The sequence below is a fragment of the Cryptomeria japonica genome, chromosome 6 (genome assembly GCF_030272615.1).
Source record: "Cryptomeria japonica chromosome 6, Sugi_1.0, whole genome shotgun sequence".
In the NCBI taxonomy this organism is placed as follows: domain Eukaryota; kingdom Viridiplantae; phylum Streptophyta; class Pinopsida; order Cupressales; family Cupressaceae; genus Cryptomeria; species Cryptomeria japonica.
Genome location: NC_081410.1, coordinates 381,498,792 through 381,642,970, shown reverse-complemented (window position 1 = coordinate 381,642,970; position 144,179 = coordinate 381,498,792). Strand labels below are relative to the sequence as shown.

General features: G+C 37.2%; 1 protein-coding gene across 1 annotated transcript; it reads left to right on the top strand.

Moving 5' to 3' along the window:
• Nucleotides 1-75,423: 75,423 nt before the first annotated feature.
• LOC131067382 (tRNase Z TRZ1) lies at nucleotides 75,424-132,245 on the top strand. Its single transcript, XM_058002361.2, has 8 exons — nucleotides 75,424-75,861; nucleotides 76,635-76,797; nucleotides 76,898-76,968; nucleotides 77,085-77,180; nucleotides 77,334-77,447; nucleotides 131,141-131,209; nucleotides 131,687-131,761; nucleotides 131,856-132,245. The coding sequence occupies exons 1-8, from the start codon at nucleotides 75,505-75,507 to the stop codon at nucleotides 131,928-131,930; spliced, it is 1,020 nt and encodes a 339-aa protein (XP_057858344.2). The 5' UTR covers nucleotides 75,424-75,504; the 3' UTR covers nucleotides 131,931-132,245.
• Nucleotides 132,246-144,179: the final 11,934 nt, after the last annotated feature.

Below are 144,179 nucleotides of genomic sequence, written 5' to 3'. Positions count from 1 at the left end.
TAGTTAAGTGTTTTACCCATATCATTCACTGTTGTTCTCTAACAATTGCAGCAGTCAAAATTCCTTAACCAAGTAGGTCCTAACAGGCCTTATATTGTAAATCTGTTAGCTCTATATCAGAGTGTTAAATCCTCTTGTGAGGTTGATCCTAATAGATCAAAGCTCCTAACAGGGCTCATCATCTAAATCCCTTAACTGGGTGACTCCTAACAGGGTCTGCTCCTAACAAGGCATCATTGTAAGCTTCTAACCAGGCTAGGCTCCTAATAGGGCGCATTCAAAAAGAGTGCAAAATTTTTGTGGGTACCAATTCCCACCGAGGTTTTTCCCTATTTGGGTTTCCATTTGAAAAACATGGTTTTCATATGGTGAATGTTTTTATGTGTTGTTATGTTTACTTTCCGTTTATGCATATTGATGAAGACTTAATGAGTTGTTCTGATAAACCGGTTTAACAGCTGGTTACCAGTGATTACCGGTAATGGTAAAGAGTTTATTACTGGTTTATGTTTGATTTGAAGAAGTTTTATAAGTTAAAGTTTTAAGATTGACATTATTATTAATACTGATTCACCCCCCCCCCCTCTAAGTATTTACCGGATCCTCTAAGATTATCAATTGGTATTAGAGCCTTCGTCCTCTATGTGCAGAAAGCTTAACAGCTTGAGGGAAACATCTTGAAGAAAGATGATGAAGATGGAGGGTCCCAAGTTTACCGAGGACAACTATTAGATATGGAAAGACCGAATGAAGATATACATTAAAGGATTGGGTGCTTAGTATTGGAATCATGTGATGAACAAGTATGTTGCTCCTACTACCAGCCCCTTGACACGGGATGAGCTTAAAGAGCAACAAGAAAACATTCAAGCCTTGGAAGCAATTGTAAGTATTTTATCTGATTCTGAGTATATAGATGTTCATGGATTAGAAAATGCATTTGAGGTATGGGAGAAATTAGAATTGATTTATGGAGGAGATGAACATGTTCAAAGAGAAAAAGAAGAAAGTTTAAGAGGAAAACTTGATGACATGAAAATGGCTGATGGTGGGAACATTGCACAATATGGTCAAAGGATTAAAGAAGTTTAGGTGGTATTAAGAGTGTTGGAGGTAAGATTGATGATGAAATTATTGTTAGTAAAATGCTTAGAACTCTCCTACCACATTATGCTATTAGAGTTTCTGTAGAATTCAAGAACTGGGATCTATCTCTAAAGATAAAGTCACTATTGATTCTCTTATAGGAAATTTGACTATGTTTGAGTTAAATAGCTTTGATAATAGTGTTTCAAAACCATATGAATCTGCTTTTAAAGCTTCTGTTACTCGTACATTTGTTAGGAAAGGAAAGGATATTTGACATTAATCATGACTGCAGGTCTAGTCATGGAGGTAGCAGAGGTGAGGATGATAATGAAGATCATCTGATGGAACTTGAGGCATTATTGGCTAAAATATTTCCTAGAGACATCGGTAAGTGTAAAGTTAAATTACCCTTGAAGTGTTTCTCTTGCATTAAAATTGGACAAATAGCTACTAACTCTCCTAACATTGATAAGAAAGAGAAGTTCAGAAAGTTCAAATGAAAATGACAAAAACATTGCTATGTTGCAGTTGATGAAGGAGTAACTGATGAAGAATTAGAAGAAGATGACAATGAGGAGATAGTGTTTGTTGTTGTGAAGGAATATTCGACTGATGAAAAGGCATTGGTGTCTCACATGGATAGCAGTGATGAATTGATAATAAATAGTGGTTGCTCACACCACATGATCGGTGATCCCTTGAAGAATTTGATGGAGGTATAGTAATATTTGGTAACAACTCACCCTGCATGGTTAAAGGTAAAGAACTATTTCATTAAATGGGAAAAAAAAAGATGATGTCTTTTGGGTTGATGGATTAAAGCATAACCTTTTGAGTGTTGGTCAATTCAATGATAATGGTTATCTTATAGAATTTAAAAGTCGAGTGTGTCTTGGAAATAATGGAGAATTAATTACTACTGGAAAGTAGACAAGAGGTAATCTTTTTCTTCTGAATACTAATGTGAATAGTTGTTTGGTGGCAAAGATTGAAGACAACTAGTTATGGCACAAGATATTTTGTCATGTTAATTTTGACAATTTGATAAAGGTTAGTAAATCAAGTACTGTGAGAGATTTGCCCCAGCTTGTTAAACCAGATAATATGTTATGTAAAGACTTTCAGATGGGTAATATGACTTCTGTATCTTTCAAGAGTAAGTCTTTCTCTTCAGAAAATATCCTTGATTTGGTTCTGTAGACACCTAAAATTGTCATGTCTAATTAAATAAATATCTTTATTTATTTAATTATTTTAGCCTAATTCTTCTATTAATTAAATAAATATTTATTTATTTAATTAATTCATTTATCCTCTTCTAGCCTTATTTCTTATTTAAATAAATACAATTATTTATTTAAATTATCCTTTTCCTAAATTAAATAAATATCTTATTTATTTAATTGATCCCACTTCTTCTATTAATTAAATAAATCTTTATTTATTTAATTAATTCATTAACCTTTTCTACCCATGACATGTGTCATTCATCTCTTAATTCCTACACTACCTACCCTTTCATTATTTTATTATTTTCTCTACCTACCCTCTAATCATAGCCAACCTCTTTTACACCTCTCAATCTTATCCCTCCATTTCATATAGTGTCTTCTATATAAGGAGATGCTTCCTTCATTATCAACCCTAACTACTTGATCAATTGACTACACTACGCTTTGCACTTTCATATGCGATCCTACTTGCAACCACATTTCCGTTCTTTGTTGAGCTCTTGTGCACATAAAATCTGAGAGCAAATATATCAAGCAAGATCAATGGAGATCCAAACCCTATTGGACACGTGATGGTATAATCTTTGTGATTTCATTTGATTTGCATTGTCTTAGGTAATCTTCATATGTTATGGTAGATCTTTGTTGTTGTTAGGCTAGGGTTTTGTGGTTGAATTCATTTAGTCTTTCATCATTGTTGTTATCCATTTTCACCATATACATTTTGGCACACCCGGTGGGACTCTTGTCCCTTTTGCATTTAACATCTTTTGTTGCAGATTTTGTGTTTTGAAGTTGCAGATCTGACATTTCCGACAACATTTTGACATTTCCGTGTTTGCCCACTTTCGGATTGCATTTTTTATTTTCTATCGCATCTATGACATCTGGAATCGCGTCTGCATCTTTGACATTATTTCACTTTTTTTTGCAGATTGCAGGATCGCGTCTGTGAACCTCTGAACCGCGTCTGTGTTTCTGGTAGTATTTTCATTTTCCAGATTGCAGGTTTTCATTATAGGCACATCTGTGGGCAATTTAATCGCGTATGTGAGATCTAGTCGCGTCTGTGATCATTTTAATCGCATCTGTGCTCTGCAGGATTTTTTGTTTTGCATTTTTTTTTTGCAGAAACGCGTCTGTGAGGTGTTAAAACGCGTCTTCGTTTTGGAATCACGTCTGTGTAGGGCGGAATCGCATCTATGTAAGGTAAAATCACGTCTGTGTTTTCAAAAAAAAAAAAAAATTTAAGGTTTTCATTTTTTTTCGCCATTTTGTCTTGCATTTAATGTTTCAGATCTGGTTTATATTGAGCTAACATCTTCAGATCTAGCTAATGAAATTGGTGCAGCTTGTCTTGAAAGCAAAATCGTTTTGTTGAAGGCCCCTATTTCATAAAGTCTTTTGGATTTAAAAAATTTACCTAACTTGTGTGCTTGCAGGAAGGGGTGATTATTTCAAACAATCCAAACTAGTAATAAATCTTTGTTGCAGGTCCTTGGCAAGGGTTTTTTGATCTTTATTATGTGCCTTGTTTTCATAGACTAGCAAACACTTCAATTGGTGCTTTAAAATTGAATCATTGTCTTTTGTGTCTTGAGCAATAGGCTCTTTTTGTTTAATCTTTAGAGGGCCTATCTCCTCGTGTGGTCATTAGGACTACTAGTGAGGAGAGAACGACCCAAGTGGTAGCGAGGAAAACCCACCTCTTTTGAACCACTATAAACAATTGTATTCATGGTGAAAACTATGGATAATGTGTGTTGATTAGTTCATACTGACACTACGTCTCCCCATAAACCCGTTTGATCAAATTTATTTGTTCAGTTGTAGGGCGTAACCCCTACCGACTGGGAGCCTTTTGTATTTACAGAGCTGAAAGTGCCGCATGTATGGCCACACGAGCGGATGCCCTTACTAACACCTTTTTGTTTTAGAAGCCAAAATCCTTCTAGTTGTTGGGGCAGGAGGTCGAACCTCTGGTAGCGGCCCACACACATACGGTTCTTAGTAGAGATACAAAGTTTGCCATGGGGAGTTTTCATGGGGATTGATGCTTGGCTGCCCCAAGAAGTGAGTGTCGAGGGTGGAGCCAGTGGGGTCAAGCATCTAAGTATCTACTCTGAATAGCGTAGCCTCAAGGGAAACTCCATGTGGGATCAACAACTATTGTCCTGGCCAACCATAAGAATTGTGCTTGTCTTATTTACAACAATCAAACATTCAAGACCAAACAACAAAACATTGTGTCTTTTGTGTCTTCAAGTGTATGAAAAAAAATTTTACATCAAACAACACACTTTTCTTGGAGTCTTTGAGTCTAAACACTTGCAAACATTGAGTCTTCATCAACACAGTGTCCTCTTGTCATGAAAAAATAGTCAAAAATTCAGATTTGATCGCAACAAACAACTTCACAAATTGGAAAAATTTACAGTCCAACAAAAAAGAGCAATCAGTTTCAGAATTCTTGAGCTTCCTAGGTTATTTCTCTAGGTTTTCATCTAGCATTCAACCGATCTTTGGGTCTCACAAAGTCCATCATTGCTTTACACCTTGCATTACATTCACATTTGTCTAAACTTGAGTCAAAAGGTCACTTGCTTGTCCTCATCTTGCTTTGTCAACATATTACATACAACAACATTTTGCTAAGTGGTCCCTCATCAAGGTCTATCACCTTTGGGTCTCATTTGGTCTTACTTAGAGTCAAGGTCAACTTACCTCATCAAGATAAACTATCATCTCTTTGGAAGCCACACCTACTCAACTACATACATACTTGGTCTTACACTTGGGACATTGCAAGTAAACCTCGGATTCATTTACATTTCATCCAACTCTTGGTCTTCCATATTCTTTCCATTTTCATCTAGTCTCACACATCTTGGTCAATACCTAGTTCATGGTTGAAACCCGTTTCCAAAAATCTAGGAGAGAAGCTAAAGAGGCTCAAGAGTCCACAAAAATGAGCTCCTATGAGTATGACAATGATATCTTTTTCAATTCTGATCATACTACATTACCTGACATGGATGCTTATAGAAACATTCCAAATGTTGAGCACATGGACACTACAAACAACAATGATACACACAATGACAATATGGACAACTTTTTCGTACATTCAGCAGAAGTGGAAGACACCATTATGAATCCTCATTTCAATCGATTGGTTGAGGAAATAATGAGGAGAGATAGACAATACTTTCTACAAGTGATGGCACAAAGTGGAACCAAGATCCCTCATGATTTTGACATGTCTCAAATAATGGAACATAGACCTTTGCAACAAACTCACTCCAACATGGATCAAAGGAGGCCTAATAGTGGAGGCAATAGAGGACCACATATGGTGCCTGAATCACCATCATCTTTGTTTCAAAAACCAGAGGTCCCTTACACACATGGTCAAGCATATGATACTCACCTTCGCAGACCATTATGGAAGTTTTATGCAGAAAAATATGCTCAATCACATACCAATGCTAAGGACAACCACCAAAGCAATTGGATATTCAAAGGCATGCTCAAAATTTGGACACAAGGAAACCCCATGTCAAATTTGGGGGCAACACATTAGAACAAACTCATGACATGCCTGTAGAGTATGGTATACATGGACAAAGTAGATATTCCATTCCTCAACATGACTCTATACCAAGTGATCCATATACGCAGCATCATTATAGACCTCCTCCATATGAACATGTGTATGATCAATATCATCCATATATGCAACATGCTCCTCCTCCAATTGGTGCCTCAAGCATGGGGTATGGTCCAAGAAGTCGATCTCCACCTAAGAGCAATTTGGAACAACAAATCAGGGACTTACAAAAGAAAATGGAGGACATAAATACACCAAATCCAACATACACAATGAGAGACATATGCCCTTATCCATTTGACAAGAGCATTCCAATGCCTCCATTTCCTACACACTTTGTGATGCCTAAGTTTGATAAGTACAGAGGCAAAGGAGATCCTAAGGCACATATAAGACAGTTTTTCACAGCTTGCATTGAGGTAGCAGCAGAAGAGACATATTTGATGAGATTATTCCCACAAAGCCTAGGTGATCAAGCTATGGAATGGTTCTCCCAACTTCCACCTGGAATTAAGTCATGGGGTGACTTAGCAGAGGCATTTGTTCAACATTTCTCCTACAACATAGAGACAGACATATCAGTCACTACTTTGTGCAATACCAAGCAAAGGGATGGAGAATCTTTTTCATCATTTTTACAAAGATGGAGAAATCTAGCCAGTAGATGCTCTTGTGAAATTCCACAAAAACAAATGGTAGAGATGTTCACCCAACATGTTAACAAAGACATTGGCTATGATCTAAGGAAAGCTTATTTTTCCACCTTCAAGGACGTCATTGAAAAAGGCTTAGCGACAGAAAAGGTCCTAATTGAACAAGGAGTCATTAAGATATTCAAGGAAAACAAAGATGACCTCAAAGGAAAAGATAAGCCAAGATTTTGGAATAAAAACAAGAACACAGTCAATGATGGTGTTGTTGATGCCAATACAGTGCAACCCAAAATCATTTTTTCGAGATCAAGCTCTACAAACAATCAAGTGAATACTCAAACAACTTCTAGATCATGAAGGAAGTACACCCCATTGGGAGAACCACTTGAGTCTGTTTTCAAAAAGCTAGTGGCAAACAAGATAATAACAATTCCAGATTTGCCTCCATATGAACCAAAGGTTAAACCAAATTGGTGGAATGATGATGAGTATTGTGAATTTCATAAGAGCAAGGGTCATAAAATAGGAAATTGTCATCGACTGAAGAACATCATACAAGATCTCATTGACAGAGGTGACATTGAGATTGAAGGACACTCATCCAATCAAGAACATGAAATGTTTAAGGAACCATTCCCAATGCATGACAAGGGAAAAGTTGTAGCCACAGATGACCAAACCAACTATACTAGAGCATCCTATAATTATGATTCAACTATCAATCACATTTCAATGGACAATTATGTCTCTACCATTATCATCAAGGACAAAATGCCTGAGAATTCTACCCAAAGACCCAAGATTGTCCTAAAAGGCATTGGATCTTCTTCCGAACCTACCTCTGAATGTAATGTCACAACTCGTCGAGGTAAATTCACTTTGCAAGGTGCTCTAGCTAAAAATACCACTTCTTCATCAACCAAGCCTGAGTATGACCTTGTAGAACAGTTAGGGAAGACACCTACGCTCATCTCCATCCTTGAGCTCCTACGCATATTCCCCACACATAAAGCTATTCTTGACAAAATCTTGAGAGACACTGTCGTTCCTACTATTCTGAACATGGACCAGTTTCAAGCCATGGTGGGATACCTTTCCGTTCCACACTCACTTACATTCACAGAAACCGATGACGCCTCTGTAAGTCAGCCACATAATGCACCTTTACACATTGAAGCCTTCATACACAAACATCGAATAAAGCGAGTCCTGATAGATGGAGGAGCTGGTCTTAACATTTGTACATTGAGCACTATTAAACAATTGGGATATTCTGATAAAGTTGTGAATTCTACAAACAAAATTACCATCAAAGCATATGATGATGAAGAGCGTTCATCCAAAGGCACAGTCACCTTACCTCTCAGAGTTGGGCCAATTACAAAGGATGCGGTTTGTCAAGTTCTTGACTTAGATCTCACATACATTATATTGCTTGGACGTCCATGGATTCATGAGATGAGCACAGTCCCATCTACATATCATCGATGCATCAAGTTTCCACACAATGGAGTTGAAGTGACAGTCAAAGCTGACCCAAATCCATTTATATATTGCAATAACCTGCTACATAGATCAAAAATAACAATCCCAGTCAATCGAGAGGCTATTCCTTCATCAACATATGTTGATCTCGAATCATTAAAATCTTCTACATCAAAACAAGCAGAGATCAAAGAAAAGTTCAAGATTAAAGACTTGGGATGTGGTGAGCATATCTTTCATGTTGATCAACTCCCACTATCTCCTAACACATTCAGTCATCAGGAACAACCTACAAACAATTTGCAATGCCAAGGAATTGGGTGTGAACCACCTAGTGTTGTGGCTACTAAGTCTGAATGCAAATCTCCTCTAGTGGTGCAAGCATCTTTTGATATCAATAATCCTAAGAGTGGTTCCAACGAAGAATCTATTGAGTGTATCACCAGCCCTCTTGAGAACTCACATAGCTTTACCATATCATCCACTCATCCCATTTCCACTCCACTTCTAGACTTGGATCAACAAGAATCACAAAAGCCCTTACTTATTGGGGATCAAAAATCAAGCTTTGAAAAGAAAGATCTAAAAGTCAAAAATAAAAAAAAGTCCTTTAGTCCAAATCAAAATCAAAAGCTATTGGACTCTGAAGTCAAGGATAAAAATCCTATGAAATAAAAAGAACAAGAGTTGATCTCCCCTAATATCAAAATAACTGGGGGCAAAAGTTCAAAAATTTCTACAATTGCAAGTCAAAAAGAAAACTTGTCGATCCTAAGTCTCCATCATGATATCCTACTTTCACTTATTTTCACAATCATAAGCCTTCATAACTCATCCACTTGTTCCACATATCCATTCCCTTCTGGTGATACATCATGGACCTTTAATGGAGCTTCCTTGAAGAACTTTGTTATCGGGGATGCCCAAACTTCTTCAGGTGACATGCATATGGGCCTACGTAGTCCACACACTAGTAATTCTATCTCAGTTCCTTCATCAAGGAAGGCAGTCACTCAAGATACACATCATTCAGTCAAGGAACATCACAGCTACAATCATAAATTCAAGCCTCACACATTTGAGGTAGGTGATTTGGTTCTCAGAGAAAACCCCAAAAATCAGCAAGACAGAGAGAAGAAGGGCAAGTTTGAACCAAGCCAGAAACCCCAAAAATTAGCAAGACAAAGAGAAGAAGGGCAAGTTTGAACCAAACTGACTTGGTCCTTACATCATTACAGCAGCATATGGATCTAGTGCATATCAGCTCTCAACCACAGAGGGTGAACATTTAGAGGATCCTATCAACAGCATGCACCTTCGCAGGTTTTACACATAGCTCTTTTGAGTATCCCAATTCAAAAATACAAAAAAAATCAAAAAATTCAAAATACAAAAAAAGTCATAAAAACATAAAAATCGTTACTTGGTGAAAACCTGGCAAACAGGCACCTTGTGGCAACAAAAAATCAAAAAAATCAAAAAAGTGAGGAGAAATAAATTCGTCCAACGGTGAAAACCACTCTGGTGGTGCCCTGGGCAAGTACCATGGTGAAAACTGGGTTACCAGCACCATGTGTAGAGACATTGCTCCTCCCTCCTTCGGGATTCACTTGCATCCTTTCACTTTGCACACACTCACAACCTATCCATTCATAATAAACTTACCTATTCCCATCATGGCTTGTTATTGATCTACCTAAGATTGGTTAGCCATTCATAATAAACATTCCTTTTCACCCCTTTCCATTCATAATAAATCAGCTCCTATCTGTGGCTAAGGCAAATCCTACGTCTAGTGATGCGTGTGGAACTGAGAGCATCACATGTTCTAAGGAGTACAGTTTCTTCCAGTTTTGTTCAGTCTATCCGCGCACAATCCGCAATAAAGAAACACTTGCATCGCCAATCCGCAATAAAGTCTCATCTTCACCACAATAAAGTATCAGTTTCATAGATTGAGTCTGTTTTAGATGAGACGCAACAACAACAATAGGATTCAACAAATCGAATCTTTCAACAAACTCAGACAACATATGGTTCAGTGCTATCTATCCTTTTTGTGAAAGTAAACATTGTGACCGCAATCAAATAAGACTTATACAAGTGACAAGAGACACTAAACTTGAGGACTACAGTGGATGTTGGTGTCGAGTCTTAGTTTTCTTTTGATTTTATCTTTCTGGTGACATGTCTTTTAGCTTTTCCAAGATATCTCTGACTAGAGATTCTATCTCCAGGATGTCTTTGACTAGAAAGGCGAGGATGGGGTATCATCACCTATTTTCTTTTGCTGTCTGTGGATTGTCTCTTAGTAATACTATGACTTGTCCAAGGATATGAGGACACAGTGAGTCTAGTATGAACTGGGGCATTCCTTATTTGAGACTGTCTTATCTCCATGCAAACGGGTACAATGACTTTCTAGGTCAAACATATGCCTCGATTGTCATAACCTATTTTTCCATAATAAAGCTCAATGATGATAACGCACAAGAAGCTCTTTCACTTTCATATCTTCTATCTTCCATCCCCCTTTCTTGATTGACCTCCATTGTCCTTCTTGAGTCCGTGTAGCCCGCTATCACATGACTAAGTATAATGACATCCCAAAAATATTTGCATTTCATGTAGTTTGCACCTGCATTACCACATATAAGCATTTCATACATACGTATAGATACCACAATTGCATCACATCCTGCACACAACACATGTTAGCACATTTTACATTTTCATCATGTAAATAATTATTTGCATTATCATATTCATTTGCATTTCATACATTCACATTCACATTTGCATAACAGATAAAACATAAAATAACAAAAATATTGCATTTCCTCATATACATATTTGCATCCATGTCATGACCATCACATAGAAACATACATCATAAGAACATCTCAGCACATAGGTACACATGCATATAGTTGTCGCAAAGATGAATCATCTCATATATATATATATATATAAAGTGTCATGATACAATGATGTCAATATCATATGGCTACAATCACCCGAAGGTGTCTACATCATAATACAATATGGTACAAAACAGTGATACATAGGGAGCCCTCTACGACTATGATGAACTCCCTCCCTCGGAGTCACCTAGCCTCGACAGAGTCTGAGCCCTAGAAGGACCTGCCCCAAGATGATCCATCCTCTCCCCTTTATCTGGTGGTGGTGGAGGACCCATAACCCACTGCTGGAGGCCTGTCTCCTCTGGCTCCCTCCCATAGCTATCGTTGTCCGTGATGGTCTATGGAAGCTCCTCGCCTGCTGCTCTGGTGGCACTGCCCCGTAATATAGGTCTTGCCAGTAACCTATCTCCTCCCCTGCCCATAGAACATAGGCATATCCAGCCCCTGTATCCTCTGCCCCTGTCCCTGGCAGATCTCCCCCAGCCCACAGCCAACCCTCGTGTCGCCCTGTCTGGACACAGGAACCCACTAATCACTCCTCCTAGCACTGCTGGTAGTGCCAGTCCTGTCATTGTCATCGTGTCCCATGCCACATGTCCAGCTCTCATCTCTAGTCTGGGATCCTGAAACACTCATCTTAGGGCCTCCCTATCTCCCTCTCGATCATAAGGAATTAGCTCCCCATCAATCGGTACCCGCAGTATTCTGTAAACATCCTCCAAGGTGACTATCATCTCACCCATCAGTAAATGAAACATACAAGTCTTTGAGTGCCATCTCTCAGCCAGCGCAGTCAGCAACCCCATGTTCGCCCAAAACTCAGGCACATACAGAATATATCACAAACCCATACCCTCAATGGCAGCTTTGTCCTCAAACGTCAACTCTGGTCGCAACCTCTGAGTAGACAGGAATCTCTCTCGTGACTCTAGCATAGGCAGATACTCCTGCAGTCAAGCAAATCAATCATGTCAGTCATAGTGGCATTCACTGTTCATCACAAAATGCTACTTTTTATCTAAGTCCATATGGTACTCTATCCTAGTAACACTCACTGTTCATCACAAAGTGTTGCTTCTATTCTAGTGACACGCACTATTCATCACAAAGTGTTGTTGATTATCCTAGTGGTACTCCCTGTTCATCACAAAGTACTACGTGTTTTGCACTCCCTGTTCATCACAAAGTGCCTTGATCTATCCTATCCTAGGGCCTCTACTTGAGTGAATCCTCTTGAGTAGTTTCCTAATTGGCAACGTATGTTCTATCACAGAATTATCAATCCTAGCCCTATCTGCTATCCTATTCTTCCCTAGAGGACTTGCTTGAGTGTATCCTCTCAGCAGCTTATCCAATCGACAGCGTATGTTCATCACAGAACTGCCGATTTGACCTTGAAGACATAAACGCGCTTAGAGACTGCATAAACGCGCCTGCTCTGCATAGATGTGCCTATGCTCTGCACAGACACGCTTGTCCTGCACAAACGTGCCCACATTTCACAAACGCGCCTGAACAATGCAGACGCGCTCGCATTTGGCACAAACACCTTTCCTAGCGTAGACGCACCTGGCACAAACACAGATGCGCCTAGCCAACATAGACGCGCCTGGCACCAGCACAGACGTGCCTCGACATTTTTTGGACATTTTTGACATTTCCTAAACATGCATTTATTGCGCTACCTAGCATGCATTTATGACAACATTTATTGCAACAAAGTACAAGGAGGTTTTGAGGTACTTATCGGCTCTCCTGCATCTGCTAGCCTCTGATATCGATGAACGTGATCAAATCTGTGAACCAATGCCATCGCTGCTGACTACTACTACTCTATCTCACTCTGCACTTTGATCTCTTGGATGTGTGGATGACAATGAGGATGTATTTCCTTCGTGGTCTATCTTATAGACTACCCTAGCACTAGCCCTCATTTCCTGAGTCAGTCTTCATTATCCCGTGACTCTGTCACTTTATCCGGTCAGTTCATTCTAGCCTTTCTTTCTCATCAAGAGATTGTCTGCAATCTTTTCAGATATTTTCATCCAATCTCTCGAGGGGGCATATCATTCCTATCTTGGGGCAACTTTGTATCAGTTCATATTATCTTCTTTGAAACAACGCAACAAGCCGCATTGTCTCAAAGAGGGGCAAAATGTAGACACCTAAAATTGTCATGTCTAATTAAATAAATATCTTTATTTATTTAATTATTTTAGCCTAATTCTTCTATTAATTAAATAAATATTTATTTATTTAATTAATTCATTTATCCTCTTCTAGCCTTATTTCTTATTTAAATAAATACAGTTATTTATTTAAATTATCCTTTTCCTAAATTAAATAAATATCTTATTTATTTAATTGATCTCACTTCTTCTATTAATTAAATAAATCTTTATTTATTTAATTAATTCATTAACCTTTTCTACCCATGACACGTGTCATTCATCTCTTAATTCCTACACTACCTACCCTTTCATTATTTTATTATTTTCTCTACCTACCCTCTAATCATAGCCAACCTCTTTTACACCTCTCAATCTTATCCCTCCATTTCATATAGTGTCTTCTATATAAGGAGATGCTTCCTTCATTATCAACCCTAAATACTTGATCAATTGACTACACTACGCTTTGCACTTTCATATGCGATCCTACTTGCAACCACATTTTCGTTCTTTGTTGAGCTCTTATGCACATAAAATCTGAGAGCAAATATATCAAGCAAGATCAATGGAGATAGGAAGAATGGAGATCCAAACCCTATTGGACATGTGATGGTATAATCTTTGTGATTTCATTTGATTTGCATTGTCTTAGGTAATCTTCATATGTTATGGTGGATCTTTGTTGTTGTTAGGCTAGGGTTTTGTGGTTGAATTCATTTAGTCTTTCATCATTGTTGTTATCCATTTTCACCATATACAGGTTCATACTGATCTTTGTGGTCCTATGAGGACTAAGAGTTATTTTGGTGATAGCTATTTCATGATTTTCACTAATGATTTTTCCAAAATGATGTGGGTAACTTTTCTGAGAGAAAAAACAGAGGCATTCAGTAAATTCGGAGCATTCAAAGCTTTAGTTGAGAAATAAACTGGGAAGAATTTGAAATTTTTAAGATCTAACCAGGGTGGAGAAGTTACTTCTATATGAATTTGTGAATTTTTGTGATGAATAGGGAATCAAGAGGCATATCTTAGCTCCTAGAACTCCACAATAGAATGGGATAGCAGAGAGGATCAACAGAACAATTGTTGAAGCTGCTAGAACCATGTTGATTCAAGGTGAAGCACCAAAAATATTTTGGAGAGAAGCAGTTAGCACTGTTGTTTACACTTTGAAACAGGTACTTGTCAAGAGAGGTAACAAAAAAACACCTTATGAATTATGGCACGGCAAGACTCCTATTGTAAGTTACTTTAAAAAATTTGGGAGTAGATGTTTCATTAAATGTGATGATTACATTGGAAAGTTTGATGCAACATGTGTTGAAGGTATTTTTCTTGGTTACTCTACAAAGAGTAAGGCTTTCAAATGTTATAACAAGAGAACAAAAATGATCATTGAGAGTGCTAATGTGAAGGTAGATGAACTCTCTGAGAAATTTGATGAGACCAGCAGATTTGAACCAGAGAAAGATGAAGGTAAACTTGTGTTTATTGAACCGGAGGTACAAAAGAATGATGAGCAGAACAATGTAGAAATAGGTGCTCGATCGGTAAATGAAGATAGTGATGAATAAGATGAAGAACATGAAGCAAAAGGCATAGAACCGGAACCAATAATACCAAGATATGTCAAACTGAATCATTCAGAAGAACAAATTGTAGACACCCAAAATTGTCTTGTCTTAAATATCTTTATTTATTTAATTATTTTAAGCCTAATTCTTCTATTAATTAAATAAATCTTTATTTATTTAATTAATTCATTTATCCTCTTCTAGCCTTATTTCTCATTTAAATAAATACATTTATTTATTTAAATTATCCTTTTCCTAAATTAAATAAATATCTTATTTATTTAATTGATCCCACTTCCTCTATTAATTAAATAATTTTTTATTTATTTAATTAATTCATTAGCCTTTTCTACCTATGACACATGTCATTCATCTCTTAATTCATACACTACCTACCCTCTCATTATTTTCTTATTTTCTCTACCTACCCTCTAATCATAGCCGACCATTTATCTTTTACACCTCTCAATCTTATCCCTCTATTTCTTATGGTGTCTTCTATATAAGGAGATGCTTCCTTCATTATCAACCCTATGCATTCTAATCAAGCATCCTAGCATTTGAACTTTCATATGCGATCCTACTTGCAACCACATTTCCGTTCTTTGTTGAGCTCTTGTGCACACATAAAATCTGAGAGCAAATATATCAAGCAAGATCAATGGAGATAGGAAGAATGGAGATCCAAACCCTATTGGACATGTGATGGTATAATCTTTGTTATTTCATTTTGTTTGCATTGCCTTAGGTAATCTTCATATGTTATGGTGGATCTTTGTTGTTGTTAGGCTAGGGTTTTTTGGTTGAATTCATTTAGTCTTTCAATATTGTTGTTTCCACTTTCACCATATACATTTTAGCATGCTCGGTGGGACTCTTGTCCCTTTTGCATTTAACACATTTTGTTGTAGATTGTGTCCTTTTGAAGTTGCAGATCTGACATTTTCGACAATATTTTGACATTTTCGCGTCTGCGCACTTTTGGATCGCGTTTTTGATTTTATACCGCGTTTGTGACATTTGGAATCGTGTCTGCATCTTTGACATTATTTTACTTTTGTGCAAATTACAGGGTCATGACTGTGTTCCCTAGTCGCGTCTACAAGGCCTCCAGACACGTCTGTGTTCATGGGCCGCGTCTGTGTTCAGAAGACACGTATGTGTCAGATCTAGGCACGTTTGAGTATTTCTATAGCGTTTGTGTTACTGATAACTGCGTCTATGTTCAGTTTTTGCATTTTGGTTTCTTTGATTCAATTTTTTTTTGTCATTTGGATTTCAGATCTGGTTTATATTGAGCTAACATTTTTAGATCTAGCTAACGAAATTGGTGCAGCTTGTTTTAAAAGCAAAATCGTTTTGTCAAAGGCCCCTATTTTACAAAGTCTTTTGGATCTAAAATTTACCTAACTCGTATGCTTGTAGGAAGGGGTGATCATTTGAAACAATCCAAACTACTAACACATCTTTGTTGCAGGACCTTGGCAAGGGTTTTTGATCTTTATTATGTGCCTTGTTTTCATAGACTAGCAAACACTTCAATTGATGCATTAAAATTGAACCAGTGTCTTTTGTGTCTTGAGCAATAGGCTCTTTTTGTTTAGTCTTTAGAGGGCCTGTCTCCCTGTGTGGTCATTAGGACTACTAGTGAGGAGAGAACGACCCAAGTGGTAGCAAGGAAAACCCACCTCTTTCAAACCACTATAAACAACTGTATTCATGGTGAAAACTATGGATAATGTGTGCTGATTAGTTCATACCGACACTACGTCTCCCCATAAACCCGTTTGATCAAAATTATTTGATCATTTGTAGGGCGTAACCCCTACCAGCTGGGAGTCTTCTATATTTACAGAGCTGAAAGTACCGCATGTATGGCCACATGAGCAGATGCCCTTACTAGCACCTTTTTGTTTTAGAAGCCAAAATCCTTCTAGTTGTTGGGTCAGAAGGTCAGAACTCTGGAGCGACCCACACACATACTGTTCTTAGTAGAGATACAAAGTTCACCACAAGGAGTTTTCATGGGGACTGATGCTTGGCTGCCCCGAGAAGTGAGTGTCGAGGGTGGAGCCAGTGGGGTCAAGCATCTAAGTATCCACATTGAATAGCGTAGCCTCGGGGGAAACCCCATGTGGGATCAACAACTATTGTCCTGGCCAGCCATAAGAATTGTGCTTGTCTTATTTTGAACAATCAAACATCCAAGACCAAACATCAAAACATTGTGTCTTTTGTGTCTTCAAGTGTATGCAAAATAATTTTACATCAAACAACACACTTTATTTTGAGTCATGTTGAGTCTAAACACTTGCAAACATTGAGTCCTCATCAACATTATATCCTCTTGTCATGGAAAACAGTCAAAAAAAATTTAGATCTGGTCACAACAAACAACTTTATAGATTGGAAAAATTGCACTTAGTTTTTCAGAAACGCATCTGTGTCTGACAGAACCACGCCTGTGTCAGGAATTCATGTCTGTGAAGTATACAAGCACATCTGTGTTCACAAATTGGAAAAATTTACAGTCCAACAAACAAGAGCAATCAGTTTCAAACTTATTGAGCTTCCTAAGTTATCTCCCCAAGTTTTCATCTAGCATTCAACTTATCTTTGGGTCTCACAAATTTCATCATTGCTTTACACCTTGCATTACATTCACATTTGTCTAAACTTGAGTCACAAGGTCACTTGCTTGTCCTCATCTTGCTTTATCAACATACTACATACAGCAACATTTTGCTAAGTGATCCCTCATCAAGGTCTATCACCTTTGGGTCTCATTTGGTATTACTTAGAGTCAAGGTCAACTTACCTCATCAAGAGAAACTATCATCTCTTTGGAAGTCACACCTACTCTACTACATACTTACTTGGTCTTACACTTTGGACATTGCAAGTACACCTCAGATTCATTACATTCCATCCAACTCTTGGTCTTCCATACTCTTTCCATTTTCATCTAGTCTCTCACATTTTGGTCAAGACCTAGTTCATGGTTGAAACTCATTTCCAAAAATCTAAGAGAGAAGCTAAAGAGGCTCAAGAGTCTGCAAACATGAGTTCTTACGAGTATGACAATGATATCTTCTTCAATTCTGATCATACTACATTACCTGACATGGATGCCTATAGAAACATTCCAAATGTTGATAACATGGACACTACAAACAACAATGATACACACAATGACAATATGGACAACATTTCAGTACATTTAGCAGAAGTGGAAGACTCCATTATGGATCCCCGTTTCAATAGATTGGTTGAGGAAATAATGAGGAGAGATAGACAATACTTCTTACAAGTGATGGCACAAAATGGATCCAAGATCCCTCATGATTTTGACATGTATCAAATAATGGAAAATTGACCTTTGCAACAACCTCACCTAAACACGGATCAAAGGAGGCCTAATAGTGGAGGCAATAGAGGACCACATCTTGTGCCTGAATCACCATCATCTTTGTTTCAAAAACCTGAGGTCCCATATACACATGGTCAAGCATATGATACTCACCTTGAAAGACCATTATGGAAGTCTTATGCAGAAAAATATGCTCAATCACATTCCAATGTTAAGGACCAACCACCAAAGCAATTGGATATCCAAAGGCATGCTCAAAATTTGGACACAAGGAAACCCCGCGTCAAATTTGGGGGCAACACATTAGAAGAAACTCATGACATACCTGTAGAGTATGGTATACATGGACAAAACAGATATTATATTCCTCATCATGACACTATACCAAGTGGTCCTTATACGCAGCATCACTATAGACCCCCTCCATATGAACATGTGTATGATCAATATCATCCATATATGCAATATGCTCCTCCTCCACACAGTGGCTCAAGAATGGGATATGGTCTCAAAAGTTGGTCTCCACCTAAGAACAATTTGGAACAACAAATCAAGGAGTTACAAAAGAAAATGGAGGATATAAATGCACCGAAGCCAACTTACACAATGAGAGACATATGTCCCTATCCATTTGACAAAAGCATTCCAATGCCTCCTTTTCCTACACATTTTGTGACACCTAAGTTTGATAAGTACAGAGGCAAAGGAGATCCTAAGGCACATATAAGATAGTTTTTCACAGCTTGCATTGAGGTAGCAGTGGAAGAGACATATTTGATGAGATTATTCCCATAAAGCTTAGGAGATCAAGCTATGGAATGGTTCTCCCAACTTCCACCTGGAATTAAGTCATGGGGTGACTTAGCAGAGGCATTTATCCAACATTTCTCATACAACATAGAGATAGACATATCAGTCACTACTTTATGCAACACCAAACAAAAGGATGGAGAATCTTTTTCATCATTTTTACAAAGATGGAGAAATCTAGCCAGAAGATGCTCTTGTGAAATTCCATAAAAACAAATGGTAGAGATGTTCACCTAGAATGTTAACAAAGACATTGGTTATGACTTGAGAAAAGCTTGTTTGTTCACCTTCAAGGACGTCATTGAAAAAGGCTTAGCGACGAAAAAGGTCTTAATTGAACAAGGAGTAATTAAGATATTCAAAGAAAACAAAGAGGACTTTAAAGGAAAAGACAAGCCAAGATTTTGGAATAAAAACAAGAACACGGTCAATGATGGTGTTGTTGATGCCAATACAATATGACCCAAAATTGTTGTTTTAGGATCAAGTTCTATAAACAATCAAGTGACTAGTCAAACAACTTCAAAGTCACAAAGGAATTACACTCCATTGGGAGAACCACTAGAATCAGTCTTCAAAAAGCTAGTGGCAAACAAGATAATAACAATTCCAGATTTGCCTCCATATGAGCCAAAGGTCAAACCAAATTGGTGGAATGATGATGAGTATTGTGAATTTCATAAGAGCAAAGGCCATAAAATAAAAAATTGTCATCGACTAAAGAACATCATACAAGATCTTATTGATAGAGGTGACATTGAGATTGAGGGACACTCATCTAATCAAGAACATGAGATGTTCAAAGAACCATTCCCAAAACATGACAAGGGAAAAGCTAAAGCCACAGATGACCAAACCAACTATATCAGAGCATCTTATAACTATGATTCAACTATCAATCACATTTTGATGGACAATTATGTCTCTACCACTATCATCAAGGACAAAATGCCTGAGAATTCTACCCAAAGACCCAAGATCGTCCTGAAAGGAATTGGATCTTCTTCTGAACCAACCTCTGAATGTAATGTTATAATTTTTTGAGGTAAATTCACTTTGCAAGGTTCTCTAGCTAAAACCATCGCTTCTTCATCAACCAAACCTGAGTATGACCTTGTAGAACGGTTAGGGGAGACACCCGCGCTCATCTCCATCCTTGAGCTCTTACGCATATCCCCTGCACGTAAAGCTATTCTTAACAAAATCTTGAGAGACACTGATGTCCCCACTGATCTGAACGTGGACCAGTTTCAAGCCATGGTGGGACGCCTCTGTAAGTCAGCCACATAATGCACGTTTACACATTAAAGACTTCCTACACAAACATCAAATAAAATGAGTCCTGATAGATGGAGGAGCAGGTCTACACATTTGTACATTGAGCACTATTGAACAATATGGATATTCAGACAAAGCTGTGAATTCTATAAACAAAATTACCATCAAGGCATATGATGATGAAGAACGTTCATCCAAAGGTACAGTCACCTTGCCTCTCAGAGTTGGGCTAGTTACAAAGGATGTGGTTTGTCAAGTCCTAGACCTAGATCTCACATACAATATATTACTAGGACGTCCTTGGATTCATGAGATGAGGGCAGTCCCATCTACATATCACCAATGCATTAAGTTTCCTCACAATGGATTTGAAATAACAATTAATGGTGATCCTAATGCATTCATATATTGCAATAACTTGAGACCAAAAACTGAGATGATCATTCCAAGTAATAGGGAAGTTGTCCCTTCTTCTGCATACATTGATCCTGAATCATTAAAACCTTCGACATCAAAACAATGTGAGCTTAAAGGGAAATTTCAGGACAAGGGCATGGATGAATACACTTTGAACCAAACCATGTGCTTATAGAAAGTTATGAGTTCACCAAAGGAAAATGGATGACCACATCCTTCTAAACGGATATCCATCATTACACTGAAATGGCCTACTATCTTCCAAAAGTGGGGTGAAGTGGAAGAAGAAGACTTGTGCAAAATGCTTTACAAAGACCCTAAAAATGATACACAAGATCACATCAACATACCATGTGAAAAGTATGGCAAAGGATTCAGGATCCTACAAAAATTTGGGTATGATGGTAAAAGTCCTCTTGGCTTAAGAAAGGAAGGCATCATTGAACCTTTAAAACCAGAATTAACACTCAAAAAGGAACGCTCGAAAGGACTTGGTTTCATATCTTCCAAGGAAAACATTTGAAAGACAAAAGAAGCATTACAAATTAAAGTTGCCAGAAATCAACAAGAGAATTGCTATTCCATAGACTCCAATGAATGGGAGTGGGATTCAGACAAATCCTCCAATGACTATGAACTCACCGAGACATTCAGAGAACCAGGTGAACCCACAGAAGAAGAAGAATTTATAGAAAATTGAAAGTTGGTCAAGAGGTAACCCCTGAGGATCCCACACAGTCCTTGCCTCTAGGTTCTAGGTCAAAATCGCGAAGAATGAGAACACCTGTCCCGGAATGCGCTACTAGTGATGACAATTTGCATTCGTTCACAATTGCAACAGATGAGGAGAGTGCCAACGATGACCTTGATAACTACCTCGACATACCCAAATATAACTGCATCTTCACCCTTAGCCCCGCTAACTTTGAAGACATCAAAGGCCTTCCCCTTGTTCACCACCAACTTATTGACTAGGACCATGAAGGACCTGCACAATTCGACACATTCCAGAATGATGAAGCCTTTATTGACTATCTAGGCATACGAGATGATCTTCCCCCTGGGGACCATAAGGCAGGATACACTATAGAACTCAACAGCGTGTCATATTTTGGTGAGGGTGTGGGGCCTTCTAGTCGCAAAAACATAAAAACAAAAACAAAACAAGGATATTATGGTGAAAACCATGTTGTGGCATTGTCTGACCCCACAAAAGTAAAAAGAAAGGATGTATCTGAGGGCGAAAACCTCTCTGCGGCACCTGAAGATGGAAGGCTCGACATTCTCCCGACATCATACAAAGAAAAATCATCTATGTTGGTAGAGGAGACCATTAAAACAAACATTGGTATAGAAGAAGTTCCACATAACATATTTCTGGCTCAATCCTTGACAGAGACAGAAAGATCAAAGTTCATAAGTTTCTTCACAGAGCGACAAATCAACTTTGCATGGTCAAACACTAATATGCCTGGATTAGATCCAGATTTGGCAATGCATCATTTGACAGTCAAACTGGGGGCAAAACCAGTGAAATAGAAATTAAGAAAGATGCATCCACAAGTGGCATTATTAGTCAAGGCAAAGCTTGAAAAATTATTGGATGTTAGATTCATATGCCCAATTGACTATCCTGAGTGGATTTCCAACTTAGTACCTGTCAGCAAACCAAATCGTAGCATCAGAGTATGTACAAATTTCAGAGACATCAACAAAGCTTGTCCTAAGGATGACTTTCCATTACCAAATATTGACTTGATCGTAGATCTCACAGCAGGTCATGCGATGCTATCTTTGATGGATGGATTCTCTGGCTATAATAAAATAAAAATCGCATCCAAGGATCAACACAAAACAACATTTACTTGTCCTTAGGGAACTACTGCTGGAATGTCATGCCCTTTGGGCTAAAGAATGCAGGTGCTACATACCAAAGATCCATGACTACTATCTTTCATGATCTCATGCACGTTACTGTGGAGGATTATGCCGATGACCTCTTGGGCAAATCAATAGATGGAGATACACATTTGGACATACTTTTAGTCATTTTTTATCAGTTGGAGAAATACAAAGTAAGATTAAACACCAAGAAATGTGTCTTTGGAGTAACCTTCGGGAAGCTCCTGGGATTCATTGTCTCAAAAAGAGGAATAGAAGCCGATCCAGAAAAAGTCAAAGCCATCCTAGAGATGCAACCACCAAGAAATATCAGTCAACTTTGATCTTTGCAAGCGAGACTCTAGTCCATACGAAGATTCATAGCACAACTTGCAGATAAATGTAATCCTTTTTAGCACTTGCTACACAAAAACATCAAATTCAAATGGGATGGTAATTGTCAATAGGCTTTCCAAATACTCAAAGATTATCTTCTGAATCCACCATTCTTGATGCCACCGGTTCCAGATCAACCCCTATTACTATACATATCTACTACTTCAACAGCACTGGGGGCACTCTTAGCACAACAAGATGTTGAGGGAAAAGAAAAGGCAATCTACTACATTAGTCGCACTTTGGTGGGATATGAGCTAAACTACACACCCATTGAGCATGCATGCCTCGTTGTGGTATTCGCTTCACAGAAATTAAAACATTACATGCTAACTCATAAAACTAAGTTGGTCACAAGGATCGATCCATTGAAATATCTTCTCAACAAAGCAATGCTTACTAGTCGACTAGCCAAATGGGTGATGCTCCTAAGTGAATTCGACATTGAGTATGTGGACATAAAAGCAATAAAAGGATAATCTATCACAGATCAGTTAGCAGATTCTCCCATGATAGATGATGTTCCTTTAACTTCAGAATTTCTAGATGAATTCATCATGACAATATCACACACAAAGCCTTGGCAACTATACTTTGACGGCTCATACACACAGCATGGTGTAGGAGCTGGCATCCTCTTCATAACACCTCAAGGGAATTCCATACCAAAATCATATCAATTAACATTTCCTTGCACTAATAACATAGCAAAATACGAGGCATTAACAACTGGATTACAGATTGCAGTTCAATGGAAGATCCAGGAACTTCATGTTTTTGGGGACTCTCAATTTGTAATTTGTCAAACAACTGATGACTACCAAACAAAGGATGAAAAATTAATGCCTTAAAAAAGAATGGTGGATGACCTGAAGTTAAACTTTGAGCAGATACCAAGAGAGCATGATCGAGTCGTGGATGCCATGGCTACAATTGCTTCACTAATCGATCCAGCATAGAATGAAACCCGCTATGAGTTCTTGGTGGATAACCTTTTGGTTCCCTCATATGAGATCACTCCTACTGAGATGATATGTGTCGTCAGTCCTGATTCCCAACTATATGGTTCCATTTTCACATGCCTTCATGATAATACCCTTCCTCTTGACTTATCCAACAACCAGCGTCCTACTTTCATTCGCCAATCTTCTCGATACGTCATTTTAGCCGATATCCTATACCATCAAGGTCTAGATGGCACTCTTCTTAGATGTTTAGAAAGGAACAAATCTTGGATTGCATTATGCAAAGTTCATGAAGGGATATGTGGTCCACATTCTAGTGGTCCTACCTTAGCAAAGAAGCTCATCAGGACTGGATATTACTGGCCCAATATGGAAAAAGACTCATACCAATTTGTCAAGAAATGTAAGCAATTTCAACTTCATGGAGACCTCATTCATGCGCCAGCACGGGAACTTTAACCAATTGCGACTCCTTGGCCCTTTTGCCAGTGGGGACTCAATCTCATAGGCAAGATTTACCCTCCTTCCTCCAATGGCCATAAATTCATCATCACTGCTACAGAGTATTTCACAAAATGGATCGAATTCATGCCTCTTACACAAGTCCCTAGAAAATAGATTGCTACATTCATTCTCAACTACATCATTTGTCGATACGGTATTCCTGTCTCCATCATCACCCATAACGGGCGTCCCTTCAAAAATCAAGATGTTCGTGAACTCTGTGATCACTTCCATATTACCCATAATTTCTCTACACCTTATTACCCCCAAGGTAATGGTCAAGTTGAGGCGTCTAATAAAACCATTCTTAAAATCCTAAAAAAGATAGTCGATAACGCTGGCCACAAATGGCATATCCAACTTAATCCCGCACTTTGGGCTCACCGCACAAGCGTCCGCACACCTACAGGAACCACACCTTATTCACTTGTCTATGACACTGAAGCTATCTTTCCTATCGAGGTTGAGTTACCCTCTTTACGAGTCTCTTTGCAAAACATCATCAGTGATGAAGACTACAGGGTCTCCTGCTTACAGGAACTTGAACTATTAGATGAACGAAGACAAACTGCTTTTAATCATCTCAAAGCTTATCAATAACGAATGAGTCTTAGTTATAATCATAAGGTCAAGCCTCACACATTTGAGGTAGGTGACTTAGTTCTCAAAGAAAATCCTAAAAATTAGCAAGACAGAGAGAAGAAGGGCAAGTTTGAACCAAATTGGCTTGGTCCTTACATCATTACAACAGCATATGGATCCGGTGCATATCAACTCTCAACCATAGAGGGCGAACCTTTGGAGGATCCTATCAATAGCATGCACCTTTGCAGGTTTTACACATAGCTCTGCAGAGTATCCTAATTCAAAAATACAAAAAAAATCAAAAAAATTCAAAAATACAAAAAAATTGGAAAATCAAAACAGTAAAGAAAAACATTTCGTCCAATGGTAAAAACCACTTCGATGGTGCCCTAGGAAAGTACCATGGTGAAAATTGAGTCACCGGTGCCATGTGTAGAGACATTTCTCCTCCCTCCTTCAGGATTCACTTTTCATCCCTTCACTTTGCACACACTCATAGCCTCTTCATCCATAACAAACTTTACCCATTCCCATCATGAATTGTTATTAATCTACCCAAGATTGGTTAGCCATTCATAATAAACATTCCTTTTTCACTCCTATCCATCCATAATAAATCAGCTCCTATCTGTGGCTAAGGAAAATCCTACATCTAGTGATGGGTGTGGAACTGAGAGCATCACATGTTTCGAGGAGTACAGTTTCTTCTAGTTTTCTTCAGTCTATCCACGCACAATCCGCAATAAAGCAACACTTGCATCGCCAATCCACAATAAAGTTCCATCTTCTCTACAATAAAGTATCAGTTTCATGGATTCAGTTAGTTTCAGATGAGACACAGCAGCAATAATGAGCTTCAACAAATCAAATATTTCAATAGACTCAGACGACACTATGGTTCAGTGCTATCTATCCTTTTGTGAAAGTAAACATTGTGACCACAATCAAATAAGACTTATACAAGTGACAAAAGACACTAAACTTGAGGACTACAATGGATGTTGGTGTCGAGTCTTGGTTTTATTTTGATTTTATCTTTTTGGTGACATGTCTTTTAGCTTTTTTGGGATGTCTTTGACTAGAGATTCTATCTCCAGGATGTCTTTGACTAGAAAGGCGAGGATGGGGTATCGTCACCTATTTTTCTTTTGTTGTCTATGGATTGTCTCTTAGTAATGCTATGACTTGTCCAAGGATATGAGGACACTATGGGTCTAGTATGAACTGGGGCATTCCTTGTTTGCGATTGTCCTATCTCCATGCAAATGGGTACAATGACTTTCTAGGTCGAACATATGCCTCGATTGTCATAACCGATTTTGCCATAATAAAGCTCAATGATGATAATGCACAAGAAGCTCTTTCACTTTCATATCTTCTATCTTCCATCCCCCTTTCTTGATTGACTTCCATCGTCTTTCTTGAGTCTGTGTAGCCTGCTATCACATGACTGAGTATAATGACACACCAAAAAAATATATGCATTTCATGTAGTTTGCACCTGCATTATCACATGTTATCATATCTCATTTCATACATACATATAGATATCACAATTGCATCACATCCTGCACACAACACATGTTAGCACATTCTACATTCTAATCATATTCATCTACATTTCATACATTCACATTTGCATTTGCATAACATATGAAAAACATAAAAGAACAAAAATATTGCATTGCATAATGTACACATTTGCATCCATATCATAAAATCATCATCATAAAACATACATCATGAAACATCTCATCACATAGGTACACATGCATATAGCTGCCGCAAAGATGAATCATCTCATATATATATATATATATATATATATATATATATATATATATATATATATAATTGTAGACACCTAAAAATGGTCAACGCTTGCGGGATCATACTTTAACATTTGCGCATTGCCTCATTTTAGGTTTTTGCGTCATATTAACATTTCTCCTATGATTCGCACTTGGTCTTTATCATTTGCGAGCATCGAGTCATTCTTCTGCATTCTTCAGTCATCTCGTCCTCAAATTTGGTCTTGTCGACAACACTATCTAGTCATGATTTTGATCGATTTTATCCTGTTGCATCAATGTGCGTGCTAATTTGTCATCATTTTGGACATCGTCAATCCTAATTAGGGTTTTGTCCTCCTGTCAATCTTGCGATCGATTTGTCATCAATTGTTGCTCTCTTTTCAATCTTATCATTTTGGACATCGTCAATCCTAATTAGGGTTTTGTCCTCTTTTCAATCTTATCATCTGGCGATCGGTTTATCAATCTTGTCGTTTTACGATCGATTTGTCATCGATCGTTGTCATGTTCGATCTTGTCATTTGCGATCGATTTATCATCGATCGTGGTCATTTTCAATCCTGTCGTTTTGCAATATATTCTGTTATCGATCGTTGTCCTCTTATCAATTTTGTCATTTTGCGACCGATTTGTCATCGATCATTGTCTGTCTCAATTATGTCAATTTGGATCAATTTGTCATTGTTCCTCGTCAATTCACGCATTTATCAAATCATTTTGTCGCATTGGTCATTTATCAATTCAAAATCATGACATTAATTATCTTCAATCAAGACCTAATTGTCATTTTCGCATTTCTAATTCGTCTTCTAGGGTTTTATGGTTTATTCATTTAACCTAATTTGCCATTTCTTCCTCTAGGATTACTAAATTATTTATTAATCCTAAGTTTTCTCATTACAATTAAATATTCATTTAATTGGCTAATTATTCCTCTTTGTGAGTGAATTAATTAATAAATGAAAAATTATTGATTAATTCACTAAATTCTAATTTTCCTTCAATTTCTAAATTCCTAATTTGTCATCAATTTCAATTTTCTAATTTTCTTAATTTTCTAATTTCTTTTCCCTCCTATTTCATCTCCTAATTCTATGGGAATGGCATGTCAATTTGTCATAAATTGTCATAATTGACAATCAATCAATTTTGACATAGAATGTGTCATAATTTGTCATCAATTATCAATCAATCAAATTGTGCATGGAAAGTGCATAATTTGTCATAATTTGTCATATTGATTTGCAATTTCCATTTGAATTGCATCATGCTAATCTTGTCATTTATCCAATTCTTCTATAAATTGGATGATCTTCTTCAATCAAATCCCTGGATCCTTGATTCTTAATCCCTTGAATCCGAATTTCTATCAAATTACCGAACTTACGCTTCTAGTACTCTTGAGCTTTTCATCAATCTTGCTTTCAATTGTGTGAGCACTTGTAGGTGAGATCCACAAACCCATTGAAGAGGAAAGAACAATAATGGAGCCGCATGGAAGAAGCATATGGTTTGCATGATATTTTCTTTTAAATGCTTTGTTTTCATACCTCTATTGAATGTACTTAGAATTAGGTTCATTTGCAATGAGTGCTCTCATGATTGAGCTAGCATGTCTTGTGTTTTGATTGATTGATCTACTTGTTTTGATGATTCCTAATTTCTATGCTACAATAATCATAAACATCATGATACAATGATGTCAAAATCATATGGCTACAATCACCCAAAGGTGCCATAATACAAAAAGGTACAAAACTGATACATAGGGAGCCCTCTAAGGCTATGATGAACTCCCTCCCTCGAAGCCGCCTAGCCTCGACGAAGTCTGAGCCCTGGAAGGACCCACCCCGGGCCACCCCGGGATCATCTCTCCTGTCCCCTCTGTCTAGTGGTGGTGGAGGACCCATAACCCCACCACTCGATGCCTGTCTCCTATCCCTCCCTCTAGTGGTCATCAGTGTCTGTGATGATCTACAAAAGCTCCTAGCCCACTGCTTTGGTGGCACCACTCCATAGTATAGGTCTCTCCAGTAGCCTATCTCCTCCTCGGCTCGCAAAACATAGGTGTATCCACATCCTGTGTCCTCTATCGCCTACCTCCCTGCCCTTAGTGTTGTCTCAACCTCTGTGTAACGTTGGATAGCTTGATCTCTCTCCCGCTCAATGTCTCTCAGCTATCTCCTGAGCCTATCCCTCTCTCGCTCGAGATCTTGGATCTCATCTGCCTGTCCCTGGCAGATCTCTCTCAAAGCCAATAGCTCATCCTCCTCCTCTCCCCCCTCACCCTGTGGCTACTCCTGTGGCTGCCCCTATACCTGTGGTTGCTCCTGTAGCTGCTCTTGTGGCTGCCCCCGTCCCTATCCCTGTCCCTATACCTGTCTGGGACCCTGTGCTACTGGCATCTGTAACGGTAATCCACCTCTGCCTCTCACCATACAAGCCTATCTCTCCTCTCCACCCTCTCTCTGTGGAGCCACTCTCCTCTCTCCTATCACACCCCACCTCCTCTATCGGCCTCTACCTCTACCATCTCCATCATCATCCTCATCACCCTTGCCATCTCCATCTATATGCTCCCCTGGGTCTGTCAATCGTGGAAATGGATGCTCATCCCAATATGTAGTATATTCTGAATCCATCCCTGCATCATCTATCTCTGCCCACATATCCCAAGGCAAGGGAATCATCTCTACCAGCTGCATCACTGCCTGATCATATGACAATAATGGCCTGAAATGTGCTTGATCCCTCACTGTTTGAGCATACATCCCAGAACCCCGTGGCATTCGTTGTATCCTATCGAACTGCCTACCCACCCTATCCACCAACTGCCTCTCCAGCACATAGGTCATCCGCCCAATCAGATACCTACTCTTGAATGTATATGGAAGCTCCACTACATCATCCTCCCACTCCTCACACTCTCGGTATGGTCTCCATACCACTGTGTCAATCTCATCGATGACTCGATGCCAGTACTCCAATCTCCCCATTCACAGCAGAGATGTAATCATATCATATAAATGCACAAAACTGCACCCATGGCCCCTGCCTCTGAAATGAATTGGTCGGGTAACTGGTAGATGCTCATAAGCCCATACCTGCAAAAATGTCACTCCATAGCCCAATCCTACTAATCCATGGTATACAAATTGATGAAGCTCATATTACAAATGTGCCAGCAGACACAGTCCCCAGGCAAATCTGGTATGTTGTGTCACCAGTGTCTCCAGTGTGCTACCCCAGCCCACAGCCAATCCTCGTGTCGCTCTATCCGGACAGAGGAACCCACTAATCACTCTTGTCAGTACTGCTGGTAGTGCTAATCCAGTCTGTGTCATCGTTTCCCATGCCACGTGTCCAGCCCTCATCTCCAATCCCGGATCCTGGAACACTCGTCTCAGTGTATCCCTCTCTCCATCTCGATCATAGGGTACTACCTCCCCATCGACTGGTATCCTCAATATCCTGTAAACATCCTCTAAGGTGACTGTCATCTCACCCATCGACAAATGAAAACTGCAAGTCTCTGAGTGCCATCTCTCAGCCAGCGCAGTCAACAACCCCATGTTTGCTTGAAACTCAGGCACATATAGAATAATATGTCGCAAGCCCATAAACTCAATCGCTGCCCTATCCTCAAATGCCAGCTCTATTCGTAAACTCTAAGTCGATGGGAATCTCTCCCGTGACTCCAGCATAGGTAGATACTCCTGCAGTCAAGCAAATCAATCATGTCAGTCATAGTGGCATTCCCTGTTCATCACAAAATGTTGCTTTTTATCCTAGTGCTTATATTTATCATATGGCGCTCTATCCTAGTGACACTCACTGTTAATCACAAAGTGTTGCTCTTTATCCTAGTGGTACTCCATGTTCATCACAAAGTACTACATGTTTTTGCACTCCCTGTTCATCACAAAGTGTTGCTCATATTTGTACTCACTGTTCATCATAAAGTGTTGCTCTTTTTAGTACTCCCTGTTCATCACAAAGTACTCTATCTTGGTACTCCCTGTTCATCACAAAGTGCCTTGATCTATCATATCCTAGGGCCCCTGCTTGAGTGTATCCTCTTGAGTAGTTTCCTAATTGGCAATGTATGTTCTATCACAGAATTGTCAATCCTAGCCCTATTTGCTATTCTAGTCTTCCCTAGAGGACCTGCTTGAGTGTATCCTCTCAATAGCTTATCCAATTGATAGCGTATGTTCATCACAGAACTATCGATTCAACCTTTTTGACATAAACGCGCTTACATACTGTACATACGCGCCTGCTTTGCACAGACGTGCCTGAAATACCCAGACACGCCTGGCACCAACACAGACGGGCCTTAGCATTTTTTGACCTTGTTTGACATATTCTAAAATACATTAAATACACTACCTAACATGCATTTATGACAACATTTATTGCGACAAAGTACAAGGAGATTTTGTGGTACTTACCGGCTCTCCTGCATCTGCTGGCCTCTGAAATCGGTGAACGCAATCGAATCTATGCACCAATGCCATCACTGCTGACTACTGCTACTCTATTCTCTCTCTGCACTTGGATCTCTTGGATGTGTGGATGACAATGAGGATGTATTCCCCTCGTGGTCTATCTTATAGACTACCTTAGCCTTAGCCTTAGCCTTAGCCTTAGCCCTAGCCCTAGCCCTAGCCCTAGTCACCCGAGTCAGTCTTCATTATCCCGTGACTCTGTCACTCTATCCTATCTTGTCAGTCCTTTCTACCCTTTCTTTCTTATCGAGAGATTGTCTACGATCTTTCTAGACATTTTCATCCAATCTCTCGAGGGGGCATATCATTCCCATCTTGGGGAAACTTTGTATCAGTTCATATTATCTTCTTTGAAACAATGTGACAAGCTGCATTGTCTCAAAGAGGGGCAAAATGTAGACAACTAAAATTGTCCTGTCTAATTAAATAAATATCTTTATTTATTTAATTATTTTAAGCCTAATTCTTTTATTAATTAAATAAATCTTTATTTATTTAATTAATTCATTTATCCTCTTCTAGCCTTATTTCTCATTTAAATAAATACATTTATTTATTTAAATTATCCTTTTCCTAAATTAAATAAATATCTTATTTATTTAATTGATCCCACTTCCTCTATTAATTAAATAAATCTTTATTTATTTAATTAATTCATTAGCCTTTTCTACCTATGACACATGTCATTCATCTCTTAATTCATACACTACCTACCCTCTCATTATTTTCTTATTTTCTCTACCTACCCTCTAATCATAGTCGACCATTTATCTTTTACACCTCTCAATCTTATCCCTCCATTTCTTATGGTGTCTTCTATATAAGGAGATGCTTCCTTCATTATCAACCCTATGCATTCTAATCAAGCATCCTAGCATTCAAACTTTCATACGCGATCCTACTTGCAACCACATTTCCATTCTTTGTTGAGCTCTTGTGCACACATAAAATCTGAGAGCAAATATATGAAACAAGATCAATGGAGATAGGAATAATGGAGATCCAAACCTTATTGGACATGTGATGGTATAATCTTTGTGATTTCATTTGGTTTGCATTGTCTTAGGTAATCTTCATATGTTATGGTGGATCTTTGTTGTTGTTAGGCTAGGGTTTTGTGGTTGAATTCATTTAGTCTTTCAATATTGTTGTTTCCACTTTCACCATATACACAAATTATAGGAGATAAAAATGTTGGTGTACAAACAAGAAGGAAAATCCGCGAAAAATCCTGTCTGATTTCAACTATAGAGCCTAAAATAGTTAGAGAGGTATTTAAGGATGATGATTGGATTAATACCATGAATGAAGAATTAGATTAGATTAAGAAGAACAAGACATGGACATTTGTTCCAAGACCAGAAGATAAGAATGTGATTGGCACTAAATGGGTCTCTAGAAACAAATTGAATGAAGAAGGCAAGGTTGTGAGGAATAAAGCAAGGTTGGCATGCAAAGGCTATGCACAAGAAGAAGTAGAAGACTATGGAGAAACCTTTACACCGGTGGCAAGATTGGAATGAGTCAGAATGTTACTTTCTTATGTTGCATTTAAAGGATTTAAGGTCTACTAGATGGATGTTAAATCTGCTTTTCTTAATGGCGTCCTTGAGGAAGAAGTGTAAATAGAACAACCAGATGGATTTTATTTAACTAAGAATAAAGATATGGTTTGCAAGTTGCATAAGGCACTGTATGGATTGAAGCAAGCATCGAGAGCATGGTTTGAAATACTGCATGCACATCTGATCAAGATAGGATTCCAGCGTACCAGTGAGGACAATAACATATATCTTAAGACTGGTGGAGACAAAGTATTGATAGATGAAGTATTTGTAGATTATATAATTTTAGAGGTGATGAAGATTTATGTATGCCATTTGCTAAGGAGATGAAGAAAGAATTTGAAATGTCTCTTATTGGTGAAATTAAGTTATTCATTGGGTTGCAGGTCCAGCAATTGGATGGTGGAATATTTATCTGTCAGAGTAAGTATGTAAAGGAAGTGTTGAAAACATTTGGCATGGAGGATTGTAAACCAGTTGGTACTCCGATGGTGGCAGGTTGTAACTTGTCTAAGCAAGATGATTCACCCTCTATTGATGAAAAGGAATACAGGTCCATGATAGGTAAGTTGCATTATGTTGTTCACGATAGGCTTGATATTGCACATGTTGTTGGTTTGGTTGCTAGATTTTGGAAGGATCCCAAGGAGACTCACTTGGTAGCAGTGAAAAGGATATTCGGGTACTTGAAAGGCACAATAGACTATGGTTTATGGTATCCTTATAAAAAATGATTTATCTTTGGAAGTGTTTACTGATACAGATTGGGTAGACAATTTTGATGACCAGAAAAGCACTACTGGTGGATCTTTTATTCTTGGAGGTAGATTGGTTTCTTGGTCAAGTAAGAAGCAAACATGTGTATCACAGTCAACAGCAGAGGTAGAATATGTTGCAACATCAATGAATTGCACGCAGGCATTCTAGATGAGACGTGTATTATAAGGTTTTAAACTTGATATGTCTGAACTGGTAACTATTTATTGTGACATTAAAAGTGCTATTAATATTTTAAAAAATCATGTGTTACATGCAAGGACAAAGCACGTAGAATTGAAATATCATTTTTTGGGAGAGAGAGTCCAGGAGAAGAAAGTCAGAATGGAGTATGTGACAAGCAAAGAGCAACTTGCAGACATTTTCAAAAAACCATTGTCGAAAACTACCTTTGAGTACCTCAGAGGTAAATTAGGGGTCAGACCCCTACATAAAAAGAACTAAGATGCAGGAGATGCATCAATCCAGTGGGCTTACTGAATATTTTTCATTGAGGATTGATGAAATGGTGGCTACTCCGTAGGGGGGGCAACTTAGATGAGATTTGATGACCGACGATGCATATGCACCTTTGGCATTGTTGTCAAAGGGGGAGAAGAAATATATTAGCCTAAGGAGGAGAAGATATGTAACAGAAAGGGGGAGAAGAAATCAATATTTGGTTCCAGGTAAAGATGAACAGAGTGAACCAGTAGAAGAGTGAAGTATAAAAGAGAAGTTCAGAACTGAGCAACATGATTTTAGTTGACTATGTTGGAGTTTATGTTGGTGTTGTCATCAATGCCAAAGGGGGAGAATGTTGGCATGATTGGCATAACTAATGCAGATCATGAATGGTGACTAAATTAGTAAAGGACTGTTTGTGATGACATTGTGATGAAGAAATTGAGATTGCATAATCGGATGACTTTGATCACTTATTTGTGTTTCCATTGATGGCAACTAATGTTTACTATGTTGTATTTTGTCATCTAAGTCTTTTTGGTCTATCAGAAATGTCTTACCGGTATTATAGATAGTGAACTGGGAATTAGGACCTTAACTGGTAAACGAGGAATGTTTTGATTTGATCTGGCGATTGGTGATGATTGAAGTATTGTGGTTTGGAATGTGAGCTTGGATCATTGTAATATGTATTTGGCCAAAACTGCATCATGTTTTGGTTATCAAAAATCATGTTTATGATTTATGTTGTATTTTTGCTAGGGTTTAAGAAGGGTTTAAGGACCAGTAATGACTTTTGGTTTGGTGGTGATCTACATCAAGTTCAAATGTTGGTGATGACATGGCACAAACCGCGTGAAGTGTTTGAAAGATGTTTTGGCGCGTTTGGAGAGTGAATTTCTTGGGAATATGCATAGTACTTACTGGAGTGTTTTAAGGGTTCGACTTTGTATCAGATCGAGATGCCATGATCATTCAACGGTTGTAATTGATTTCTAATTGATTGTAATAATCCATATGATGATCAATAATTATATGTAATAAGCTGTAAAAGATTTGTGATGATCTATGTTGTAAGTCTTAGGTTTTTGTAATTGAATAAGTTGTAAAGGTTATTTATGTCGGTATAGTTGATATTTGGTGTGTTGGTGGTTTTGAGAAAAGTGTGAGGCCGAACTTGAGTATGAGATCTGCCAAAGAGTAGTAGTTTTGGATCTTAATTGGATCTGATCAAGCAAGCAGTTAAGTGTTGTACCTAGATCATTCATTGTCATTCTCTATCAATTGTAGTAGTCAAAACCCCTTAACCGGGTAGGTCCTAACAGGCCTTGCATTGTAAATCCCTTAACTGGGTAGCTTTATATCAAAGTGTTAAATCCTCTTGTGAGGTTGATCTTAATAGGTCAAAGATCCTAACAACACTCATCATCTAAATCCTTTAACCAGGTGACTCATAATAGGGTCTACTTCTAATAGGGCATCATTGTAAGCTTCTAACTGGGCTAGGCTCCTAACAGGGCACATTTTGAAAGAGTGCACAATTTTTGTGGGTATCAATTCCCATCTTGGTTTTTCCCTTTTTGGGTTTCCATGTGAAAAACATGGTGTTCATATGGTGAATTTTTTTATGTGATGTTTTGTTTACTTTCAGTTTATGCATATTGATGAAAACTCAATGAGTTATTCTGATAAACCGATTTAACAGTTGGTTATCAGTGATTAGCGATAATGGTAAAGAGTTTATTACGGGTTTATGTTTGATTTGAAGAAGTTTTATAAGTTCAATTTTTAAGATTGAAATTATTATTAATATTAATTCACCCCCCTCTCATCATTAACCAGATCCTCTAAGATTATCAACAACAAATGTCACAAAGAAAGATAACTTGTTGGTCACCAAATTACGAACCATCTGAAATGAAGATACACAAGATCATCCCAAATAACATCCCAAAGTCTCAGCACAAGATTTGATCATACCAGAATATATCAGAGGGAATATCGATAGGAACACCAACAAGAAACACCAGGAACCGGTAACCAAAGAATAACAAACAATATCAGAAAATCTTCCCAAACTCACAAGAATAACTCACAAGAATATGTTGACATCAATGACTATTGGAAATTGACACTCATTAGATTCATTTTTTATTCATTGATGGCAATAAGATATGATGGAAGTCATAAACCAGTCAAACAAAGTAAACATATCTCAGTCAAGATCAGTATTCATAAGAATACTTGACATCAACAGGTTTAACTGTTATGACAACTTTAATAGTAAATAACTTCAATCTTGTGAATATCAACAATGCTTAATCACAACTCAACATATTCATCTCTTAATGCTTCTACTTAACATGCCTTATCAGAGATTAACCAAATCAACAAATAAGATCACAACGACTAAAGAATTCAACACTTGACACAAATGTTTATACATGGAAAACCCAAATAGGTTAAAACCATGGTGAGATGAGACTCACAAGGATAGCTATCTGAACTCTTTCGAAGTTCGCCCTGTTAGGAGCCAAAGTCTGTTAGAGCTTTACAATAAGTCTTGTTAAGAACTAATTTCGGTTAGGTATCATCCGGTTAAGGGATTTTACAAATATGCCTTGTCAGAAGCACAATACATTGTTAGGAGTAACCTCGTTGGAGGATTTAAGAATCCAAGCTAATGGACCACCTTGTTAGAGGATTTAATGAGTAACCAAGCTTGTTAGAGCTTACCCGATTAAGGGATTTAACTTCTACTGTAATTGTTAGAAAACAACAGTTTTGTTGATCTGTCTGAATAGCACTACTTTTGCTTGATCAGATCCTTCTATAACCTTCAATCTGCCTTCACTCAAAGTGCAGATCCATTCACCGATTTGGCAACTATACACTCAACAGGTTTTCTACCAACCTTGCCAACAACCTTAACAAACAACTTCATCGACCTTAAATAGAAATCAATTAGGTCAGTAACACAACAAAAACCTAATTCTCATCATCGAGATTACAAACAAGTCGATACAATCTTGACCGTTAGAAATCATGACAATCTCTTCACATTTTTAAAGACAATTTCAACCGCTCCATGATCACCATTCTATTGGACTTTGTAACTCATCACGCTTTGTACATTAGATGCAATTCACTTTGCTCCTTCCTTAGATAAGAACAAATGTGCCAAAATGATTTGAATATCTCCTTAATCAAATGATCACACATGTCCATAATTACCGCTTATCAAATAATAAACCATCAAACTTGGTCAGTTAGGGTTTAACAACTGATAGGGTTTACCGGTTACATTACATAGAAAGGTTTAACCCTTTACATTGGTTCAACTCACAAACTTGACATACAAGCTTACAACATCTTCCACAAATCTCTTCTTACCGGTTACTAGCCAACATCAAAAACAATAATATCAGCAATAACATGAATACCATTTATCAGTTCAATTGATATCAATGACAACATATCATTAATGCAATATTGATGCAAAATACCAACAAACTCAAATTTCCAACAACCGGCACTAGGAAGCATATACTGACAGATACTGGCTTTGGAGCATTCGGGCCTACATCGACATCGACATCAATACTTCTTTGGAAGCCGACATCAAGGAGGATTTACTTAAATCATTTTATAATTAATATTGTCAAGGTCGACATTTTTGTAAATGTATTGTAAGCCGACATAAGGCATATCATTTGTAATAGGTATATAGGTTAGTCTGCTAGGTTATTTTTGGAATGGAAATAGAAGATATGATATGTGTGGATATAGGAGAATATAGCAGAACTGTATGATGCAGAATATATGTATGGAGATCATTTTGTATGAGAATTCTATATCATGCAATGATCTATAGATAGCTTGGAAAACATTCTTGGAGGAGAAGATATACTGGTAGCAGTTCACAGTTTATGTACCGGTACAGAGCAAAACCAGAACTGAAACTCTATTTGGCATAGCAGATGCATTCTTGAGTTCATTTTTCAATAATTTACTTTGGCAGAAAGCTTGTAGTCAGTGAGGCTCTTTAGTGATGAGAAGTGTGCTCTAGGCAGTGTGCCTTCCTGCAAGTGTAAGCCCCTATTATATGTAATATCTTTTCATATGGCCAGTGAACTAATATTGTGGGTCACAAATCCCATTGTGGTTTTTTCTCATTGAGGTTTTCCACATATAAATCTTGTGTTTCATGGTGTTCATTTATGTGGATGGTTTATTTGCTTCTTGTTATATGTTTATCTGTTTACCGATATATATGCATGGTTTAGAAAGTTAAAAATTGTTCATTCCGACAGAACACTGATTCACCCCCCCCTCCCACTCCCAATGTTCTTGGATTCCAACAATTAGTATCAGAGGCTGGTACCTCGGAAGAAGTTTAACAACTTAAGGAAGATCCTAAAACTGAAATATTTGAACATGGCTATGGAGAAGCAACTTGAGATGGCTCTTGAGGATTATGATGTTGAAAGGATGAAGAACTTGAAATTGCAAGAGGAATTGAATTCTGCAAATAAATTCATTCTTATCCTACAAGAAAGGTTATCATCTGCTCAAGCCAAGAGAATAACTTTTGCAACAATCGGATGATGAGGAGAAAAATGTTCTTAAGGAACAATGTCAGAAACTAAGTCAAGCAAAAATGCTCATGAAGAATTAAATGCAAGATCTAACTATGAGGTTATCAAAAGATATTGAGGATAGAAAGAAGAAGGAAGATAATCTTGTTATATCTTCGAAGAACAAATCTGATGAATGTGGCAGATTGACTCATGAAAATAATTTGTTGAGAACTGATTTGGCACACTCCCAGAACAATAAACAAGAACTTGAAAGACAAGTAACCACTTTGAGAGATTATCGGACTACTGCAAGTGATTATAAAGAAAAATTTAGGATCAGTGTTGCACAGTTTTATGACTTATTGAAAAGACAAAGACATATTAATGATTCTAGAGGACTTGGAATTGTACAAGGTGAAAGCTTTGGTACTGCAAATGAAGATCAGACAACTGGCATGCAGAACTCATCAGAACAGAGAAAACTAGTAAGGCAATCTAATGCTTATAAATTTAATGGTAGATGTTTTGTTTGCAATAAATTTGGGCATGTGGCTAAACAATGTAGAAATGAGGCAAATCAAAACTACAATTTCGTTCCTGGTCAATGCACAAACTGCAAGAAATATGGTCATAGATTAGAAGACTGCAGAATGAATGTTAAATGTCATGCATGTGGAAAGTTTGGAAATTTTGCTAATCATTCTAGGTCAAGAAATGATACCAAATATGTCAAAGCAATTCAGAAGAACAATGTTACATGCTATGCATGAAACAAAATAGATCATATTGCTAAGTATTGTGAAAGCAAGACTCAATCGGTTAATAATGATAAAGATAATGAGAAAGGAAAGTAGAAGGTAGATGAAATACAACAAGATCACAACAAGAGATGGGTTAGAAAATCTAAAGAATCAAGTGGAGATGGATATATATCAATAACTCCACCAGTAGAACAGAGTATTCCTCCGCCGGTAGGAAAATCCACCAGAAACTGAGGCATAAGCCTTAGGGGTTGGTAAAGTCATTGCTAAATTTTGCATATTGCCCTGAAAGAGATCTAAAAAAATCTGGAAAGAGATCTAGAAAATTGTCTTCATCATCAATGAAGGTTCACCCGACACATAACTGTGAAACTGACATTCGTACGGTTGTAGGTGAAGCATTTATTATAGAAAATTAGGGTTTTATACACTGATAAAAGAGGCTAAGTGAATTAATTTTAACTCAACGAGCATTCAAGCATTCAGAGTGAAGTAAAGGCGAGTCAAGAGCCAGCAGAAGCATTGTGAAAAGCTTTCGAACAGTTATCAACCTTCCACCAACATTTACTTTCAGGTATTTTTCTGACACGGCATATGGATCTTCGGCTCCTACTTTTATTGCAAATCCCACCATTGTCAAAGTCAAGGATAGGTTAAGGCCAGTATTTAAGGAGGTTCCCAAAATTGCTAAAAAGGAAGACTCTGCGGGAGCATTCTCTAGGGTTCCTGATGATGTAATGTATGTTGAAGATGTGAGGGCATACATTCACTGCACCCTTGAGGATTTGGGCACTGAAGACATCAAAATCATGTATCAATCTGTGATATTGAGAGATTTCAGAACCATCAAACCAAAATTCAAAGCAATTGAGGATCTAGGGTTAACCGATATTTTGTACATACCAAAATTCAAGGATGAGGTGACCAGATACGTTATGAGCAGGGTTCACAATGAATTTATTTGGCTAGATAGGCCTTACATGATCACTAAGGAGGCAATTCAAGTTGTCACCAACTTACCCAGGGTTGGACAAGAACCTGGCAAGAAAATTTCCAACACAGAGGTCGAAAAACTCATTGGTTCTACACCCGATAACAGATCAATGAGGATAAGCACAATCACCGACACGGATATAAAATTTGCAATCATGATCATAGATTACAAGGTAACTCAATCCAACTGATTGAATTTTGTTGCTAGTTCATGCATTCATGTCGCATATCAGATGTTGAGGAATAATTTGAAATATGATTTATGTGAGTGGATGAGGAGTGAGTTGATGTTAAACCTTGGAAAGATCAAAGGAATCAAGAAAGACACCTTTAGATATGGAAACTTGATTGTTTGTTTAATGCTTTACTTCATAAATGAGCTACTCGGTATAGGGAAAAAGCATTGGACTCGTGACATACTGGTAGATATGCAGATCAAGGAAGCTATCACCGGTCTTGGTACCGATAAAGGAGAGAAAATTTAGGGGTATTTGAAGACTTTTCAAAAAAACATGAGGGAAAGGGAGAGAATTTCAAAGAACATTGTGGAGAAGTATTCCACTGATATCTGTTTCATGGTAAAAATTGATGAAACTCTCATGGAAGCAGTTGAACCTAGGCAAATCTGAGTTACTGAGCTTGGATATCAGGTGGATGATAGAATTTTTGAACTCTATGCAAATATGTTGTTAGATGCCCCATTAGATGATAAGACATAACATTTTGGCACAACAGGAGAGAAGGCTCTTGAAGTGAAAACCAGTTTTAATAGGAAGAGAAGAGATAAGAAAATAGAAAAGATGACTGCATATGTAGAAGATGTGCTTTATAAGATAGACACTCAGCTAGGCTCTAAATCAAAACAGGCTGCTAAACCAACAGAGGTTGGTACTACAGAAGTGAAGAAGCCACAAATTCACATTTCCCCTATCACTTCAGAGTCTGATCCTGAGGATAATGAACCACTGGCTTTCAAAAGAGTACAAAGGAAGAATGTGGTAAAACTACCAGTAGAGCAAAAGAAGGTAGAGCCTAGGAGGAGACTTGTTAGAAAGGTAACTAAGCCTACTGCACCTCCACCACTGGCAAGGAAGCCTATGCAGGAGAGGAAACCAGTCACATTGGCAACCACAAACAAAAAGAAGAAAGGTGATGATACTGGAACTGGTAAGACCACAATGACCTGTGCTGAGCTTATTGATGAAATTACAAAAGATGGAATATTGAAAAATATATCTAAGTATTATGAAGATTTAGAAGAGAATGAGCAAAGTGAATTAGAAGAAGCTATTTTGTTGTATATGGACATCTATAAGAAAGCCTTAATTGAAATTTTGAAGGAGATACCTTTATCTTTGTATAATAAACTTGAAGCTAGGAGACTTGGCACTGTCAAGAGAGATAGGGAGATCAAAGAAGTTGCACTTTTGGAATTGTGTGGTACTATAAATAATGAGGAAATGAAAAGATGTATTGACACTGTAAATAGGAAAATCTTCAATAGTAAATCCCGACAGATAAGCCTTATGATGGGGAGAGTAAATGAGGTGGTAAATGAGACAAGTAAGGGATGGACCAAATTCTTTCAGAAAAACCTAGACTTTCTCACATCTCAAGAAGAATTTGCAAGGGCAACATCTTCCACCATTTCTGACAAATCAAAAGGGAAAGGTATTTTGGCCAGTTCAACTCCAGTTTTGACACAATCGGCAGTAACTATACATACTCAAACACAACCGGCAGCTAAGGAGAGTGTACAGTTTGTACCGACATAGACCATTTTTTAGCAAGGCAATCTACAGGACACTGGAAATTTTGTGGATAATACTCCACCGGCAGTAACCGACACTGCACCAAGTGGCAAAGCCACTGGTGCAATAGAGGTTGAGATGGACAAGGTAAAAGCCATTGAGTTTATACCGACAGGTAAAACTGATTCCCTGGCAAAGGTTTTGGCAATTGACACTTCTCAGGTTGAGAAGAAATGAGCCTCTGAGTTGAGTCCAACTGAATTAATGATGATGGATACTCAGAAATTACTAAAGGAAGGTACTGTAAATAAAGGATTAATTGATCAATCGGTCTCTGTATTGCAAAAATTATTACCTGACTGTCAGATTGAAGATGGAGAAAGCCCTTCCGGTAAGCTCAAGACTCTAACATAGCACATATCAAACAATTTTCAATCTCTGAGGAAGATAGCAGACCGACGGGCTTTGGACAATTTCACAACAACAAAAATAATAGCTTTTGATCAACTTATAGAAACAGGGAAGAAGAAAATTGAGGACAAACTTGTGCCTATTGAGGTTTGTTTAAAACAATGTACAAATATCTACAAAGTGTGTTGTAATATAGAAAGTCTTACAACTAATGTAGATAGCAGATTGAAGGATTTATATGATAAGGTGGCTATAATTGCTAACTCTTTTGATGGATTGACTACACTAACCACATCTATTGATGGACAAATTTTGTCCTTGGAGAACCAAATTTTTGCTTTTGATAAGGAGAGAGATAAAATCATGAGGAGAGCAAGAAATTTAAGAGGATTGGTAAGTCCTAGACTAGATTCATTGGGTGTTCACAAGAAAGAGTACATGAATATGATAGGTAAACCCACACCAACAGATATCCAAGAGAAAGAAACACTTTCCCACTTACTAAGTGGACTTGCATCTATTTCTGATACCTTTAAATCCGGCTGGGATACATATCTTCAGTTATTGCAGGAGGCATACCCGGAAATCCTGAAGATGACAAAGCTCCAGTGAAACTAATAGTATTCTTTTATTCTTTTACCGGTCTTTGGCATTAATATCAAGGGGGAGTATGTTCATATGTGAAAAATATCAAGGAACACATTTCAGATGGAGTATATAGCTCAGGGGGAGCATATCAGCAGGGAATCCATTTTTCACATGAGTGTTGTCATCAATGCCAAAGGGGGAGATTGTTGGCATTTGACACTCATTGGATTAATTTTGTTGTCATTGATGGAAATAATATATGATGGAAGTCATAAACCGGCACTAGGAAGCATATACTGGCAGATACCGGCTTTGGAGCATTCAGGCCTACACTGGCACCGACACCGGCATCAATACTTCTTTGGAAGCTGACGTCGAGGAGGATTTACTTAAATCATTTTGTAATTAATATTGTCAATGCCAACATTTTTGTAAATGTATTGTAAGCAGACATAAGGCATATCATTTCTAATAGGTATATAGGTCAGTCTGCTAGGTTATTTTTGGAATGGAAATAGAAGATATGATATGTGTGGATATAGGAGAATATAGCAAAACTGTGTGATGTGAAATATATGTATGTAGATCAGTTTGTATGTGAATGATATATCATGAAATGATGTGTAGATAGCTTGGAAATCATTCTTGGGGGAGAAGAGATATCGGTAGCAATTCAAAGTTTATGAACCAGTACAGAGCAGAACCAGAACCGAAACTCTATTTGGCATAGCAGATGCATTCTTGAGTTCATTTTTCAATAATTTACTTTGGCAGAAAGCTTGTAGTCAGTGAGGCTCTTTAGTGATGAGTAGTATGCTCTAGGCAGTGTGCCTTCCTGCAAATGTAGGCCCCTATTATATGTAATATCTTTTCATATGGCTAGTGAACTGATATTGTGGGTCACAAATCCCATCGTAGTTTTTCCTCATTGAATTTTTTCACATATAAATTATGTGTGTCATAGTGTTCATTTATGTGGATGGTTTATTTGCTTCTTGTTATATGTTTATCTATTTACAGGTATATATATGCATGGTTTAGAAAGTTAAAAATTGTTCGTTCTAGCAGAACACTGATTCACCCCCCCCCCCTGTCAGTGTTCTTGGATCCCAAAAATGACAACAACATAGCCAAATTCAACAACCAAATCTAATAGACTATAACAATCTCAGCAACTCAACAATCTCCCCCTTTGGCATTTATGGCAACATATGAATGTGAAAAATAGTCAATGCAAAGAAAGAGGATATCACTAGTAAACTCCCCCTAAGATCAAGATAGATAATGCATTTTTCACATGATCTCTCCCCCTTTGACAACAATGCCAAAGTTCTCCAAAAATAGAAAACCAGACACACTCTCCCCCTTTGAATATGAAACACATATCTCTCTCCTCCAAAACACAGAAACATGAATCTATCACAACCAAATTAACAAACTTCTCCAACAGAGGAGCAACACCAACACATCAATCCGAATAAAAAGAATAAGGCTCTGAAATCCACTAGATCTATGCAATTCAATACATCTAGATCTCATCAGGAGGGGTGGTTTATGGTATGATGAAAGAATAAGTATCCGGTAGAATACTGAGAGGGGAGGGTGAATCAGTATATTGAAAAACTGATACAAAGTTCCCAAACTCAAACTCAGTCAAACAAAGTAAACATATCTCAGTCAAGATCAATATTCATAAGAATACTTGACATCAACCAGTTTAACTGTTATGACAACTTTAACAGTAAACAACTTCAATCTTTTGAATATCAACAATGCTTAATCATAACTCAACATATTCATCTCTCAATGCTTATACTTAACATGCCTTATCATAAATTAACCACATCAACAAATAAGATCGCAACCATAAAAGCATTCACCACTCGACACAAATGTTTATACGTGGAAAACCCAAATAGGTAAAAACCACGGTGAGATGAGACTCACAAGGATAGCTATCTAAACTCTTTCGAAGTTCGCCCTGTTAGGAGCCAAGCCTGTTAAAGCTTTACAATAAGTCCTATTAAGAACTAATTCTGGTTAGGAATCACCCGGTTAAGGGATTTACAAATGTGCCTTGATGAAAAGCACAATACCCTTTTAGGAGTAACCTTGCTGGAGAATTTAAGAATCCAAGCTAATGGACCACTTTGTTAGAGGATTTAATGAGTAACCAAGCTTGTTAGAGCTTACCCAATTAAGGGATTTTACTTATGCTGTAATTGTTAGAAAACAATAGGTTTTCTTGATCTATCTGAGTAGAACTACATTTGCTTGATAAAATCCTTCTATGCTTCAATTTGCCTTCACTCAAAGTGCAAATCCATTCACCAGCTAGGCAACTACACACTCAACAGGTTTTCTAAAAATCTTGCCAACCACCTTTACAACAACTTCATTGACCTTAAATAGAAATCAATTAGGTCGGTAACACAACAAAAAACCTAATTCTCATCATCGAGATTAGAAACAAGTCGGTACAATCTTGACCATTAGAAATCATGACAATCTCCTCACATTCTTCAAGAAAATTCCAACCGCTCCATGATCACCGCTTCATAGGACTTTGTAACTCATCACATGTTGTGTATTAGATGCAATCCACTTTGCTCCTTCCCTAGACAAGAACAAACGCACCAAAACAATTTGAACATATCCTCATTCAATGATCACTCATGTCTCCATCATTACCGCTTATCAAATAATAAACCATCAAACTTGATCGGTTAGGGATTAACAGCTGATAGGGTTTACCAGTTACATTACATAGAAAGGTTTAACCCTTTACACCGGTTCAACTCACAAACTTTACATACAGGTTTACAACATCTTCCACAAAGCTCTTCTTACCGGTTACTAGCCAATATCAAAAACAACAATATCAACAATAACATGAATACCATTACCGATTCAATTGACATCAATGACAACATATCATTAATGCAATCTCTATGCAAAATACCAACAGTGGTTACCCCTAGCTTATCTCTCAAATAGACAAATGTATCTGCAGGCAAAGGCTTAGTAATATTATCAGCAATTTGTTCCTTTGTAGATACATATTCTAGCTTCACCTTATGTTTACTAACTTGCTCTTTCAAGTAATTGTATTCGATTGATACATGCTTAGTCTTTGAATGTTGTACCAGATTCTTTGAAATGTTTATAGCACTGGAATTATCACAATATATAACAGTAGGCTCATCATAAATAATTCTAATATCTTTCAACATTTGCTTCATCCAAACTATCTGAGTGCAATTAGTAGCAACAACAATGTAGTCAGCTTCAATAGTAGATAAAGATATTAAGTCTTGTTTCTTGCTAGCCCATGAAACCAACTTCTTACCCAAAAAGAATGCTCCACTGATAGTACTCTTTTGGTTATCTACATCATGCCCAATTTGCATCAATGTAAGCACATATCATGAAATCATCTTTCTTAGGACACCATAAACCCATTGGCATTTTTTATGTTTATGTTGTGATTGTCATTGATGGACACACACTTGCATTGAGATCCTCTTTATATGTATGAGTTAGAGCACAACCGATATTTGTTCCAACCGATATGTTGTATTATAGTCTTTAGACTATTGATGTTTTGCAGAATGTGTTTCCCGGTCTGAAGCGGCATGTTGACCCCAAGTGGTTCATGGATCCCAAGCGGTACGAGGGATTAAAGCGGCATAACACATTTTTACCAGTCTTCATTTTTGTCAAACCGGCAACCGGCATTTTATATGAACCGGTAATACTCTGTGATGAGTCACCAACCGACATTTTGTGATGAGTTACCATCCACCGATTGTTTAACGGTGCCGACACATTAACGGTGCTTTTTGTGTCATGTTACCAAGTATGTCCAGGTTCATTGAACCTAGGAAATTGTTATGTAATCCTATTGGACCGACATGAAATCAAATTCCTTTATAAGGACATCATGTCTAGGGTTTTAGGTTGTTGATGTGGATATAGCGAAAGTTTATGTTGTTGCTAGGGTTTAAGGTGATTGAGGAGTTAGAGAGAATATGAATGTGTAGAAGACTGAAGTAATGCTGGAATACATTAGGAACGAGCTATCAAGGATCTAACCAAGCAGTCTGTGCTATTAGCTAGATCAAACACTTGTTGATTACTCACATCTTTGACAAGTCTGTAGCCCTTAACCAGGTAGGCCCAAAAGCCTTTTGTAAATCCTCTAACAAGGTGGTTCACATCTGTGGATCTAAAATCCTCTAGCAAGGTAGTCTTTAATCGAACTTATCTCCTAACAGAGATTGAGATTCCTAACAGGATCTATTCTGGTAAAGAACATTGTAAGACCTTAACCGGTCTGGTTCCTATTCTACAGATAGTTACTTGTGAGTTCCATCTCACCATGGTTTTTCCCATTTGGGTTTCCACGTCAAAATCTCTTGTGTTATGGTGTTTTTGCTTATGTGGCTGAATGCATTATTAGCTATTTGGTTTGCATGTGTGTTAATCGGTTTGTCTGCTAAACTATTTTACTAGTTTACTATTAGTCTTGCAAAGTGTTTAAGTGCAGAGATTTTTGGCATACTGATTCACCCCCCCTCTTAGTATTCATCAATTGGTATCAGAGCCTACCTTTCTATAAGTTTAACCACTTGGAAAGAGATATGGGGGAAAACTCTATAAGGGAACTTACACATCGGCTCACTCAGTCTGAGCAAGCCTATGATGATCTTATGGTCAAATACAAGGCATCTCAAACAAAAAGGAGAGAACGTGTTGAAAAGCTGATGGAGCTATCTGAAAATAGTTCTTCAGATGAAGCAAACATGGAAGCTCTAATTGCAGAAGTAAATAAGTTAAATGAATCAAACTCCAACCTGAGAAAGGAGTTGGAAGGACTGACTATCCGGATGTGTCAAGAGATTGAGAACTGGAGGAAAGATGAAGATCTGGTGAAAGAAAGAGATCATGAGATCTCCAAGCTAAAACAAGAGATCAGTGCCCTAACTGCTCAACTCCATGCAAGCAAAGTGGAAAAGGAAGACATGCAAGGAGAATTGAACATTGCCATCTCGGAGAATGAAAACCTATTGGAAACAAATGCTGCTATTTCCAAAGAACTCTCTGAGTCAAAGGAAATACTTGCTAAGTTCAACAAGAGTACTGTCAAGCTAGAGAAAAAGCTTGAATCTGCCAAACCAATCAAGAATACCAATAGACTTGGTTATTCTGGTCATGAGGAAGGTGAGACCTCTGGTACAAATGCTGGAACATCAAAGAAACAATTGGCATCAAAGGATAAAGGTAAGCAAAAGTTTAAACCTGTTTGCTTTAACTGTCTTAAAGAAGGACATACTGCAAATGTGTGTAGGAGTAAGGCTTACAACAATTTTCCTTATTTCCTAAATGATAAGCCTAGATTCTATAGATTCAATGGTAACTGTTATGCATGCAACAAGTATGGGCATAGAGCATTTGAATGCAAGTCAGTTATGAACAACATTGATAGATATCCTCAAAGGACCCAAGGAGTTGGTCCTGAACCTTTTGTGAACCGAAATCACAACCGGTTTAATGACTTCAATCATCAGCAAAGAAGCGGTGGCTATCAAGCGGCAATCGGATGGAGAGCAAACTGTATGGTCTGTCATGGTCATGGTCACACTGCTGCAACATGTAGAAGGAAGAATGGAAACATGAACAATGGACCTTGGAGAGCACCTGGATTGGTCTGCTATCATTGCAACAAACTGGATCACATTGCCAGATTTTGTAGATCAAGAAAGAACATATCTGATGATATACCGGTCACTCCAGAAGGAAACATTGATGTTGACACTGTTCAAGTGGACATGAACAAAACCTGGAAGAAGAAACCAGTGGTGTTACAAGAGGAACCGGTTTCTACACCTAGTGTGGAAATCACGGAACCGACAAACTAAGCTTCAGAAAAGCTTAGGGGGAGCAAACGGCGAAATGTTTCAAACCCCCGGTTTACACTAGTAAAAGACCTTAACCGGTATGTGATACCTATCATTCGGCAGAAGACTGGAAATGGTAAAAAGGCAAATTAGGGTTTACACCGTAATAGAGGAGCATTAATTGCGGTAGGTGAGAAATATGCTTAAAAGGATTTTTCAAATCATTTTTCACTATCAGTTTTCGAGTGAAGAAAATTTTTTCGAAGAGCAGAGCAACGAAAAGGCGATTTGAGTTGAGATTTTGAGAAATTGAGAAACCGCGAAGGAGATTCAAATTCAAATTGCAAACGGTCAAATGGAGAACACAAAGCAGTGATTCAGCAACCGACAGAGTGTGAAGTGAAGGAGAATCTACAAGCCCTAAATTTGTGTGTTTTAAAAGGTATTTCTCGAGTTCTTAAAATTTCTATCATGGCTTCCGTATCTCATACCAGTTCTAGTGCATTTGTCAAGTCTGCAAGTTTTACTCAACGAAAGTCCAAGTCTAATGCCCTATCACAAGTCTCAGCTGGTGTGATAGTAGAAGAGGGAATTTCTGACTACATAGATTGCAAGATTGAAGACCTAGGGTCTCTAGCTATCCACTCCCAGTTAGGTTTATTTTGTGGAAAGGATAAGAAGATCAAACCGGAGTATGATATTTTGGAGAAGAAGAAGCTCCACAATGTTGTTTACTTCCTGGAGGATTTCACAAAGGATCATATAAGGATCATTCTGAGTAGAGTCCATGGTGACAAGATGTACTTGGAAAGAACACATGATATCATGCCGCAGGCAATTCATGCAGTCACCGGATTCTACAACACAGGGGAAGTGCCAGCCCTAAGGACAGTAAGCAAAACTGAAATGTCCAAGCTCACTGGTTCAGTGAGTGACTCACGAGGCATGACAGTTAATTCTATCAAGGATGATCTGGTTAAGTATGCTTGCATGGTAATAGGCTACCAGACATTCTCTGCCAGCAGAATTAACTCTGTATCTGTTGCAGCGGTAAATGCCGCTTACCGGATGATAATGGAGGATGCATCATTTGACCTATGCACCGGTATGTAGAGATAACTCCTGTTGAATCTGAAGTCAATCAAACAGGATAATGCACTAAGGTTCAAGTTTGGACAACTACTGGTTGGGTTGTTCTTATATTTCCAAGGCTGCTTTCCAGGAGTAGAAGATGTCCAGTGGTCTGTTGACCAACCAGTGACTAAGCAAATTAAGGAAAGCATTCAAGCAATTGGAACTGGTTACCTGGATGTTCTGAACAAGTATTTTGATGAGTTCAGACGGAAAATGAGCCAAAGAATGAGAATATCTGGTGACATTGTCAAGAAATATGAGGACGATATATGTTTCACCATCAAGGTGGATCAATGCACAATGGAGGCTGTTGAGGCTAGAATGGAAGAAGTGGGGCGAATGGGCTATGAGATGATGAATGATATGCCGGAAGGGTATGCCTCTACCCTTATTGTCTCGTCGCTTGATCCTAAGGCAAAGAGGATCGGAACCTATATGGAAAGAGTTACAACGGTCGAGGAACCCATTGCAAAGAAAGGAAAAGAACCTGCAGTGAAGAAGGAAAAGGCAATGCCTACAGCATCAGCATCGGTTACAACAGCAAGTCCAAAAGTGACCAAATGGTTACCGACCAAGAAGAAACTGGAAGCAGCACCGGCTAAAGTCTTTGAGAGGAAAAGGAAGACAAAAAGCACTACACCGGACTCAGAGGAAACTGTGTCTGAGGAGCAGCCCAAGAAGGTGAGACAAACAAGAAAGAAGACAAAGAATGAACCGGCATCATCTGCACCAGTAAATATTGATATCTCCTCCTATAAACCTTTGACACATTGTCAAAGAACAATAAAGAATATTAGGAGAAAATTGCTACATGATTTAATTGAGTATTTTGATGACTTTAATGATGATGAAAAGGAAGCGGTTGAAAAGGAAATAATTCAGTATTTATGTGTTAATGACTGGTCACCTTCAGAAATTAGATCTGAAATACCAGATTCTTTGTATAAGTCCTTAGACAATAAATGGTGCATTGCCATAGAGCAGGAATAGGAAATGAGAGAAAAAAAAATTGCTGAACATTTTCCTGATGTATCAAATTCGGAACTGTTCGATTTATTGAACAAATACAAAGGTCTTTTCTTCATGAGAAGAAGAAGACTCATATTAATGGAAGGGAAGGATAAGGAAGTGCTCAAGGATACACACACTCATGCTCTACAAGCTCTGAAGATGCATCGAGTAGATGAAGCATTTGATGATGAAGGAAACCCGATTGATGAACCAGTCGACACTATTGATGTCGATGCCCTGGACGTTGAAGATGTTACTCAGGAAACACCATTTGAGACAATAGGACAAGAGCAACAGGCTGAATAGGTTGATAAGCAAGCCAAGGACAGACAGGAAGCGGCAAAGGAACAGGCCGAGCAAAGGAAAAAGGATGAAGAAGAGAAGAAGAAAAAGGATGAAGAGGAGAAGAAGAAGAAAGATGAAGAGGAGAAGAAGAAAAAAGATGAAGAGGAGAAGAAGAAGAAGGATGAAGAAGAGAAAAAGAAGCAAGAAGATGAAAAGAAAAAGAAAGAAGAGGACGATAAGGAACAAGAGAAAAAGAAGGAAGCAGAGAGGAAGAAGGCAGAGGAAGACAATGCAAAGGAAAAGAGGAGAGAAGCAGAGAAAAAGAAGAAGGAAGAGGAAGAGAAAGAAGAGGAGAAGCGGAAGGAAGCAGAAAAGAAAAAGGTTGAGGAAGACAAGGAAGAGGAGAAAAGGAAAGAAGTAAAGAAGAAAAAAATAGAGGAGGATAAGGAAGCGGAGAAGAGGAGAGAAGCGAAGAAGAAGAAAGTGGAAGAGAACAAGGCAAGAGAAGCAGAGATGAGCACCCAGATGGAGACTCCGAAGGCAACCGGGAGTCAAGCCAAACCGGCTGATCTCACTAGTCCTATCGATCTCCAGTCTACAAGTGAAATGGAGCTAATGCAGAGCATCAAGGTTACTCAAGAGAACCTTGAAATCATTCAAAGGAAGGAGGAACAGGATGTAATTCAAGCGGCTATGGAAACTCTTACCGATTTGATACCCGGTACAAATCTTCCCAACACCGATTCGTCACTAGCTAAACTTAAGCTCCTATGCACAGTAGTGGATGATCAGGTGCAGAGCCTAGAAGAGGCAGCAGAGGCAAATGTCAAGAAGGAGCATCAAAAAGCTCTTAATATAGCTCTGGTGAAGAAGTTGAATGAGCTCCGGTCTGAACTGAAGAAAGAACAAAAGGATATAAGGGACGCTCTAGATGAGGGGAATCTGCTACTCAGCAAGATCTGCCAACCCCATCTGTTCTATGATGATGTGCTAGCTCAGAAGCAAAAGCTTCAAACAGACTTGTAGTCCTACATGAGCACATTCAAGCCACCTTATGACTCCTTTACAACTTATGGGCAAACCATTCACCGGTTTCACATCCAGTCAGCAAAAATGGAGTAAGAGATCAGCACCCGGTCTAGAGATTTGCAGGAGTTACAACTGGTTCTACTCCCACGATTGCAAATTCTTCAGAAGTGCTATCTGAACCTGGATGCCTTAACAGTTACACAAGAGATGAGCACAATTGATGCCATGGAAGAACAGGTCTCCCAGATGCAGACAGAAAAAGAAGTAGCCACCTCCCTACTTGAGTCCTGGTCTTTGTCGATGAAACAATTCTTGCAGGGCTTTAAATCTGTTTTTGACAAGTATCATTCCTTATTGTCATAAACTTTTATTATTTTAATATCAAATGGAAACAGGGTTGTACTTTGTCATTGTTGGCAAAGGGGGAGAAGAATTCTATTTGGGAGAAGTATTTGGTAATCAAAATTTTGATATATGCTCTGAATATCTCAATGTTTATGCTCTTTATGCAAAATTGTTATACATTGTATTACCAAAAGGATAGTGTATATGCTTAGGGGGAGCAATTTTGCTAATGGCATGATTTTGTTGTAAAACACTTAGATGTCAAAATTTTATTTTCCTAAGTGTTGCCATCAATGCCAAAGGGGGAGATTGTTGACATTTTTTATGTTTATGTTGTGATTGTCATTGATGGACACACACTTGCATTGAGATCCTCTTTATATGTATGAGTTAGAGCACAACTAGTATTTGTTCCAACCGGTATGTTGTATTATAGTCTTTAGACTATTGATGTTTTGCAGAATGTGTTTCCCGGTCTGAAGCGGCATGTTGACCCCAAGCGGTTCGTGGATCCCAAGTGGTACGAGGGATTAAAGTAGCATAACACATTTTTACCAGTCTTCATTTTTGTCAAACCGGCAACCGACATTTTATATGAACCGGTAATACTCTGTGATGAGTTACCAACCAACATTTTGTGATGAGTTACCATCCACCAATTGTTTAACGGTGCCGACACATTAACAGTGCTTTTTGTGTCATGTTACCAAGTATGTCTAGGTTCATTGAACCTAGGAAATTGTTATGTAATCCTATTGGACCGACATGAAATCATATTCCTTTTATAAGGACATCATGTCTAGGGTTTTAGGTTGTTGATGTGGATATAGCAAAAGTTTATGTTGTTGCTAGGGTTTAAGGTGATTAAGGAGTTAGAGAGAATATGAATGTGTAGAAGACTGAAGTAATGCTGGAATGCATTTGGAACGAGCTATCAAGGATCTAACCGAGCAGTCTATGCTATTAGCTAGATCAAACACTTGTTGATTACTCACATCTTTGACAAGTCTGTAGCCCTTAACCGGGTAGGCCCAAAAGCCTTTTGTAAATCCTCTAACAAGGTGGTTCACATCTGTGGATCTAAAATCCTCTAGCAAAGTAGTCTTTAATCAAACTTATCTCCTAACAGAGATTGAGATTCCTAACAGGATCTGTTCTATTAAAGAACATTGTAAGACCTTAACCGGTCTAGTTCCTATTCTGTAGATAGTTACTTGTGAGTTCCATCTCACCGTGGTTTTTCCCATTTGGGTTTCCACGTCAAAATCTCTTGTGTTATGGTGTTTTTGCTTTTGTGGGTGAATGCATTATTAGCTATTTGGTTTGCATGTGTGTTAATCGGTTTGTCTGCTAAACTGTTTTACTGGTTTACTATTAGTCTTGCAAAGTGTTTAAGTGCAGAGATGTTTGGCATACTAATTCACCCCCCCTCTTAGTATTCATCAAAACCATAATCCGTAGTTACATAAAGATATCTGAATATTCTTTTAAGAATAGTAACATTGTTGGGAAAAATGGTGTCTCAACCTTGCATTTATGCGAGGTTACTATTTATAGTAAGTTTTCATTTGAGCACGAAATGGTGCGAAACTCTCCCTGAAGCTTCTGGTTGGCTAGATAAGCATTCCGGTAAAGTTGCGTTGCAAGGTCACAGCTAGTTTTGAAGATATTAATGTTTTCGTCTTGGAGGGGTGCAATAAAATATTTAAACTTAATTTTGGGGACTTTAGAGGCTCCGAAACGCCCTGAAAAGTGGCCGTAACCGGCGAAGCTAGTTACGAGGTGATAGAGCACTTCGCGAGCTTTCCGGCGCTTCAAACGGTTCGTCAATCGGACACCCGGTTCTCAAGTTATGGCCTCCGGAAGTTTGTACTCCTGAAATAGGAAAAATAATTTGTATCGGATACATAAATGAGCTGTAAAAGGGAGCAACACGTGTTGATGTGTGCTTTAACATGTCATAGGGCATCTAGAAGGGAAATAAGGTCGGCTACACCTTATTGGGTGGTTTTAGCCCATGGTTTTGTAATACCGTTTGACGGTTTCCTGTATTGTATCTTCTATTTATGAGGTGTGTGAGATAGAGGTTTTGTGTAAGAGTCTTATGGCTATTGAGTTGCCTCTGAATCTTTGATTAATGGTACTCCTGCGAAGAGCTTGCTCTGCAAGTATTTTGTAATCTGTTTTTGATTGCTGAATAAAATATTGAGCTGCTTTTGGAGGGTGGGGTTTTTCTCCCGAAAGGGTTTTCCCCACGTAAATCACTGTGTTGTGGTATGAATGCTATTATATCTATTTCTATTTTCTGTAACTGTTGTAATGATCTGAAAAAGTTTTGCATTACCCTCCTCTCAAGGTTAGTGTAGGAAGTTGTTTCCGCTACTTAACTTCCTTACAAACATGACTTTCCTTTGGATTAGCTTCATATCTAGCAGTCATACATACAACATGCATAATGTCAGGCCTAGTGTGAGTACGATATAATAATCCACCAACCATAGATATGGACAAACTTTGATTAGCTCTAGGAGATTCATCATTTTTAGACAATTTACAACCAGTCACCATAAGAGTTCCAACCAATTTGGAATCATCTAGTCCAAACTTCTTCAACAATTCCTTCACATACTTACTTTAAGATATAAAGATACCTTTCTCTGTCTATGCAATCTACAAACCTAAGAAAAATTTCATCTCACTAATCATAGACATTTCAAATTCCTTTTGCATAGAACCAGAAAACTTCATACTCATATCATCATCACCACCAAAAATAATGTCATTAACAAAGATTTCAACAATCAAAATGTTATCATTTTCAATTTTAAAGGAAAGATTACTATCAACAACTCCTTTAGTGAATCCTAATTTCAACAAGTATTTATCTAATCTAGCATACCATGCTCTAGGAGCTTGTTTTAATCCATAAAGTTCCTTATTCAATTTGCACACCATATCACCATCATCTGACAGTGAAAATCCATCAAGTTGGTCAATGTAGACTTCTTCTTCTAGATCACCATTCAAAAATGCAAATTTGACATCCATTTGATATACCTTGAAATCTTTATAAGCAACATAGGCAAGTAAAAACCTAACTTCAATTCTGGCAACTAGAGCAAAAGTTTCATCATAATCAATTCCTTCTTGCTGTGAATACCCTTTCCAAACCAATCTAGCTTTATTTCTAACTACTTCACCGACTTCATTCAATTTTTTTCTAAAAACCCATTTAGTAACAATAAATTTTTTATTCTTAGGTCTAGGCACAAGTTCCCAAGTATTATTCTTCTCAATCTTATCTAATTCTTCTTCCACGGCCCTTATCCAATTCTCATCTTTACAAACTTCAACAACATCTTTAGGTTCAACTTTGGATATCAAACATACCTCTTCTACAACTAACCTTCTTCTAGTCACCACACATTTATTCTTGTCACCAATAATTTGATTCTTAGAGTGATTTAATCTAACATACCTCAGAGTCTTTTGATTCTCAGATTCCTACACATCATCACCAACAACAACAACATCTGGATTAACAGTCTTTGTCTCTACCGGATCATTCTGCTTTGGTCCTTCAGGCTGAATAGGAGCTAAAACAACATGTTGATCTTCATCATAATCTCTGATCTCCGTTCCAAGGTTCTCATCCACCTTCAAACATGCACTCTCAACAATCTTTCTTAGTCTCTTGTTATAGCACCAATAGGCTTTACTCTTTGTGGAATATCCCAAAAAGATACCTTCATCACTTCTAGCATCGAAATTTTCAATATCCTCATCTCTCTTGATATAACATTTTCTACCAAAAACTTTCAAATATTTCATAGTAGGAACATGACCAAACCAAAGCTCATAAGGGGTCTTACCAGTATCACTTTTGATATGAACTCTATTAAATGTGTAGACTGCAGTGCTAATGGCTTCTCTCTAGTAGATCTTCAGAACATTTCCTTCAATCAACATAGTCCTTGCAACATCCAAAATAGTACGTTTCTTCCTTTCAACAACTCCATTTTGTTGTGGGGTTCTAGGAGTAGAAAGTTGTCTTCTGATTCCATGCATCTCATAGAAAGAATTGAACTCATCAAAACAAAATTCTCCACCTCTATCACATCTCAGACACCTCAACTTCAATCCAAACTCAATTTCAACTTTAGCTTTGAATATCTTGAATTTCTCAAATGCTTCTGATTTATCCTTCAAAAAGACAACCCAACTCATGCTGCAATAATCATCAATTAGCAGCATAAAGTATCTATCTCCCTGCACACTTCTAACATTTGTAGGTCCACATAGATCAGTATGCCCAAGATCTAGCAATCCATCTGATGTATACCATTTGTTCTTAAAAAAAATTTGTGTTTGCTTACCCAATTGACAATCCTTACATATCGGATTAACAATTTTAACAATCTTAGGCAAATCTCTAACAACATGTGTAGAACTAATCTTGATCAGTAAATCAAAGTTTACATGGCATGTCCTTCTATGCCATAACCAACTCTCATCTATCTTAGCAATCAAAAAACTTTCCTCACTTGCATTCAAATGAAAAATGTTACCTTCAGTCTTAGTCCCAGATGCAATCTCTATACCGAAGGCATTTAAGATTTTGCATTTACCATCCTTGAATTGTAGATCATAACCCTTGTCAACCATCTGTCCAACACTCTAAAGATTATGCTTCAAACCTTTAGCATACAAGACATCATCAGTGTTATGCTTACCATCAAAAGAAATAGAACCTCTCCCACAGATTACACAGGCTTTGTCATCTCCAAATCTGAATATTCCACCATCATACTTTTCCATACTTACAAATTTGCTTTTATCACCAGTCATATGATGCGAACAACCATTGTCAATCACCCATACACTCTTTTCTTCAACTTTAGCAACCAAATTTTTTTCTTCAACAAAATAACTAGTGGAATCAATAGGCACAGGTCCATCTTCCTTAATGGAAATAAATACAACTTCATCTCCTTTTGATTTTGCATCTGTAACACCTTCATCTGCAACATAATAACAGTTTTTTTGGTTCCTAATCTTCTAGTTAGACTTATAAGGCTTATCATACTTCTCGTGCTTCTCATATCTATCATTCTTATCGTACTTATCAAACTTATCATGTCTGTCATACTTAGCCATTCTCTCTGGACATCTAGAAGCAAAATGTCCTATCTTATTGCAAGTAAAACATTTCAAAGGCAACTTTCCATCATACTTACCAACACCTTTAGGCAATCTCTGGGCAATCAATGCTTCAAGCTCATCAAGTTCTCTCTCTTTCTTTGCAATCTGTCTTCTTTCTATTTCATACCTGGATATCCTACATTCATCAGGATCATACTTCTGCTTACCAGAGACAGATGTTGATGCTTTAAATATTGTCTCAGAATTTCCATGTGATTCTCCAAATTCACTCAACTCAAATTCAGCAAGTTTTCCAACCAACATCTCTTGCTATTGTAGTTACACTCTGAATCTCATTTATAGTAACAACTTTATGTTTGTAAGCAGGAGGCAAAGATCTCAACACCTTAGCAACAATCTCATCTTCCTCAATATTCCCACCAACACATTTGATACAAAGGACAAGCTCATTCACCTTAGCCATGTATGAATGTATGTTCTCATCATCTCACATCTTAAATGTCTCATACTTTCCTTTCAAGATCTGCAACTTAGCAACTTTCACTTGACTATCACCTTCATACACAATCTCAAGCTTCACCCAGATCTCATGTGCGGTCTAAAGTTTCATTACATTTATCATTTCAAAATCATTCAAGGCATTGAGTAATGCTTCCTTAGCTTTGACATTATATTCAACTTCCTTAACTTCATCAAGAGTGGATGGTCCATTATGAGGAACAACATAGACATTCTTAGTAATCTTCCAGTAATCTTCTCCAAGACAATTTAAGTGCACCTCCATCTGGTTCTTACACATGGTATAGTTGCTTCCATCAAACCTCGGACTATCCTTCTTGAAAAGAATACCTTGAGCTGCCATCCTGGATCTCCTCAAGCAATTAAGCTTCTATTAGAGGATCTAGCTCTAATACCAATTGTTAGCAACAATCAAGAAGAAAGACTGAGAGGGGGGGGGTTGAATCAGTCTTCACCAAAAATCAGATAATCAAACACTAAAGCATAAATTAATAAACTATAGCAACTGAAAGATAAGCAAATGAACAACACAACACACAACACCAAGATTTTTGACATGGAAAACCCGGTTAAGGGAAAAACCATGGTGGGTTCAACCTACCCACAATAAGATGATACTCTACAGTAGTATGTGAAAATATTACAATGGGGAATGCATTCAGGCAAACTTCCTAGGCTCACTACCCAAAATATATATGCTCAAAAGGCTCCAACCCTCAGGGAAGTCTCACTGACTTACAAAATAAATCAGACTACAATCTGGAAGAAACGAACTGCAATAGTAGCATCTACATATGCCAGATGACAGTTCTAGCTAAGCACATTTATCTGCCCTGCAACACCGATCTCACCACAACACTTCACCGAATGATATATCTCTTGTTCGCACATAAAACTCTCTCTAATAATGCAGAAATAACACCAATACCTAAATTACATAAGTATATCACACATATATACAAATCATCAACCTTAATAGCAAGGTCGACTAAACCCTCAACCCTCAACTCATAAATACAAAAAATACATTGCACGATACAAGATCAACCACCAAACTAATATTATGATTTACATTACATAGCATGGACGTAATTCAAATTTCCAAATGATCACATCCACTGGAAATCGTGCCAAGATCAACCACAACATGTTACACCACCAGAAATACCGCATCACACACAAATCATCACCAGTTGATAGAAATCACCAAAGATCGCACAACAATCAATGTGGATTGCCAAAAAAAATAGGACATGATTAGGAGACACCAACATATACATTAGAATCATCTAAAATAGTTGCACCAACACCTCAAATCAAATCTTCATGGTTCAACATCTCAAAGCTCAAGAACACAACCAAACAACAATTGTCACGAAGAAAGATAACTTGCGGGTCACCAAATTACAAACCATCTAAAATGAAGAGACACAAGATCTAATCATACCAGAATATATCAAAGGGAATACTGACAAGAACGCCAATAGGAAACACCAGGAACCGGTAACCAAAGAACAACAAACCGTATCAGAAAATCTTCCAAAACTCACCGGAAATAACTCACAGGATTATGTTGACATCAATGAAAACAACATATCTAAATTTAACAACCAAATCTAACAGACTACAACAACCTCCCCAATAATCTCAACAACTCAACACTTTCTCAGCGGGCCTTTAACATAGGAAATAGATCGAGGTTCTCTGATCTATAGATAAACAAGTCGATGGACTTAGAAAAACCGAGCAAAATTTTTGAAGGCCTAAATTGCAAGGTGTTGCTTAACCAACTGAATTGGTAAATACCACACCTGAACATACAACGGTTATTTGTTTATTGGTTGTTGGCCAAGCTTGGAATGATATAGTTAGTCAGTTTAAGGAAAAGGCCTTCTTTATGAAATGGAGTAGTGCTTGGACGACTTTTCGAAGAGTGGGGAACTGGTGTAATAAGCATTGGGGTGAGGTGTTTATTTTAAAAAACTTATCCAATGGTTTTTTTCTTGTCATATGTCCAAGTTCCAAAGATAAAGAGTAGGTTTTGAACAATGGTCCTTTCTTAATGGGAGGTAAAGGTTTCTTTATCAAAGACTGAACTCCAAATTTCAATCTAAGAACCGAAGCTATTACAAAGGTGTTGATTTGGATAGAGTTGTATAACCTACCCCATGAATACTGGGCTTTGGAAACCCTAAAATTGATTGGAAATAAGTTAGGGGTTTTTATTAAGGTGGACGAAGCAATAGAGAGCAAAAACTTCAGTACGTATGCCCATATTTCTATCCTATGGCAAGTGACTCACCCACTTCCCAAAATTGTGGAACTTAAAATAGGGGAAGGAGTTTGGAAACAATTGATTGAAATTGATGAAACAATAGAAATGTGTTCCTTTTGTAAAGGGTTTTTACATCTTGTAAGGGAATACACACGCCTAGAAAAAGGCAAAGGTTTAGATCAAAACATATTAACAGATCTAATGATAACAAAAGAAATTGCATTCTTGGCTGAAGATAGTGACTTCCTGGAATCTATGTTGAATTGGTGGGATGGTCTAGATGGGGAAGATCTCAGTGCAGGAAACTCTGGAGGGTGCAGTGGTTTGTGGTATGCAAGTAAGGAATTTGGTGCTCTCATGGAAGTTGAATACAATGAGGAAAATGGAAGGGGATTTGTTATCCCTGATGGATTTGGTCCTTCGAATGCTTTAGTTGGAAAGGAATCCCAGGGAGAGAGAGTTATTAGGCATGGTGAGGGCAGTCTCCCTTTGTATGCAAATACTAATTGCGAGCAAATTTTGTCTTCTCAAGAGATTTGTTTGGAGGAGAATTCAGATTGTGGAATTAAAACTTCAAAAGAAGGGTTTGATAGCATTTCAAAAAAGGTTGTAGATGTGTAGGATCTCATATTCAAAAAAAAATATGTTGGGGAAATCTCCCTTAGTCAAAGGTTATATCCTATAAATGACAAAGAAGATATTCAAAATAGTTTGAGGATGGAGAATCCAATTGATGTGTTGGAGAGCTTGAACTCTGTAGAAAGGCCTCTTGCAGAAAATGTTCTTCCTATTTTAACAAATGATATAGTCAAAGATACCTTCAAAATTCAAGACATAAAGCTAGATAGTTCTCTAGTGTTGGGGCTAATGGAGAATTATTAGTTTATGGATGAAAATATTGATGATGATGAGCCTTGAATTCAAAGATATCTAGATCTCTCCAATTAGAAATGTGAATAGTTCCTTTGAGGAGGCTCGAGATGAAGGTGACTTATATGAAGATTTGGATTCTGAGACTCCAACTGATGATGAGTTAAGGGGTGGTAATGAATTTGGTTTAGGTGTAGTTTTTGGTATGATTGAAAAGAGAACCCTAGAGAAATCTATGACAAGACAGGTAAAGGTGAAGGTTGATGAGAAGAAGAAAAGAGGACCAAAATCCGTGCGAGTGAAGTGGAGATGGTTGGCAGTAGAGTTGAGCAAAAAGAACTAAGGGGAGCAATGAAGGTCCTTTCATGGAATTTCAGGGGTTGTAATGCCCCTGACAAGATTTGTTTGATCAAAAGGTGCCTTGATCAAATGAGACTTGATGTTGTTTTGCCACAAGAACTATAACTCAGCGGGGATGATGTAGATTCCTTTTCTAGGCATTTTGGCAGCTGGAAGTGTAGCATTGTTGAAGTTGTGGGAGCTTCTAGCAATTTAGGGATCTTGTAGAGAGATGAGGTTGTTGAGGTTTGGGCTATTAGATCAAAAAGGTCTTGGCAATGGGCTAATGATTTTTCCTAGCAATTGCTTTTGAGTTTCTATGTTTTGAATGTTTATGGACCAAATAATTTAGCGAACATGAGAAGGGTTTGGAAAGATATCTCAAAGATTTTGTCTACTAAAGGTGATAAAGTTTTCCTTTTGGGGAGAGACTTCAATGCAATTTTAAGGCCATCAGATAAGAAAGGTGGTTTAGGATGGACCAATCATAAACAAAGAGACTTTAGTGAATTTGTGACTAGCAATGGTCTACTAGAAATACAGTTCAAGAATGGAGAATTTACTTGGACAAATAGGAGTAGTGGTTTTTTGAACATTGCTGAGAAATTGGATATATTTTTCCTTGTTGGGAATTAGGCAAATTTTCAATTGATCTTGTAGGCTGACATCCTCCATATAACGGGCTCTGATCATTATCCTATATGTGTGAGAATTCAGGAGGAAGATGCACCTGATCGGTTTCCTTTCAAATTTGAGAATTCAGCAGGAAGATGCACCACAGATTGGGAATAAAGCCTTAATTATCCTATATGTGTGAGAATTCAGGAGGAAGACACACCACAGATTGGGAATAAAGCCTTCATTTTCTTCAAAAAATTACAATTTGTCAAAGAACAACTGAAAAAATGGAACAAAGAGGTCTTTAAGAATGTATTTATAGAAAAGTTATGACTTGAAAAAGCATTAGGGGAGTTGCATTTGAAAGTGATTGAAAGGGGTAATGCTTGAGGTGGATTTTCTTAAAGAAAAGGAGCTCAATAATCAATATGTGGAGGTTTTGGCTAGAGAATAAATTTACTAGCGACGGAATTCAAGGGAGATGTGGCTTAAAGAGGGTGACCACAATACAACATTTTTTCATAGTTTAGTTAAAGTCAGGAGGTCCTGTAATAATTTTTTTTTAATCCAGGATAAATATGGAAATGTTCTTATGGAAAAAGATGAAATCTGTACTAAACTGATGTGCTTTTTCTCAGAAGATTTTTTTAGTAGTCAGATAGTCACTTCCCAAATAGGTGATATTTTAGAGGTAAACCCTTCATGTGTATCAGAGGCCCAAAATGCAATGCTTATAAAGGTTGTAACTATGGAAGAGGTCAAAGTTGCTCTTTTCAGTCTTGATGGTGACGAGGCACTTGGGCTGGATGGCTTTCATGCTCTTTTGTTCTAGAAATTCTGGGATATTCTGGCTACTAACCTTTGGGAGGTTGTGGAAGAGTCTAGAGCTGGTGGTTTTATGTTGAAATACTTTAATAATACTTTTATTGCACTTATTTCTAAGAAGGATGATTTGCTCTCTTTCCATGACTTCAAACCCATTTCCCTCTGTAATACAATCTATAAGATTATTCTGAAGGTGATGGCTAATAGATTGAAAAGTGTTTTGAAAGAGGTGATTTCCTCAAAGCAAAGTGGTTTCTCCCTGAACCGATCCATTTACGAGGGTATAATTGTTTCTCATGAAGTGATACATTCTATATGTATGGCTAGAAAAAAAATAATGTTGGTGAAGTTGGATATTAGAAAGGCACATGACAAGGTCAATAAGGACTTTTTATTAAAGGTCCTTAGAAAATTTGGGTTTTGTGATGCTTGGGTGATTTGGGTTGAAAGTTGCATTAAAACCCCTTGTTTCTCGGTTCTGGTAAATGGAATCCCACAAGGTTTTTTTGAGTCCGAGAAAGAATTAAGACAAGGGGACCCAATTTCACCCTTTTTATTTATAATAATGGCTGAGGCATTGGGAATGTTGATCTCTAAGAAGTGGAGATATGTAGTCTTTAGAAAGGTGTTAATCTGGAAAATGATATTGATTCTCTCTCCCACCTTTAGTTTGCAAATGACACACTTTTTCTAGGAGAAGCATCCTTTAGGGAGGCCAGAGTGATGAAGGAAAATTTGGATAAGTATAGTCGAGTCTCTAGATAGTATATTGACTAGAGAAAATTTGAAATCTTCTTTTTTAACACCAGGTGTAAAAAACAGAGGGAGATTTATTCTATTATGGGAATGAAGATGGGCTCTCTTCCAAGGAAATATTTGTGAATCCTTGTGTTTGGGGGACCTAATAAATCTGCAATTTGGAAAGAGTTGGTGGATAGTTGTTTGAAGCATATGGATAGCTATAAAAGTAAATGGCCGACTTCGATTGGAAGAATTCTAATGTTATTTAGTCTGTTATCTTTGCAATTCCTATTTTTCAATGATGTGTCTCAAGTTACCAAAGAAAGTTATTAAGGTTGTTGGGGAGAGAATGAGAAGATTTTTTTGGAATGGTGTGAATGATCAAGATAAGACCCCCTTACTCTCATGGGATAAGATCTGTATGGAAAAGGATAAAGGGGGGGTTGGTTTGAGAGATTGGCATATTATGAATGAGGCCTTGGGTGCAAAATTGATGTGGAACATTTTTTCTCAACCAAATACTTTGTGTTTAGATCTTCAAAGAAAAATATTTAGACTCTGTGGAAGACAACAGGATTCTTACAATACTTAACCCCCCTCTTAGCTTGACAATATGGAATTTTATTGTTTCATGTCGATAGGTAATTACTGATCATATTACATGGTGGATTGGGAATTGTTAGAAGGTGAAATTTTGGGATGATTCTTGGGAAGGGTATCTGGCTTTAAAAGAGAATAGGGAGCTTCGTGATCTTAAACTCCAGTTTCAACAACATTGGGGCAAAAAGGTGAGAAACTATTTGGAATTTCATGGGGATGCTTTGGGGGGTGATTGGGGTTGGAAATCTCTTCAGAATGTGGTGATTTTCAAATCGACATTGGGCCCTAATGCAGGAAATTTTCTCCTCAAGAAAGTTAGTGAGGTCGAATAAGGTTGATAAGGTTGTTTGGTATGGAGATGTGGATGGTAAGTATTCGGTCAAAATAGGATACCAGTTCCTAGATATAGGTGTAAGGGGTGAAGAGTGGCCAATCAGTTTATGTTGGGGAAAGGAATGCTTACCTAAAGCAGGAAACTTTGCCTAGTTGGAGGGCAAATTTTGACAGGGGAAAGGAGGAAAAGATTGGGCTTTTGCAAGCCATTGAAATGTGTTATGTGTGATGAGGCATAAGAAATTGTAGATCATTTGCTCCTCTAGTGCAAGGTAGCTACCTCATGTTGGGATATAATTCAAGGAGTGTTAGGATGATAGGGCCACTCCCAAAATCATTAAGGAAAGTCTTTGAAGGTTGGCCTTTAGAATGCAAAAAATTGACTCTCTCTTGCATTTGGAAGGTATGTCCATCCATTGTAATTTGGGAAATTTGGAAAGAGAGAAACATGAGAATTTTCTTAGGAAAGGAGTAATCGGTTGAGAGATTGAAACGTAGAATTAACCTTTCTATTGAGGAAGTTGTTGGGGTAGCAATCTCTCAATTCTTTAATCTGAGTGTTCCTTATACTTTGGAGGATAAATTCATATTAGGCATGTTAAGGGGCTTGGATAGGTTAATTTAGCTTTGATGGATCCTACTGATGTTGTTTGAGAAAAACCGACATAAGGGTGGTGGAAAATTAACTTTGATGTGGCTTCCAAGGGAAACCTAGGGACATTAGGAGCTAGGTTCATTGTTCGGGATTGGGAAGACAATATTTTGGCCCTAGGGGTGAAAAAGTTGGAGGAAGGGATGAATAATGTGGCTAAAGCATTAGCAGATTTGGCAGCTATTAGATTTGGTAAGAGGTTGGGTTTTTTGAGAATTCATTTAGAAGGGGACTCTCTTATTATTGTTCAGGTGATTATGAAGGGGAGAATTGATTCCTGGCACCTTCAAAATACCATTGCGAATATTGTGGAGGAGTTGACATCCTTTGAAGATTTTTTAATTAGCCACATAAGATGATCTGGGAATGTGGAAGCAGACAAACTCTCAAAATGGGCATTAACCTTTGATGGGGTTGGTGAATTGTAGGTTGAAGACTTTAGGAATGTAAGTCTAGAAGGGAATGTTTAAAAAAATGTTTGCAGGTACGTAGCATTAATGAGACTACAGAAAGCACATTAAAGAAGTAAATGCAACTTTTTGGAAGGGTGGAAGCGTAGATTTTGTACTTGGCATTAATGGCAAATTTAGGAGTTCGTGGAGGTTTTTTTAATGCAAAAATCAATTTGTTTTTCTTTCTTGATGCTTTGGTTGTGTGTTTTGTGGAGGAAAAATCGTGAAACGGAGAAGGGAAAGGCAGTTTCATTACAAACATAGGAAAATGGAAGCAAATTTCATGCTAAGGACAAGAAAGCATCTATGCCCATTTCTCGACCCTATGTCAGAAAGGAGACTTAAAGGAATGTTTCTTTACAAGTATGACAGATTGGTGAAGTGCGTTCAATTGATTTTAGGTGAGGGTTTTGGTGATTTAAGGCACAGATACTAGACAAACATGGATGTTTATTCCTTAATAATAGTGAGGGGCTTGGATTTGGGGGACTCAGTGGAAATTGTTAAGGGAGTTATGGTAGCAATTGTGCCTCAAGATTACCCGGAAGGGATGGAATCAATTCTTGAATGGGCAGTCCCTAGAGTAGGGTTTGATGTGTAAGAAGGCATTGTAAATACTAATCATGAATTCTTCAAGAAGTCTATTACTTTTGTACGGTGGCCAAAAGGGAGATACAAAAATGATTGTAGAGAGGAAGCTTGATGAGGGTGGGAGACTTTGAAGGTGTTCATGTAATTGATGGAGGTGGAGGTTGAGCTGAACCAAGAAAGGTTCGAGGTGGGACTTGTGGAACACATAGATTCTTGGCTGAGAAAAAGGAAGGTCGTGGATTTAAAAGCTTGAGTTTAGTCTCGAGTAGTTGCTTTTTGTTTAAATTTTTTTTGATGCAAAATGTATTTTGTAGCAGTTCTTGGTGGATATTTTCCCTATAAATGTTTAGGCTTTAACTGGTTTGATTTCGGGTAGGACTATAGGTCTTTGTTAAGAATACTATGTTAATTTGTATTTTTGAGCAGTTTTTTGAGCTCAAAATGAAAAAATATACATTTTTATAAAATATAATGAGAAAAAAATTTATTAAAATTTATAAATCTATATAAAAAAATACTTTATTTATAGTATTATGAATAAAAAATTAAAAAATATGCTTTTTTAAAAATATAACAAGATAAAAAACTAAAAAAATTATTATTTCTAAAAAAACTAAAAAATCTTTTTTTTTTTTTGCTAAGTAATACATAGTAGAGCTATGGGTAATTTATATTAATATCAAAATAATTTTTACATCAAAGATTACATAAATGCCCATCCATGCCCTACAAAGCCAAAAAACCAAAATATGAAGACCAGATACCAATCTCACCCTCCATAGGCCCATGAAAAAATGGCCATACTAGATAGATTCATGGCCATAAACCCTTGAAGTAGACTATTATAATGTCCCTATACAAAATTGGAGATAAATAGTCCCTTGTTCGAAATCACAGACCAAAAGACCCTACCAAAAGTCGTTCCCAAAACATAGATGAATTCATGTTTGACCAACCACCACATAATCATTGTGGTCGAGAAGGTCTTCATCACGTTCAACCTACACCACAATCCAAATATTCTCTTTAAGATTCTCATCTACTTCCACATGACCAAGATCTTATTCTTGCTTGTATTCCTGAATCTAATCTTTGCCATCATTCTCCACCACCCCAAATAATTTCAACAAAAAACCCAAATGATGCCTAATGATGGGTTTCCTAAGCTCAAAGGTGTATTCATTCCAAATTGTGAGCACCAACCATTTTGGCACTCCTTTTCCATCATAACGATTCACAAAATAATCCTAAGGGTTGGGGATTTTAAGGTCCTCATCCACATTTGTTAACACCAAATCCAATTTACCAAGGAATTATTCACTAAAAACTTTTTGAAAAAGCAATATAGCTCTCTCTTTTGGATCCCCCACTGCAAGGATTGTGGCCAAGAAACTTGTCATGATGTTTGTGTTGATTTTGTAGTGGTGGTCTGTGAACAAAAACTCCCACCCAAGATATTACACACAATGTGAATTATTAGCTCATGGGATTTGTTCAAAATCATCTTTAGTCTCTTGTTCTTAATTTCCCCTATAAACGACATTGCCTTTTTTTTGAAATTAGCCTAATAGGAGAATCCATTGTGGCAAAAAGCACAAGGGGAGTAGAGAATATAAGGAAAATTGAGCCAAAATGTGTCGATGAGAAGAAAACCAATCTCTATATAGCCTAACTCATAAATGCACCCGCTACTGCACCCTTCCTTGCATTTATTAAGCTCTTGTGAATGATAGCTAGAAAATTATGCCCTTTGATACAAAACTCTATAAAACGAGAGTGAGAGATGCCAACAAAACCTCACATGTTGTTGTGTTATGTATTAGTTACGCCTCTAAATGGATTGGCATTCGAGTCTAAGACTACCACGATCACCTTGCCATAAATTTTATAATGATGACCAAATCCACATCAAACAAAAGCCATCATGTTTCTAGTTACTTCTACTCGATGACTCGACTTGTTAACTATGATGGAGCCCACAACTTTGCCCCTATATTTCCACATTTCACCCCATCTGTAGCCAAGTTGGCAAGAACATCTTCCTCCAAATTGACCTCTCTATAGACATGGTTTATAGTATAATTATAAAATAATTTCAAGATCTCCTTAATCATGTCAACCATTGCTCCCAACTTCCGATTTGGAGTCTCCCCCTTTTTGATAGCATTCACTACTATCATTGAATCTCCTTCAATATCAACCTCTTTGATTTCCAATTTCTCTACATAATAGTAATCCTTGAGTGAGAAGAGAAATTTTCCATATTATTGGTGCCCTATTCTAATGAGATAGTCATCCTGCCAACAACTCTCTCATCCCACTACCTAATGATGCGTCTAGCTTCAGACGGGCCAAGATTCCCTCTAGCCACCCCACCATATTTGAGTTTAAATCTACCCCTTTCCGAAAGTTGCCATTTTCCCCTGTCTCTAGCACTTTGTTCTTCTTTCCCACCATCCCCAACAAATGGAGAAATTTTTAGCCTATTCTAACATAGCCTCATTTTTCTATCCCATTCTGAGAATTTGCCTTTCTTTGGAAGCCTCCCTATTTTACTATTTGCAGTCTCCACTATGGTAGCCTCAAATTTATTGAGGAAATTCACAAGGCTCATTGAATTATCATCAAAGATTCTTTTGTTTCTCTCCTTCCATAGTTCCCACAAAAGCATGAAAGGGAATATGATCTAAAGACAACCCAATAAGCTCATCCTTGTCTTGATTTGATAACCTTTGAATATACTCATCACACACTTGGGTAGGGCAATCACCCATCCCAATTTAGCGCACAACCATCTCCAACACCTTTGGGAGAAGGAACACCCCAAGAGGAGGTGATCCATAGTTTCTTCACTATATTTGCATAGGACACACCGTGAGGGACCTTCTTAAACCATTTTTTCAGGACCTTTCAATTGTCAAGATCATTTTTTGTAATGTTGCCCAAGAGAACACTCCAACCTCGGGCAAACAATATTTACTCCAACATATTTGTGTTGGAATCTCAATGGCTCTCTGTAGGTGATCTTTTTCCACCACCCTACACCCATCCTTTGCATTGAATTGATCGTTTTTAGCCACCACCCAAACTTATCTTTCACTCCCCTTCCTAAGAGTTAATATTCTTCCATTACGGACACATATTAGACTCTCTATCTCTTGCCTTAGCAAGGGAAGAAGGGTGAAATCTGTCCATTTCCATCCTAATACCAGATCATTATTTGAGAGAATAACATAGTCCTTGAGAAAACATCCTTGATGCTGCTTAAGATGCCCTTTGGTTTGTTCCACGTTTATTAAACTATCAATTCTCAAATAGCCCCGCCAAGGGTCTTGCCAAAAGAGGGTCATAGTCCCGTTCATCACATCCCGAGACAATTGATTTGTAATGACTGGTCTGCAACTCATCATAAATTTCTAGACTCTAAAACCTTTGGGAGAATTGGCCACCCTCAAAATGTCTATTCGACCATTATTGTTAATTTGTTTGGCTTCTAGATCTTGACCCACTTTAGGTGTGGATCCTGATAAATTTTCCAAATCAACTTTAATGCCTTGTTTTGCCAAAGTTGATTCCTCAATCCAACGCCATCCAACTCTTTTGATTGACATACTTTCTCTTGGGATATTAGAGTAACGTTGTCTTTCTCAACATTCCCTTGCCAAAAAGAACTTCCTCATCTTTTGTGACAAAAAATGGGAGATACATGTGAAAATCTAGTTAACCCATTGTTTATCAAATCCAAAGGCCACAAAATTTTTGCATAGGAATCTTTATTCCACTTTGTCATAGGCCTTTTTGATATCTAGTTTGATAAGAATGTCTGGCTCTTGATTGCATTGAAGAGAGTGAATCACCTCCCAATCAATGATGACACCATCCATAATCAGTCTCCTTGGAACAAAGTCTATATACTCTTCTGAGATGATGTGAGAAAACACTAGTTTAATCCTATTTGCTATTATTTTTGTCAAAAATTTACAAGCTGTATTGCAAAGAGCGATTGGACTAAAATCCCACAATTCAGTCACCTCTCTTTATTTGAAATGAGGGCAATAAAGGTATTACTTATTTCCTGTAGGATTCTACCAAAATTTCTTGCTACTTCCAAGGCCTCCACCAAGTCCCTACCAATAGTGTGCCCAACACTTGTGGAAGAAGCATGTAGGAAAGCCATTCGGCCTAGGGGCACTGTCCAGATGTAATTGTTTGATTGCCAACTCCACTTCTTCTATAAAATACTGGCATACTATTCTGCCTATCATTCACCAATTTGGGAATCTAATCCAATATTTTGTTTTTCTCTACATAGTTGGATCCTTCAAAGTCATTGACAAAAAAAATTGTTATTTCTGAAGCTATCTCCTTGGGATTTTCAACAAAGGAGCCATCACTTTTATTGATCTTAGTGATTCTATTGAGATACCTCCTTTGCTTAGTCATGTTGTGGAAGTATCTTGTGTTTGTGTCTTCTTCTGCTAACCAAACCTCTCTTGATTTCTACCTCCAAAATGTCTCATCCTTTGACATTATATCTTCATAAGCCCTCATTGGCTCATTTTCCTTGATAAAACATGTTTTATCCATGCCATTAGTAAGCACAATTTCACTCAACTGCTTCAGATCCCCTCTACTCTTGCTTTGTAACAAAAATATCTTTGAATTATTCCTTGTTCTAAGATATCAATCTATGTTTCACACGTTTTAGTTTTAAGGTGAAACCAAAAAGTTTAGACCATTAAAATTCTTCCTCTTTCCACCATATCTCAATTAAATTAAGAAGATTTTCATCCTTCCACCACATGTTTTCAAACTTAAATGGTGATATGTGCGATTTTTCATCCCCCTTGATTAAGAGTTGAATTGGGTAGTGGTTTGAACTATAGCAAGGGAGGATGGAGCCTTCCAATATGTGAGTAAAGGAGGCCAAATATCTCTTAAAAAAGAATTTTTCCAGCATATCATCTATGTTGTTGAACCCTAGTTGCCTATTAGTCTAGGAATATGCTACTCTGCTCATCTCAATCTCCATTAACCCATTTCTAACTACCCAATCACAAAAGTCTTGCTACTATTGATTAGGTCTTGTAATGCCCCCTCTATTATCTTCCTACCTCAGAATGACATTAAAACCTCCTCCAATAATATTCTATTTTGAGAAGTAATTGTCAAAGAAAGTATCTAATTCACCCCACAACTCTCTTTTCCTACCCCAATGAACCGACCCATGCACATTTATCAATTGAAACTTCTTGTTGGAGTGCAAAATACTAACTATCCCCCCAATCCAATTACTGCTATATCCCAATAAAATAAATTGCTAAGTAATCCCATGTCATTGCTAGACCCCCAGAAACCCCTACAACTTGTTCCCCCACAACTTTCCATTGCTTAAACTGCATGGTGAAGTTTTCTAATTCAAATTTTGATAATTTTGTTTCTTGAAGTAAGATCATTTTTCTTTGGTCAATCCAATCTTGCACTTGACCAAATGCCTCTTGTTAGGGGATTTTAAGCCCCTAACGTTCCATGAAAGGAGCATCATGGCACCCAGGGAAGGGTGGTTCCCTTTCTTGCTCCCAATAACTCACTAATTTTCTTTTGATCCTTTTCCTCTCCAACTTTGGCTATCATCTCATGTAAAGATTTTCTACCTACTCTCTTATTAAATTTTATCCCACAATCCAACTTAGGTTTAGTAGAGGGAGTTTGCTTAATACATAGCTTAGTGAAAGCTTCTTGAGAATTGTCTTCCCCTTATACAAAGTCTTCCACCTCTTTCTCCATTAAGCTTGAGAGTAATTTATGCTTTTCCAAATCCCTACCTTCCATCCCTCGACTTTGGGAATTGACCATGTGTGATTGTTCCTTGGTAATCCCCATGAGCTCACAAATAAATTCTACTTCTATCATGACCTTATCCTTATTTGTTTTCTCTAGCCCTACTTCCTTTAAGCTCCCCAATGCTAGTATATCCCCCCCTCCTCTTGAATAGAATCCTCTTCTTTAATTTCTCCTTCCTTGGCTTGGATCTAGTCCTCATACATTGATCCTTATATCCTTGTGGTTTTATCAAGTATTTGATCCTCCTCTAATGCCATTGGTTTACATTTTGAATGTAACTCTCTAATTTGACTGTTTAGCTCCATTTGAAATATTAAGGTGTCCCCTAACAACAAAACTAGTTCTTTTTGTTGAGTGTGTGTAGTATTGATTTGTGTTTGTAATTTTTGCATTAGTTCACCTTCCATTTTCCAACTGTCCTCTTTGCCCTATAAGACCTTGTTTTCCTTTGTGATCCTCTGTCTCTCTACAACCAATATCCTGACTGGATAAGGGAAGATCAACAAGGTGCTCTTGCAATCTTGTGATTTGGGTGAGTAAAGAATCCTTTTTATCTGCTAGATGGTTAGATGATCTCTCTATTTCCTTTCCCTTATCCATCTTCGAATCTAGATTTTGACATTTGCTGTGACTTATGGGATTTGGATTAGGGATTATATTTTCCATCTCGGGAATCTTTGAGCATCTTGGAGCCATGTGTTTGCATAGCACACATCTACCCCCACCTTGTTTCTTATCCAACTCCACCCTCTAGATCCATTTTCCATTTGTTATGAGAAATTCTAAATCATCAAATACTCCTCCATTCTTTGGAGTATGCGAGGTTTTAGATGCCCTCTGCCATTTAAGAAGTTATCCTCTATACCCAAGAAATTGCCTAAGATGTCCCCTATTTCAACTAAGACCTCCATGGACCAATATTTGACAGGTAGACTATCTAATGAAATCCACACTGATTTTGTTTTGAATTTGCATTCCCATGGGTTAAAGTTAGGGATCCACTATGTTTTAAGGAATTCTTGGTTTTCAAAAAAGAGAGTTTCTTCCTCCATGATCTCTTTTTTTAAGTCCTTATCTCTACATTCTACAAGAAAGAAATTATTCGAAAGGGACAAAACCCTCACCTGATTGTCAATATTAATGAGCCATTAATTGATAATGTCCTTTGCTCAATCAAAACCCCCACTCCATTTTGTGAAAAAGGGCTCTTTCCTTATATCTCTTTGTGATCGTAGTTAAGTTAATTTTCCTGAAAACCATTGTTACGATCCCTCTCTTTAGTTTGTATTCTTTCTTTGCTCCTCTCGACTAGTGGTCCTTATACCTAAGTTGCCTATTCCATTTTTGCTTCTAATATTGGGGAGGCTAAACCTTGTTTGACATTTGAGGATTCTCATTTCTTCCTAATTTTCCCCCATTCATAGGGATTTCTTTTGACACGGGGGTTTCCAAGAAAGACATTTCCCCTTTGTCTAAATTTGGAGGCTTCTCCCCACCCTGCTGATTTCTCAAATTTGAATCTCTGCAAGACTGCCCCTCTACTTCTGCCTTCTTTCCTACTCCTTTCTATGTCTTGCTTATGCATTCCCCATTCTCTGGTTCCCTATTAGGGTGGGGCTTGCTCCACCAATTGCCAAAAGTGTTTGCACTTGGAATGTGTTTATGCCAAAGCTGCCCATATCGTCCTTTCCTGAAGCCATTCTTGTTTAATATGCTTGTGATCTTGTTTTTCCTAACCGATCTCTCTTCTGAGGTTTCCATTCATATTGTTGTTGTCAGAGCTGCCCTGTATGTCGATCCCATCGATGCTGAAAATGATTTTGAGGTTGACCTTGGTTTCCTGCTTTTCGCAAATCAACGAATCCTTGTTTTGGTGGGCATTTGTCCACCCATCTTTTGCCTTCTTTAACCCACTATGAGATATGTCCCTGATCCTTCGATCTCCATCTTGGGACAATTTCCTCCTTTGATCATTCACCATCTTTGACATCTGCCCAATTTTTTCCTTCCAAATCACCTGCTCTTCTTCAGTCTTCTTCACCTGCTCTTCTTTGCTCTTCTTCACCACCGCTTGCCATTTTTTACTATATAATTAAACTTAAAAATCTATTATTTCTATAACACCAATTTTTTAAAACCAATTAGATAAATACTTTTTATAATATATTTAAATTTTAAAATATAAATCTCAACTCTATAAAAATATTTTTTTAAAATCAATTAGATAAATAATTATTACAATACATTAGATTTAAAAATATAAATCTCAATTTTATTAAAAAAATTATTTTGAAAAAAAATAAAATAATAATAATAATGACTTTTAATTGATTGAAAACAATTCATTAATTGAACTTAGTAAAACAATACCATTACCTCCTCCTAATAATAATAAATTAGATAAACAACTAAGAGCCAAAACATATCAAACATTTTAACAAGAGCATGGATGAAATGGATGGATCTTTCATCCCAACTCTAAAATTGTGATGTGAACAATTTCTTCATGTGAATGCATGAATGCTTCTCATGATATATGAATGCATGAATGCTTCTCATAATATAGTGTCATTTTGGTGATTTAAGTAATTAACATATTTGCTTTCTATTTTATATTCATTTTTATGTAATTCTTTTATGTATGGTCATGTGTGGATTGAAATGTTGATAAAATATTTTTCTTCTCCCAAATTGTTGTCGTGTCCACTTGTTTTCTATAAACTTTCCTTGAATATACTTTTTTATTTCCTTTTAGTTATTTGAACAATAGCTTACTCCATTTATTCAACCAACTTGCTTCATCCATATTTTCTTTCTTCTTTTGTAATATTGTTTCATGATTATAATGATAAGTTGGATGGACAGACGAGCCATTTTCAAAACGTGTTGCGATCATCCATTACCTCTGTTGCTGTATCCACCAAAGACTCAGAAGCTGGTCTCCAGGGGTACCAGGTTTTGCACAATGCACAGCAATGATAATAATAAAACACAAGAGAAGAAGGAGAATAAGGGCAAAGACAAAAAAGGACTCGAAATTGCAGGGTATTCCATTGAAGGGGTGTCCATTGGGGGTCAAGAGACGTGTGTGATTGTGCCTGCTTTGAAAATGGCTTTCGACATTGGGCGCTGCCCGCAAAGGGCCATTCCCCAAGATTTCCTCTTCATTTCCCACGGTCACATGGATCATATTGTAAGCACTCTATTTATGTTTTTAACGATTTGGATCTGATAGAATGACTTGGCTGGGCTGCTTGCCTGTAGAAATCACTTTGTTTTTTAAATAATTTGAAGGTTCTGCAACTCAGCATTAATTAGAATAGGATAGAAGATTTTTAACTTCTATCAGGTCACAGATAGTTTATGGCACAGCATATGCCGTCACTATATTTTTTTGAATTGTTGTTATTCTGCTATTTAATTTGATGATGGAAATCCTAATTTTCGCAACAATCGATTCTTTGATCAAATCTTGTTAGAAGCTGCTGCTAAAATGTTTGTGTAATTGGTCTGGATGTTATGACTTCAGAGTGTTTTTCTGATTCAACTATTCCAGCTATGGAAAAGATACAAATTGCATTCTTTTTTTTTTTTGCCTTTTTTATTGTCAACCAGATTAACAAGGTTTCATATATCCTGGGGGTCTAAGTTTTCAGCTCTTTTACAAGGATTGTGGTAAGTTTGTCTAGTCATAGAAATTTGACGTCCTTTCCTGTGGTTTTATTTTGGTCACAAAATGGTTATGGTATATTGGTCTAGTCACAAAAACTTGATATACTTTCCTTTGGTTTTGTTTTGGGTTGATGTCATTTTGGTTATGACCTACACGGACATTGTTGTTAGAATATAAACATTTTTAATAAACAGGCGCTGAGCCATTTTGTGATTTTTTTAACTTTTTTTTCAGATGGTTAGTCTTTCCACAGTTTTGAAGCTAAGCCAATTTTTATGTACAATTTCTATCAGGGTGGACTTCCCATGTATGTTGCAACTCGTGGTCTATACAGAATGAGGCCTCCGACAATTTTTGTCTCAGCAGACATAAAAGAACATGTTGAAAAGCTATTTGAAGTTCATAGAGCAATGGATCACTCAGAGCTCAATCACAATCTAATAGCTTTGAATGTGGGTATGCTCTGATGCTCTTTCCAAAATTTTCACTCTTGAATAGTATAGAAACAAAGTGGTTTGTCGATGAGTAGGCCTCTAATCATCAATTCTACCTATAGGGGAGGACTATCAAATAAGAAAGGACTTGATTGTGAGGCCATTTAAGACATATCATGCTATACCAAGCCAGGTAGGCTTTCATTTATTTGGAGGATAGGTTATATGAGAGAGTTTTATATTTATTCTCCTCCATTACAATGCAGCAACGCATAAATTTCTGAGCTCTTTCTTCTTGATTTAATTCAGGGATATATTATCTATTCAGTTAAGCAGAAACTAAAGAAGGAATATCACGGTTTGCAAGGAAATGATATAAAAAAGCTGAAGTTGTCAGGTGTGGAGGTGTGTCTATGCGGTATAGAATTCGCTACAAAGATAAATCTTGCATTAGATTTTTGCTTGTGAATGTGTGCATTTGTGTCAGGTAGTCATTTCTCTACTTGTTACAAGTGAAATAATATATTTTGAAAATTTCGTTTCTCTCTATCATAACAGATCACAGACACCATAAAGTCACCAGAGATTGCATTCACAGGAGATACAATGTCTGACTTTATATTCGATCCTAATAATATTGATGTATTGCGAGCAAAGGTTCTTATTATGGAGGTACATAGCTTCTGTTTTCCTTTCCAGATCTAATTTAGAAAAGATTTTTGGAAGATTAGTTCTTTAGAAATAAAAAAATGCTCTAGATTCTTGTTGCATACGTTCACTTTAGAAATAGACATGTTATAGATTCTTGTCTTTGGGCATTCTTTCACAAGTGTAATGTAAATGGAATTGTGTATTACTTCTATCTACCCTATTCTTTTGATGATGCTGATTAACCAGATCATTGATCTCTGACTGAGCTTTGTATTTGTATTTCAACAGTGCCATTCTAACTCCAGCAAACAGACTGATCAGGAACAAATATTTGATCTGTGTGCCATGTTTTTGTATGTGGATTCAATTTTTGAGAAGATTTATTAAAAAAAATTCCCAATAGATTGGATTGTTTGCAAAAAGATCCATTTTCTTCTGTGTCAAAGTCATTCCTAGTGGAATTAACTGTGTCATCATACGTGCTTGTGTGCATTTGTCTGTAGCAAAACAGTGATCTGTATGATTTGACAGGGCCTGCACAGCTGAAAAAACATCTCACCCAATCTCACTGTTTTTAGTAAATAACTGCAACCAAAACATGGTCAATGCTTTGGGTCAGCTGATCTAGACTTGTGATGGAAAATTATGATTAAATCATACGTGTAGCTTTTCATACCCTCTTTCAGTAATTTTGTATACAGTATGATTAGCCTCTCTTATGCTGGAATATCAACTTACAATTGATTTGGGGACCTAAGATGCATCGTGTCATTATATGTCATTTCCCATTAGCATCCTCCCTTACACTGTACTTTGGAGCATGGGATGAAAAGAGATAATTAGATTACACCCCGTACACTGTATGTGTGGGCATGAGATGAAAATCAGTCATGACACAGTAATCCTTCTTAATGACAGCTTTCTTATAGACAAGCTGATATGTCCTAATTTGAACAACAGAAAACCAGAACAGTCAAAGATTACAACAGCATGAGTTGAACAAAGAATTAGCTGCCAAAAACTGATGCTGTTCACTTTTCATTAGCATGGTTAAATGGATTTTCAAGGATGTGTGCTGGCTGGATATGGCGGAACATATGCAACTGCCCTAGAATTAGTCTTGCAAAATCCCCAATGAGTATAACTTATGCAGTCTATGAGGCTCTATTGAACTGAAATCCTGCTCAGTTAGTTTAACTTACATACGAGAAGTGAGGTTGGTGACCTGAAATTTTCCTGAGTTAGTCTAGCAAAAGATGACAACCACCTGGAGCCAACACGATTAGTCAATGCTCCAAGCAAGGTTCTTGTTTTCCGTAACAATGCATGATCAAAGGATGGTGTTAGAGGCTAGCGCCCAATTGTGTAGACCAATGACAATTCATCCTGGGACCAAGAGGTTGTATTGTTGGGGAAACCAAACAATATAATGTCCTTAAACAAGAGCTCAAATGTTGCCTTGAACAACTATAAATCTATCCACAATTAATATTAGCAATATGTACAAACCTATGATTTTTCCGTTTATGCTTTATAACAAAAATAGTGAGCATAGTTGTTGCTATTTCAATATCTCTGGCTTGGGAATGTTGATACCTGAATTAACCAATAGAATGCTCCTTTCTCCAACATGAAAATGCCTATATGGCTCATTTATAGATGATGCACATTCTACAAAATGATGATGCCTATATGGGATATGTGTGGTGTCATGCATATTGAAATAGTAATAACCATATGGGTCACTATTTGGTTGTTTGTGATACAAAGGATTGACTGATGGTTTAGGATTTTTCTTCCACCAATCCATGGGAGAACCGTATTGATCATCATTTGTCAATATGATCTTAGGGTAGCCAAGATATCCATTCCTTTTGTCTAATATTGTGCTTAATAGGAGCCCGAGCGACAATGCCTTGTCCATGCTTATAGAAGGAATTAGTTTTCCACAGTCCATAGAATTAGAATGCAAGCTTTTGGGATTACACTGTGTTTGTTTATTTGCCCGACGTTTCAAATCAATGCCTCGTCCATGCTTGCCAAGTTTACCCCTGTATACCAATCTATTAAAGCAATATGGAACCAGCACCATTCATATGCTTCTCAAATTGGCCAATGTCAAGGGGAGATTGCTCATCAGCAATAATTAAAGCTATATGATGGATATAATTAGCCCAAATATCACACAGGGAATAAGAATTAGTCTACAGGAAGAGAATAATGTACAACTAAGATAATTAATCTGAGTGCAACTGGAGAATATAGTAGCTACAGCCTACAACTAAGAGAATTAATCTGAGTGCAACTGGAGAATATAGTAGCTACAACCTAAGTCACCGGGTTCGCCGAATTTCAAGGTTGGAGTTCGAAATTCGGCGAACATTTAAGAAATATATAAAGTTCATTAAAATTAGTTGCCAAATTCGTATGGAACACTTTGAATTAGGTTTTTTTGACAACAAAATTCCTACTCCTCGCGGCTAGGGCACAATATATTTCTGCAAGGCATAACGACAGAACAGTGGGTGAGAGGAGTGTTTTGTGCGAGGAGCGTCACCACCATGGGATCACAAGCGTTAAGCATGCCGTCGAATAGAAACCTGCGAATTTGAGCTAAGCCGACCACGACGGCCACGAACCTTGCGATTTTCTCCATACATCATTGCGCTCTTTTGGTGTCTTCTTATCCCTAGCGGACAACACTTCTGTTGCTGTCTTCTCGAAGTCGTGATGATCCTCTATGGGCCGTCGCGATTTCATCTGCAGTTTTTAAGTTTTCTTATATATAGTTATTTTAAAGCTTTTCTATAGTTTAAATTTTTCTAAAACCTATATTTTATATTTTAATAATTTACATTCATTAAAAAATTAATATTATTTTATTTATATTAACATTTAATATATTTAAATTTAATATTATTTTACTTATTGTTTTAATATTAATATCTAATAATTAAATATTTAAATTACATAAGGCGAATTTAATTCGAATTTTATACATTTCGAATTTTTTCCTTGTCGAACTTCATTCGAATTTCGAAGCTGTCGAACTTCGAATTCGAATTCGAACCTAGTGACTTAGGCTACAACTAAGAGAATAGAACAAGCACAGCTGGCAAATATCCCCAAAACAACTAGAAAATATAGCAAGTACAACCAGAGACTGTTTTGAGTAAAACTTCAAGAATAATCAAGTGCAGTTAGAGAATACAAGTACAGCTTGGAAAGCATAGCAAATACAACCAGAGACTATGTTGAGTACAACTTCAAGAATAATCAAGTGCAGTTGGAGAATTCAAGTACAGCTCGCAAAGTATAGCAAATACGACCAGGGGATGTAGCAAATACAGCTGGTAGGATAATGCAAGTACAATTGGGAAATAAAGCAATCTCTCATCTATAAGTATGGGGAGAATTTATGATCAACAGGCCTTTTTGCTGGATAAAAGTTTGAATTCACACAAGATAGAAGATTGGTTATCTTCTCAAACCAGTAATGGCTCACTTGAGCTTGGGTGGTTCCATTTATTGGTTGTAATAAGCATAGGTGTTGTTGCTTGTTTTTATTAAACAATCATTTCTAGTTTTGTTTTTTGATGCATTCTAGAAATTCATATTCCTAAACTTTATGAGTGAATTTTTGCTTTCACTGATTTCAGTTCAAATTCCTGTTTTCTGTTTTTACGAGTTTCAGTTTCCAGATTTTACCCCAGCTTATAACAATGGGTATCAGAGCTCTAATTCTACCAGCCTGCAGCAGAAGTTAAAACAGTGGATCCAAATTGTACTCAAAGGTAAAAAGATAAAAGATCCCTAAAATTGAATATGGATGAAAGGCTCTAGCCTTTGATTTAGAATATGGATAGAATTTGAGACAGATACCATAAGTTATGTAACAAATACTATTGAACATGAAACATAGATCCGTTTCTTCCCTTTCTTCACACAGGGCTGGATGTTGCAGTCATTGTAGTGTACCCAAAAGAGAGCCTTATTTTGAGTATAATGATCTCCTCCTCCATTCGATAGGATTTAAGATAATGAAGCTACTATTGATGAGAATTTACTGGTTCATCATAATGTGATTTCCATTGCCTGTGATGCTGAAGTAACTAAAAGTTCGGAGCAACTTTTGCGATGTGAGAGATTTCTGCGTCAAACAGGACAATTGCTTGCAATACTTTTAGAGCCTGTAGAAATGATACATGATCTCCATGGATGAAGACTCATATGTAGGTTAAGCTATTTAAAGAAATTTCTGAAACTGCAATTTAGGGAAGGTACACCAAAAAATCATAGTGCAAATATATCCATAACATGTATATGGCAGACAAGATGCAATCCTTATGCCCTCATCCATTAAATGTCACAGTTTCGAATATGCACAAAAAATGTTCCAATAGCGGTGATGGACAGAATTTTGGAGCAAGTGCAGCAGTCAAACCATCAAGTAATGATGATGATTGTAAAACAACAGAAGCATCTCAACTTAAAGATAAGCAGATTAAAGAAGAACATGTAAATGAAGTTGGAAGTTTAAGTGCACAAGGATTGGATGTGATCATAAGAAGACCTAGTGTATTTTGGAAAGCCTATCATCCATTTGTTAGATACTACGAAAACCTTGATTTTGATAGTGGAAATCGTTGAGCTTAGATCTGCTATTGTTCCTTGCCATGCAATTTGATGAGTAGATGGACACATCATTTCAGTTGCAACCTAATTTGGATTCCATCTCAAAGATAAATAATCTCCTCACAAATATAGAGGCTATGAAGCAAGGTTCTTACAGAATATTTAATTATGATGGAAATATCTACCCTAAGGAGATGAGTGTCAGCTTAGGACTACACCCACCAAATTTTTCAGATGTTCTCATTCTCATTCACAAGTCTTTTTCTAAATCTTCAGAGCATAAGGTCTGTGGTAAAGTTCAGTCGATAGCCCTTTGAAGATTTGGTCTCTAATTGTGAGGCATTGTTGAAATTGACTCTGGGGAAAACATGACATTGTAAAAGGTTGAAAGGACTGATCAACTTATGTAGACTTTTGGGTGTGTTCTAACATGCTTCAGTGATATTTTGAGAAGTTCTATAAGGTTGCAATGATTGAGGCTAGTAGTTAGAACATGTTCTGAGGGATTGGACAGGTTGCAGTTAGAACAAGATAGACTAGAAAAGTTTTCTTGGATAGTATTGAAGCATTTGAACAACTTTTTACTTTTTAGGATAACAAGGTGTAATATTCATTTAGATACATGGAAAATGGCTGTGGCAATTAGTATGTTAACCCTGGTTTTTAAACAGAGAACATATTACTTTATAGTTGACAATTACCAGGATGAAAGTTATCATTCATTTGATCTTATAGGCATTACATCTTGGCCATCCATAGCAAGGCCAATGGTGATTTTATCCTCTTTCAGCTCCCCTTTCTCACTTTTTTCTAACCTCATTATCGGGTTGCCCATCTGGTCAGTCCATTTCTACATTTTCAACCTTTTTGACACATTTAACAAAGCTAATTTTTGATTTTGAGGTGTTGTTGGGGTGGTTTAATATCAAATCCTTTCTTAATGAGTGGTATATTATTTCATATGTTCATGCGTGGTATATTCCATTTGATCTAGACTTATGCTTATTTATATCCATCTTATGATATCAGTGATTATGTGCTTTTCCTTTTGTAAATGGATGAGTTCTTCATCCCAATTTTATCTTTCCTCACAGTGCTCTAGGTAAGCTGGGGTGCATTCTTTAACTCATCTCTAGCTGGTAGGTACACACCTTTTGGTATATGACATCAGTCCATTCCATCAGGAGTGTTCTATATTACAGTACAGTATATGTTTATGCATTTTTTTACTTTTGTAGTGCAACATTTGTGTCCATTGATGAGCTAGCAAATCTCCATTTCCCCCAACACATTCCATTGTAGTCCATGTTTTGCCTATTGATTTTTTCTTGCTTTATACCACTCCGTGTTAGATTGGTTCACTTATTTGAGCTTGTATGTTTCGTCATGCATGCATCTGATTTTTATCTTCTTCTCATGCCCTTGTTACCTGTTCCTTCCTCTTAATTTTTCTTTATGAACAAGGAGAATGATAAGTACTATTTGTATATTTCTCCTGATAGTCTTGCATCAACCCTAGTGATCACATCACCTCTTTGTAAATTGCACAACTACTCTGATAGTAATAAAGGGATGTGTTGACGTGTATTTCGTACACAATCATACACAGAATAAAATACCCAAGGGTACCTTATCCTCTCTTGAATAAAGCCTCTGATTGCTGAAGATGTCGCGAAGAAGGATCAATCAGGATGACTCCAAGGTTCTGTAATGTAGGGTCTCTACGTGTGGATAAGCACCAGTGGTCGTTGTGAATGCTGTTTCATCAAGGGGCCTTATGTTTCCGTTCAGGAACAGATTTTCCTAAAACTAACAAGTTCTCAAAAGATCAAAAGGTAGGGTTTGCAAGGGATAAATTCTAATCTAATCCTAAGAATGACCCAATGTAGGCTAGACTTGGTAAGATTCTACCAATTTCAATATTGCCATGAAATAACAACCCAACTGAAATTGATGCGATCTTCTAAGGTAACAAATGATTTTTCAATTCATCAAGGATCATAGACACTACCACAAAGGCTCATATCCAAAGCTCAATGACGATTGAAGGTTTAAGTAATTCAAGTCTCTCCAGTTGACCACACAAGGCGTTCCTACAATCAGTAAGAAGCTAGTGGTTTGGAACGTGAATCTCACCAAAGATCAAGCCCAACACTCAGTCCTTCAAACTTAAATACTACTTCGACTGAGAATGATTCGAGAAAACAAACAACCATGAAGATAGCCACAAGAATTGCAATAAAACACCATAACTTCAATATTTTATTGATCTCAAAGCCAAAATAGACAACAATTGCTTGAAATTCTTTCTTCAAAACTCAATCTTGCTACAAAAATAACTTTCTTCTCTCCAAAAGCTCTAATCTTCTAACTATTTCTTATTGCTAACTATTTCTAATGACAAAATGAAAATGAATGAGGGTATATATAGCATCCTCAATTACAATAAACGGCCCAGATCAAAAGAAGATCAATGGCTGAGATTCTGACACCTAAACCCTAATTAGGGTTTTATTACAAAAGTTCCCTTTTTATTGAACAATATTAAATGCATAGCCAAATATTTAATTTGGCACAAAAATCTAGGAAACATAGACCAATGACAATTAAGGTGCCATGTCATCTATAACAACCTCTCTTCTAGAACCTTATTCCCTTTCCAATGCTCCTTTTTAGCATATGCAATGAATCTGGACACGATTCCTTCAATCTCAGCAATAGGAATCTCGGGAAGATTCCTCATTCGTTCCTCTAAGTGAATAATCTGATCAAAGGCCCTGAGAAGAGCTGCGTCCCATTCAGGTTCGAGTTCCTTGATTTTCTCAATCAGGAGCATAGTAGCAAACATTTGATCTCTTTGCTCATCTGTAATAACATTCTCATCTTTGCAAAAGATGACCTTGACCCTTTCTTCCAACTCTTGAAGATCCACATCTGTCTCAACTTCGATCCTTCTGCCAAGAATAGTACATAACACCCCAAACACCTTGTCCTGAATCGGATGAATGACCTCCTCAACTTGATTGCATTTCGTACTAATGTCTTCGAAAAGAACTTCCTTCATCTGAAGTAGAGTTGACCGCTGGAGCAAATTATGAGCTCCTCCATCCATTATCTTTTCTTGTGCTAAGACCTTCCTTGGTGTTTGCCTGATTACTTGCAGAACAGGAATGATAACATCTCTAGTGTGGGCAAAGGCGGCTACTGTTATCATTAGGTTATGAATGATCTCAAGGACCTGGATAGCTCGATGGGTAGTCTGCATCATTCTTGTAGCGAACTCAATGGCAACGGTATGAGATTTGTCAATCCAAGAGCTCATAAGCTGAACCAAGCTCTTAACTCTTTCTGCCTCGCCAACTGATTCAAGGGGAAGTGCTTGCATAGGAGATACTGCGAGATCCTGACGTCTCAAAGGCTGACTGAGGTGACTAAATTAGCCTCTCCAAGCACCAACCTCTCTCTCAAGTTTTCTATTCTTTTCCATTTCTTCCTTAAGTTTATCTTTAAGTGCCTCAAATGAATCAGTGGCCTCATCTAGTGTCTGCTCGGCTATGAGTGGACCAAGCTCAAATGTTTCTACATCATACTCTTCTGCAAGGATTTCACCTTCATATTTGTCCACTGCTGGTGTGGCTATCTGCAACTTCCTGGATCCTGTCTCATCTCTGATCATTTTGGACATCTTGGTAGCCTTCCTTCTCTCTGTCACTTCCTGAGAATTTCCAACAAGGCTTTCTAAATCAATTACATTATCTTCATCTTCAATCACAATTACCCTTGTTAGCCTCTCCTTTAACCAGTCCGGAATGGCGGACCTTGTCTCTCTAACTTGTATTTCTTTAGGCACTGATGGCTCTTCTTCTCGGAGAGGAGATGTCACTTCGTCATCATTCCTGTCTTCATGTAGCTCATTGACTTGGGGAGATTGACTTGATGAACGTTGAGATGCTCGCCTTTCCTCATGTTTATCATTCTGGACCATTGACTCCATAGATTCCTCAACTTCAAGTACCCTCTTCTCCTGTCCTTGACTTGTCCTTTTTTCATGTTGGGAAGATGTGCTAGATGAGTGACCTCGATGGGCCTCTTGCTTCTTCTTGGAAGGTTCCCTTTTCTCAGGTCTTTCTTTCCTCTTCGTGCTTCTAGGATGAGGATTGCCTTCACTTACGCATCTAGGGTGAGGATTGTCTTCACTTGTACTCTTAGGATGAGGATTGCCTTCGCTTGTGCTTGCTCCTCCTTCCCCTGGCCTTTCCTCCAAAGTAAAAGTCATCGATATGTTCTGTTCTCTCAACTTTTGATGTTGTATATCCACCCATCTGCGAGTACAAGACAAAATCGGAGCCATCAAAGTTCTCAAGTCTGTAATTTCAGGCTCGTTCCAATCTATCTTCACTGTTTTGTCCTCTCGGTCATAAGATGATTGGAGATGTCTGCCACTGTCCTGGGCTTGATCGGCCACTCTGTAAACTTTGCATTTCCTGATGAGATCTAAAGGCAATCTGGAATGCATCTTTCTTTTCACCTCTAAATCACTTGAGAGATTCATCAGAAAGTCCTCTATCTGAGATTCGTGCTTGTACTTTCTACCAACTGTTTCTTCTATATATCCATAAGGATCAAAATTCTCTCTCAAGGCAAAGAATGAAAATGAATATAAGGCCAACTCTTTCTCTGCATCATCCATGGCTAGGGCATTAGGACATACCTCAACTGAATTCCCTAGTATGATAGGCACAGGAATTCCATTTCCATGCCTGTGTCTGAATGCCTTTGCATAAGCTGCCAATTGCCTAGTCACTTCCAGTAACACTATTCTGTCTGTCGGATATCTTGGCAACATATATGTAGGTGAAGGACACCCATGAACTCTAATATATGTAAACTTCTGGAATTGGATAAACCAAGCACCATACCTCTTTACAAGCTCCTGTGCATCTTGAGATATCCGATTGTGAATCCCACCTTGCAATGTCCTAGTGATGTTCATCGTGAAGGTATCATTAATTAACTTGTAGTTACTTCCAGGTGGATGATGCAAATGAACATAAGAGTCACAAACTCTGACTTCTCCAGGTCCTCTTCCAATCACTCCTCTGTGAGGTAGTCCTGCATATTCAAAACTCCTGATCAAGGCATACATGATGTACGAGCTCATGTGGAAGGATTTAGTAGCCTTCAGTCTTCTCAAGTGCACGTCCAAGCAATGGCTAATGATTCTAGCCCAATGAATTGTTCCTTTTCCTTGAACTATCACTTGGATGAAGAAGAACATCCACTTCTCGAAGTAGAAGGCCTGAGGAGCTCCTGTAACTCGATTGAGTAAGGTTATCAAATCTCTGTACTCCTCCTGGAAGTCGATCCTATGTGGTGTGTTGGGAATCTTGCTCAGGCGAGGACGACTTTTGAGTAACCAATTCTTGTTGATGATGCTCAAGCAAGTATCTGGATCATCTTCGTACATGGATCTAGCTCCTTCCAAGCTTTTGTAAATCATATCTTTATGTTCTGGTAGATGAAGAGCTTCACTGATAGCCTCCTCTGAAAGATAAGCCAAAGTGTTTCCTTCCTTGGACACGATCGATCTTGACTGTGGGTCGTAATGGCGGGCACACTCGATCATCAGCTCATGGCACTGGACTGCTGGAGGGAGGCCGACTGCCTTGATAATGCCACTTTCAATTATTTTCCTTGCGACAGATGATGGCTTTCCAATATAAGGGACCTCTCGAAACTTCTTCACATTGAAGTTTCCCAAGTTGGTATCTCCAATGTTGCTCCACTTTGACACGATCTTGGTCTCCAATTCTTCATTCCTTTGATCTTCCTTCATGAGGGCTGGACGACTGGTGGATGCTCCTGCCTTTGGGGTCGCCATCTTGACACCTACACAACATTTCATAATGAGCAATATACCTTGGAACGTAGAAATATAGACTGGATTTAAGTTTTAAATTTAGGAAACTTCATGATAAATCTTTGAATTATCATTTCCTAAATACGATTATGCAATTGGAGATTCAAAATTTCAAAATTTGAACAAGGGAGATTTTGCCATACCTCTCTTTGAGAACTAGCTCTAAAAAACGATGCAAAAATTAAGAAATTTGCTAGGCAAAATGAAGATCGAAGTCCTCTAGCAAATGCGCCTCCTTCATCAACTTCACCACCCTTTGGGGTCTTCAACGCCTTGAGGAAAACTCGCTCCACCTCTAACCTCCAACAAAGTTCGCACTCCTTCTTGGATCAAAATTCGCACTTCTTCTGCTTCTCCAAATCGCATTTAAATAAATGATTGAATGATGGATTAAAATGCTTCAACATACCTCTCTTATATAGGCGCTCACTATTGCAATTGCCCATAGGCCGACTTGGAAAATAGGCAAAAATAAATAAAAATTCAATAAGAGAAGAGGTTGACTTTGCAAAAAAACATTAAAATAACATCCCCAAGCGCTCTCTTTTTAAATTTAATTTAATAATAATTTATTTTAAATGCCTTTACAATTAAAAATTTTGATTTTTTAAAGGCTTAAATTAATTATTAAATATCAACGCACATTTATTAAATGCAAATTTAATTAAAATATTTCAAGGATTTGGCGAATTTGGCATTTAATATGAGTTTTTCAAAGTACGCGCTCAAGCATGGGAATATAGTGGACATGAATAACATCGCTCTGGTCCCTGGGAGAGGGACAGGAGCGCCCTTTTATCTTTGGCCTTGCATTTCTTGCTTTTCTCGTTCAAAGTTTTATCCTGGACGTCCAAAATGGCCTTTTCGCTTGGAATCTTGAGTTTGATTTATTCCATCTTGGGAAGGAGTGTATCTTAAAACATTTTCGCCCTAGTCCCTTGGTGAGGGACAGGAGCGATCCCACCTTTGTCCTTGGTCCTTGTCTTTTCCAATCGCCAATTCATGTTGCAGGGCAATTAATGATCTTCCTTGTTTGTTCTATGCATGCCTAACTCGTTTCTCCCAGACAAAATGAGCTCTTCCAAGGATATTCGCCCTGGTCCTTCAGTGAAGGACAGGAGCGATTTTTTGCTTTTGAGCTTAAAATTGTTGATTCTTGAGGTTAACTCCTTGTTCATCGTCTTCCTAAAGACATTTTTGACTTTGCATGACCTTGCCTTGACGTGATTTTGGAAAGGAATGATTGATTCTATAGAAATCGCCTTGGTCCTCCAGTGAAGGACAGGAGCGATCTTTCGTCCATGGCACAAATCCTTAATCATATCAATATCTAATTATCTTCAAGGCGTAAAACGTCATTGCTTACTCCATCTTGAGTGTTGGAAACGAAAGTGGCATTTTAAAATTAGGCATACTTGAATATTTTGCTCTGGTCCCTTGGTGAGGGACAGGAGCGCCTTAGCCAATTTCATCAAGTTTTGTGGTTTTTCGCAACTTCGTTCTTCTTTGAAGCATTCCAAATATCATCACCATCATGTGCCTTGGCCTGGATTCGACCAAATTTGGAAGGGAAGACTTGATAATGCATTTTTCGCCTTGGTCCCTGGGTGAGGGACAGGAGCGCCTTGGCCATTATAGGCTCCACTTGTGTTTTGCAATCTTTCAAAATTATCTTCAATGGATCGATTATGCCTTCCTTTACTCCTCTCAAACGAAAAACTTGCTTTTCCTTGGCCAAAAACTTGTCCTTTGAGAAAATCGCTCTGGTCCCTGGGAGAGGGACAGGAGCTTCCTTAAACAAATCGCCCTGGTCCCTACGTGAGGGACAGGAGCGCCTACTGCAACTTGGATCGATTTTTTCATTGTGGCCCGTTCAAGTTATATTCAACGAGCAAAACATACTTCCTTTGTCCTCCTCAAATTGCGAAATCACTTAAATCTTGCAAGGATAAGGCAAACTTGGAATTCAAGCTCCGGTCCTTCAGTGAGGGACATGAGCGCCTTTATCTTTCTAGGCCAAAAGTTCAACGTTTCACTGCTAACGACTAAGTCTGGATACTTCATTATGCTCGCTTCATCTTTCCTTGCGTCCTTGATGCTCCAGTTTGATCAACCAAGACCCAAAAATGACCAAAACAAGCCATTTCGCCCTGGTCCTTCAGTGAAGGACAGGAGCGAATTTACTCTAAACCTTAAAAACTTGTCATTTTTGAGTCTTCAAAATCTTCAAAATCTTCAAATCACGTTCGATCATATCCCCTGGCGACCCTGCACAAAACAATTAAAACAAGTCAATAACCAAGATGCACCAAACATCATTTTCGCCTTGGTCCCTGGGAGAGGGACAGGAGCGATTTTACCTCTACAAGCCAAAATATCCAAAATTTAGGTCTTCAGTCAGTTCACAAGGCATAATTAGGTCATTTCCAAGGCCAGGAATCAGTTATCAAGCCATCAAAAATTTGGTCAAAAATTACCCAGACAAAAAAAATGCACAATTCCATCATTAAAATGCTAACACTTAGACAAAATTTGAATGTGCCCTCAAAATCTTGATTGGACCTATCCTGAGACATACTTGACCTTCCTGACAGGCTCATCATACTTCAAAATTTGCACCCCTCGGGAGGATGCTCAATATCCTTCAAAAACTCGACTAGACTCGGCTTGAAAATACCCAACAGAAACCCCAGAGGTTTAATCTTAGTCTAAACAACTCACTCACTTAGTCAAAACCCTAAGAGCAGAGAAAAGAACAGGCGAAACAAAACCAAAAAAGAGGGGGTCCCCATTTTAATGGGGCGATGTGTGAAATGGTCACAACAGGATGTTACACTGCACACTCCCTTTGTAACTTGCAAAGCAAGCTCCCTATCCTCACTAGTCTATTCATATGAGTTGAAGAGGTCACTAGGAATTGACAAAATATAAGGCGTGTCCCGACCTTTGTTATTTTGTGATGATACAATTCTGTTTTGTTGTCATGGCATTTTTAAGTGAATTTATTAGTCATTTAGCTTAGATTAGGGCCAAGTAGGAGTTTCTTCCACATTGCTAATCCCCTTGTGACGGATACATGACACTTGCCCTTCAAGATGTCACTTTTTAAGGACACCATGCTCCAATATTAGCATATTTTCTTAAACTGCTTGAGAATTAGCATACTTTATTGATTGCTCAAGAACATTTAAGTGTATAAGCTCACTTCTTATATTAGTCCTTTGTTCTCTGTTAGTCCAGTGATTAACTAGATCAATCTGCATAAAATCCTCATCCTTGTATCGTTCTTGAAGCAAAGGCAGATTATCATGAGGTTTTCCTCCTTTGAGGTCCATTCAACAATCTATCAAGTATATGCCGGGTTCTCAGTTGCTCAATCTACAACCTAGCAGCGCAAAACCCATTGAGAGTGCTAAGATAGAGCACCAAATGAAGTAGATGCTTGAAGAGGGTGAGATCGAAACCAACACTTGTCTTTGTGGATATTCTGCTCTCGTAATGTTATATAAGTAATATAATGAGTAGCACTTAATCAGAGACTATTATACTCTAAAAAAAACACCGTAAGAACAACTACCCACTTCCCATGGTTGAGAATCTATTGAACTAGCTTGAGGGTGCCAAGTACTTCACTAAGTATGATTTGACTTTTGTTATCACCATGTTCCTTCATGATGTTTTAAAGTCAGTTTTAACTTTTAAGACTAAACTTGGACTCTACAATTGGTCAGTCATGCCCTTGGGCCTTATCAAGGCTCCAACTATGTTCATAGACATCAGCTATGATATTTTCTAAACCCATCTTGGCAAATTTATTGCTATCTAGATAAGACCTTGGTCTACATGAAGTCTTGGGATGATCTGTGGTCAATGTTTAGTCAACTTTGGATCTTCATCACCAATATCTTTCCCAATCAAAATGAAGAAGTCCTTCTTTGGTCAAACTTCAATTAAGTGCTTGGGGGTTCCTCATTAACAAGGATGGAGTACATGAAACACTGTCATGTCCCAATATTAAATGTACCAATATTCATGTAATTATAATTTTGATCAGAATTCAGATCTTAATTTGATCAGTTTGTTTCTTAATTTTCTAATGATGAATAATAATTACTATTGTTACTGTAATAATTTGGTTACAACAGAAACCAATATTTATTAAAAACTCTAATTAACGTGAACTATTGTTAGTTACTAATTTGTTATGTGTTGATGGCCTTGGGTGATAATTAAAAACTGCTTTTCGTCAAAATATTTCTCTAAGATTGATTTGAGGTCAGGGTATCACCAAATAAGAATGCGGAAAGAGGATGTGCCAAAGACTGCTTTTCGTTGTCACTATGGGCATTTTGAATTTTTAGTTCTACCATCTGGCCTCACAAATGCTCCGGCCACATTTCAATCATGTATGAATCACATATTATGTAGACAACTCAGGAAATGTTTGCTGGTGTTTTATTTGATCTCCTTATCTACAGTAAAACTTGGGAGGAACACCTCCAACATATTGACGAAGTATTGAGTATCCTTGAATTAGAATCGCTGTTTGCTAAAGCCTCTAAGTGTGAATTTGGCTTAGAAGAAATTCTTTACCTGGGCCACAAAATTAATGCTCAAGGAGTTAGTGTGGATGAGGAAAGATCAAAGCTATCAAAGAATGGCCAAGACCCAAGAATTTGACACAGCTAAGGGGGTTTGTAGGATTATGCAGCTATTACAGGAGGTTTGTTAAAGGTTCCTCCAAAATAGCAGCCCCTCTCACAGATTTGACAAAAAAAGGAGCTTTCATATGGAGTGAGACATCCCAACAAGCCTTTGAAAATTAAAGGAGGCAATGAGTTCATGCCCCGCTCTCACAATTCCAGATTTTACACAACCTTTTGAATTACAATGTGATGCTTCAGGTGATGGAATAGGTGCGGTCCTCATGCAAAACAAGCACCTAATAGCCTTTGAAAGTCGTAAATTAACAGCCACTGAAAAACACTACATTTATGATAAGGAAATGTTGGCCATCATGCACGCTTTTGCAAAATTTAGACAGTACCTAGTGTGTGGCAAGTTTAATGTAAAGATTGATCACAACAGCCTCAAATTTTTCATGAATCAGAATGACCTCAATGACCGCCAGCAGAAATGGGTGAGTAAAATCCATGCCTATGATTTTGATATAGAATATGTTAAGGGGACAAATAATATGGTAGCTGATGCTTTATCTAGGTGGTCTTGTTTGAACTCTATAACCAGCATTGCCGGGGATTGGAAGGCACAGATCACAGATGAATATGTCAATGACTCTTTAGCCACTAAAATTATGGAAGGAAATTTGCCTAGTGAAGATTATAAGGTTATGGATGAACTTATTCTTTATAAGGATAGAATCTTCCTTGTACCTAATTCAAAATTTAAGGGTATCATTATGAAAGAATACCATGATAATCCCTTAGCAAGACATCAGGGGTGTTATAAAACATACAAATAGATAAGGGAGAAATTTTCATGGAAGGGCCTCAAAAGAGATGTGCTAAGGTATGTTCAAGAATGTATGACTTGTCAAAAAAACAAGGTTGAACAGTCGCACCAGGCGGGACTCTTACAACCACTACCCATTTGTGACCAAAAATGGGAAAGTATATCTATGGATTTTATTACCGATCTACCTAAGGTTCAAGGTAAAGACTGTATTAACGTTGTGGTGGATCACCTAACCAAGTATGCTCACTTCTTTGCGATCTCCACCGAATATAGAGCCCACCAAGTGGTCGAGGTTTTTTTCAGAGAAGTATTTCGGTTGCATGGGTTACCAAGGAATATTGTTAGTGACCGGGACAACCATTTTCTCAGCTAGTTTTGGCAAGAACTATTCAGACTAGTAGGTACAGATCTCACTCCCAGTACTAGCTATCATCCCCAAACTGATGGTCAAACATAGATAGTGAACAAATGGCTGGAAGGGTATTTGAGAAATTATGTTACAAACCAGCACTATGCATGGACTAGATGGTTGCACTTAGGGGAGTATTGTTACAATACAACCCATCATATGTCTATTGGCATGAGTCCTTTTAAAGCTCTTTATGGATATGATGCTCTGAATTTTGGAGGCCTGGCTATCTAGGAAAGCAGGGTGCCTGGTGCTAAGGATTTTGTACAACAAAATGTGGATATCATGAACTCCCTTAAGGATAACCTGCACCATGCCCAGAACCAGCAGAAGATGTATGCAGATCAGAATTGGGAAGAGTTTTTGAGGTAGGTGACTTGGTTTTTTTGAGGCTTCTGCCATATAGGCAGTCTTCCCTTAAGGCCAGAGGTGCTGAAAATCTTAACCTCGATTTTATGGTCCATATAATGTATTGCAGAGGATTGGAGAAGTGGCTTATGAAATCGAACTGCCGGAAAACGGCAGGATTCATAACATTTTTCATGTACATAGGTTTAAGAAAGTCCTGGGCCAGCAGATTACTCCTTGTGCAGAGCTACCTCCTCTTGATGACGAAGGTAAACTCATTTTAGAACCTGAACTTATTCTGAACATGAGAGAGAAGAAGGTGAGAAACAAAACTATTTCGGAATTCTTGGTTAAGTGGAAGGGTTTGCCTGAAGAAGATGCTACCTGGGAAAGTGAAGAAATTTTTAATCACCCCCAATTCAAGTTGCTTGAGGAGAAGCAAAATCGAGAAGGGGGGAGTGTCATGTCCCAATATTAAATGTACCACAATTCATATATTCATGTAATTATAATTTTGATCAGAATTCAGATCTTAATTTGATCAGTTTGTTTCTTAATTTTCTAATGATGAATATTAATTACTATTGTTACTGTAATAATTTGGTTACAACAGAAACCAATATTTATTAAAAACTCTAATTAACGTGAACTATTGTTAGTTACTAATTTAATGATAAATATTAATGATTAATTGTTAGTTTTAGTAGGCGATGGCCAGTCTTGTAGGAAGACATGACTCTAAGCCAGTCACGACTCCTCTAAAGAGATATGACCCTATAAGCCACGACTTCTTGTGTATTTATAAAGGCTATGCCATCCTACACGGGGGCATCAAGACGGAAGGGAAAAAAAGATAGACAGCGGCAGACAGTATAAAAGAAGGAAACGAATAACAAGAGGATTGGTCAGTACGCTGCCAGACTGTGGGCAGAAAGGGGATCGCTCAGCCAGGTATGTTGTTTTTCGCCTTCAGACTGAGTAGTAACTATGTTAATGTCAGTATAATAAGATTGATGTAATTTATCAGAAATCGGGACTATGGGTTTTTACGATAATCTTTATACAGAATTCTTAAGATGGTAAATTAAATGGAAATTCTGCTAGTAAATATCAAGACGATATACAGCTGATCCAGAATATAATAACATATAAAAATAATAAGAATGGAAGAATCACCAATTAATACAGTAAATGATATTTTCTGGAAATTCGTATTTATGTCTATTTGTATTAACCAACATCAAGTTACAGATAAGCTTAATGTTAACTATAAACTGGAAAATACCATAAAACAGAAATATTGTGGATATGCCATTAATCAAATATGATAAATACGTTAAGATGATAATGTTGAGAATATACAAATTGGTAAAAATCTAGTAGAAAGCATTAGTGACAGAGAACATTTGTGAATAAATAAATTAATGAACAGCAACCCAAAAATTGATCTTAATTAATTAACTGATCAAACATAATAAACTGACCGGGGGGGACAGTGTGAACCAGAAGATAAGACCCACACAATGTAGTAAGACCCGATGGGCATAGCTTGGTCTGGATGGGCAATCTAGTGACTCTGAACCCCAAACTGAGTGTGATTAGGGAAGTAAGACCCACACCATGTTGGTAAGACCCGGTGGCAATAGCATGGTCTGGATGGGCAACCCTATCATGACTACAAAACCTATAACATTAAACTGGAACAGTACTACTGATAATTAAATCTTAATCATTTAATATGTGAATGCCTTAGAATTCTTAATAAATCGTAGGACCTTTATGTATATTATCAAAATTATCAGATAAAAAGGTAATTGTTTTTTCTCTCAGTTTACCAACTTTGTATTCATTCCAGGATACTAGGTAAGGAACATCACAAACACCATATAAAGTAAAGATCCTTTGAGAGTGGCTTACTCCACCCAATATTTTAATTTTGCAGAGTTTTTTTGTGAGGAATGAACTTTTACTTTTAAAAGTTCATTAGTAAATACTTTCATATTGCCAATCTTTTTAATTAGTTCATCGGTAAAAACGATCTTAATTGAATCCCACAAGTTACCCAAGTGTCTGACCACTTGAAAAAGGCTCCTTGCTTTGCTACAGTCCTTGCTCTCCTCTATTTGCAACAACCATTTAAGGTTGAGACAGATGCTTACTAATTTTTCATGGGCATAGTACTTAACCATGGAGGACAGCCAATGGCTTATCAATCTCAAGACAAGTTCAATTATAGTACCTATGACAAGGTATTCTATACCTTGGTCCAAGTGCTCAAGCAATGGCATCATTATCTTTTTAGTGAAGAGGTAAATATGCTTATTGATCATCAAACACTCTAGTTCGTCAATTCTTAGTCTCAGATTCAGGAAAATTAGCATTTGATGTGGGCATCAACATTCATTATTTCATTTATTGTTAAAGCATAACAGGGGCATCTCCAACCAAGTGGTTAATCTTCTTAGGCATCCTTCTTTAGTACTTAGCATTGGATACTTAGTGTGTAGCATATAGATGATTGGAAAGCTCTCTACAAAATGGATATTCAATTTGGTCTAATTGTTGAAGTTTATTGAAGAAAAAAATATTGTTAAATAAATGTTGGAGAAACATTGCTAACAAAATCTTAAATGCGTCAAAAAGAAATGAGGCCACTCACAAAATAATAGGAGAATTTACCTTGCAAAGCCCTTTCAGGAAACTAATCGCTTATTGTATTAACTCAACCATTCACAATACAATAAAATATTTCACATTTGTGTTTGACCCTAATTATGTGCAAATAATTAAAGGAACTTCTATTTAAAATCTGTTGAAGTGGTATAAATATAATTGGTATAAAACTATGGGTCAAAAAACCACTAAAGGATCCATACCCCCAACCAAGGCAATGTGTTGTGTGAGATGTACAATCTATAAAGGGTGTAAAGAATGCAAAATATACAACGATCTCCCAATTGTTGAATACTTTTTATATGAGGCCACACATACATAAATTAGATGCTAAGAGCAACTATGCCTATTAATTTCCAACACCAAGAAAACTTCTCAACACTAGCAAACTTCATCAATGAGTTAGCAACACTCTCCAAGTCATCAATCAACCTTCTCCAAAAGCACCTTTTTTCTTTCATGCATGTCTTTAACAAAATGATATTCTAGCTCAATATGCTTTGTCAGAGCATGATAAGTATGGTTCTTTGTTAAATAGATTGCCCTTTGACTTTTTCTAGTATATCCTTATGGATTTCTATAAGGAACCAATATTTGAACACAATTTTTGTAACCGTATAGGTTCTGTGCATGCTTGTAGTTGAGAGTGCAACAATTGTCTGCCTCTTGCTCATCCAGCTAGTAGCTTCCCTAAATACATTAAACACGTAGCCACTAGTTGATCTTTTGCTATCGATATCTCTAGTGGAGTCAATATCAACAAAAAAACTTGTACATCTACTAATTTGTTCATCTTAGGTCTTGATAGTAAACTGCACAATCCAATGCACCACATGAATATTTGAAGACCCTTTGTACAATAGTCCAATATTTTTTCTCTAGGTCTAACGTATATTTGCTTAAATTTCTCACTGCATGGGCAAGGTCTAGTCTGATATAGACCATGGCTTACAGTGGACTTCCAACAACGCTTGCATGACACATGTCCTCAATGTCCTTTTTTGTCTTTGGACACTATTTTATAGATATATTTAAACCAACATTATTATGAACATTTAGAGGTTTGCATTCTTGTATTCAAAATATCATAATAAACTCTTAATATATTCCTTTGATAAAACTGGAGTTTCTTGTTTAAACAACCCTTTTTGATTTACATGCCCAAAATACATTTTGCTGCAACAAGATCCTTTATATCAAACTGAGATAACAATTGAGATTTAACATCCTTGATTATAATTTATTTCCTTCTTGTTTCCAAAACATATCAGACTATGATAACAAAATGATCAGTGATAAGCTTTGCTCATTACAAATTCAATTCCTAACATGTAAGTATCAAACTTTTGATACCATGTCCTTGGTGATTGTTGTAGGCCATACATGGATTTCTTCAACCTACAAATTGTTAACTTTTAGCACTTTCAGATTAATATAAACTCAGAAAATAGATTTTAGTTTCTAACTAAATTGATTAGATGCAAGATTTAGAGTTTTCTAGGTTTAGGCATCACATAGAAATGAACAAACAAGAACAAGACACGGTTACCCTGGGAAAACCTCCTAGGAGGAAAAACCCAGCCAGAAAAGATCCTCAGATCTGATTATGGATTATATTCATATGAAGATTACAACACTTATCTTTAGTACTTGAAGATGATTGCACATAGGGCTGATAAGGTCTTCAACAAGTCTGCACTTTTGTAAGTCTCAAGCATGCCCTATTTAACACAGTAATCAGCAATCAGATCCACACCCTAGGTCAGCACTTTATTGTATCTTAAGTCTGCCCCTTTGCCTGAAACTGGACTGCAACCCTAGCTGTTTGAATCTGGAATAGTTCGCCCTCCTTGTAATGGTATTTGCAGAATAGTTCGCCCTCCTTGCACTGGTATTTGCTCTTGATATTAGCGCCTTTTATGACAGATACAAATTGCCAATATTACTTCTTCAAACTTTGCATTTTAGGCAGAGGTATAATTCGCATGGAATGATAAAACTGAATGAGTGAGTAATGATGAAATTTATGTTTATCTATATGTGGAGCAATAATCTTAATCATGTCGGCTTGCCTTATAATTTAAAGACCTTTAATTTATTTGACCGAAATGCATAAGGATAGGGTTGGCCCTATTCATGTTGGCGTGTTAGCTTGTATGTAGCGTGGAGTGTAGCATGGGGTCTTTTATTAGATGCCATGAGGTATAGGGCCCAACCCTACACGTTAGGGAAGGGGCTGGCCCCCTTGGGCGGATTCCAATGTTGCCCAAGGCAATTGGAATCCGCCATTCCCTAATTATAATCAACACTCCCTCTTAATTAGGGAGAAAGATAATCTTACAACCAGGTTACAAGATTAGGGCCGAGCCCTAAGTAATACATACAATGTTTAAATTGTAATCCGAACTTAGCTGTCAACTTCAAATATTCCTGAGAGAGGATCACAACAAGTATCCCATAGTATCCATCTTGTACTGCCTGTGGAGGGTGACTTCAAACTTTAACATGCACACTTGCAAGTCATGAATACATACACAATTATTCATGCACATCGTGGAGTCTTTCCATGCCATCGATCATGCATATCCATCATTCATTGCCTTAACCTCAGTCTTCTCCCAAAGAAGAATGTAACATCATAATCTTCCATCTTGCACCCAAGCATAGATTGGAGATACATAATCATTGCTCTCCATAAGCATAAAATGAAGACATAGTCCTCCATCTTGCACACAAGCATAGAATGGAATCTAATAAACATAATCCTCCATCTTGCACACAAGCAAGAAATGGAATAGACATAATCAGAATATTGTAGTCTTCCATCTTGCACACATGCATACAATGGAACTACATAATATAATCTTCCAGCTCGCACACAAGCATAGACTGGATCCACCTTACATTGCCCGCAGAGGGTGGAGAGGATCTTTTCTACCATCTTACATTGCCCGCAGAGGATGGTTAACAATTACTCTTCTCCCTGAGAAGATTACAATACCATCTTACATTGCCCGCAGAGGATGGTTAACAATTATTCTTCTCCCCGAGAAGATTATAATACCACCTTACATTGCCTGCAAAGGGTGGTTTGATACAACACAATGTATCACTGAGGTTGAGACTCCCTCTCAACCAAGGCGGCATTCTCCACAACTCCAAGTCTATCTCAAGCTTCAAGAGACTTGGTGAGAACATCTGCAACACAGGATTGTCCTGCCATAAAACACTGAATTGTCAGGTATCTCTATACAACCCTGATAATAAATCAAAACAGCATAACAAGAATTTTGAGAAACCACACTACTTCTCTTGATGCAACACTTGCAACAATGTATTTAGCTACAGTAATACTCAATGCAACTGAGGATTGTCCTTGTAGGTCCAAGAGATCGCAGCGGGTGAATGCTTGAAGTGTTTTCCTTGTCCGTAACACTTCTTGACCAATCTGAACCTAAGCAGCTTTAGCCCATAATCAATTGAGTCTTGCAAATATCAAAATATGCTTGGCAGCAACAATATGCTTAGCTTTGATTAGCTGAAGCACTCACCAATCAACCTGCCTCTATTCAGATTAATCTGCAAAATCATAGTTGGCTGCAGACATACTCAACTTCTTTAAGTTAGTTTCCATATAAGTTTACAATCCATAATTCTAACATAACAATAGAAAACTTGACTTAGAATAATTTCATTAGATCCTTGCCACACTTCTAACCTAGAAGTAATGCATTTTAGGTTTAGATCTTCCATCTCAATTCTGAGTTGATTCTTTCTTATTAAATAATGAGGCTATCTTTATCACTCAGAGTTAGATCATCCACATAAGGAATCAGAATTAGCATTTCAAATACTTGTAGGAACCGGTTAGAATCTTTACAAAACCCTAGGCTTATCAAGTACTCTTTCATACCAAGAGTTTTATTGAAGATCATAGGGCTCCCTCTTAATCCTCAATATCAGATTGATAGCCAAGCATCAAGTCAGTTCAACAATTAAAAAATGTTTGACCCAAAAAAAAAAATTCCGTGCTAATACTCATAAAAAATAAAAAAAAGTAATCAACCAACATAAGTTAGAGTATACCAAACTCAAAAGGAGGCGCTCCCTCTTAACTTCTACACAATCAATCTTTTATGTTAATCTCAAGGATCCTGTCCATCTATCTTTCAATCAATAAGGTGGACCCATAGCACAATTATTGAGATAAGATGAGGATAACTTCCATCAAGAGATTACATAACAAGATTGCCAATCAAATGTCACCAATAGAAAACGAAAATCCTAAGAGATCAATTGCGAAATCTTTCAAAGAGGAACCACAATTAGAATCACAGATTTGTAGAAAATAGTTTCAGACAATGAATAGTAACATTATGCAATGTTAGTAAGACAAGATATAAATTCAATTTCTTGGAACAGACGACAGAGTAAGCACAATAAAGAATACTCAAACCTCACAAATCATCCAACCGTGCCCCATCAACCTCTTACAGGAGAAGTGATGAATCTACAATTATCAGAACTCAAGATTCCATTAAGGTCCTGTTGTGACGTATTCACACATTGCCCCATTGCAAATGGGGACCCCTACTTTTTTTGCTTTCTAGGTGTTTAGGGTTTGTCTGTTAGCCTTTGCATTTTGAGTGTCGCCAGGGGATCAATAGGATGGTAGGCTTTGCTTGAGCCAGGGGAGTCAGCAGGTGCTCCAGGTTAGGGTTTCTTTGAGAGTCTTCCTTAGGGCCTGGTTTTGCTCTTGTTGCTAATTGTGTCTTGCTTTGTGAGTGGGTATCATTCTTGAAGGTCCGAGCTAGGTCAAGTTGGTGAGTGATGAAGACTGGAATGTCATCCTGATCTTCAAATGCCCTAAAATTTGGCTAAATCTGGAATGTCCTGATCCTGAAATTTGACTGTCTGGAAAACTAAAGAATCCTCCAAAAACTAGATTTTGCAATGTAACTCCTGGAGGTCCGAAACCACTCTCAAACATCCTGGAAGTATATATGGAATATAACTTAAAGTATAAGCACTTATACTTAAATGTTATATTCCATAAAATGATCCTGACGGAGAGTCCAAAATGTCAAATTTCGCTCCTGACCCTTCCAAAGGGTCCAGAGCAAAATTCTCCATAAGATATTCTACTTTGACCAAAACCTAGAACTAATGCATTCCCAGGGTTGAATGAAGGTAAAAGCGCTTGTTTGAATGAAGAAATGTGAAAATGAAGTCAGGATATTGGCCAAGAATAGGGATTTCGCTCCTGACCCTTCCAGAGGGTCCAGAGCGAAAAGCCTTGAAGACCTCAAATTCTCACTTATCAAGGCCAAATTTCTAGTTCCTTAGGCGTGTTTGAAGGTATTTTTGAATGTTCTAGCCTTGTCAAGATTGAAAGATGAAGGATTTTAGTCAAGAAGATGAATTTCGCTCCTGACCCTTCCAAAGGGTCCAGAGCGAAATTCTTGAAAACACTCATTTTTCCTTTAGCAAGAGTCAAGACCAAGGTGGAGATGCATGAGGAAGGATCTATGTTTGCCTCCCAAAGAGGATGAAAATAGGAAAAGTCAAGGATCCAACCCAAAACATGATTTTCGCTCCTGACCCTTCCAAAGGGTCCAGAGCGAAAATCTTGGTAGCTCTCATTTCCTTTCAAATTTTGACTAGGTGTTGGTTTCTAGGGCATGTTGGGGAATGAATTGGTATGTTCTTGCCTTGAGATGGAGTTGGATGATTTTGAAGAGCAAGATTTTAGCCTAAAAGAGAATTTCGCTCCTGACCCTTCCAAAGGGTCTAGAGCGAAATTCATCATAAACTTCATTTGCTACCTTGTTTGAGCTTGAAACCTTGTCCCTTAGGTGGAAAATGATCTAAGTTTGCTTCTTGAGATGGTTTGAAATTGGAAAAGTGAGTGATCAAGCCTAGAATGAGATTTTCGCTCTTGACCCTTCCAAAGGGTCCAGAGCGAAAATCTTCCTAAAGCTCATTTCCTCCCTAGTTTGACCAAATTTTGATTTGCAGAGCATCTTGAAAGGAAGGATGGACATGTTTGGACTTTGGAAATGTGTGAGAGCTTTGAAAAAATGAAGGATTCTAGCCAAGAAGGTGAATTTCGCTCCTGACCCTTCCAAAGGGTCCAGAGCGAAATTCCTTGCAAGCCTATTCTTTTGACCTTGTTTTGGCTTAAGACCTTATCCCTTGGGTGAAGAATGATGTCTAGTTGTCTTCTAGAGTGGATTGGAGTTGAAGAAATGGAGAATCAAGCCAAGAATGAGATTTTCGCTCCTGACCCTTCCAAAGGGTCCAGGGCGAAAATTCTTCAAACACCTATTTTCCCTTGCAAAATCAAGTCAAACTTGGGTTGGATGTGAGAGGAGAAGTGTTTTCTAGCCTTTTGAGGTGAATGCAACTTGAAATGATGGAGGAATAAGCCTAAATTAAGAAATTCGCTCCTAACCCTTCCAAAGGGTCCAAAGCGAATTTTCTCTAAATCACCTTTTTTCCCAATTTTGTGCCAAGCCAAGTGCTGACTGTTGGGTCTCAAATCAACAGATTGGATGGGTTCTAAGGAAATGCCAACTCCTATGATCAAACCCTCCAATTGACTTGGCCAACTTATAGAGTGAACCTATTTAGTTACTAACTCTCTCTCTTTAGGCTCTGCAGGACCTAGGCGGGTATACCTATTCACTGAATGTCTCCAATAAACAGTGCCTTTTATAGCAGATATGTTATCTTATTCTGATATCTCCTGATCTTGAAATGGCATGAGTTCCTTGAATGGAGATATAGCAGACGAGTTCAAGATTGTTATTTTGTTTTATGTTTCTTAATTACTCCTGTAGCTGTCGAAATAACTAATTATGAAAAGAAATGATAAGTATAACTTGAGATTTTAGCCAGTGCCTTCTTTACTGCATGGGTTACAGAGTCATTACAATTTTCTTCAGGACTTGTAGTGCGAATCTGTGAGACAGTTTTTTAACTCATCCCTTATGAACCTGTCAGTTACTATTTCTTTCAAAACCAAATGAATGCTTATATTATGTGCTGATTGAGTGAATTTAACCCTACCCTTAAGGGACCAGTCAATTAAGCTTTGCAAGGAACAATTACAATCCGCAGGCAAAACTTTTGTTGCAACATTGTAACCTAAAGCATAGATTTGATCTTAAGAATATGAATAACCTTATCTTTATCAGATAATATCACAGACGATTGCCAAAAGAAAATGAAATAATCCACAACACATATGCAGGGAAACATTTGATCAAGATTTGTATTCCATTGAAGTTCGTACACAAAAGACTTACAGGCTGTCGTTCTTTCGCTCTTAATCCTATCTAATAATATCTCTACATTACAAAAAACATTCTCATATATATATGAGGATGCAAGCTTTTCACGAAGAGACACGACTTTTCAAAATATTAGTCGTTAACTCGAGTGTTTCTAAACTTAAGCAAAAAGAGATTCAAAAGCCCCAGATGATGAATGTAATCATCGTCTTTGAATGTTCTGATTCGAGGCGTTTGCTTTTTTAATTCATCCCCTAGCGTCAGGTACTTGAATATCATCTGGTTGGCGGTAGGGGCCATATCCTTACTCCGATCAATTTCTGACAAGGCCCAATCCTTGACGCTGACAAGCTCCTTTCGCAAATCCTCCAAGGTTATTACCTCTCCTTCCTTGTAGACGGAAGGCATTCCAACGGGTTTTTCATCATCTAATTCTTTTAAATCTCTTCTCAGCATATCCTCGAGTTTGACATGATTATCCATATACGCGTTACCCTCAGCCTTTTCTTCTGGCGTCATGGAATCGTCATTGCTTAGCACCCCCTGCAATCGTGCTCTTAACCGCTCATGCTTTGTTAGCGCTTTTATTGTTCCATTGTAAACTATCCAATATGGTTCGACCTGTAAGAGCATGGTGTTAAACCGATGTCCTATGATGTCATTGACCAATTTGTCCATCTTTTGCTGGATATTGTCTGCGCGTTTATTGGCCTTCTCTGCCTGATATTTCCAGTACAGGGCATCAGAGACGTCATCCAAGCTGCGTCCTGCGGGGTATGAGGTGTATTCGCTGATAGGAGTCCCCGTTTCTAATTGCAATACCTTTGCTTGCAGCTTCTGGTTTTCCTCCTTGGATTTTTCATATAATCCCTTGTATGTAATGTTCTCTCTGACCAGAAACTCTGTCTGGTCCAAGTTCAATCTTGCAACATCCAGGTTGAGCTTTGCGGTGACCCTAGGATCAGTCTTTCCAACCTGATGAACCATGAGATGCCCAAAGGTTTCTTCTATATCCACAATGATTGGCCTCTTCCCTTTTGGATATAGTGCCCACTGTAGGAGAGCCTTTTTGTCTGGATCATATCCAGAGCCTAGGAACAGTTTATCTACCTCCTGGGGCAATACCTGCTGATTCAAATCTTGTTTCTTCAAAAAGCCATCAAATAAGAGTGCTGAGTTGATATCCCAACCAGAGAAGATGATCACACCGGCCTCTTTTAATAATTTCCTCCCCTTTTCAGGAGTCATATCTTTCATGAGGACATCAATTTCATCCTGTAATCTCTTCATCTGTTCTTCCTCTGGTTTTCCAGCCATGCTTCGTTTGACATGAGCCCCTTTGTATTGATATAGAAATGAGAGGAATTCCCTAGAGGAGGCGAATCCATCATCAGCAATGAAGTCCTCATGCTCAGTCATTCTTATGTCAACAACATCTTTGATGTTGATTTCTCCTGTGTCCATGTTCATTTCTGTTTCGAAACCAGGAGGATAATCCTCTCGAGGAGAATCAGGTGGGATACTACTGGCGGTTGATTTTGGTGACATGTGAGCTAGGGGCTGACTGTCTCTTTCAGTATTAATGAAGCGAAGGAATTGTGAAGGAACTCTGTGCATAATTTCAGCTTCATGTTGAAGCAGCCTTTTAGCTACCTCTAGAGGATCTTGGAGATTTCCAATTAGGTCTCCATCTATCATTCCCCTTGCCCTTTTCCATTTGTAGGCCTCCCAGACTAACTCACTCTTTCCTTTTAAAACTTTGGCCTCCTCTCGCTCAAGGTTCTTAATTAGGTCGTCTGGCATTTTGGCCATATGCATCCCAGCTTTGAGTTTCTGTGAGGCTCTGGCAGCTCTTATATATCCTTCGGGATCAAAATTCTCCCTAGGCTCACCCAGAGTCATGCCATAGTAATTTAATTTATTCTGTAATAAATGATAACTCTTCGAACTTTTGACAATGAAATCAGAGAAAACTAATAGACCTGGAACAATAGATTGTTTACCAAAATCAGTTAAATGTTTAGCACTGGCAATAGACAATTGCCTTATAATCTCCAAGCTAGCCACTTTGTCTGGCACCGTAATTGGAAGCATGTGTGGTTGCCCTTCATATCCAAATACCCTTATCTCTGTGTGATTATCATGGCAATACCAATCACCCCAATTATGTTCAATCTGTGATTCTGGAGAGAAATCCTTTGGCCTGAGGAACCTCTTAATTTCAGGGGACAAAGTATAATCTCTGCGTTGTCCAAAAGCTGCACTGAGAGGTTTCACAAAGTATTCTTGAAAATGCCAATATTGGTTGTTCATAAACCTCTGGTCCCATGCTGATACCCACAACTGAACCGGCTTCTTCAGACCATTCTTATCATAAGACCTGATGCTGAACTCATCTGGCCAGAAGTTAATTTCTTGTCCACAATAAAGAAGAATATGCATTAGCATGGAGTATAATGAAAAGTGAACATTCACAAGGTCTCCTTTCATTTTTTCCAGCCCATGATTCAAGGTATCCGCAACATAAGTAGCAAAATCAAATGACCTAGGGTCTTTTGATTGAATATCAGCACACAGAACCATAATCCCAACATCCATGAGTGGATGAGCCTCTATGCCTAGTACTTGGGCTGCAGTATAATACGTATATTTGAAATATGGATGGAAGTGGTTGACATCAAATGGCACCTTGTCACTTTTGCCAAACTGAACAAATGACCCACCCACTTTTGGCCTGTGAACAGGTAGCCTCCAAGTCCTGTAGATATTTTCCAAACTAAAGAATTCCTGTGAAAGTTTCTTCATATCGATGCTTTCCTCGACTTCCCAGTCTAGATCAAAAACCATATCAATAGTCTGCTTGTTGATTACTACTAATGTATTCCCTCTGTAATCACATATGGTTTTAGTTCTCGGGTTGTAGCAATTTACCAGAGCTTTCATTAATTCTACGTCTACAAATACATTTGGAACTACTAACTTGCCTAAGTTCCTCTTCCACAGATTACTAATGGGTTTGGGTGCATCCCTTCTTTTGTAACCAAACAAAAATAACTCATGCCCTCTTATCTCAGTCCAAATGTCTCCTAGATTTTCAAATTTGTCCTCTAATCCTTCTTCTTCACTTTTAATCTTCTTGGACCTTACACTAGACGATGGACACTGGTCTAATAAGTCCTGAGTCAAAGCTCTCCCTTCTTTCTTCTGTCTCTTGGGCTTCTCTTCAGGGTTTAACTCTTTTCCTTTCCTACTCTTTTTAGAAGAAGAAGACGAAGGTTCCATAGTTACAGTAAATAAGAGAGACAATACTTACTTGGTAGAATGCTCAACTCTTCTGGTTATCGTTTGCAAATCTCTGCAAGTTCTTCACAGCTTTCAATCTCTTAGCATCGATCTGATTCTTACGAAAATTCACTTAGCTTAACTGTAATTGAATGGGCAACTTGTGTATAGTTAATGTTCTGCATCTGTAACGGCTACTCAAGTGTTTTAAATTTAATTGCAGATGTGACACTTTTCAACTGGGCCTTTAATTCCTTCGCGGGAAGTACAGTTCGCTCAAAGTGCGCGCGTTTCAAATTATCGATGAAACCCTTGTCTTCGGCCGAGTGTTTGAATCTTCCATCGAAAGCTCATTCTCTTTGATAATATTGTTTCGGTGAAAAACTTACGTCGAGAAGCCGCTTTTACGACTCATCAAAATCACTTTTTCATCGATAGTCTCCCTTTTCGACAAGTTGCTCGTGAGTTTCATCGATGCCATACTTTCGATGAGTTTCTTTCTTCGATGAAGGCTTATGAGTGTTCATCGATATCCCCTTTTTCATCGATATCCTTTTTTATCGATGAAACAGCTTTTCTTTTGTTCGACACCACGTTCATCGATGAAACTTGCATTTCGATGAATGTCTCTTGAGTTTCCTCGGTAACGATATTTCTTCGAAATCACCTTTTGCCTTTTCGCCTTTTGCTTTTACCTTTTCGATGAAACCTGGGGTATCGATGAGCGGTTTCTTGCGTTCATCGAAGGTAACTTCTTGCCGAAACACCTTTGCTTAATGCTTTATATGCCCTGTGTCGATGAAAACGCTCTTTCGATGAAACTTCTCCTGCAGTGCTCGATACAGCTTACTGGCCGAAATATCCATTAGTCTTCATGCTTATGGAAACATATATTATTATTTTTTTTATTTTTATTATATTTTTTCTTTAAAAAATAGTGCTCAACACTGACTAAGGCGAGTTTTGATGGGAGAGGTCCTCAGGAATGACTTTGACTTAGCAATGATTATCAAATTTGAAGGAATTGAGCCAAAAAGTTATTTTCGCTCCTGACCCTTCCAAAGGGTCCAGAGCGAAAATCTTAAAACCACCTGTTTTCCTTGCAAGTCTAGTCAAATGTTAGGTTTTCATGGCTTGGATGGGTGCGAGGAGAGGTGTTCTTGCCCTTTTGAAGTTGATTGAGGACAAATGATGGAGTAAGCTCAAGTCAAGATTTTCGCTCCTGACCCTTCCAAAGGGTCCAGAGTGAAAATCCCAATTCCACCTATTTTCTTTGCAAGGCAAGGTAAAATTTTGATTTTTATGGCCTAGTTAGGAGTGAGGCAATGTGTCCTTAGTCTTGGAGGTGAATTCAAGTTGAAATGATGGAGGAATGAGCCTAAAACAAGATTTTCGCTTTTGACCCTTCCAAAGGGTCCAGAGCAAAAATCCTAAAACCCATCAATTTCTCAAAAATTTGTGCCAAGCCAAGCCTAGACCTAGGTAAGATAAGCCCTTAAGATTGCCCTTGAATGGATTTTGGCCACCAAAAATGTAGATTTTGAGCTAAGACAAGGATTTCGCTCCTGACCCTTCCAAAGGGTCCAGAGTGAAATCCTAGAGAGGTCCTGTCCCTGGCCATGATTTTGAGTGAATTTTCACTTTTAGGCCTTCCGGGGATCAAGCAAATGTTGTCAAGTTGAGAGATAGATCCAATTGAGGGATTCAAGGGGAGACAAAGTGAGAAGAAAGGAATTGAGTAAGGGAAGACAAGCTAGGAATGAATTTCGCTCCTGACCCTTCCAAAGGGTCCAGAGCGAAATGCTTCAAATCAACTATTTTTTCCCTTATATGAGGCCAAGACTTTGATTCTTAGGGCGTGGTTGAGGATGGAAGGATGTTATTTAGCCTTGCAAGATAGTTTGGAATGAAGAAGATGATGGATCAAGCTTAAAACTTGAATTTCGCTCCTGACCCTTCCAAAGGGTCCAGGGCGAAATTCACAAAATGTCCTTTTTCCTTCAAGATTGAGTTAAGCCAAGACGGTGATCAAGGCAAATTGGATCTAAAGATGGCCGTGGGCATGTGTTTCAATAGGTTTTGAGTCCAAGAGGTAAGGATTTTGAGCTAAAGAGTGGATTTCGCTCCTGACCCTTCCAAAGGGTCTAGAGCGAAATTCCCAAAATCACTTAGTTTGCCCATGAGGAAGGTCAAGTGTGGATTCCTAGCCTTTGGTGAGGAGAAGGATAGCGTATGCTTGCCTTGGAAAACATTTTGGAGTAGAGACATGGTGGAATTTGTCCAAAAATGCAAAATTCGTTCCCGACCCTGCCAGAGGGTCCAGGGCGAAATCCTTTGAAACTGCTATTTTTCACCTTGTTGGGGCCAGGCGAGGAGCTAATTGTGAGGTAACGTTGAAAGGAGTTCTAAATGAGCCAGGAATGCAAAATTCGCTCCTGACCCTTCCAGAGGGTCCAGAGCGAAATTCTGGATAGGGGCTGTCCCTGGAAAGAGTCTTGAACTAACTTCATTTTAATATCTTTTGTTGATGATTTAAGGTGTGAAATACTATGTTGAAATGAATTTATTATGTGTCCTTAATCATCTTTTGGTTTGTCTTGCAGTTAAAAGAAGACCAGGCCAAGACAAAGACAACCTTCTCGAGTCCAGCATCAATAAGGACAACCTTCTCCAGTCCAGCATCAACAAGGACGGCCTTCTCCAGTCCAGCATCAACAAGGACGGCCTTCTCCAATCCAGCATCATCAGGGACGACCTCTTCCAGTCCAGCATTTGAAGGAAAGGTACACCATCCATCCTGCACATCAAAGACAAAGGAGGTTAAAGCAAGGGTTCATTGAAGAAGCAGACAGTTTCAGAAGAGTTAACTAAAGTTAGCTTCTCAGCATCATCAAATTGAATATCTACCAAGTTGCAAGTGTCAGACAAGGTGGCATCCCAGTCATCACTCCTCCAGTCGGATTGGTCCACCTTAGCGTGTCCAGATTCAATGTACCTGACTCATTGGAGATGACACAAACTTCGATTTACGTACCCCGGTTCTCTATTGGTCGAATATTCCAGAGAAGACATGTGTCCAAACAATGCAATTGTTTCATTGGCCAGAATTGAGTTTGTTGTAACAAACCCTAATTAGGGTTTTCATTGTAAGATCTCGGCCATTGATTTCAAGTTGATCTGAGCCATCGAATTGTATTGAGGGCACTATATAAGCCCTGGCTCCTCATTTGTGAAAGCTAATAGTGAGTCAATAGATAATAGGTAGTCAATAGTTGATAGAGGTTAGAATAGCTAATGATTAATAAGCAAATAGAATAGCAATTAGAGTAGATTAGGAGGAGAAGGCAAGAAATTGTTGCCTAGATTGTAAATGAACTCCATTTTCATTGAAGTAAAGGTGGAATGTGTTCTTTCTTGCAATATGCATAGTTTCTTGTTGAATCTTCAATTCTAGATGGTAAATAATTAGATTGAATGAAAGAAGTCGTTGAATGCATCTGTGTGGAATCCGTCTAATCCATATCACTAGCCTCTTACTGATTGTAAGTGCGCCCTGCGTGGTCAACTGGCATAAAATGAGCTTAATCTCAAGTCGTTACACATCTATTGCTCATGCATTAACCTGAATGATGATCAGTATCTGATGGTGTCCGATTTGAATATATTTGAAGCATCCCCCAGAAGATCGCATTGAGTTGGTGTCGAATTGTTCAAGCCTGATGGTGAGACCTAGCCCAGTAGGACTCCACCTAGTCATTCATCCATCTTCTCGCGTTCTAGGTAGTAGAGTAGACTTCCTGAACCCTGCATCTTTTGCCATTTGTTTGTCTTCCAGTTAGTAAATAGGACTTGTGATTCCAGCAAATCAGACGTTCAGGTCATCGAGTGTAAGTCCCCTTGTGATTCCAGCAAAATCACATCATACCACGAAGAGCTTATCCACGAGTAGAGATCCTACATAACAGAATCTTGGAGTTGCCTCGACTGATCCTTCGGCGAGATCTTCAGCAATCGGGAAACTTTATTCAAGAGAGGATAAGGTACCTTTAGGTATTTTATTCTATGTTCGCATGTGCATAAAAAACACATCAACAGGTCCATAGTTGATCATTATCTTTGGTATTACAAAACCAAACAAAAAAGGTTTGCACTAAAACATTAAGAGCAAAAGGGATCTTTAATACACTTCTAAAAACAACAAGGAGCCACACATAACTTCTTCATAAAACATTTAGTAGATCTCATTCTTTACATCAATGGTCAAATTTGAAGGTTGAGAACAACTCAAAGCTGTGTTATGAAACACATGATTACTAGAACAACTTATAACATTGGTGTAACAATAAACGAAGGTAGTAGTTCACTCAGATCAGAAGAAAGAACATAGAAAAGACCAAAGACTGAATGCAGCCATAATATCCATTAGTTCATCTATTTGTGGTTCAGTCCAGAGGAAAGTAATCAGAAGTGAATCAAAACAAATGAGCATTGATAAAATTGATCTAACAACAACATCATTATGCAAAATGATAAAATACTCATTAGTTATACTCTTTGTTAACCACCAAGCACAATTTATATTTGATCAAAACAAAACAGATCTCAAGGTAGTTTATGATAGCAGAAGAATCTCATACGTCAAAAAAAGCACATGAAAAAGATCTATATTATACGAACTACAAGGCTAGCATTAACCCTTGCATACTAAGAACAAGATTGCAGATCATCTTTCAACTAAACTTTTCTATCAGGAACACCTATTAGTAAAATTACCCATAGGCCAAAATATTAAGTCAAAGTGATTTCGATCTGTTCATTAAGAGTTCATCTCCATAATTAATAGAACATAAAATTTCTACACCTCAGTCGGTATACTTGTTAATTTTGTGCCCTAGATCCAGTAATCAGATTTATGTCTTTTAATCATGCCCTAGTTTGTTAATCGGATTTGTAATATTTTATTAAACCATAATTCAGTAAACTCAGAAATGAAACAAGTAAACAAGAGACAAACGCAAATACCCTGGGAAAACCTCCAAGGAGGAAAAACCCAGCATTAAAGACCCACAGGTCAGATTATATATTCTCTCTTAATTGCACAAATACAATACTTAGCTTGCTTCTCTAGATCTGCACTTCTAAGCACTTCAAGTCTGCACCAAAAGAGGCCTATATCCTCTTGGACAAGTTTGCACAATCCTTGGATAAATTCGCACTTTTATTAGCAGAGCTAATTCGCTGATTGCATTGATGATTGAAATGTGTTTGCACTTTAACTTTATTTATATGGATCTTTTGACCAAGGTCGGCCTCAATCCTTTTTGGCGCCAATTTATATTTTGTGGCGTGAGTCCTTTTTGGTGTAGCCTGGAGGATGGGGCTGGACTTGTCTTGGGGCCACGCTACCCCTTAAGGATAGGACCCAGTCCTAAATGGGTTTGGATGTTGCCTTAAGGCAATCCGAACCCATCTTTCCCTAGTTATAAACAACAATACTTATATCAATGATGCCAAGGCAAACAATCATTAGCTCCTCATGACTGTACACATCTCCATAAGTCATTCATGTCAAGTAGAATTCAAGTCAACAAAAAATGTCATGAATGAAGATCATTAAAAAAAACATAACTCAACCAAACATAGCTTCTCACTTAGAATAAGTATTCATCACAAGAATACTTAGAACTTTTAGATCAAAAGTCAACAATAGAACCAGTCCATATTATTTAACATGATAACAATATCTAAATTACATATGCAGAGAACATAACAAGTATTTAGATCATAGTCATATAGATGACAACTGTGGATGATGAGTCCAAAACATTCCTGATTCCAATCAAAACATTAACGAAGGGTCTATCTATAATACCTTGCAACACTCAAGCAGAAATTTAGAATACCTTCTAAGTTCTAAAAGAGTATGCAAATCAAAGATCATGATGATATCTAAATAATGTTCTATAGTAGATAAGTCTACCAACTAAGGCAATTAGAATCATAAAATCAATACGACCTAGAACTAGTTCAGCCAAACGATAATACTTCAATCTCTTGGATAAGCTGAGTATAATATATCTTCCAATCAAGAATGCAATGACTCAAAAATACTTAGCTTGAATGACGCTGAAGAGTCAGATCTTCAAGCATACAGGACCAAGATGTGACCATGCTAAACCTTTGATCACAAACCTTTTCAATCTCTCCTTGATCCTGGAACCTGTCATCAGTTTTACGACAGCAAGAAAGTGCAAGATCTAGGCTACAGGATGTTAGATCTGATTACGGTTAGTACAACTTGGCTCTGATACCATGTTAACTTTTAGCACTTTCAGATTAATATAAACTCAAAAAACAGATTTTAGTTTCTAACTAAATTGATTAGATGCAAGATTTAGAGTTTTCTAGGTTTAGGCATCACATAGAAATGAACAAACAAGAACAAGACACGGTTACCTTGGGAAAACCTCCTAGGAGGAAAAACCCAGCCAAAAAAGATCCTCAAATCTGATTATGGATTATATTCATATGAAGATTACAACACTTATCTTTAGTACTTGAAGATGATTGCACATAGGGCTGATAAGGTCTTCAACAAGTCTGCACTTTTGTAAGTCTCAAGCCTGCCCTATTTGACACAGTAATCAGCAATCAGATCCACACCCTAGGTCAGCACTTTATTGTATCTTAAGTTTGCCCCTTTGCCTGAAACTGGACTGCAACCCTAGCTGTTTGAATCTGGAATAGTTCGCCCTCCTTGTAATGGTATATGCAGAATAGTTCGCCCTCCTTGCACTGGTATTTGCTCTTGATATTAGCACCTTTTATGACAGATACAAATCGCCAATATTACTTTTTCAAACTTCGCATTTTAGGCATAGGTATAATTCACATGGAATGATAAAACTGAATGAGTGAGTAATGATGAAATTTATGTTTATTTATATGTGGAGCAATAATCTTAATCATGTCGGCTTGCCTTATAAATTAAAGACCTTTAATTTATTTGACCGAAATGCATAAGGATAGGGTTGGTCCTATTCATGTTGGCATGTTAGCTTGTATGTAGCGTGGAGTCTTTTATTAGATGCCGTGAGGTATAGGGCCCAGCCCTACACATTGGGGAAGGGGCTGGCCCCCTTGGGCAGATTCCAATGTTGCCCAAGGCAATTGGAATCCGCCATTCCCTAATTATAATCAACACAAATCTGTCTGTTTTTCCTTTAACTATAAAATTTTCTGGCTGTGACATAGATTTGTTCTTCAAGATCCTCATCTAGGAATATTGTCTTTACATCCATCTATTCCACCTCTAAGATTAGAAGCAACTGTAATAACTAAAAGAAATCTAGTAGAAGTCAACTCAGCAACATGAGAGAAAAATTCGCCAAAATCGATTTCCTTCACTTGGGAATATCCCTATGCTATCAAGTTAGCTTTGTACTTCTCCACTTTAACTCTTTCATTGAACTTTTTCTTGAGCACCTATTTGCAACCAATGGGTTTTCTTCTAGTAGGAAACTTGACTAATTTACATGTCCTATTTTTGTCTAAGGTCTTCATTTCTTTATCCATTGCCTTTTTTTAAAATATACTCTATTTTGAATCAAGTGTCTCCTCAACAGTTCTAAGATCGTCATCAATGGAAAATAAAAGAATACCGAAACAAAAGACTAGTTGGACCTAAGTCACAGGCTTAACTGAATTTCACCCATGAAGTTCGAAATTTGGCAAACCTAAAAACAATATAAAAAATTCGTTTAAATTTGTTGAACATTTGTATGGATGAAGTCACATAGTGCTTTTATTAAAATATATTTAAAAATAAAATACATTTTGGGCTTTTTTTTTTCTGCATATTCATTTAGCTTGCTGGGTCTGAGTTGCCCTAGGTGCTTGTGAGTTTTGGTTTACAGGGCATGGTCCAGATCTTACTTCATCTTCCGCTTCCTCACCCCCCATAACCCTTAGGCACTCTGATATATTATTTTTAATATGTTCTAAATATCATTGATTTATTGTGTTTTAATCTTTTTTTAATATTATTTATATATGTTAGTCATTATTCATTCATTTTTTTCGATTGGTAATAATTTCTTTATATATATAATAAGGATCTAAAAACATAGTAAAAGAGTATGCTGAATTTCAAACCAATATATCAGTAATATCTGAAAGCTTCTACCACCTACGCCGACTAGAAACCATGGGGATAAACTACAAAATTCCCCAGACAGATTTTCATCCAAGTCTATCCCACACTACAAATAACAGTGAAAAGGAGCTAGGCTCCAATGCACACAGGCCTAAAATTCTACGAAAAAACCTCCAAAAAACTTTCACTTTGTACCCTACCAACAATGATTATGCTAACACCTTCTTCAGAACAGCATCCGTTGAGTCTCCATCCCTTTGTGGCAGCATCACTCCACCTTTGTATTTGCCTTTCACCTTGGTCCTTTCCACACACGGGTGCTTGAGCTCCTCACATTTGCTATCCAAGTATTCATCAGCTCCAACCAAGTGCTTTGTGCCTCCTCTCTACGCCCATCTCTGTCATTGAACACTCTCCAGACCAGAAAGGGTTGAACAGGGGTCATGACATACCCGCATTGTCTCCAATCTCCATGATTTGCTCACAATTCAACCCCCGTTCGGCAATTTCCAGAGTCCCTTTCAAACCACCACGCCACTCCGGTTTAACCCACTCCATCATTGCCCTTAACACTTGCTCTTTGGTACCCAACTTGAGACCCCATGCCATGAATGCCGAAGCAATGTCGATATTGGAGTGATATCTATGTTTCAAATTAAGGAATTCCACCCCAAAAAGCCGTTTCACCACTTGCAAGAAATCAGGATCACCCAACTTGAACACACTACCCAGACGTTTGTTTGAAATCCTTCCACAAAAACACTAGTGCTGCCTTTCCGAAAACAAAGTGAAATTTGCCTCCATTCTCAGAGACTCGAGACGCATCTCACTAGCTGCCTTCATTCACAAACGAACTTGCGTGGGTGCTTAATTAATCCTTAATTCTTTGAACGACCATGTCCGATCATCATTCCCTAGCTAGAAGTGAGCTGTCCCATCCACACATGCCAAATCGTGAGGATTAATTCCCCTAAAATCTTCGAAAAGATCCGGACCTTCCTCTTTTAATGAAGACATGGCTGTCTTTGACAGCTTGTCCGCCACTTCGTTACCCCCACGAAGGACATGTGTAACCATCATTAAATATAGATATTTGATATTTATTTGATTATAAATATCCAAAATACAGCTATGAAACATATGAAATCAGTTTGTAGAATGTCGGGAAGTGTTTTCTATTATGTTTGAATAGAAAAAGAGTACAATATCACATTAATATGCAGAAATAACAATCAATAATATGATGTGTAGACACCTATTTCTATCCACTTAATTAAATAGATATTTGATATTTATCTGATTATTTAACCATCATTCAACTATTAATTAAATAAACAAAACACATTTGTTTAATTAATTCATCTTATCCTAAAATCCTTTTCTCACATTTAATAAATTAATATTTATTTAAAATCCTAAAACTCCCATCTCTCACATTTAAATAAATAAATATTTATTTAAATTCCTAAAAACCCTCACCCACTTGCATCTTGTAGAAAATGCAAGTTGCAAGTTGACCCTCTTCCTAATAATTTCTAAACCCACTATCATTAGCCTAATCACCCTTTAATGGTTTGCACTTTCCTAAATCAAATGTTAACCCAAAACCTTAATGGCTTCCTTCTAGAGTCTTTTTAAGCCTTTAATGGTTTCTTTCAAAGACCTCTTAAGCCTTTAATGGCTTCCTTCCAAGTCTTCAAACATTTAATGCTTTTTTCCCCTCTCCTCTCAATGTAATGTCCCCACTCTTGAATAGAATTTAATAAAAATGATAATAATAAAATTAAAATACAAATGAATAAAAATAAAAATAAAATAAAAACATAAAAGAATATAACAAAATATAATAAAAATCTAAATAAGTTAATGAAGGGTCAAAAGAGATGGAAGGAAAAGTTGTAACTCCTTCAAACATGAGATATAAAAGGGATAAGAGAACCTCATTTGAGGGGGGATAATTTGGGAATAAAAAAAATGCAGATCTGATTTAATAAGAAGTGCAGATCTGACTGTGAAAGGTTGTGTCCTTTCAAAGCGCAGAAATAATGAGTAGTTGCACTCTTTCAAAGTGTGCTAATGGTGAAAGGTGTTAACTTTAGTGATCAGATTGCAGAGAACAATTTGAATGTAAGAATACAAAAGAGACAAGACACAACACATACCCTGGGAAAACCTCCCTCTTGAAGGAAAAACCCAGCAACAAATCAGATCTAGAGCCTATCTGATCACTAAAGTTAACATGGTATCAGAGCCTAGGTTTGCATGTGCAATGATCAGATTTACAGCCTGGACTTCTGTGTGACGGCTAGGGTTTTCAGATGATTACATGCACAGTCATGGTCCTTCATCTGCATCAAAGGGCATGCATGATGAAGAGGTGTGACCTCTCCCTCACATTGAGAGATATAAAGGAAAGGAATCAGTTGGACAGAGAAGGAATCTGCACTTAAACCTGAAGGAAGGGGAACATCGAAGAAAGTAAATTGAACTCACAAGAAGAAAGGAACTCTCTGTCATATCAATGTTTGAGGCATAAAGATATTCTGGTACGTGATCCTGTGCACCTGTCATAGCCCCCTCATATCCTCATCAAAGGAGTCTAGATTATATCCTTTAGTAATGACATGAAATGATTATTAATGTTCTGATTATTGCATTCAAATAATGATTATTTTATTTTAATTAATTCTGATTTTTTAAATAATGATTAATATTCTGATTGTTATTATTATATTTTGATTACTCTGATTATTTAAATAATGAATATAATTATTATTAATATTCTGACCTTTATTAAGAATTTAATAATTATTGATATCCATGTTTTATTATTGGCAACCAATAAGTCTGCCGTAGCTAGTAATTATGGTGAAGGGAAAGGCAGCGACCTTTCCTTGGGGTCGCTGCCACTAAGAGGTGTGACTCATGTTGGTGGTCTTCCACCACGGGAAGGGGAGGATAAATAGCCTCCAGGATACTTGGAAATAGGAGGGGAAAAGAAAAAGAGTTCGAAATTGTGCTTCAGCAAACATGGTTTGACACTTGTCCTTATTCTGGTATGGATTTCTGTACTCATACTGTCTTGCACTTACGGGGTTTCTCTAATTAATAATATTGCTTATACAGCAAACACTGTATCGTTCCTTAGAAGTATCTGATATATACATGCACTCCACGATAATATAAATTAACCCTGCAATAATTATATTAGTTTTGAGAACAAGTAACCCGTTCACTCCGTAATTCATTGCTGTACAAATCAATCCACTAATAATGATATTAAAATCTGTATACTAATGGACATCAAATTCTTGGACTGGTAAATAATAAATTGGAAAATCTACAGTAAACTGAGCAATGACACATATTTGATAGTAATGGATAACTGTGTACTGGCAACTGACTGATAAATAATCAGAATATTGATTAGGACATGAATACTGAAAATAATATGTTTATTAATAATAATCTGTAGAAGGGCACCCTATATAATAGAGGGAACTGCTGTACAAAGGCATCCTATATGGATACATTGAGTAGGGGGAACTGCTGTCTTAAGGCACCCTACATGGTTACATTCAGTAGGGGGAACTGTTAAAGACACCCTACCAAATCTTGCACTATAGTTCACCACCATAATTCATGATTTTTTACTCTGTTAATGTTACAAGAATCCCTCTTTATGTTATACATAGATAATTCTATATATATATAGGTGCTCATATGATCATTCTTTAATGAAATTTGTAGTATCTTCTGACTTTATTTTTGCATGTCATTTGACAACATCAGAGGCTAAGGTACCTTCTCTCAACCCCCTGCACTAAGAATTGAGCTCCTTAACTAGGATATTTTAAACCAATTTACTAGGGGACATTACACTCAAGCCTTCCCTTGTTGACACTTGTCAACATGTGATTGGCTTAAAAGAGAGCACATGGATTGAGGATCAACACTTCCTCAATCAATCCTAACCCTTCCTCAATCAATTCAATCTCAACCCTTCATTACTTCATTTTTTCATATAAATAGAACCTATTCCTTCATTGTTAGAGGTCACAAGAATTATCCATAGGCATTGTTACTCTGCTTAGAATTTGAATGTTTTTGTAGGAGGGATTTGTATTATGTTTTAGCTCTTCCACTAGTTGGAATTGCTATTTGACATCTAATACTTAATTTACATCCTCATTCAACACTTACATAATCAACCATCTCCCATCCTCCATTTGACATCCTTTTGTGCTAGTGCTCAAGCTGAGGGCATACTTCATGTAGTAACGAGATCTTGGAGAGGAGGAGGACAAGGAAGAGCCAAAGCATGGCAGCATCATGAGAGAAGTAATATTCATGTTTGTTTATTGTTTCTAACTTGCTTCTTCTTTACTAATCTTTCTTGATATGTTTTGAAAGGTTTTGAGTTCATTATGTTTATGGTTGAGCATGTTATTTAGATGAACTCATATTGATTTTCCACTAATCTCCTTTTTCATTGTATCAATATGAATATCATGATAATTGAAAATTATTATCAAAAGCTACAATGCCATGCAAGTCAACAATTTGTGATTGTCTTTTCTCCATGTACGTCCTATTGATGGATGGGGTTCTACTTTTAGTCAGTTTACAGCTCCAGCCTTGAAATAAAGGGTAATTATTGAGCCTTAGAATCACAATCATTCTCATCCATGATGTCATCCAATTTAATGTCCCTTGCTTCTGCTTCTATTGTATCCTCCTCTGCTTGCTTCTTGAAATCAGCAATTGTCTTCTATAAACATCATGTCCTCATCGTGGACAATCCAATTGCTATAAGTTTCAATGCCATCCAAGTCAAGTGGCTTGTGGCTATCCAAGCCCTTCACTTTTTTTGAGAGAAGGTGAAGATTGTATGCCATGGCGATGAGGTCATTGAGATGCTTTTGTGTCAAATTGTTGTGTTACTTTGTGGGAATGGAATCAAACAAGCTTCAATTGTGCTTACATTCATAAGTGCTAAAAGTTTGGGACAAAGCTCAGAGGGCTAGCTTTTGAAGATTTGGGTTTTTTACGTCCCAATCTTCCCACCAAGCAATTTCAAAAAAGACATTAGCAAGTTTGTAAGCAATAATTTGTCATGTCCCCCTTTTTGGAACTAAAGATTTAATAATATTTTAAGTTGGGCCAATCACTTTATTTTTAATCGGGCAACTTAAATATTATTATAGATTCTATGTAATGTTTAAAATTACTTTATTTAAAATATATTTCAAAAGGGGCCTTTGGATATAATTTAAAGTTTTTTTCAATTTTTAAAGACTTGGAGGGAAAAGAAAAATTAAAAAAAGGAAAAAAATAGAGAGCCAATGTAAGTGCATATAAAAGAGAGGTCAAGGCTCACATATTTATTGTTTCAATTACTCCTTCCAATTTTAAGTTTGGAGTATTCAAGGATGGAAATCCTTGGTGTTGGAGGTCTGGAGGACAAAAGCTCTCATGGTTTTCCATAGTTGTGTTTGGGGACGAAAACCCTCATATCCATTGAAACAATTCTACTCAAGGATCACAGTTGAGCTTATTGGTTGTGGTTGTTTGATTTATATTTGCAATCAAATTGGTGATATTGACAAATCAGTATCCTTGTAATTTTTAGAGATTATTGTTGCAAATTCAGAATTTCTACCGGATAGGCCAGAATTGAGGTATTTTCCAGCACTATGTGATATATTTATTAAAAAGGCCATTTAGGCTTCTGCAGCCTAATATTGTTTTAGCTCACCTTTTTGAAGATTTTGAAGATGTAAGTAGCATTAAGGAGTTGCCACACCAAGTGAGCAGGAGATCACAGCATTTAAAGGGATTCTGTATCAAATAGTATCCATCGTTACCTTGTGGAATATTGATAATTTCGATTCTATTTTGTGAGTAGCATATGGTGAGCTTCCACCTGTGCATCATTTTGGAAATCATTATAAGATTTCGTGTTTGCTGATAACTGTATGAAAAATCATATTTACTGGTAATTTTGGTAATAAAATAGCTGCCAGCAGTGAAGAAGATTTAATTGTTGTTGGTGGCATAAATACATGGAGTAGGATTTGTTAATATTCTGATTTTAGCTATTATAAATCAGATCTGAGCATGATAATTCTTGGATTTATATTTGTTGTGCATGAAAATTCAATGGTAGATCAGCTAACATACTTGGGATTTTGGTATACAAAATTCATATCCACTGTTATATTTTATTAATTTGCATTTGAAGGTCTCAACCTAAGCAGATATCAACTTGTGAAAGTATACATTTACTGTCTGGAGTCGCACAATTGTTTGACAAGGGTTTACAAATATTTTACATTGCTGATTAGCATTGATTTCAAACATTTGTTGCTGTTCTAGGGATTTTATACTTGCCGTTCATGAACGATCAACATGGATCAGTAAGCTTATTCATTGTAATATGTCATCAACTCATCTACATGTTGGATCTGTTGTTTGTGATGTACTCAGCATGTGAGGATTTGATTCATTATTTTCCAGCCATTTGAAGCTGTTATCGGCATTTGGTTTTTGTTCCTGTTTCACAAATCAGAAAAATAAAATAAAAATTGTATGTTTCCATGTTGATCCTGATTTGGGACATTACATAATTGCACTTAAAGACTTGAAGTGAACATTGATACTTTTTTTGACTTGGTACTTGGGTGGTTCTCCCTTGAATAGCTAATCGTGAAGGACAGAGATTCCCCTCAACATGCTTGTATCTCTGCAACTCTAGAATAACTTGGTCCCTAACCTTTAACTTAGGTCTCATCCTTACAATGCATGTTGTGAGGCCCTCCATAACCTCCCCATTAGCAACCCTGAAGTCCTTTATGTAGAAAAAATTGGGGTTAAGGTAGTACACCTTTGGCTTTGCATGAATAGGCTAGTGGAATTGATTGTTCCAACTTTGTTCAATAATTTTCCAAATTATTCAAATTGTCTTTTATCCCCCCTTGTCATGTCCCCTTTCTAGAGTGGACATCGGAGACGGAGGAGTTGGCCTATCATTGGAGTCTCGTAGGCTAGCAGAGGTTGATTGGGACTCATTCAGTGCATATAGTGATTGGATTTTGGCTTTATAGGCAGTTTGGAGCCAGTTTGGAGCAGTTCCTAGATTTTAGGGGGTATCCCTAAATTTTAGGAGGTCGTGACAGTTGCCAGTCGTGAGGTTATTCATGACCTTTTAGATGGTTTCAGTTTCAAAGAGATTGGGCTTGTTTCCTAAATTTTAGGAACATCCCTAGATTTTAGGGATGAGACTACCAGTGAATCCTTGATTTCCGACTTCAGTCACAGACAGGTGACAGGATGATTTTAGGGTTTGTAATGTCAGTTGGGCATTTTGTGGCTATTTGGGTTATATTTTTAATATTTCCTAAGTTAGCGTTTAATAATTAAATAAGGCTAAGTTGTTAGCCATTTTGGAGTAATAAGGGGATTTTTGGTCTCATCTGGATGCGCATCCTATTGTGTGATAGCTCGTTGGAAAGATCTTGAAATTCTTTAAATCTTTCTCTTTGGTCTCAGGGCAATTCAGTGAGCGGATTTCTGTCTATGGGGAAAAAGGTCATTTTCTAGTAACATGATCACTTTAAAATAAGAAATTATAACATTTCCACTAGACCACGCCACTTGGAGACAGTTAGGGTTCGATTTGCAATTGAGAGGGGTTATAAGGGGATAGGAGCTTCATTCTATGATTATCTTTTACACATTTTACATCTTGGATTTGAGATTTGGCTCTGGAAGAGCTTTTCAGCATCTGGGACGCCAACCCCAATGCCTTGCCTGTTTGGGACGTAGCCCCCAATACAGTGGTTTGGATTTGTTTGCAGCTATTAGCATCTTGGAGATTGTACGGCATTCTTTCTGGAGGTTCAGCAATTCTGATAGAGTTCAGTGTGGGCTTTGGGGTTTCTAACCAGTTGGGTGTACTTGGCAGCCGTATGGCTGTACCTGGCAGCCACTTTCCTTCCCACGTGCAGCACTTGGAGGGCTGGAATCTTGCCACAACTTCATTCCTAGTTATGTTACTCTTTCAGCATCCAGGTTGGAATAATTCCTGATTGTAATCTTCCTGAAATTATTGGAAATCTTCATCTGGTCAAATATTTGATTTTATATTCAGAAATCTGCCTTGAATCGAATTTGTTTTGGCTGTATATGAACTTCATTTTCAGTACTTTGTTCACGTACTTGTACTTCATTATTTACTTGTTGAAAAATCATCAAAATACAAAAAGAATTCAACCCTTCTGCAACTTCTGTCTATTTCTGAAAGAAAATATTAATAAGCAGGAAAAATCAATTTAAATAAATAAAAATTACAGCAGATTGGTAAAAGAGATCCATCAGGGATCTTTCACCCCTTCAATATTTTTTGGATGGCTTCCTTGGTCTTCTGCATGCCTCATACTAGTAACCCACTAGGTTTTGCTCTCCATCTACAAACTACAAAGCCTCGAGGAAAGGTTCTAATACCTACTGTAGACCCCTAAATCTGATTAATTTAATTAATTGAATTTAGTTATAGCCCGAGCTCCTTTAATTAAATAATTACGCATTATTTAATTAATTAGTGTTCCCTCCTAGCTAATTAATTTAATTAATTACATTATGGTCCCCTTTCAATTAATTATTTGATAATCATAAATCACTTAATTAATTAAATTTGATCTCTTCTATTAAATACATCAAATGCATAATTTGATTATTTAATTCATTTTCACTTTTCCTCTTAATTCTCTCATAAAATTAATTATTCTATTTCCCCACATGCCTTCTAACTCTAACCCTTCTTCTAACCTTACCCGCCTGGCTAACCATGGGTTTTAGTCAACCTTGTCCCTTTGTCCTCACCATATGTGTGCACATTCCCAAAATATCCTAAATTTCTTATAATTTGGGGAAATTTCCTAAAATTTGGGGAAATATCTCAAAATTCCTAATATGTGGGAATATTTTCATTTTGGAATAGAACCTTCCTATTTGGGTGTCTCTCTCCCAAATAGGCATGTGTCTTCAGGGACACATGTCATTTCTTCCCATGACACTTGTCCTTCTTAAGGACACATGTCATTTCCATCCATGACACTTACCCTTCTGAGGGACAAAGTGTCTCATTTTCATGCTCTCCTCATCTCCCATCCTTGCCTATTTAATTCACTCATTTTCCTTCACAATCCATCCACCTTCATTTTCATACGATCACAATGCCAAATTGTTTACTCATCTTTTGTACATCCATATCCATTTAGTATACATCTTGCATCTGCTATCATGGAGCAAAATCGAGCATCTACTACATAGCGAGCACACATCAAATCAAAGGACTATCAAATCGAAGGATAAATTCAAAGTTTGCAATTTAATTGCTATTATTTTGTTTATCTAGTTTTCCTTCCCAATCGTCCTTATCTTGAGTGTTTGAATGGATTTTGGGTTTGCTTCGATTGCTAGGTTTTATCTCAATCATTTTATTTGCACACATTTTCACGCACACACTTACAAACAAATAAAATTTGATTAAAATCGAAAGTAAATAAAATTTGATTAAAATCTAAAGTAAATAAAATTTGATTAAAATTTTTAACTTCACGGATATAGTCTAAAACTTTAAAGATTGACTAGAAGTTAGAAGTTACTTTGATCTCATTATGGTAAATGGAATTTAGAAATATCAAACTTTTATTTGGTGTATTTGGTGATTGTAGATGTATTTGGTGTTGTTCTCGACATCTTCAAGTACAGATTTCATCCAATCAAGTTTGCCTATGTTCTCTAATAGAACATCAAGGCGATGGGTAGTGTAGTAGCTCCAAAAAAGTGTTGGGTGTCTTTGCTCAAGTAGTCTCTTTGCTACCACATGTGCTTTTGCATTATTTGTCACACGTTGGACTATATTTTTTATAGCAACCTCTAAGACATTCTCCAACATTTGACTCAAATCCTTAGCATTCTTTACTATATTAAAGGCATCAATGGACCTCAAGAATGCCATCAGACCATGTGAAGCAATTAGAAAGTTGATAAGTGTATGATTATTTCTTTTGTCTACCCATATGATAATGCAGTGCATCCACTGATTCATTAAGGATTAGGAAAATTTGAACATATTAGAGAAATCATTTTTAGAAGTCACGACTCTCAAAAACAATCTAGAGAATGGTAGAGAGAAGTTGTTAGTTCCCAATATAGATGGTTTTGATAATAGGGGGTGGTTTCATAATTGCACTAGCGATTTCATAATAAAGTGGCAATTTTGTTTTGACACTAGCAAATGGATTTTTAAGCGAATGATCTAATGTTTCTCCTTCTAGTTCCTATGTATGGGACCTCCTAATACACAATGATAACATCCCAACACTTGTAAGTTATTTATGGACGAGAGAGAGTGCATCACATGAGGTATGATTGCGTGTCGTAGAACATTGAGAAGTAGAATTCCACTATAATTCATGCCATGGACTGGACAGTAGATATGTAACCAAGTGGAACAAGGGGTAGATTGTATCAACAATATTTTACATCTCATTGTACTTGTCTAACTCTTAATAGTAATTCCTCAGTAGTGCATTAGCCAGTAGCCTAGCTAGTTTTACCCTTTTGAGGGGTTTCCAAGACATAATCTATGCATTCACATCTCTTTCATAGAATTCTTTCCTTCTTGACTGTCATTAATTTTGATAAGTAGCATAGACATTACTTTATTGATTCTTAATTTTTACTGCTACTTGTGAATGAGATTACATATGAAACTTGTGCCAATATTTCTTTTGGTCTTCAATAATCATCTTTGTATTTTCCATTGCTTTTTCTAGCCCCCTTAAGTCATGTGGACTAGGCACTCTCCCTACAATAGTTAGGATTGTGACCAAATTATCCTAATTTGGATTTCTCTTTACATTGAATGAAAGGTTGCGAAGTACCAATATATTGTGCAAGCCATGCTTGCTTCATCATGCAGCTTGTTCCAATTTGTACCTTCTCGAGGATGTGAACTTGACGTGTTTTGTGGAATAAAAAATACTTGTGATTGCGTTTGGCTGGAGCTCAATGAAGTGGACATGCCACCAATTTGTAGACCATAGGAGGAGTCCACAATCCCTATCATTGTTTCTACTTTTGAGTCTTGTTCTATTTTGAGATTCATCACTATTGCAATGTCTGTGGCTGTAATCATCTTCTCCAATTTGTTTTGATTTGTCAAAGCAAGAGCTGCATTCATCTTCCGTACATCCTCTTGCTAAATACAGTTTGATGTTTCAGCCAACAATATGTGCAGGGTTGTATTTAAGTCGATTGATGCCTCCACTTATCATCAGTTGCAAATGGCTAATCCTGAGGTCAGTTTCTGTATGCCATACTTCCAAGCAGGATCCTTGTTTCCAATGCTTTGGCATTGACTTCTAGTTCCTAATGCCATTAGATACAAAATACAAACCCTAACATTGAAAGAAGGCAAATTTTGTCATTGCAAACCCTAGCATTGAAAAAATAAAGAAATAAATTTCAGAAATGTTAAAACCTAGCTAGTGTAGATTAGTTTGAATGCTCATAAAACATGAACGTACATGTAACAATAGCATTTCTAAATACTTGAAATAATTTAGAAACTAAAAAAAACTAGTAAAAATAAACAGACTTGTAAGGTCTTTGAAATATTACTTCCACAATTGCCTAAAACCACGAGAAGAAGAGCCCCAAGGTAGATGATAGCTGTGTCAGTGAGAAGGATGGGTGCCTCCTTGCAGGCTGCATGTGGATTGTGTTGGGTGATTTTTCATTATGGACTTGCTGAATAGTTGCCTTGCTACTTACCAAAACTCACCTATAAGTAAATGGGTGAGCTATGCGACACCCTCTACAGCTTGTGAGTACATAAGATTTTTGCAAGTTTTTGGTGAGGTTTAAAACATTGGCTATATCCATTAAAGATAAATTAATTTGCTTTATTATCTGGCTTAGTTCTTCTTTCTTTTGGGATGTTCACATAAGTATCACAACCAAAAACTCCAAGATGTCAAAGACAAGGTTTCTTACTAGTCCATCCTCCCGTGGAATTTAATCAACAATTGATGATGTAGGCCATCAATTTAAAATGTAGTCTTTACTGCCTATGCCTAGAATGTTTGTTCAAATGCTGCACCAGAGTATACAAGATTTTTCAATCAACGTATAGTTTCAGTCTCTTCATAACTCTATTCTATTGTGATGTGTATGGAGTTGATTTCTGCCTTTCTATTCCATACTACTTACAAAACTGCTTGAATTCATTTGATCGAAATACTCCACCATTATTTGTCCACAACACCTTTATCTTCTTCTTTGTGTGGTTTTCTACAAGAGCTTTGAGTTTCTTGATTTTACTAAATATCTCATATTTCCATCCAAGGAAAATTACTCATGTTTTTTCTGCAGAAACCATCTATACATATAACATAAAACAAAGATTTTCCCAATGATGGCATTGGCTAAACACATTTCTATGCATCAGCCACAAAATCCCATTTGCTCTAGTAGCATTGATGGGAAATTTTTCCTGATTCTATTTACCATATACCAACAAGTGAGCTGTGCTCAGCTGTTTAAATGCAAAAAAATATTATAATTAGGAAAAAGGGATTGCCATCCCCAAGCATTGCTACCAAAGTATCCCTAATAGGTTTGAATGCTCTCTCTGTTGAGCTGTTGAGAATACTTTCATTTCCAACATGTCAACTTGAAGGTGAGGCAAAGTTGGGGAGTGAGTTCTAGCATTCCAAGGTATCAATTTGATGGGAATGCTCGGGGATTGTGTTCAAGTGTTTCAAGTTATTAATTTGATTGGAATGCTTTCATTTCACATACCAAGGTATGGATTTGATAGGTATGCTTTGATTTCATGTTCCAAGGTATTGATTCTATAGGATTGCTTTCATTTCCAACTTGAAGCAGTGTAGTGTGGAAAAATGCAACTATGGTAGGGCTGTTGGTTGAGCCCTTTGAATCAAGTATGTGCAGTCCTATATAGGTAAGTCAATCCCATGAGTTGGGAGTGGAATTTTTAGATTAGTGTTCTAGCAAGCTGCTGCTAAGTGCTGGAGTCAGTAACCAATAATGAACATTCTGCTCCACTCTGCTTCTTGGATCATCATTCAAATCTTTATGTCCAGCAAACACATACCAGCAGATAGGTCAATTTTGTTTGCAGGCAGATCTGCAATTGGAAAAACCATATCTGCATTCAGAGAAACCAGATCACCCATAAATCTTTTTATCAAAAAGGACACAGTTTTGATTAGGAGGGTCTGAAGTCTGAACACTTATTTCCATCCTTAATAGATATCAACAATCTAGACATTTGGAAGAAATTACAACTAGTCAATGCTGGAGAAGGGGGAAAAACCAATAGAAGAATAATGCCCAGCATTCATGCTTTTTGAAGAACACCAAAAGCTAGCTCTTTCAGCTCAACCTGGAACTAAAACCTGAGAATCCAAGCAGTGCAAATCCAAGCCTTGAGATCTCCTAGCAATTATCCTGTTGAAGTTGTCTTTCTCAATAAATTTAGCATGAATCTTCTTATCCTCAGCGTTAGCTTCTGTACTCAAATTTTATGACAGAAGGCAACAAGAGAGCTCTAGATTAAGATGGAACAAATCTTCAGATAAAATGCCTATCTTGTGCGTACTTTCACCATTAGTTTATTTCAGAATGGATAGATCAAATCTTTCAAACATGATCTGTTAAATATTTAATTTGTATATGAGTGAGTTGGATTTTAAATTTAAAAGCTGCCTCACCAATGCCCTTTAGTTTTTGTATCAAGGAAGTCTACCTAGCCCAGTCTTGTCTGATACGTTCCTAAGCGTGTGCGCTTGGGAGCAAGATACTCCAATCATAATGCCTGCAGCATGGGTAAAAAGAGTTGAGGTGTGTAAACATGATCATACTAAAGTTGGCTCATGTCAAATGATCAAGCTTGCTAAAAACTTGAGAGACTACTGAATTTTTTAAGAAAATTAGCATCAAACTAGTGACAATCACTATTTTGATGGGAAAGGTGTGTATATCTCCTCTTGCAAGATTGAGAATGTTCACTAGAATTCAAATTAGCATTTCTCAATAAGATTTTATATTTTGAACAGCTTTCAAGTTGGAGAATCCGTCTTCTGCCAGTTCAAATTAACAGCATTATTAATGTATAGTTGTCTGATTCTACTGAAACTAATAATGGATTCCTGCTAGTCGCATTAAGATAGTTGAAGGTTGTACCCATATTAGGACGAGAAAGGTAAAAAGGATTATGATTCAAAAGATGTGGAGGAAGGTCCATAAAACAGCGGTGAAATTTTTGTTACAAGAAGCGTCACCAGGAAGATTTTGAGAATAGATTTGGTGAATATTATGCGAGACAGAAGCACAAGCTCTTAATTGGAATCTTCTCTGCATTCATTAATAAATACTAATATGTTGCTTCCTGCTAACGAGTCTGTGATTGAGCCAGGTAACTTTATGAAGATGTTAGAATATTCCAATGCTTTGAATAATATTAATAATAATTTAGTAAAAAGCTATTATTAGCATTTGGCACAATGATAATAATATTAAGATTTATAATAATGCCCTTACTAGTAGGTTAGGAATACATTTAAATAGATTTCATAATAATATATATTTTAGAAAAACCATACACCAATTGATATGCACAGACATCTGCACACAAGAAGCTTGGAAGAAAGACAAGGAATTTCATAAAGCTTTCATTGTAAGAGACAGATGGGTGAAAATTGAAACCTTTGAAAAGAGGCTTTGGTATCTCTATTGCTCCAAACCATATACCGGTAAAAGACATTATCTTTAATTTGGAATAAGCTATCAGAGGTCCTCCAGAAATCAATACTTGACATGAAGCAAGAAGTGGCAGTAATTTTAAGAGGATTGAATAATGGTGACAGCTTTGCCTTGTAATACTTGCCGATCACATTGCCTTAAGGAAGCTAAACAATGCATAACATTTGTATGGAAGCAATGAAGGTCAGAGCCAAAGAGGAACTTCACTAATAGACATCTTAGAAAAGCTTTGAAATTGTAATGTGCGTCTGGGATCCACTGCATGGATTTATTAGGCTTTGACATTTTGTGTCTCCCTACTGGACCTATCATCAGGTAATTGATTAAAGCCAATGCTTGAGAAATCAAATAGCACAGGGATAGTTAAGTAGAGACAATGACTGGACATTTAAGAAGGATCTAGAGGTCCATCTTCTTAACATGGAAAACATATTTTTTTTGTAACATGTGAATAATTTGAATTAATCATTGACATTCAATGCCATTCATTTCTGTCAGTTTAAACTTTAAACTTCAAATTCATAATGCCATAGACTGGTTTGTGCAACTTGTATACTCTCTAGCATAAAGATTGCAAATTTAGTGTACAATGGCAATTTGGCGTAATACACATGATGGCATGGTGTTCAACTATCATTTCCTATTCTGTTGTGTTGGTTGCAGGCTACCTTTGTGGATGATGCAATGAGCGTTGAGCATGCACGAGATTATGGTCATATCCATTTGTCTGAGGTGAGGATTTATTTTGTGCATGTCGGATGTGTTTAGTTCAGAGAGAATTAGCAGCAACATCTTCTTGCTGCCACCTAGAGGTGCCCCTCGCTTTTTTCCTTGATGTTTCCTCAAACTAGGGGTAAAATTCAATTTTATGGAAAGTTAAGGTGGCCCTTCATTGGACATTGGAATACTTTAAGTTCTTTTTCAATAGAGAGAATATGCAAAGGAAGCATATCTAACCCTATTTCTTTATTTGTACTTTTACCATAATTGTGGTATATTTTGGGTTCATTCTTTTGTTTAGGAAGCTTAGTTTAGAGGAAAACGAAGGATGTCAGCATGGAAATTTAGATACGAATTTACTGCCCAAAAAGTGTTTTAAAGAGTACTTGAAGGATTTGTACTTCAACTCAGGCATTTTTGTGATGATATTCATAGCTTCAGTGCAAAGGTTTGTTTTTACCACTGGATGTCCAATGTTTGGCATTGTAGGTTGTAAATCATGCAGACCAATTTCAAAATCAGGCAATCCTGTTCATCCACTTCTCCGCACGCTATACGGCTGAGGTAAGTTGTTTTACTTAATGTGGTCCCATGAGATCACTCTCCTTCACTTTTCTTTGATAGTCAAATTGATTATCACTAACATTGAAAAATGCAGGAAATCAAGGAAGCAATGACGAACTTACCCTCAACTTTGGCGGGAAGAGTTTTCGCACTCACTGAAGGATTTTGATTTGAGAATTGAAAATTCATAATTTATTTTATTTATCTTTGTAATTTTGTAATAAAAAATTATTACACCAGAGTTTCATCATTTTAATTAATTATTAAACTGGGCACAAATGAATGAGTTGTAATACCTGAATCGATCTCAACAGGGGAAATTTTGTAATATGTTAAATACATAGATATCATGCCAATGTAGAATCTTTCTTGTCTAAAATATGACTTGTATTTCTTCAAATCTATACATAAGGTTTTCACAAATTAGTGTCACGTTAATGGGTGCCTTTGGCAACCCGTATTTATAAGAAGCTGGTTTATTCAATGTTCATTTTCGAGTATCTCTAATATACTCGATTATATTAATAAGGGGCATCTGATGCATGGTGTTCAGTTTAATTTATATTTAAATTGTATATAACAAAATTTTGGATGTACAAATTTCACTCAATGAAACAGACGATGCACCATACCTGAATGTATAAAATGTTCAACGAATATCAAAACTTTAACTTGAATGTCAATTTTTTAAATTACACAGTTTAATCCAGAAATACTGTTGCAAAATTATTACACACTGTAAAAACAGCATATATCTGATATATCAAAACTGCCCAAGAAAGCTTGACCTTTTGATTGCGAGTGTTTTAACCTGTAAAATGATACTTGTGATCCTAATTGCACATGGGCATAAAATATATTTCTGACACAGTGCTTGGAATATATGACTTTATGTTTTGGAAAGGAGAACGATAACTTACATTTGTATTTGTGTTTCTAATACAGATGAAATGCTTAGCATAAGTAGAATCGTATAAGTCAAAGATTTATTGCATTTATATTTACGTAATTGTAAGCTAGTATTTTTAGTGTGCACTCTTGAAGATTATTGAGCACAAGAATACCTTTAATCAAAGTGTGTCACAAAGAGAAACTAGGAAAACTAACATGTAGTAATTTAGTAATCATTTGGTGGGATTTCCGGGTGGAAAAGAGATACAGGATCATAAATTGATCCTAGCAATTGCTCAATAAGTATTTCATTGGTCAAATTAGTTTTGTATTTGTTTATTCTGCATCTTTTGTCAGAAATTAGTGAGGGGATTTATTTCGCTATCAGGGGATTTATCTGGCTAATTTTTTAATTCCAAATTCGTTCTCTCTCTATGAGCAAGTTTTTGAAAAGGATGAAGAAATGAATTTTTCTTTTGAAAACGATTTTGTAAAGAGTTTTGAACCTAATTGTTCTCGAACTACACATATCATACTTTTATGTTTACAAGCCAAAGTTTTAGCACATGAATGTAGAAGCATATACTTTATATGATATAAACCATCTTGATTGTTTGATCCACTGTAGTAATGAAAAAAATTTATCCAAATTCTATTGAATCGATCAAGGATATCATCATCTGATAGACTGACTCTGCCACAATTGTAGTTGGTATAGTTGGTCACCTAGTCCGGAAGTTGCCTTAGCTGGAGTCTCTACCGCCTCTATTGCCTTTGCATCTATCTCTGCTTTAGGTGGTCCTAGAACTGGATATTCAATGCGTGAAAGGAAGTTCTAAGTGGAGCCTAAAGAAATCGAGAGGGATCTCCACCCCTTAAAATAGTAGGGGCCAAGCTCGGTGCTAGTGCCTTATAATAGTAGGGGCTAGGTGGTAGTTTCCCATATGTGGTGGCAACTCTAGTTCTCCTTCATGTAGTAGTTCACCGTTAGGAAGTTCTCTATCTATTATGTAGTTCCCGGTCACTAGGTGGCTATCCATCGCTAGGTGGTTCTCATCTAGTCGGTTAACCATAAGGTGGCCGTTGTTTACCATAAGGGGGCTACTGTTCACCATAAGGTGGTTGTTCCCCATGCTATGGTTCACTAGGTGGTGGTTTGTGTCCCACATGCAATGGTTCGTTCGTACCATGTGGTGTATAAGCTAGACCAACTGCATAAACAACTGGATCTACTGTTGTTGCTTCAATAGAATCTACTGCATAACTAATTGACTCAAACTCATAATCGACAAAATCAAACTCAAGAACTACTGAATTGGCTGCAACATCTACTTATGCTGCTACCAAAAAGTTGGATCTGCTCAAGCATGTCGGATATAAGTGTCAATTTGATCTCCACCCCTAATTATTTAGCCTGCTAGAGTAACTCATGGTAATGCAAAATATCTTGACTAGACATCATATTGAAAAGGGTTGTAGGGACATTGCCCATTATAGTTGATGATGAAATTATTCCAAGTTTTTGCAAGTAGGAGATGTAATGACCCTTACGTGTGGTTATTAGAAACCACAAATCAATATAAGTAATGTTATTTTTTCTAATTAAAAAAATAAAAATCATAATGTGATTTCTTTTCAATTGAATATGTCATTAAGTACACCATTATATATGTATAAATAGAGCAACATTCAATGCATAAGAATTAAATTAATCATTGCATTATAATAAAAGAACATTTTGCATGCATGATATATCAAATAATGTCATTCATAAAAAAATAGTTCTCATATCATGTTTAATATAGATGTAATGTTTATGATGATAAACCGTAGTATAAGTGTCATTTGCTTGCATATTCACAAATGGATATGCACAAGCATATGAAATCCTAAAACCATCTCTTGATATGAGTATAAATTCACATATATAAACATATCCAAGCACATAATCTTAAGATTCTGGTGTATTCAAATGAACAAAGATCGTGTTAGCTCCACTTTAGCCATTTGGGGATTAGGACCATAGACTTGTTTGCAAAATCCTCCTTGATTACTAGTGGATTGGGACTACGATGCTTTGGCTAAAAACATAAATCATAGTCCTCATCTAAGTTTATTACTAGTGGATTGGGACTATGATGCTTTGGTTAAAAACATAAATCATAGTCCACATCTAAGCTTATTACTAGTGGATTGGGACTACGATACTTTGGTTAAAAGAATAGATCAAAATCCACATCTAAGTTTATTGCAGAACCATAATTTGTAATAGTCATTGCATGTTAAATGGGTGCATGATAGATTATGCTTAGGGTCTAGCTCTTTAGGACTAGAAAAATTAAATCTTTTTCTCACATTTGATTTTAGTCTTGCTACTGAAGTAAATGCAAAAGGAATCACTCCTGAATTATCAACATATAATTCCATAAACCAATTTATTTCAACCAAAAAAAAACTCTTTGTTCTAATGTGTGTCGAGCATTGAAAACATGATACACTATATTTCCTATTCTTAATTCAATAAATGTCATATCCTAGCTTATAGTATACTAAGATCATGTATTACATTACCATGTTTGAGACTAATCAGTAAGTCAATTTGTGTTTTTATATCATGTATTTAGTGCTTAAATTTATATTTCATTCTACGATATAGTGTGGTAATTTGACTTCACTAGGCATCTTTCATCTAAAAACTTGTTTAAATATCTATATCCATGAAATCAAGATCATTTAATTCTCCCAATTTGACTATATAATTGATAATTTGATTGGAGTGTTATGTTTGTTTCGAGTTTCTAAGATGAAATTAAACATCAATTTTACTCAATTCTTCAACCTAGTTCATATAAGTGTCAAACCCAAAGACAATCAAACTACGAACTAACACAACATTTTTCAAATTGTAGTTACAAAATATATGAAATAGTTGGTTTTTGCCAAATTTTGCGTTTGTCTCAATAGTAGTAAGTTGGTGCCCAACTCCATTAAGCTTCATTCTAGGTTGGGGGTCTAGGAGGAGATTATCCACTATCAACACTCCTTCCTATTGCTCTTAGTGTCATAAGGTTGGGAAACATGCCCTTTTGTGCCAATATCTCATAGTTTCTTAGTCAAATGTTGGGAACTCCATATTTAGGGATGTTGGAAATGATTTGGGCTTCTTGGATGTAAGCCTTGCTACTAAATCTACCAGATCTACTTTGATGGAAAGTTGTTAAGTGCTCATTTGTTCTAAGGTCTTAATTTTTTTATATAGATTTGGACTTTGCTAATGTGGAAACTTCTACCTTGCTTGAGATTGATTCTTTTAAGAAACTTAATTTTAAGAGCAAACTCTAGTCCAGAGCTCCTTGGTTAGGTTTTCCTTTAAATCACGGTGACGCCTCCTTGTCTAATCAACTTCTAGCTTGTTGTTTTTTGACTACTTGCAGTCTTGTTCTACTAATTACGGTGACGCCTCCTTGTCTAGTCAACTTCTAGCTTGTTGTTTTTTTTACTACTTTTAGTCTTGTTCTACTAGTTTTATTGTGGCTAGTTGCTTTATATCTCATTCCTTGTGAAGCTTGCTTTGTTTGCCTCTTTGATTGTTTTTCTTTTTTGGTTCCTTGATGGTTTTATGTTAATTTTACAAGGGTTGGACCCTTTCAAAGTCCATGTTTACCTTAATAAAAATGTTTTGCAAATCGTGTCATGATAGGAGCTAAAAGAAATCAATTTCAACTTGGTAATTGTTTAGGAATTCCACCATAAGAAATACTCACTATTTTATGAGGAATGTGATAGTCAACATAAAAAATCAAATACTTTAGACATAAAAACAAGTAAGTTGAGACCAATAATGACAAAATTATAATAGAGACATGTACAATGTGATAGAGACTTCCAAAACATGGTGGTGTCTAGTCATTATTATTTCTAAAAATTTCTTCCAAGTACTTGTGAGTAAATTTCCTACTATCTTTTAGTCAATCCATGTTACATAATTGAAGAATTAACAAAACATATTTTCACAAAGTGTTCAAAATATTTTTTCTAATGCATAGACAAAAAAACAATAAAACCCAAATACTTCAATAGAGCCTTGAATCACTTCTTAATATATAATTATTGTGAAACTTAAACTAAACAAACCAAATTGGTACAAAAATATGAAATCAAGTATAAAAATATTTTAAAAAATGTTTCCCAACACAAGAAAATAATTAACTAGTCAAACAAACATCATCCCATATATACAAAGTGAATCAAATTCAACACATGATCACATTGTAATTAAGTCTAATTTTGTTGGTTGTTCAATAATCTAGTTTAGCAAACTAGGTTTTAGGTTTTTACTTTATTGTTTCATACCCGATCCATAAACTAGAGAAGTGTCTCCTCTCATGTAGTCATCCAATTTTTATAATTCATATAGAGTTAACAATGAGCAATAATTGACTAACTTACTCCTAGAAGATTAATTTAAATAAGGAATACAAAATAAAGAGAGATAATATGTCAACAAATTGGGGACAAATGAATTAATGTGGGAAAGCCCCTTGTGGGTCAAAATTCCATTAAACTATGAGGCATTCTCACTTAAGCATTCCAAAATGGCAATATATAAAAGATCTCAAACTTGAGGTTGCCTAAGATCCTTCCAAGCAATTGAAAATTTTCCTTGAGACTAATTCACAACTCTTCAATGAACACATTCATTAATAACTTTTAAAAATTGCGTAACAAGGGAATACAAAGTAAATCTATGCTCAACCCAACCTCTACATGTTATTTATCGATTCCCAAGCATGGAGAAAGCTAAAACAATAATCGATGACAAAGAAGAAACCCAAAATTAAGGATTTGAATTTTCAAAAATCATTCACAAATATGCAAACATGTTCACAGATTTTTCTAGATTGACAAAAGATATTTTCATTGCCACTTTTAGGATGAATCTTCTATTTCATCAACATTCTTGTTAAGGCATTTAATCCTAACTATTTCTTCTTAGTTAATTACTTTTGTGTTAAAATAGAATTAATACATACATTGGATGAATATGCATTGTAGGTCATCTTTTTCACTAATTGTATCCCACATGCATGGGAAGTAGTATTGTTGGGTATAATTATTTTAAAGAGAGTGATAAATGGATAAATTATCTATGAATTATATTGTATTGAGCACTACTCAAAGGAGGTTAAATGCTTGAAGAAGTCAATAATATATTAATGTGAATCTACTATTTCAATGCAATGTTGTTCAATGTGTTTTTATTTTTCATACGTATTTCCTATGTTTCACGCATCTAGTTAGTCTATTATAGAGATATAACTTTAGTATTGTTGGGTGAAAATTTTGTAAACTCGAGAGAGCTTACAAACTATGAAGTTTCACCACAGTGTGTGAGATAATACCTCTTAGAAGGCAAGGTATAATCTCTCCTATTTATAAGGGGAGGCTCCCCCATTCTACTGCAACTAAAAACAACTGACACTTAACTAGGAGCTAAAATATGTACACTAAGCTAATCAGTAAGGTGTTACTTTCACCGTTTTCTCTTTTTTCAAAATAGGTGTTCTTCCTTCATCATATTCTCTTCTTTCAGAATAGATGATCCTTTCTTACAATAAATTTTCAAGTACAACAAAGAAGAAGTAATCAAGAAGCTCATGAAATCTCAAAGACTTTACATGACTTCCTATAAAGCTTCAGGAACAAAGATGAAATATTTATAGCTCAAAGACTTCAATATACACTTCACCTTAGATGCACAAATTTAGAAGGTAAAAACAACACAAAGACTACAAGTTATCTCTTTGTTTGAGCATGAAACATTATCTTTAAACGCGATAAGTAGCTCAAAGACTACAAGATCAAGTTTGACAACATAACATTAATTCTACACACAATAAGCAACTCAAAGACTAGAAGATTGGGTTTAAATCTCTTTCAAATAACACCACAATACTCACAATCAACTCTGAATAATGCCATCACATTACAACTTGTTCCAATACAAAGATTGAAAGCAACTTGTCTCTTTTATTGATTGCAATTTGGTTTACATCTAAAAACAAAGTTTTAGAGTGCTTCCCAAACCAATAGAGTTTTGTTGAATTGCCAAAAGATAGATAAAAAGATCAAAAGATCCTTAATACAATGAGATCCTTCAAATATATAGAAGAGGGATGATGCAGAAAAATAGGAAAAGTTACAACTAATTGTGACTAAGTCAAAGGTAGAGTCCTATTTGACTTAGGGCACATGTAGTCCTACATGTGTATTAGTGCATACATAAAATGACACTTGAGGTGTTGATATCTTATTACAAAATGACACTTGAAGTGTCGACTGAAATTACAAAATTTCACTACACTAGAGATGCATAAAAATGACTAAGTGCCTAGAGTCTGATACAGAGGTAGGGCATATACAATGGTTTCATCATATGAAAACAATGAACACACACTCCATCCTTTTAGATGTCCTTGGACACATTACTTGGACTCTTAGGCATGGGCAACCACTGTGGTTGGAACTAACATTATGAGGGTAATGTCTCTCACCATGATAACTCCCACTGTGGTTTGAAGTCATAGGGATAACTCCCATGTATAGACTCTTAACAACTCCACACTCTTCAAAGTGGACAACCATAAGGCTTACCCAACTTGGTTGACATTCATTGAAGACCAAAGGCCAAATCAAAGTGCTCCTGCCAACCCTTCTTAACTAGACATGGGGACCCTACAAAAGACTTATGGGCATACTCTTGGGCTGACAACTTCAATAACTCTTATTGAGACACTAGTTTGCAGTGTACATGTCTGACAATCCAAGACTGTGGCAAATGCCTTCATTAGGACAGCCACTCATATAAGCCTTTATTTGCAATACCATGACACCCACAGATGTCACTTGGTTTGACAAGGTTCCCACACATCTCCTTGACTCCAAACACAAAGTAAAACAACCTTTTTCCTTCTACAATGCAATTTGTTCCTTTCATTGGTTTTCCATAGTCTGATACATAGGGATATCAGACCATTCACATCATCATGGAACGTGCAAACTTCCACACCAGTCTCTGAAAGGTTAGGATATTAAAGTACACATGAAAATAGGCCATTCTACAAATTTTTTGGGTTTTTTACTAATGTAAGGAAAAATTATACATTTTATTTGTTCACTGGTTACCCTAGGTAGGGTTTATACCAGTCCGAGAAGAAAATACTATAACTTGCTTCTTTCTTAATGAAATTGAATGAGACAAAAATAAATGAAAATTATATTTGATTTTATTTCATTATCAATTGGTCTCGTATCATTTAATGTACCATACAATATGTACCATTTGCTGCATCAACCTACAACTTTAGAAAAAATAATCTTATAGGGCGGCTTATGGTAAAATAGCCATAAATTTCTCCAAAATCAATGAAAAACCACCAAACCAATTGAAAATCAAATTTTATTTATCCCTCTATCTATAATAATCAACCTTAGGACCGTACCAAGCCGTATAGATCCATACCATGAAATAGAGCAACAAAAAACGTGGAAAAGTGCAAAAAATTGTATGTTTTTATTGCTCAAACTTAAAAAAAAATCAACCCTTGGATCACACAATGTAGGCCTATTTTATACCCATAAAATAATTTTTAATCATCCAAACTAACACCAACTGCATTTTAACAACTTTTTGAAAAGTTAACAAGAAAATGCAAAAAGTTGTCAAGACAACTTTTACAATTTTGAATCAATTCGTCCCAAACTTGCACAAATGGGTTCAAATGAACAATAATGGCCCAAAATTACCTTATTAACATGAAACAACACAAAATTAACCAAAAATCCAAATTTGACGATTGTGAGCACAGGATTGCTCCTTCACCATACTACCAAGGAGAAGAAAACTCGAGTTCCACTTGAGTTTAGACCTACAACTATGTATCCATGTTGAATAATGTCATTTTATGACATCCATGTGGCATCTTCCATGGGGATATCTTTCCATTTAACCAGGTACTAGAAATAGGTCTTCTTTCTTGTCTTTTTGAGCTCTTTCGTGTCAATAATGGTCTCCAACTCCAAAGGCTTGCTGGGTGGAAGATCTTTGACCAATTACTCATCTGAGAATGTTGATGAACCTGCACCATTTCCTTCAAAAACTTCCCTTCCATCCTGGCAATGAAATTCCTTCATCTTCACACCAACTCTGTGCTTGGATTTGTCAATGTTCCTTTGTAGGTTATCCTTGACCTTTTCACCCATTCTTATCATCTTGTCCATCTATTGTTGTACCTCTTTAGGTGTTTCTTGATCATACATACTAACCTTTGGTATGAAATCAATGGAATGGCCAATATCCACTTGTGAAGGAAAAGAGTTGACATCTCTCCTACCATCATATCCATATACTCCTTAAGTAAATCCTAGATCCTCAAAGTCCAATCAACAAACTTCAATATTGTCATAACCTAACTAGGCTTTGGAATGGTTGTAAGGTCCATGTCTTCATCTTCTCTTATCTTTATGAACTCCTTCATACCCACCATCATCACATTAGATTCCATAGGTTGTCCTTTGGCTTCATCCTTCAATGGTTTCAAGGTATAGGAAACCCCATCTTTCTCTATCTCATAAACATTCCTCCTTCCATCATACTTGGCATATCTATCAAATTGCCATGTCCTACCAAAGAGTACATGACAAACATCCATAGGGATGAAATCACACAAGATTCTATCCTTATATCCCCCTATATAGAAATCTACCCAACTTTGTTCATTCACCAAAACTTGTTGACCCTTTTTTAACCAAGAGACTTTGTACGGAGTGGGATGAGGTAATCTCTTCAAATTTAACTTCTCTACCATTTCAACATAAACCATATTGTCATTACTACTAGAATCAATAATAACCTTGCAATATTTACCATGGCTTTTTCATGTAGTCCTGAAGAGTGACTTTCTTTATGATGGTTCCTTCTCCATAGGCATTTTGATCAAGGTTCTTCTCATCAACAAGGATTCTCCACTTTCTAGATCAACATTGTGTGATGGAGAGTTAACACTCTCATTATCCTCACCTTGTGCAATTCGATTTCTTTTTTCACCTCCAAATGAAATAGTGGACTGATTTTTCAGGACATTGCCATGCTTGATGGCCTGCAATTTTATTACACTTGTAGCACTTCCCAATGATTCCACTGGATCCTCCTCTATTCCCAAATCTACCTCCCAAATATGATCTTCTTCCTTTAAAACCACCCCTTGAATCTAAGGTTTGTTCTTGTGCATTACTTGTCTCTCCTTCAAACCTTTGGGACTATCCTCTACCAACAAAAGTTGTCCTTCCCCTACCTCTACTCTGCTTCTGTTGTCTCCTCTTCAACTTTTCCTCAGCCCTTTTTGCCAATTGGTAGCATTCTTTCACTATTCTTGGGCTTGTGAGACTCGGTACATCTTGTAGGTTGTATCTCAACCTATTAAGGTACCTTGCCACTTTTTCCACATCATCTTCCACGTGGCCTAATCTGATACTTAACTTGTAAAACTCAGTGTAGGTCTGCACATCCATCTCTTTTTGTTTCAAATTTTGCATCCTTCTATGTAATTGAATGGAATAATCACTAGGTAGGAACTTACCCTTCAACTTCATGATTTAATCCATCTTACCCTTCTTATTTCTCTCATCTTGTACATAATCCCACCATAGGGATGCATGCCCCTTCAACTTAGTTCTTGCCAATTTCACTTGTTTTGACAATTTTTGTCAACTTTTACAATTTTGAACCAATTGATCCCAAACTTGCAAAAATGGGTCCAAATGAACAATAATGGACCAAAATGGCCTTATTAACATGAAACAACACAAAATGAACCAAAAATACAAATTTGACCATTGTGAGCACAAGAGTGCTCCTAGGGTGCTCCTGCACCAGAGACACATCTTTACTATGACCATCCTTCTTCACAAAATCTTCATATTGTTTCTAGGTAGCCTGAATTGCAGAATCATCTAGTGTTTGCAATGTTTGATTCCACTGAGGCTGAGAGGAAGAGCGGATAGAAGTATTGCTTCTTGAACTTCATTGTCTTTTCCCTGGAGATGGTTTGTCATCTATACAAGAACGACACTATAGCATAGGGAAATCATCCATACTTGAGAAGAACAATAACCAACCATCTTGACCATTTGAACTGAATACGATCATATATGTGTTGAATTTGACATCATCAGGATTACAAAAACCCTCATTATATTATGGTAGAACAAGTGTAAATCAGGTCTATGACCCCAATTTATATATTTGTGCATTTGGTGTAATTCGAGTTCGTAGAGCTAAGTTACACAAAGAGGCTAAGTGTGGCTCAAAAGTGTAGTTCATGTTTGCAGACCCAAAATACACATGGAATAAAGGCTAGGTTTAGTTTGAACTTATAGACCCAAATTATACCTTGGGGAGAAACATGTGATTGGTGTAGGTCGGACCTATAGGTCCGAACTACACATGAAAAGTGTATAGGGTAAAACTAGTGTAGGTTGGATTTGTAGGTTTGACATACACCAAAGGATGAAGGATTTAAACAAAGTGTAGGGAAAACCCATAAGTCCGATCAAAATGGTGTAGGTCAGACTTACAGGCCCACCATACACCGAAAGATGGATCCATGATGTGGGTTAGGCCTAAAGGCTCACCATACACCAAATAGTATGATCATGGTGTAGGCCGAACCAACAAACCCAACCAACACCAAGAAAGAGTGGAAGTGCAAGTTAGGTGCAATTCGGGTCTACAGATCTAAACTACACCAAGTCAGGTGCAGTTCGGGTCTATGGATCCGACTACACCAAGTCCAATGCAGTTCGGGTCTATGGATCCGACTACACCAAGTCCGATGCAGTTCAGGTCTATGAATCTAAACTACACCAAGGCTAACCACCCAAGTGCAAAATCATCTGTAAGACCCGATTTGACACCAGAAACCCCTAGACAAGTGTAAAATTGGGTTTAGGACCCGATTTGACACCAAAATTAGCAAAGATGGAATAAAACTAACTCACAAAAGGCATTTTGTTCAATCTTTCAAATTGACAACTTGAGACTTCAAATCAAGATAATTTCTTGAGGGCCAAGTCATGAATGGAGACAACAAATGTTTACCTCGATCAACGTGCTTAGAACACATGGGCTATAAATCTAACAAAATTTGTAGGGGTTATCCCACAATTTTGAGCAAGCCAAAATTGAGGACAACAAGTATCATAGCTATTTCTAAAACCATGCTCTAAAAGAATTTTTTTATATTTAAAGCCTTATATGACTACCCACCGTATGCTCTCATGTTGCCCTCTTTGGATCTTGGCGATAAAAAAACATAGCTACAAAAGTAACACTAATCTTTTGGCCAAATTTAACCCTTATTTATTGCTAGTACTTATTTTTTATGTTTTAGGGTAGAAACCCTATACTAGGTCTTTTCAAATATTATGAGAGGGTTGTCACTCTAGTCAAGTTCTAGTGAAGGTTTAG

Coding starts and splice junctions, on each gene's coding strand:
- LOC131067382 (XM_058002361.2), top strand. CDS start 75,505: ATGATTATAATGATAAGTTGGATGGACAGACGAGCCATTTTCAAAACG. Junction 75,862..76,634: donor ACGGTCACATGGATCATATT/GTAAGCACTCTA, acceptor AATTTCTATCAG/GGTGGACTTCCCATGTATGT. Junction 76,798..76,897: donor TCTAATAGCTTTGAATGTGG/GTATGCTCTGAT, acceptor TTCTACCTATAG/GGGAGGACTATCAAATAAGA.